Genomic DNA, 140,765 nt, shown 5'->3' on the forward strand with positions numbered 1-140,765 from the left:
CATACTCTAAGACTGAAAAAAGTTTTTTCTTTTCTTTTCTTTTTTTTCCCCTCATTTTATCATACACCAATCACCTTTCTACCCAACACTATTGTGAAGGTGAAGCCTGGAGCACACAGAAGTGAAATGTAGCCAGTGCTCCTGAAATCATGAACCGTTATCTGTGTGTTACTCACTGGAAATATCATGTTCCGTCTGGAGACTCTTGCAGCTCAAACATGTTCCCTACTTTTGCTGGCTGCCAAATGGCTCCCAAGGGTATGGCAGGTCACTGGAGGCATCACCCCACTCAGCTGGACTCTGGTACAGCCTGCTTTGATGCAATGTGGAGGGAAGGGGAGGAGAAAAGAGAAATCATTCAGCGTGGCACTTCAATGAGCCTTACAGTTTCCCTAGCCATTAACAGTTCAGCTGACAAATGGACATGTTACTTGTGACCTGTTTTCACACAAGCCCTATATTCTGGGGCTGCCTGTGCAGCAAGACTAGCTTTGAGGACCCCTCCTGCTCTCCATCTTTGGGTCAGTTCAAGTTCAGACTTCTACCCTACACACATAATTATTGAGATTTATTAACCCTCACAAGAATGAAAGTAATAGCTCTTGGGCCTGGCCCAAATCTGCCAAGAGAGTGGTCTCATGCCTGGCCTAAGTCTGGAGAATGTGTTATCTCACTGTGAAGCACAATACCCTTACCCACTAAGACAGGAAACATTCACACCTTGAAGCTTCTTCGTCCACTAAAGCTTATAGTCGTAGGTATCCCATAAAAACGTAAGCAGACAACAGACTTATGCAGGTATCTAATTGGTATGTAGTGCCTGTAGCTCATTAGAGACTTTAGACTGAGTAGACAACATAACCAGTCCCACAGGGGTGACAATGGGTTAACCACCATTGTCTGAGAACTTGAAAGTACCCAGGGACCCTCTTCTCTCCTCCATGTTGCATCCCTGTGAACTCTAGCAGCCTCTCTTGTCTTACCCCTGATAGGGGCTGCAGACTCATGATGCACCATGTAACACCACTGCTCCAATAAACTGTGCATCAACAGAGGCTGCTGATCTGCATCTTTGCCTTGTGCATGCTATGGCATCCAGGGTCAATGGGAGACAGAGAAATGGCCTTAACAGAGAAAAGGTGTCTTGGAAGTGTAAGAGATGTAGCCCAGTGCACTACAGATACTTCTTGTCCTCCAAAACTCTTGATGGCTCTGTGTGTGTGTAATTTTGGCTTCCCTGGTAGAAGTCTGAGTTCAAGCCCTTACGAAATACAGGGAAGTGGAACAAAAATGGTTGTATCCTACAAAGATTTTGTGACCTGGACAACAAAACACAAAGCAAGCTCCTTTTCATTTTGGTGAGGCTGTCAAACACCTCCCACCTGATAGGTCTCGTGCATTAAAGTGCAAGTAGTAACTACAGACATAAGAAGAAATTAAAATGGCAACTGATTGTACCACTGAAAGATTATAGCAGCTGCCTTAGCACAGAAGACAAAGTGCAGAGATGCGCTGCAGTTTGGAACGGGAAGTGAAGACTTCATACCCAGTGAAACTGGGAGAGAAATTTGACCTGGCACATTCTGGTTGACTTTCACAGAAAATGGCTCCTTCTTAAAAAATATCCCACTGGATTTGTCATACCAACAAATAATCATGTCTCCTCTACAAGAGAGAATTTTAGCAGCCAAGCATGGCAAGTATACTGCTTGACTTCTAAATCAAAATGATCCCCAAAGCTATAGGTGTAATGCACAAGCCTCTGACTAAAGACAGAAAGGCAGAACTGCACTTTTAAATCCATTATTTTCCTTTTAGGTTTGTTGGTTTGGTTTGTTGGGGGGTTTTTAATACTAAAAAGGTTCCACAAGAAACAAACAAAAAAACCCTGCTTAGATCTAACTACAACACATACACCTTTTAGGCACATGGTTTTTTTTGCATGTTCAAATGTATCATCTTGTAGTAACAGCACCACCTGCGGGATTCGAGAGAGGGAGCACAGACACCTTTGCTCAGCAGAGTATCTTCCAGGCAGCTGGAAAGGTTATCCTGAGAAGCCTTCGGCCAGGGAATCTGAGCAGCCTCTGTGGCATAACACAGGGAGGACTGCAATGCTTCATGGTGCTCTGGCACAGCACAGGGGGTTTTCAAGAGACAGACTGAATAGCTTGTTTGTGAGATTCCCCTCACTGAGGGGGTGACAGCAGTGCTTCTGAGCAGTGGAACATGTTCAGGAGCACAGGGTATGCCCTCTTTTGTCGTCTGTCTTATGTATCAGTCAGCACTCAACTGGCTTATCAGCAAATTATCATGTTAGGAGCCTATCAAATTAAAATTGAAGGCGCTTTTAATTCCTTCACTGCAGTGACTGTCATTCTTGGTGTTAGCTAATGAAAAGGCCCTTTATTACGAGTGAAATTTCACATAATCAAATGTACTTTCAGACTTACACCTGAAAATCTGCATCTTACTTTGGGAGATGCACAATAGCACACGGGAGCATTAGCTCAGTCTTGTACGGATTCTGCGTGGTTGCACAAGAAACGTGCTGAAGCAGTGCCCTCTTCTGGAGGCAGAGCCACCGAACCACATTAACATCGCACAGGACAGGCCTTCGGGGCAAAATTAGCAGTCTCAGCAATGCTATTTTGTGTCTGTAAATTTGGCACTATGGTGTGAAATCCTAGTACTGGCCAAGTGTCTAACAGCTGACATCAGCCAGCGACTGAGCCACTGGCATTTAGGAGAATTCTAAGCCTTTTACTCACAGGCCACTTCCGATGAATAAAATGTCAGCACAAGAGGGGTCTGGTTTCTTTTACTGATTCATCAATGAAAGAAAAATCTCAGAGCATTTATTAGCCTAGCTTAAAATTTATACCACGCTATATCAGCATGCATCCAACCGTGTGTGCTTGCAGGCACCTTATTTTTTCTATCTAGATCTGTATTTTCTATGGGTATTTTTAAAGTCCAGATTGAAAGGTAATTTTAACCACTGAAGAATGAAACGCTGATGAATGGAGAAACCAACAGCCCCCAGAGAGTTGCAGAGATTCAGATTTTAAAGTTATTACAATGAAACACAGAATTCTGAGAAAAGTCTGAGGGGCCATGACCATTATAACTGTACACAGACATGTTCTACTTTCCCAGTCTCACAGTAAATAGAAATGGAAGCATTCCAGAAGGCTTTTTGATTGCTTTTTGCTTTGGCTGCGTGTCATATTTCTGGAACAGTTGTGGAAAACTGAAGAGGGATGTTTTTCTCTCAGAATCAGCGCCAGCTCTGCCAGACCCAGTGACTGTGCGCATGTAACTCAGTGCATGATGCTCACCCCTCAGTCAGTGCTCAGCCATGCACTGACTCAGTGGATTACACTGACTAAGATGGAGACACGTGCTGCCTCAGGATGGGTGCTGACCTCAATGTCCCACAGGGTACTGCTGCAGGGCAACAAGATGAAACATCCCTGCTGCAATGAAGGCCCAAACATGGTATGACACTAGGAGAAAGGGGGCACGTGGGCTGGCTCTTCCTCTGGCCAGTCTGGCTCCGATGCCAGAGTCATGAGCTACTGACAGGCAGTTCCCTCCACCTCCCACCTCTGGGGTTCCCCCAGGCTGATGGCAGTGCTGGGAAGAGACCACAGCTGCCAGTGTTTCTCCATCACATGCACAGATTAAGGCAGCTAGGAATCCAGCTTGCAAAAGCATGCCTGAGGGCAACGTGACCGAAGAACAGAGACTGCAAAGGCAGCAAGTAAGATGCCAGCACACATGCTGTTCATGAACTACCTCAGCACCAAGCACAGTGACCAAACCCATCAGAGAACCTGCTTTAACAAGGGACAGAGAAATAAAAGCTCCTCACAGAGCAGGCAGCGCACTCGCCGTGCAGTGACCAGAGGTGCCTGTGGGGCGAACAAGCTCCATAGGGCCAACTCCCCAGGCAAGCACACAGACAAACTGATGATCAGGCAGACATAACACAACCAGGGCACATCTGGTAGCAAAACAGTCTTCTATGCCCGCTGAGGGGAAAAAACACCAAGCACACAAGACGCCTCAGCAGATCCCCCCGCGCCTCTAACGAAGCCCACCGCCGCCTCAGCGAGGCGAGAACACTTCCCGCTCGCTTCCCGCGCATGCGCCAAGGGCGGGCAGAGCTGAGCGCCCAGGGCGCCGCTGCGCATGCGCCAGCGCAGCCCCTCAGGGCGGCAGAGGAGGGGAGGGGGAAGTTCCGCCAGCTCGGGGGGGGGGGGGGGGAACGACGCGATGGCCTGCGCTGCGGCGGCGAAGGGCGAGGGGACCTCCTTCTCCGATCGGCACGCCCGCCTCCTCCTGGCCCAGATCAACCGCTTGCGGGCCGGGCAGAATTTCTGCGATGTGCGGCTGGAAGTGGGCTCCGAGGCGTTCGCCGTGCATCGCTTGGTGCTGGCGGCCAGCAGCCCGTACTTCGCGGCGCTCTTCGCGGGCGGCATGAAGGAGTCCGGCCGGGATGTGGTGCGGATCGCGGGCGTCGAGGCGGACACCTTCCACACGCTCCTCGACTTCATCTACACAGGTAGCGGCGGGAAGGGGTGTCCGACGGCCGGGCCGGGGAGGCGTGGGGGGGGGGGGGGGGGGGGGGGATGCGGTCGGACGGCCGGAGCCTCGAGCGGAGCCCCGCTGCCCTGTGCTTGCCCGCAGGGGTGTTGAGCATCGGGGAGCACAACGTTCAGGAGCTGATCGTCGCCGCCGACATGCTGCAGCTCACCGAGGTGGTGGAGCTCTGCTGCGAGTTCCTCAAGGGGCACATCGACCCCCTGAACTGCGTCGGCCTCTTCCAGTTCTCCGAGCAGATCGCCTGTCACGACCTGATGGAGTTCACCGAGAGCTACATCCACGGGCACTTCCTGGAGGTGCAGAGCGGGGAGGAGTTCCTGGCGCTGACAAAAGAGCAGCTGGTTAAGATCCTGCGAAGCGAGGACCTCAGCATCGAGGACGAGTACCAGGTCTTCCTGGCGGCCATGCAGTGGATTTTGAAGGACGCGGGTAAAAGAAAGAAATACATTGTAGAAGTGCTGGAGCCTGTCCGATTCCCTCTGCTGCCACCGCAAAAGCTGCAGAAGTACATAGAGGGTAAGTGAAAGAAGGGGAGAAACAGTATCGGGTGTTTGGAGTTGAGCGAACTGTGTCGTCCTGAGTTACTGTGTGTTGATGGGCTTGCTTTAACAGCGTGGTGGTTGGAAAGATGTACTCTATCCCAAAAAGTTCTAATTCTTAACAAAAAAAACAACAGCTTACTTTAAAAATATGCTTTTGAGGAAGCCTTATAGAAGTAGGCAATTTTGTTTTGCCTGCTGATCTAGGAGAAGCTACAACTGAATTACTTACTGTCTGTAAGTTTTTACCATGCCTTTTTTTCATCTGCTTTTTTTTTCTTTCTTTCTTTCTTTCTCAAGGTATTCCAGATTTCAGCCTTCGGGTGGCCTTGCAAACGCTGTTGAAAGAATACTGTGAAGTCTGTAAAGAGAACAAGGTCAGCAGTTTTCTGCAAGCTTCTAAAGGTCATCCCCGGAGGAAAGCCAGGAAGTACCTTTATGCAGTAGGTTAGAATGTGGCTGTTTGAACCTTGTAAAGCAAATGATGAAGTAGTATCTTGTATTGCAGTGCTGAAGGAGATACTGGATTTAATTTATGTATTTTTAAATAAAAAGATATAAAAATACTTCATCTAGCTGAGATACCACGTTAGCTCCTGTCAGCTTAAAGTTGCACAGGTGCCCAGCACTCACATTTTTTTGTCCATATGATCTGGTATCCAAGGCTTAGATTTGCCTTTTAGAAATTAATTACCTGGATTGGAAAGCTGCAGATCAGCAGCCTTGCCCAAGTTTCACTACTGGAATGGTGTTTGCAAATTCACTGCACTCCTTGTTCTTCTGAGGGTTGATGTTTTCTCTGTCCAGGATACTTTGGTTCATGAGAGGGGGTACTTGAAATAGCAGTTTTCAGCAGAGCTGCAGCTTTGTGTTGGTAGGGAATGCTCATGTTTCACCCTGTAGGAAGTAACACCAGTTTAAGATAGGAAAGGCTGTTGACTGGTCTCTGTGTTTTACCAGGAACACAAGTGGTAATGTTTGTAGTGTTGCGGTGAGTTGGTCAGCTCAGGCAAAAGTTACATGACCCTCAAGGTGGTTATTCTTCCTTGTGTGCTGGAGCAGCAACACTTGGAAAGGTCCAGTTCCTACTAGAAGTGGCTAATGGCTTTTACTGTATTTTTTTTAATTGGTTTAGATATAGAAGCTCTTAACTCAGCCATGATCTTTCCACTTACTTTCTAGGTGGGTACACCAGACTGCAAGGAGGACGCTGGAGTGACAATACAGCCCTATGCTGTGTGGAGCGATTCGACACCTTCAGCCACTACTGGACCACAGTGTCCTCTCTCAACCAGCCCCGGAGCGGGCTGGGTGTGGCTGTGGTGGGAGGATTGGTCTATACCATTGGAGGTAACAGCTGAAACACACTTTCTCTGTTATAGGGACACTAGAGAATTTAGGGATTGAGGGTTTTTTTTTAAATTATTCTTCCTGTCTGTGATTCTGAAGAGCCCAAAGGTAGATAATGCAAGTTCTAGATATAATAATTGAATTGTGTTTCCTTGGTTCTTTACCTCACTGCTCTGCAAATGGCTGTTTGGGGTCCCATGTTGGCCAGTTTTTACTAAGCTGCTCTCCCATCGTGGTATAGCAACTCACAGCTAAGCATATGGACGTTTACAGATACGCTAAGAGATGTTGGATGTTCTGCAGACTTTGTGTACCACAACTAATAGCAATTCTTTTCTCACATGTAGTCTAGCAGAACCCATAGCATGAAAGGCAGGAGTACAGGACAGGCCACTTACAGTCTGCCTACCTAGAAAGGTTTGTTACATATGTTTGCACAAGAATGTGATGAGTAGCTCTACCAGCCCATCATTAAAGACTGCATGTGTCACTGCAGAACACATTCTTTGGTCTTGAAATCCTTCAAGGTTGTGCTGCAGAGCAAAAAGTGTGTAGCATTGTGGATGTTTGCCCCTCTGATGCTTTCCAGTAATGTTTCAGGGAACTTTTGATGAAAGCTGTTCCTAGCAATGATTCAGTTCCAGGTATAAATGAAGCTTTTGCTCCATTGGCCATTTAGCTAGCTGAAAGATCTTGTATGTAAATACTGCCTGTCCTGGAAGGAGTTCAAGAGTGCTTCTCTGTCAGCAGTGCAAAACGTTGTGTTTCCCTTGTCTGTACTTGTTCTTATGCAGGTGAGGACAATGCAATGATTTTTGGCTGTACTGAGTGTTATGATCCTGCTACCAAGCAGTGGACCACTGTGGCTTCCTTGAACCATCCCCGTTGTGGACTGGGCGTGTGCACATGCTATGGTGCTATCTATGCTTTGGGTAGGTTAATCTTAAAGGGGTAAATTCACAGAACTTGTAAATTAATTTGATTTTAAATATTACATCTTGGGTGTTGCAGATTTGCAAACTTAAGTCTTTCAAAACAGCTGTGTACATGAGCAGTAGCACACCACATCTTTGTGGATTGTTGTTCAGTTATAACTTATTTCCATTATAGACCATGTTGGTTTCAGAATTAGTCTGTCCTGGAACAGTGTACCATATAGCTAAAAATGCAGCTAACACGCAGCTTCATGCCATTGAATTCTTCCCTGTGTTTGCTGTTACTTGCAGGAGGGTGGGTTGGAGCAGAGATCGGTAACACAATCGAAAGATACGATCCTGAAGAAAATAGTTGGGATGTGGTAGGAACCATGTCTGTGCCCCGTTACTACTTTGGCTGTTGCGAAGTGCAAGGTGAGTATTTGTAGTTTCTATCCATAAACACTTAGCTTTTGAAGCTTTATTTGTCATGAATTTTTACCTTTGTCTTGTATTGTGCTGCCAGTTGCAGAAGCCTGTGGCTTGTGTGTCCTTCTAGTACCATATTTTTAATTCTGCAGAACTGAAAGACTATTAAGTTCTGTCTGTATTCTGCCTTTTATTTCATTAAAATAGTTTTTATGTGGCTGCCTTATGGTTACCCAGCAAGTCTTTTAACAGTTGATTGTCTTTTCTGATGCTACTCTTACTTACCTCCTATATTTGTGGTCCTGTATGTCTTTGTGACAATCTAAAGAGTTGCCATGGCTTTTTTTTCAGACAACTCTACAGACTTGATCTATAAATGTGCTTATGAAGCATTTGATCCAGGCCTGGTCAGCAGTTCCAGCCTTCTGAATTCTCTCCCCTGCACTTTTTTAATTAGTGCTTTCATTAGAGCTTCTAGTGCTTTTGAGCCTCCAGTTACACGTTTTAAAGCTTTGTCTGTGCTGCTCTGGACAAATGGAGTACCTTCCTCTAGCCTTCTTAAATCACCTTAATGTCAGGCTGAAACCTGTGACAAGTGTTTTCTGTCTTGCAGATCTTTGTGGTGTTTAGTATAATAGAGGAAAAACTGTTTCTACAGGTTTTATTTATGTTGTTGGTGGTATCAGCAATGAAGGAATAGAGCTACGTTCTGTTGAAGTCTATGACCCAATATCTAAACGTTGGTCTGAGCTTGCTCCAATGGGCACCCGAAGAGCATATCTTGGTGTAGCTGCTCTCAACGATTGTATCTATGCTGTGGGAGGCTGGAATGAATCTCAGGATGCACTTGCTACTGTAGAAAGATATTCCTTTGAAGAGGTATGGTAGAGTCCCTGTCTTTTGTAAATGTGTATGTTTAAGATGCTACAGCCTGCTTTCTTCTTTAAAAAGAAAAAAAAAGTTGAAATTCCATTTCCTTTTCACTACTGGCTGGTAATCTGGGTGAAACCACACTTCAGTGACCTCAGGGCCTCTCTGTCCTAACCAGTCAGTAGAATCTTGCTGTCTTAGTGGGGTGTTTACAGAGGTTGTATACATGCTTTTGCGAAACAGAAAGCTAACCAATACTGATGGTGCATACATGTACTGTAGTATGGTAAATATTTAAGGTGAAGATGAGGGGGTAGATTCCCCCTCTGCAATAGAATGGTCAGTAATCTGATGAGAGACAAAAAAAATCCCTGAAAAAAGTAGGAGTTGCCCTTTGCAACAAAGTTCAAGATCTTTCTTCTGTTTTAAAATGTAGTGGTGTTTCACCGTGACTAGAAATATAACTTTGAACACTTAAGCTTTTGAATAAGAAATTATTCTTCCCTGCTGTTGCTTACGTTTATATGATGCTCTTTGGAACAGTAGTGTTAGAAGGCAGAGCATAATCCAGTGTGGCATCCTGTTTTGCTTTTGGAATTGAATCTACTTTTTCTTGTTACGTACCTTAAACTGTGTACTGCTCTGTTTTGGAGACAGACTGCATCTTTAGTGACTGAAGAAAGGGAGGGTTGTTGTGTACAGACAGTACACAATCTGTTCTTTAGTGGCAAGCATGGTTTTGACTACCTGTGAAAGCGTTGTCATTGTAGTCTTGGTAATCTCCTTGGTACTGTACAAATCAAGTTTGAACCTACAAAGTGTGTGCATAGAGTTCTTTGTGTATGTTTCAGGCTTTAAGCTTTAAAAGTTACTTTTATCAGAATTGGGTCTTATTCTAAAGCTACTTGTGGACTCTTTCACTTTCTCATTAGGAGAAGTGGGTTGAAGTTGCATCGATGAAGGTACCAAGAGCTGGTGTCTGTGTTGTGGCTGTGAATGGATTTCTTTATGCCTCAGGAGGTCGAGCTCCCAGTCCTGACTTTGCTGCTCCAGTAACCTGTGACTCTGTTGAAGTTTATAACCCTGTTACGGACACTTGGACTGAAACTGCCAACATGATCACCAGCCGCTGCGAAGGAGGCGTAGCTGTGCTCTGAAATGCAAGGAGGAAAACTCATTCAGGGAGTGAGCAAATCTGTCTCCTCGTGTTTCTAGTTTCATTGGCTAGACACCTCTTCTAACCCAGGAGCTTCTGCCGAGACAGTGGGCTCTTCCTCAGCAGAAGGGAGTACTAAAACTCTTGCCCTTCAGGAGAAATTGGCTTATCCAACGTCTGTCTCAGGAAGTATTCTTTTATGAGTGGGAATGTCTGTTATGACTGGATGAAGCTCACTGAAACAAATGGTGAATTTGCCCTATAGAATTTGGAGAGATCGTTCCAGCATGCTACAGGCATTAATCAGGTTGTCAACTCTAAGGTGCACCAAGGCTAGCATCTTTAGCTGGCTTTACAATCTGGAAGGAGACTACTGTAGGCAGCTTGGAGTTATCTGTAGATAAGAGCAGGTGGTTAGCATTAGTTGTCGGTTTCTGGTGGAAAACAAAGGGCCTTTTGCCCCTTTTTCTTTTTTTTTTTTTTTCCCCTCAGTTAAATGTGTTTTTTACCCAGTGTGACATATGCTGAGAATTGGCATTGGAATACACACTTCTGCACAAGGTGAGATATTCACCTTGTACCTGCCTCTTCCAAATTTGAGCAGACAGAGCATTTTGTGATAGAATTAGCTGCATTCAGCCATAAAGTGATGCTATTAGTGTGTTCTGTCATAAGGAGTTTGTATTTAGTTTGGACACACTTAGAGCACTACTACCAGGCGTTTGGAGTTCTTTCTAGATTCATTTAACATACTTGAAGTTGCTTTTTGTACAACTTGATTGCATTTCCTGCACAACTGTGGATGACAGGGATGGAGTCTGCAATAAGGCTGCTCAAACTGTGATAGCTGGTGGTGTTGTAGAACAAAAATAAACACTAAAGCACAACTGGAGTGTCACAAAACAGCAAGCCTGCGCTGTGTAGACGAAGGAGCGTTCATGTTGTCTAGGTCAATATCCCCTGTGTAAAATCAACAATTTAATACATGAATAAAAGCCTCCAAGGTGAGTGTTTTGCAGGTACTTTAAGAATCTAGGTCTTGCATTCTAACACAGGGCTGGGAGGCTGCCTCACTAAAACATGCTAGTTGATGGACCAGACCATTTGTTTCTCTGATCATTCTATAATCTTGTGTGCTTTTACTTCAAAAGGATTTCTTAGGTGTGTGAACTAATGTCTATTTTATCAGGTTTATTTTTTTCCCCAAGTTTAAGCTTGTTTTAAACAGCTTCTTTTGTAATAAAATGCATTTTCAGAACTGACTGTGGAATGCTTTTGACTAGGTTGCTTTTTTGAGTTGTATCACTACCCATTTTTTTTTTCTGGAAGTCCTATTTCCCAGTAGGTTATACATATCAGTACTTGAAAGGTGCAAGTAGCACAGTTCTGCAGTAGAAATACTCATTATTTTTTTCTCTTCTCAGTGTAAAATCCCTCTGACTTCTTGAAAGTCTGGCTGCAGTGCCAGACTGCTCTGTGCAGCTCTCTAGCACCAACTATTTCTGTTGTCTTTACATTTCAGGACCCCTCGTGAACCATTTGAAAACCATTACATTAGCTGCATTTATTAGTTTGGGAACTTCTGCTCCCTCCCTGTAAACTTTCTGGTTTAATGGAGCTTGAGGGAGTCTGCTGTTGTATGAAGCTACCTCTTCCAGTGTTATGTAGCCAATTCTGTCATGTTTGAATGAAACCTTGAAGTCTGTTGACTATAGCCTCCAACATCCAGCACCTCTTTCCCCAAATCAAGCCAAAGGCAGTACTCTTCTCTGGGCACATTTTACAAAATATTATGTCTAAGTATGAAAGAATAAAAGACCTGTTTCCACTCACAAATGCAACTTCACTTGCTTTATATTCAGAGGACACTGGGATACTGGTATGACACTGTTAATGGGGAAAGGTTACAAAAGCGAGGCTACTGGACATAGCTGCTGTTTCAGCAATACCTTCTATCTTCACCATAGGCAGGTTTCCTAAACAACTGCTCTTTACAGAATTAAGAGCAAACAACTTTTCAGTGACAGTCTGTGCTTTATTATGTATAGAATGAAGCACTGCTTATAAGGAGAACTATGAGGATTATCTAAATTAATCCTAAGATTGGGTGTGGATGTTACTTTTCAGCTTTATTTTTACTTCTACTGTACTTAAGGAATACTCAAGTAAATACCCACAGTAAATATGCAGTTTCGTAGGTTTCTTGAGGTAACTGAGGCAAGAAAAGAAAATCTGTGCACCTTGGATTCTATCTCCTTCCCCTTGGGAATGCTTAGGTACAAAGAGCATACATTCCTGCAGTGTTTTCAGCAGTGGCCCACCATGGAGGGTTTGCAGGCTGCACACCAGTTGCTCAAATAAAATGAGTTTATAAAATGAGCTTAGACACAAGCTATTTTCAATCCCATTATCAGATCCCTTAGTGCCAGCTATTGAAGGCCAGGTGTCCTATCAAGTGACAGCCATAAAGTTCTGACATACAGGAGATGCACGCAGCATCCTTGGCTAGGCACCCCCAGGTCCAAACACCACCTAGGAAGGGATGGCCCAGGTATCCTGAAGTAGGAAATAACCTTCTCTCCTGGGACCCAAAGGTTCCCCATCAAGCTTTCCCCGTTCCATCCCAGCAGCTCAATGACAAATTTTAGGCAAGTGCTGACCATGGCTTACCGCTACAAGTCACCCTTGCCTGCCCTTTCTTACTTGACTAGCACTTAGTAACATGGCATTTTCATGCCTTCTCAGTTGAAGACAGAAGAGTTTTATCCCACAACCTAGGAGTTTGACTTGCAGGTGCTTCTGCACAATGCTCTGTTGCTCCTTGAAGCACTAAACTAGAACTGCTTTCACCTTGCTCTGTTACAAGTACACAGTTTTTCTCCACCATTATCACGCATTATAGTTAAATCAGATACTTTAATTCAGGATAGAGCAAATCATATTCATGTCATTTCAATCTTCATCTTAAATTCACATGGCATTAACACTTCATTCAAGGGTGCTGTTTTGTTCTACAGACAAGGATGAACTTGTACATGCCTCGGAAGTCACTGCTATTTAAATCCTTCCCTCCTAAAACAGCTGTTTGCTTTGAGAACAAACACCTTGTTTACTGCTATTTTATGACTTACAATCACAAAGAAGCCTTTATTTCCTCTGGAAATCAATACAAATTTCTTTTGGCAGATAAATAGCTTTTTGCTATTGATTTATTACTTTGTCTCCTGCCATTTATTACTGCTGTCAAGCTGCTGATGCTCTAAATAACTCTTCAATATCATAGTAGCTAATAGTGATAATACCATCACCAGTGTTCCCACTACCCTCAGTACTTTAAACCACCTAGGGTAAGTAGGAAGAAGGAAAATGTCATAATGTAGTGCTATCCCCAAGGCCATTATCAGCATTATTGCACCCTGAGTGATATCCTTAAAGACTAAGGCTTGCCAGGCAAATAGAGCAGGAACTGTACTGTTAGCCAGGTTGAACCAGTCTGGCTTGGCTGGGCTGTTTTCTGGGAGAGCAAACCCCCACCTCATTCCTCCTAGGAAAGAGGCTGTTACAGCACCATATGTAACCTGAGCAAATGCCAGCTCTGGGTAGTAGGTGCCTTGGATGGCCATTGCCAGTGGTATAGAAACAAATGGAATTAGCCCTGCAAGGCTTATGTAAACAGCTGGCTTTGGAGAATCATTTAGTGCTTTCATACTTTGTTCCAATACACCAGCATCTCTGGTCTCAGCCTCTTTGGGATTTTTCTTCTTGGAGGAGAGGACAGAGGTGTGAAAAGCCCGGAGGTTGGTTGCATATACTGATGCCAGGTTGAGGCTTGAGGATCTTGAGATAAGGTGCACACCTCTCTGCAGATGGTGGAGGCCGAGAGAAGAGCGCGTTGTCTTATCCTCTCCATATGGTGGTAGTCTGGGAACAGTTAGCTTCCGGAGCTGCAACTATAAAACTTTACAATACAGGCTTGCAGATCTACAGTTATCTAAATTACCTATGGAATATTGCACCAAGCTGTTTTCCAAGTCAGGTCAACATCACAGCTGCCCTTCCTCATGGTGTTCAGCCGTTTTAACTTAACCCATGATGCTGACTAATACAGCTTCCACAAACTAGCTAACAAAGAGCAGCTGGGCTCTTCGTAATGAATAGGCAAGGCTGACTTGCTACAAAAGGTTTGTATACCCATCTACCCTTCCACACCTTCTTTAGGCATTTTTAAATTAAGTCATAGAATAATAGGGGTTGGAAGGGACCTCAAGAGATCATCGGGTCCAACCCCCCTGCCAAAGCAGCTCCCCAGCTCATATCACTCAGACAGGCATCCAGGTGGGTCTTGAATGTCTCCAGAGAAGGAGACTCCACCACCCCCCTGGGCAGCCTGTCCCAGGGCTCTGTCACCCTCACTGTGTAAAAGTTCTTCTGCACATTGGTGTGGAACTTCCTGTGCTCCAACTTGCAGCCATTGCCCCTTGTCCTGTCCCCACAGACCACTGAAAAGGGGCTGGCTGATTCCCCCTGCATCCCCTGCTTCAGATAACTATAAACTTTTATTATGTTCCCCCTTAGTCACTTCTTTTCAGATTAGAATATGAAATTATTTCAGAAGTAGGACACAGTTACCCCAAAAACTAGCTACTAGCCCCTCACTGCTAAAAAACAAAAAGCCAAAACCAAACAAAAACATTTTAAAAAACCCCACACTGGGGGGGTTGGGAGAGAGGAAGCCGTTAGACACTGAAACTTGATTTTATAGAAGCGTTTTAGCTGTGGCTGTAAAAATCATATATTCTCTCAGAAAAGCTGCCTGATTAACATGTGGCTACTCTTAACTCACAGGTCTTCAATGATCCAGCCATACCTTTTGCTATTTTACTTTCAAAGAAAAACAGGCGACCACAGGAGCTTACCTGGACAGGTGTGCGGAAGCAGCATCGTTGTAGGAGAGGAAACATTTGCCTTATCAAGGGCCTAAAACAGAAAAAAAAAACAGGACAAGGTCCACAACTGGTAAACAGTTGACTTTGTCTCGGGGACAAAGTCACAGTCTGCCCTCGTTTATCTGATACGAGACTCTTCCAGCTATATATTTGAATATAACAAATCCCCTCGATCCTTCTTTACCGCTACAAGGTGCCGTGGCTCCGGTGGCTCTAGGAACTTAAGCTCTAGTAACCACCACAGGCACAACGCCCAGTTAAAAGAACCGAGGATCAGGACACGGGCGGCGGCTTCCCGCGGCCGGATCGCCTTCTCGGGGGCCGAGCAGCTGCTGGGAGGAGCCGCTCGACCCACCGGGGAATGCGCGGGGCGCTGCAGCCGGCCGGGCGCGGGCTGTGCCCGCCGCCAGAGCCCCGACCCCGGCGGTTCCTCACCGGCTCCGAGCCGCGGCCTCCGCTGCTGCCACTGCTCCGAGTCTCCTCGCTGATGCGGCTTCCGGTGCGCCGACAAACCCTCCGGTGGGGCTCGGCGGTGCGGTCCGGGCGGGAACAGGCGGGCCCGATGACGTTCCGCTAGGCCAAGGAAGCGCCCAGGCGTGCGTGGCACCCACCAGAGCCGAAGGTCCTGCTTCCTGGCGTGCTTAAGAGCGCGGGTGGCAGTACTGAAAACACCCACTCCTTCCCCGGCCACGGCGGCTGCGCAGTTTACTCCCAGCCCGAGGGCGGTGGGGCGAGTAGGCCGCTCCTACTTTCTGTGTTCCGGGTTCTCCGCGGCGGGCAAGCCCAGCTCGCACAGAAAGCAACGGCGGGCCGGGAGTAGACTACAAATCCCAGCCTGCCCCGCGGCGCGGCGCCCGCGCGATCGGCGCGGCGGGTGGCCGCAAGGCCTTCTGGGGCGCGTAGTCTCCGGTGGCGCCCGACGGGTGACGAGGGAGGTGCGTGCTGCCGCTCTGATTGGTGGGGCGGGGGGCGCGCGCGCCCACCCCCCTCTCCTTGGCCGGGGCGTAGGTGGGGAGCGCTCCGCGTGGCCGTCGGGGAACCGGGGAGGGGCGTGTCCCTTCCGCCTCCTCGGCCCCGCCCCGCGCGCCTGCAGGCCCCGCCCCCTCCGGCCCCCGGCCGGGCAGGGCCGGGCAGCCATTTTGGGCAGAGCTTTGTTATGGTTCTGGGGCCGCAGGAGGCAGCGAGAGGGGCCTGGCCGGTGAGTGCGGCTCTCACACCCCTCCTCCCGGCGCCCCGCCGCGCCTTCCCGCGCGGCCCCGTCGTCCGCCGCTCGGGGACCCGGCCCGCTTCCCTCCGCTGGCTCTGCGGCCTCGGAACGGCCCGGGATCGGCCTCCCGCCAGGCCGGGACCCCGCTGGCGGCGGCGGTGGCGGGGGGCGGTGCGGCCGCCGGGGGGGTTCCGTCTACCCTGGGCCTCGCCGCGCGTTCAGCCCGGGCCTACAGGCGCGTCGGGCCCGCGAGGAGCCCGCTTCCGAAAGCGACAGCGAGGGGCTCCCTGCTGGGCAGGGCCGCCGGGCCGGGGGAGGGCGGTTGGGGCCGAGGCTTCTCGCTTATTGTTTCCTGCTTAGTCGGAGAGTTCCCAGCGCTTGACACGGCCGGGGCGCTGCCGCAGCCGTCCTGCCTCTCGCCCGGAGTTTAGCCTTGTCCTGTCATCCAGCGGGCCGGTCGGGTGCGGAGCGGGGGGGTGGGGGGGAGGGGGAAGTGGGGAGGCAAGGACGGGCCGGAACGGCGCGTTCCGCCGGGGCGGTGGGGTGAAGTCCCCGGGAGGCCGGACCGGGTGCGGAGCTTCCTGCGCGGCTGCCCCGGGGCGAACGGGGAGCGTCCGCGGTAGGGTGGGGGTGGTGTGTGGGGGGGAAACTCGGCTGCTGTCTGTTTTGATTGCGAGTTGGAAACGAAAGCGGGTGAGCCGCGCTGGCTCGGGCCGCTTCCCTTCGCCTCCGTGGGATTTACGGCCGCTCTTTCCGGCAGCCCCCGGCGGGAGGGGGCGGTCGGAGCCGAGCAGTGACACGTGTGCTGCGGGCAGCCGAGCCCCAGCCCGCTGCCAGCCCCTCTGGGCCGACCTGTGCCAGGGGGCCAGGGCAAAGCGGACCTGGGAAACTTGTCAGGTGCCCGTCGTTATCTCTTCGCAGGAAAGCAGCGCCTGGCGTGAGCGTGAGGTGGCTTTTTTTCCGTCACGAAAGTTACTTCTTTGCATGTCCGGTGTGTTTCGTGCTTTGATGGCCGAAGGTCTTGCACGGCTTGACTTAAATGGGTGCAGCTGGACTTGATCAGGACGGCTGTGTTCGCACCTACTATTTCAAAGGGGTATTTAAGACTTTTTTAAATTCAACTTGGTTTAGTAAATGAGCTGTTTTGGAACGGTTTTAGAGCAGTTAGTGGGTGTCTGCAGAAGTTGGGAGTTTTTAACCAGCTTTAGAGAAACAGTCGCTATTTAAATCCTTGTAAGCGATGGTAGGATCGTTTAAGAGCCTTGCCTCAAAACCTTTTTATGTTAGCATGACCAGGTAAGTCAGCCTTCCTTTCCCCGCCTCCGAGGTCTGACACAAGTGTTAGTAATGTGGGTAATACTCTGAAAGGTTGCAAGCGGCCGAGCCAAGTGTGGGAACAGCAAAGGGGGGGGGGGTACGCGGGTGAGAGAGCAGCTGGGAGAGTTGAAGAGCTGAGTTTACTGTAGAGTGGACGTTTATAAAAATGTTAGGGGGTTATGAAAAGCAAAAAAACAAACATGCAAATGTTAATTCATGAATGAATGTGGCTGGTATTTCAGTCAAAGGTTCCCTGTGCTCATCCATTTGGAGACCGGTATTTCAAACTTCCAGTCTGTGACTCCGGAAGGGAACAGGTGTAGAGCAGTGGGGTAGGCAGAAATCAAATCACTAGGTTTAAGAAGAGAGGTTTTTTCCTCTCACGCTCATTCTGACTGTTTCTAGATAAAAGTACCATAAGAAGAACTTCTTGAAGTTTTGTATTTAGAACAGAAAAGCTTCAGGTGATACCTCCCTCCTGTTTTTTTTTTTTCTTAATTTTTTACAGCTGTATGTAGGGAAGTGCAGCCTCTGCATTTTATATTCATCAAGTTTGTAGTCTTAATCCTATATGACACAGAAGTTTCCATTGCAGATATCATCATAGGACTTAAAAGTGAAAATATGCAGGGAACAGATGGCATTTTAAAAAAAAAAAATGTCCTGTTTTTTCTGCGGTTGTCTCAGAAATAAGAGGAGCAGAATGCAGATGTGATATATAACAAATCAAGTGGAAGTGCACAGTTTCTGAATTGCCAGGAAGAATACTTTGCAAACATTTGTTTTTGCAGGATATGGTTACCCGTTGTCACAGATGTGACTGCTTCTTACATGGTGTTTGTGCCTCTCGAAATCCCTGCTTCAGATTAAGAAATTAAGTCACAATTTATTTCAGGAGCGGTGGGACACGTTTAATACAGAAAAATACTGGGGTTGGATCTCTGAATTTCTTCAGAAGTGTGGGTTGTCAGTAGCTCTTGTCTTTACTAAGTGAACAAGAACTGTTGGCTCAAGAGTTGCTTTTTGAACTTAATTTCAGCCTTAAAAGACATACGAAATAAGTTGTGTAGCTGCTGAATTGACGTGGTTGTGCAGTGCACTTTGGGGCGTGTGTTACTCCTTGGTATGAGCAGATGGGAAGAGGGCTGGCTGTGTTGCATCGAGCTAAAACACAACGCACCTCTCCTCAGAGAAGTGCTGGCTGCTCATGGTGCAGGGACAGCTTTTTCTTACAGCTTGTAAAGACACAACCGTGGGGTGACTGTCGCTCTCACTTACCCAGGGAAAGGTCATGGTTACAGAGCTTTGCAGTTGGCAAGGCAAGTGTGTACACCAGGAAGTTTGTTTGGGATTTTTAAGTTTTCTGATAATTTATTTGCAGAGGCAGGAGTGGTTTAGATTTCGTTCTGCTTAACGCAGCTACGTAAGTGACAGCAAAATGTCTACTTACATTGTGGCCAGGATACCAACTAAACCGTACGTGGCTTTGGTTTCAGTAGGAGTCATTGAAGTGCGTGTTCCCTTTACTTGTCAGATTTGATGAAAAGCAGTGGAGCTGGCAGAAATGTGGTCCTGCTTAGAATACTTGGTCAATGCCAGGATGTTGTTTAACTTGTGTTCTGTAAGTTAATATGTTCCTGTGAAAATGTGCCAAACTTTAATGAGTTACTGTATGGTCAGAAGATAAATTTACATTTTGGGGAGTGGATTTAGGTAGAGGCTGATAGTGGCTAAGTATCCGCTGCCCCGTCCATGTGTGTGTAAACACTGGGCAGGCCTGAAAATTCTAGGTTAGACAAGGCTGTAAGCGTGGTGGTAAGTGGGAAGGAAGCACGTTGGTTAAATTAATCATACGTATTAGCGATCAGGCTGTATCACTCCAAACTGGAATGTGTTGATTAAAGTGTGCTTGACTATTTCAGTTCCTGCCTTCTCTGTCTGGCCTTCAGAAGCGTCAGAAGAAGGATTTTAATGCTTTATGCTTCTTAGACCTTTCTGTAATTAAACAGCCAAAAGACTTTGTAAAGTGTTGGTGTATGCAGTTCTGTGAAATGACTAATCTGAAATAGTTGCACTTCCAAAGTCTGGCTTAACAAAAATCCTTTGAACCAGTGCATCCAAACATAACTGAGGTTTTCTGCAATCAATTATACTCAGAAACAAATATTTTGCAGTGGATGACCTTGTGCCTCAGGGACTATTGTACACTAGAGAGTTCACCAGGAATAACTGAAGGTCTAGGATTTAGAGTCATTCTACCAAAAATATCAGTGTCTTGTCTGTCTTTTTGTCTTTTTTTTTTTTTAACTCCTGGAATCTTGTGGTTGCTTCCAGTTTAATGTTTTTATAGTAGTATCTTCCACCCTGGAAGAAGCATCACAGCTTCGTGGTGTGATGTTGGTGGCTCTGAATATGCAGAGTTGGGGGGGGTGTGCATATATAACATTGGCAGATGCATGTCCTTGGTTTTGGGAATCCCCTTTTTTCAATATGGAAAGAAATGAATCACTGTAAATTAATTTCCCTTGGAGCAGTTTTATTTCCAGCATCTGTTTGAGGTTCAGGTAAATAGTGAGTGTCGGGGTGGATGATAGTATGGCCAAGAATGGCAACACAGCTAGAGGTTTAGTGTGGCAGGGACTGCTTTACTGGGTATCTGTGTGACCCTCCTAATGTAGTTGCAACACAGCATGTGGCAACAATCTTCATTCTCTTTGAATTTTGTCATCTTCAGTTTGTGTTGAACAATTAACTTGTAAATAAAGGGCTGAGTCTGCCATGGAGAGGTATATGGCATTATTCTGAACACAGAAATTATTGGTATTAGCAAAGTTGCTGGTGAATTTGTATTGTAAAGGTTACAGTAAGTCTCCAGCTCTTCAGCAGAAAGGAACATTTTGCTATTGTGTTCCAATGCATCATCCATCATCAGAGGATTGACTGGGGCTCACGTGAGGTGGTCTGAAAAGACCTTTGATTCTAATCTTAAAAAATTCAGCAAGGGAACTCTCGTTCTCAGTATGTTGCGTATGTTATGGTCTTGACTGTTAGTTTGGGGAAACTGTCTTTACTTTGAAGTCCAGCTGAAGTAAATAAAAGCAGGTTAATAATTACTTTAATGTGGTCTTCAGGTTGACTGGGCCTTATGGAACGTATCCTACAGTATTTGGGGAACTGAGAGCCTGTGGAGCTGGGAGGAGCTCCAGAACGCTGAGAAGCGTTGGGCAGTGCTTCCCCTTACAACATCTAGAAAAAGGCAGGACTTTGGTCCTTTTTGAACATTTTAGGATTAAGGACTTGGTTCGAAGCAAGACTGTTTGCATCAGGGAGTCTGTTCTGGGTCATGTTCTGTTCGATGTTTTCACTTTTCTACATTGAAATAATATTCTTACTGAACGCACAGGTGATCTTCGTAAATTCAAGAAGCAGTCTGTAATCAGTAGCATTGATTTCAGCCATTCTGGGGTAGATGGATTCAAATCCCATATCTTATGTGTGCAAGTAACAGCTGACTAGGCAGCAGTTCTGTGGGAGAGTATCTAGGGGTTGGAGTGGTACCTAACTTGTCATGAGTCAGCAGCATTCACTTGTCATACTGGAACATGTAAAAGAGCAATGTAAACGAGGTAGTTAAGCAGTTTTTCTGCTCTATGGAAGAATGTCAGGTCTTCAGATAAAAGTACCTCGTGTGGTCTGTGATACTGTCATACTTAGGGAGAGTTATGGCTGGGTAAGGAGATCTGTAAAGAAGGTGATGTGGACTGTTTAAAGAGAACCCCTGCGTGAGGGCTGGGGAAAAGACTGGGTAGTTTAGCCCTAGAGTGGTTTTACACAGCTTGCTGTATATAACTGATACATCAGTATATAACTTATGTATAAAGCAGCTTTAAAAAGTTAACCTATGTGTGTAGTTGTGAGCCAGCTCTGATGTTCTGTCACTGCCTGCAACCTGTCATGCTTGGGAGGTGGGTCACATCACTTCTTTTCATCATCAGTGCTTTGAACTTAAAAGCTTATAGCTCCAACAGTAAAATCAGAGGGGGGGGGTGTTGGTTTGTTTTCTAAAAACATGACTGCATTTGATCCCAGAATATGTTATTACATGCTTTTTCTGCTGCAGAACAGTGCTGGCATACAAGGTCATCTGTTGGATTTCTATTCCACCACCCCCCAAAAAAAGAAAAAAACATAAACCCTTCCACCATCTAAGGTTGGGAGTAGTGAAGTTCTGGAGAAAAGGTGTCTTAAAGGGTACCTGCAAAGAGAGGTTAGTCAGCTTGCCATATCTGTGGTGAATAAAACAAGTCATTATGGGTTGAAATTGCAGCAGTGTATCTAGTTCAGGCATTCAGTGCAGGGACAGGCTTTCAACCATAAGAATAACCAAAACAGATTGTAGAGATAATGCTGGAGGACGCTGGTATGCTAATCTCTCTTGATTTACAGCTCTCCAAAAAAATATTACAGTGCAGGTATCAATAGCTGCATAATGAATCTCAGTCTGCTGATAACAAACATGTTTTTCTATTACCTTTTGAGACATTTTAGGATTAATTTTCAGACTCCTGCAGCTCTGCAGCCTGAAGATCACTGCACAGATTGGTGGAGGGGTGCATTGCTTAGTTTATTTTCAAAGGCATATGATAGGAGAGGGTAGAGCTAAAGCCTTTTAAATCTCAGGAGAAGGGGATGAACTATACAAGCTCTGAGGATTGCCCCTCCACCCCCCATGTTTTCTGAGTATTTCCTAGTTTATTGCCTGACACTAGGGTAGAAGAATGACATTGTTTAACTCTGCCTGCACCAGTGTACCTGTGAGTAAAAGCAAACTAATTCTCTGCAAGATGGACAGGCAAAGCTCAAACCAGCTGGACAACACCTTGGCTGTAACTTGTTGTTTTATTTTATCACTAAGAGTTTCATAGACGAGATCATAGAGGGAGCTGCAGCAAAACACTGTGAACGTCCAGAGAGGATGTATCTGCCAGCTGCAGCAAATCATCACATCACACGACTAGGGATCACTTAGTCCTTTCTTTTTTTTTAAAGCCAAAACCAAACAAATGGAATATTTATTTGTGCAATATACATGTATGTTTGTTTTCAGCTGAATAGCCTTCAGTGATTTTTCTGCATGATGTTTGATAATATTTTCGTACAGAAAAGTGATGAAAATTTTAAGCTAGTGGAATGAAAAACACAGCAGACATGCAGACTCTACGAACTGTAACACAGGTGTTGGACACATGCTCAGAAGTGCTGAGTGAGCATGTCTTTGTTGTGTCCTGGTCACAGAGAAATCTGGAGTTTCTTCATATTGTCCTGGTCTCGAAGTAAAATGGTTTGGAAACAATCTGTGTGGAAGGAGGGGCAGAGAGGGTACAATTAGTCCCTCACACTTCGCCTCTTGTCTCGGGTGGGAAGTACCTACAACTGGAATATACCATTCATTCCCGATTTGCAGTACTGGTCTTGTAGGGCTTGGGGAATGGTATCAAGGGAAAGAATTAATATTACATTGTTTAGAAGAATGGTTTCTTATTTCTGAAGGTCCTTCCCTGTTTATTTTGTTGACTTTCAATTCTTTTTCCTCTTTGCAAGTGACATGCCTTCTAGTCTCTTATCCTTCATCTGGAATGCAGATCTGTACTTCCCTGTACTTGATTTATAGTCTCTTGCTTTGACACAAATATTTCATAAATAATCTGGTTGTATTTGATCCCCTTTTCCAAAGGAAATACATTTTTCTCAACTCTAAACGGAATATATTTAAATATAAATGTGCTATAGTAGTGATAGTAACCCATAAAAAACTGGATTGTAAAATATCCATAGTGGGAAAAGTGGGAAACACCCATCCCATTTATTTTTTTTTTTTTTAAGGTGCTGGAGAACTACTTAGTTCACTTCTGCTTAGGCTCCGTCGGCATCTCTGGAAGACAGGTAGGCAGGAGGTATGTAATATGCAGCAGGGATAAGCTAGTAATTACATATTTGCAATTCTTTCCCTATGATGGGGAACATTATCCTGGTGTATGCTACTGAGCAGTAGAGGTGACTTTATTCACCAAGGCTTTACACAGACTATACAGATAGGCTCTTCATTTCGTTTTTGTTCCCTTCAAGAGCTAAACAGGCCTTTGGATTTTATTAAAATTAGCAGAATACCTTCTCCATACTTAAAATACCTTCTCTAATAAAATGCTAGAGTTAGTTAAAAATTCTGAACGTTGTTCACGTGTACAGAAACATTTATAATGTTTCTTTGTTTTATACCAGTATTGAAATGCTTGTTTAATAGAGGTTGCAATCCCTGGAACTTTACACCCTGGAGCAGGACAGAGCAGTGAGCAGGTTTTAATATTTCAGGTAAATACCACAGTTCTCTAACACAAACAGTATGAAAGGCTGTTAAAGGGGCACAGGAAGGAAGTGGAATCTTAAGAGGCACGAGAGAGAGGAGTAAGGGGTGACAGTACTGCCAGTGTATAATATCCAGGAATAATTGTTGGTAGGCATAGTATTGAGAACGACTGTGCTGTCCCCGTTCAGTGCTTACAAGGAGCTGAGCCTTTTAGATTTTACATGTTTAAAATTTCCCTTATCTTGGTACTCAAAGTAAACTCATCGAAACCCACTGGCACGGTTCGGTTGCGATGTGTCGCACTTGCTGGCTGAGGTTCAGAGCCTTATCATCTTACATGCAGGCTTCTGTACAGGTTCCCCACAAGCCTTCATTTCCAAAACATGCCTTGGGCTTTTGTGTAAAATACACCTTGCTTCCAGAGGCGGTCTTGTTGGCTTTGGGGTCTGTGGTCACCTTATCAGTTTATCACCTGATCATCTTACCACCTGATAACTGTTGACCCAGCAGTGATGTGGTAGCCTTGCTGGCAGAAACTCAGATCAGCTGGGGCTGGGAGGACAGGCATCAATCAATAGCATTGCTAAAGGTGCTGTTTCTGTTGATACTGTTTTCTTACTGGATGGAGAATCTTCCTTACATGACAGTCCTAGATGTCACTTTTCTCTGTGATTTGATTGTTAGTATCATATACCCTTTGTATCTTGCTGTTACAAAAGAAAAACAATCATCTCCTTACCCAGACCTTGCTGCATTCCAGTTGTCAGTATGTGTTCACAAGCCTGGGCTGTTCAGGCTTTGCAAGGTATTTGGTTGTGTGGGTGCGTATGTTTGTTCCAGAAATTTTGAACGAGGCAGGATTTGGGTCAACGTGACCTTCAAGAAATGGAAAGTAAGTAGGCGAGTGGACAGGTTGTTTGAGAAGCAGTTTTGTATGAGACTGGCAGTAGACAAAAGGGGTTTAGAGTATAGATGTGTCTGTATGGATTTTTCTTAAACTATTTTCAGTTCATTGAAGTTGTTAATCTGGTTTGCAAAAGTGACCAGATACGTAACAGTTAATATATAGATAAATATATAGCTCTGCAGTGTTGTTTGTAGAATGCAAAACAGTTCTGATGATTCTGCAAGATAGATTCCTTTGCCCTAAACTTGGAAAATAGGATGTTAGTCTGTCAGCAAGTAATAGCTGGTTTTCACAAGAACTTTTACTATCTTTCTGTATCTGGGAGAATTCTTGTTTGGTACTCTGAACATTTTAATCCATTGCTTAGTCTTCTAACAGGCTCATGTTTCCATAATTCCATAAAATCCCACACGAGTGATGCATTGCTTTTTTAGATACTAGATTTTTCAGCAGCCAGAAACAATTTAAATAGTGTTTTCCCCAGTCTTTTTAATTGATAGAACTGTGCTTTATGTTCAAGAAACACTTGGGGGGGGGGGGGGGGGAGGGGAGGGCTAGGTACTTGTGTGGCACAATGGAAAGAAACAATGAGAGGTGTGTATTACAGTCATTATGGTGCCTAATGGCTCAGGTGTGTGAGCAGTACCAGTTGTACGTGCCATTCTGGAACATCTACATTTGTCGTTTCAGAAGGTACCATATTTCAGTCCTGTAGACAGGCTGGAGGTGTGTCTAGACAATTGTGTTGGTGGAAGCTGAAAGAAAATGAAAGTAAGCTTGTTTTGTAGATACTTCATGTAGGTGAATGTGCCATTAACTGCAAATAAACGATCTCAAGAAGATGTAGCTCGCCAGCTGTTCTGACAGCTCTTGAAGTAGTAATGCTGTGCTTGTGTCTTTTATAGTAAGGGCTAATAACACATGCAAGGTTGAAGCAAGATATATAATTACGTTATTTTAAAAGGGTTGTGCACCCAAATATGATTACCTTATTCAATAAAATGTTTCTAATAATAGTAAGACCAAGCCATGTTTTGCTCTTCTGGAAAACAGGATAATGAAATTCCTCGTGTGGCTTTTTGCTGTCCTTAAGGAAATGAGTGGCATGCTTTTGACTCCTCCTAGGTTGGGCCCCAGGCTGTGACTCGCTGTTTCTGTGCATGTGTTGAATGAATCAAGAGTTGTTAGAAAGAGATTGTATTTTAGTGAATGCATGTGGTATTAACTCTTCATTGTAAACTACCATACGCCTGTCAAATGATGCTGCTCTGAAGAGTAGCTTAGTGGAAAGGTTTCTTCTGTATGTTTAGGCATATCCACTTGATGAAATAAATAACTTTAAAAGAACTGTACAGGAAGAAAACTGATGAGGGAAGTAACTTCTGATCTGCCTTGAGCATCCATTAAATTGCTCACGATTGTTTCTGAACGCTTTTGCAACCCAGCTGACATGTGATCTTTAGGGATATTACTGAAATCCCAAATTGAGTTGGCCAGTTCAAAAACCAAATGACTTTTTTTGAAATAAACATGTTCTGCTTGGAAAAAATATGTAGAAATGCAGTGAACTGAAATGGTGATGGGACAGACAGATGTTGTCCTTGTGACCTTTCACAGCTGCTCTTAGCTGGGTTGATAAGTATATAGTGAAGGGTGAAAGTTTCCTTTTATGCTGCTGTTTTGCTAGAGGCTCCACGTCATATGTGTGTCAGGTACATGGAAAGCTCAACCTGAGAATCAAAGCTTTGGAAGCTCTCTGATACAGAGATTAACTCTTCTCAAGTCTGTTATGAGTAGAAATGGCAGTTAACAGGAGGATTAAAACAACTGTAGTCAGCTGTAACGCAGCAGGAACGCTTCATGCATGGTGTGTTAGGGGATGGGGCTTTGTCCTGGGCTCTGCATGTTTTCTTACCATAGTCTGTGCTGCCTCTGTTCCATGGGGCATGCTTATGTGGTCTTTCCATTTTCATGTCAAAGTTTTAATATTTGTTTAGACAAACACACAGTGAAATTAGCGATATAAAAGAGCATCTGACAATTTTCACTTGTTTAACTTGGTGATAAATACCATTTCTTTCACTTGTGCCATTAACAAGGAGAACACAAGTGCTGTGAACAGAGTTTAATTTTTTTATGTACTTATATTACTTGTCAAAGGCTTCTGCATTTTGATCATTGAAAGAGTATTTTGGGGTAGCTGACAGACAATCTTTTTTTCTTCACCAGAGCTCATTAATGCAAATGTAATTGTTCTGAAAGGAGGTGTGCCTTTCTAGAACATCTAATTTAGTGATAGTATTATTATTGTTTTCTCTTCTGATTTGTGTTTCCAGACATAAGTCAAACTTGAACTCCTTTAAAAAGAGAGAATTAAATTTGCATTGACAGGCACTTCTGTTTGCTGTTTTCCTGGAACTGGGAGTGGCTACCAGGGATGATCTTTGTCCTTGCTGTTTTCCATAGCAAAGCAGATACCCGATCAACTGAACTGTAAATGTAGGATGGGAACGATTGGGAACTTTGCCTTCAGGGAATGTGTGTTTACTCCACAGACATGTTCATGTCTGTGAGCAGAGAAAAGAACCCACCTGTACTTTGAGGAGTATCTTTGCTCTGATCATTATTGAGGGGTTGGCAAAGGTCATTTCAGTTCCATGTAATAATAAAAAAAGCAAACAAACCCCACAATGTTAGATAGTAGAAAGAAAGGTTAAAAGGTACACAATTTTGCCAATATATATATTGGTCATGCCTCAAAATGTTGAACACTTTATGCAGTTTTGGTGTTGTTATAACTAAGAGATACAGTAAGAGGATGATCAGAGGCATTCAGAACACTTCTACCAATGGCCTGACTTTGCTTGGAAGAGGCATGTCTTGAGTACATATAACATGAATAACATAGTGTCATGAAAAAGTGAATAGAATGTGGCTGGACACTTTGGATGCTTTCTTGTGCTACCAATTGAATCGAGGCTGATATTTTTATAGCCACAGATCAGCTTGTACACAAAGCACAAGTTAACTTCTGCTCCCTCTCATTTGGGAGGCAGAAATGTGTAAATGTGTCTAAAATCAAAACAATTCAACAGATTTACGTAGCAGCACTGACAGGCAATAAACTGTGATGCAGAGTCTGGCTTAAAAGCTTGTGCAAGTATCCTGGGAGCCCTGATGCTATTTGTTCTTGTTCTTGAACTTTTTTTTTTCTTAAGAATTTATTGTGGGTTGCTGTTTGGGAAGGTAATTAAGGGACTTTGATTTTTTTATTTTTATTTTTTTATATTACTGTTGTCAGTAGCATGGTAGGTTATAGAAGTGGTCTTAGGTTGAAAGTGTAGCATTGGGCAGGGTTTGAATGTGAGAGGAGGCTGTGAAACCTACACAGGGGCTAAATCTGGAAACTGAAGGGTTTCAGTGGTAGTATAACTTACAAGAATTTCATCTAACAGCAGGTTTTTGTATTTTGATGTCCCGTGCTTTATTCTTTTTGCGATATTACCCGCACAGGAAGGTGATGACTGAAGAGCAGTATTGAAATATGGAGCCAGCTCCAGGCTCTGTCAGCACATAGTGTATTGGCATACAGCTTTCAGTCCCTTGCTCGTGCCAGAATCACAGCTTCAGAAGGGTTTGGGACAGGACTTAGAATTTGCTACCTATCCACAGTGCCTTCTCTACACCACCTGAAGAGAAGTGGGTGGAGATTAATTTAAGCTTCATGCTTTAATTTACTGCAAGCTCAGTGCACACCCTCCTAGTAACTGTGACACCCACAAGTGTCTTTCAGAATAAAGTTTACAGAAGTATCAGAGTACTTGATAAAAGGTTTGAGATGATGTGGAGGTCATTCCTTTAACTAGTGTAAAGTTTTCTGATCAGCAGTGCCTGAATTATACTCATTGTGCAAACATTGTGCTTGAAAGATTTGGACATCCATCCAAAGTGTCATGTGGGAGTTGCCCTAGATTGTCTATGTGCCTGTTAGATACTGTTCCATAATGAACTGCCCTGGTCACTGGCACAATGATATCAAAACAGGAGGTTAGGAGACCTGGGTCTTCTGCAGAATCTTTCCTGAATTGGTGGCTGCAAAGAGTTTCACGTTGGTGTTGCTTGTGCTGAAATATAAAAAGGTGCCTTGTAGCAACATGAGTTTTGTAAGCGATGGTGTACTTTGCTGTTGTATTTTCTTTCCCAAAGGTACTGGGAACTCTCTTTGTGAAGTGGAACCTGTGTATTGTACTTCTGTGGTGTGTTTATTGTGTACTCAGACCTGGTTCCTCCTTTAGAGCTGTAATTCTGTGGTGCTCGTTTATTCACATACCCTCAAATCCTGATAACAGTTCTGTGTTTAGGTCTGTTTTTCACATCACTGTGAATCATTCCCAAGACTCATTAAATCAACTTCTTAAATTGTATGACTTCTGTCAATAGTTTGACATGGCTTAATGGCTATATGGTTTGTTCTGAAAAGCACAATTATGCAGAAGGTAACAAATCCTGTTTAAATATAGTCAACTGCATTGACTTTGTCCCTCGTTTATCTTCTACTTGCTACTCAAACATTTGGTAGCAGCATCAGAAGGTCACATCCCAAGGAGTTCTGTGCCTGTGCTGAGTTCAGCATGGTTGGGAGACTGTGCTGTCTGCAGCAGATCTTCCAGCTTGTCCCTATACACCATGGAAAAAATTACCCTTTAATATAAAAACAGGTCTTGATAGGTTAGCAGGTCTGGTGTTTGTAGTGTGTGATGCTTACTAGCCTGTGATGTGGGGTGGGATGCTCAGGAAGCTCCCAGGTCAGTACTGTCCATGACCATGTCTGCTCTGGTTTTGCCTCCTCTTGGCTTGGTAGCGTGTAGGGGTTGTGAGTGTTATTAATCTACATCCAGAAATATCATCGTGGCTCAGTGCTCAGGTACAGAACAGTTTCTTTTTTTCCAGCCTCTTCTATGCAATAATAACATCTAGTTCCACACAGCAGAAGAAAAGGTAGGGAAATGAGGGAGGTTATTAAAGGGAATGACCCAGAGGATAAAAAGATGGTGATTCTTTTACTATTCCCTCTGTGTTTATTTTGAGCCTCTATCAAAACTGTCTTATAAACTTAAAAAAAAAAATCCACATGATTAAAGAATGGCATAACAAGTGCAATGAAAACCAAACCTGATCAAAGAATGGAAGCATATCCAAACAAGGAAAACAAACTCATCTGATAAGTCAAATATAAAAGCATAATAAAGCATGCCTAAAGGGATCCTGAGAAACAGCTGATGGCATCACAGCAGTAATAAAACTCTGATGTTTCAGGAGCACTAAACCTATCTGTTTGCTTCTGGTTAGGTGAGGTGGTTCAAGGAAAAAGAGGCCAGAGCAGAAAAAGTCAATATTGTTTTGTTGGTGGTGTTCTCTGTGGAGGAGTTGAGAGGGGAGCCTGGCTGTGTTGGAGCAGGTGAGGAATGATGTGGGCACATAGAGGAGAGGAAGCATGTGGGTTGGCCAAGCCTACCTGTAGCTTAAGGTCTCATTATTATTTCAGGAGCAGGTTTTAAAATTGCTAAGAAGTGTGGAATCCCTTTCTTCAGCTGTAAGCAGTTTCTTCACTTTTCTTTTTGTTCTGATTCAGCTGGTTTGTACTGCCCTTTTGTAAACTAAATCTGGGAAGTGATCATTCAAAAGCAAAAATGTCCTTTTCAGGGACCTTTTTTTAATTGGATTGCTTCAGGTTTTGTTTTGATCGGAGATCAAATAGCTTTTGGCACTTGCACTATAGTTGCTCAATTTCTCCTTCTGCTCTTCTCTCTAGTTATACTTTGTCATGTTTATGCCACTTGTATTGATGGGGTTTTGTTTGTTTTTTTATAGTGACTACAGTTCCTGTCTCACTTCTTTGATGGAAGAGGACTATGACCCAGAAGTGAACTCTCCACTGTAGAACAAGAAGCTCTTGTGGATTAATTTGTGTCCCTTCAAAAGCAGCATTCTACAAAAAACAGAGTAGAAGAGATTATTTTTTGGACCTGGCATTTTTTTTGTTCATGTGACCTATGTTCCAGCATGTAAATGGTGAAAACGGGGAGATAAACATTTGTGCCTGCTTTTGAGCTTTAGATCAAGTAGTGCTTAGCTCTGTGGAGCATTAACCAAGTTACGTGAAGATCAGAGTATATCCTAACATCCATTTTTTTTAAAATACTATACCTTTTTTTAGCAGATATATGTGATAAAGATGAAGTTTATATTTTAAGAGCACTTGGGCAGATGCTTCTTGCTTAGATCTCAGCATTTGGGGCAAACATCTTTATGTAACGTCGTCCTTTTTCCAGAGTGTTCAGGTTGATCGGCTGCAGATCATGAATTATCCAGCAGACTTGGGTGTATCTGTTCAGTATTAACCATGCTGTTGCTCTGAATGTTGTCAAGCAGACTTCACAAACCTTTTTGTAATGTAAAGGCTGATTTCTGTATTACAACGACCAGAGAAAATTTAATGAGGTGAACGTGGTCGTTCCTTCCTTTTTTTAAATATAAATTACCTTCTTAGGTTTTTTTTTGTAGTGAGAGTGCAAAGAGAGGTTAAAATGAGCAGCTGAGGGGGTGAAGGGCACAGTTGGCACGAAGTGCGGCCTCTCGTGCTCCGCTTTGAGACGCACTATTGCCTCAAGGCTGGCCTTACAGCATTCTGGAGAAGGAAGGAACGCAGAAATCAGTGAAGCACAGAAACTGAGGACGTTGGACTGCAGAGGCCAAACTCAGGGTAAGTGATCATATGTACTTTTTTCTTTGCCTAGGTAGTGTTGTGTGGTGGCTCAGCCCCAACCGGTGGCTCAGCGCCACTTGCTCCCTCCTGGAGGAGAAACAGACAGAACCTCTGTGGGTTGGGATAATCACTTTCAAAATCACTGTGAAAGAGGAGCAATAACAGCCCCTGCAAATTTCACTTACAACCACGTGATGGTAACACAGAGTACCTTATCCACCCGATGGTAACACAGAGTAATGCATGACATGAAGACTGATCTGATGCCCTGGCCACACTTGGCCTGCCCTGGAGGCACCCAGGAGTGTCCCTGCCCAACTAGCCCCTCTTACGGGGGAGTGATGTCAGATGGTGTGGAAACAGCCTGGGCTAACTCAGCTCACCTGTGCTGACTCCACAGGGATGTTAACTCTGGATTATACATAAGTTAAAACTGAAAAACCTGCCACAAAAAGGCAGAATGCAGTTATACAGACCAATAATGTCATTTTCATCATTTTGAGCAGTGGAAATTGCTGAGGTACATTAGAATTTGGTTTCAGAGTCCTCAGTGAGATGCCTCAGCTGGTCTTCAGTTGAACTTCCAGTTAAGATTCTTCAACCAGCTTGTATTCTGCTCCTAACCATTTCCTTTCTTAGCTGTGAAAACAGTTTACGCGTAGGATATTCCTTGATACATGGAAGTTGGTGGATCTGGATATGGTTTTCAGTTGGAGGTGCAGGAGCTGGCATACAGTTGTCTTTCAGGTCTCTGATCTGCTTTCTGTCTCTAACATCATCAACTGGTTTGGTCATATTTAATGTACAGACTCGATGATCATCCCTTTGTAAACTGAGACAACAAGCAAAGAAGGGATGTATCCCAAATTCTCTTGTGTCTTGATTTTACACATCTGTGCGTTGTATGGCTTCTGTATGCTGTTTGTTCTGTGTTCTTCCCACCTCCACACCCATCCTATCATGAATTTCATGGGTGTGTTAATTGTAAACAGGAAGTAACAGGGAATATTTAAGTTCTTACCTGTTTTGGTCAGAGGACCAAAGTCAGCAAGAAAAAGAATGCTTAAATGTAATAAGAAAAATGCCAGTGCTTTCCCCCTCCTATTTGTAGAGACCAAGCTTTGGGAAGTAAATTGTATTATCCTTTCAGTTGGAAATAATGACAGTCAGGGAATGTTCTTTTCATTTGCAGATCCTGGCCATGAGGTTTGATGCCTCATTTTATTGAAGGGAGACACTGGACCTAAATGGCGCAGCATGACTTTGTTCCTGCCTGGCTTAACTTCTCAACGCCACAGTCAACCAAGGTAACATTAGTACAGACCCCCTCCTTTTGACAAGAATTTGTTGAATTTTAAATGTTTAACAACTTGAGTGTTTTTAAAGAAGGCTTTTGGAAACTTACTAAGGTGAAAATAATGTTTGTTTCAACAAGTGTATGCCTTTTACTTCAGCGGAGGAACAAACTTCCTGTTCAGATGTGGAAGTAGCTCCATGTCTGTGTGTTGAGACTTTAGTAGGTAGAAAATCATTAATGAAATGGCCCTAAATCTGTGGGGATCAAGACTTGAGCTGCTGTTTGTTTACCATTCAGGATATCATTTGGGTTTGACTTAGGAAAATATCCTGACCCTTGCTGAGTTTGATTGATAAGCCCTTGGGCTCTGAACTCCAAACGCAGACATACTCATTTAGTTTTTTGCAACCTTAAAATGAGGACAGCTTGGCTGCCACCTTTCTAAATCTGGTTCCAGAAGCAGCTTAGGTTACCCCAGGAAGTCTGTTTTTTGGACTTTTAACAATTTGCATTATTTGTGCGTGACAGTGGAGTAAAACATTTTAATAGCAAAGCAGATCATGCTGGACAACGTTGAACAAGTAACAATACAGAATATGGCTTTCACCTTCATGCTTAAATATGAAAAGTCAAAAGTAGTTTCAGGATATTTGATCCATTTAAAACAAACATCTTAATTATTTATAAATGAGAGAAAGTGAAGAGCGAAAGATTCTTTGGAATCATACTGCTAGAAGCATTAATGTTTTCTGTAACACCATAGCTGTTTCAGCCCAAAATTGCTTTCACATACTTGAGTGTCTCTGAGTTTTGGTCAAATTGACTGGATACTCCATCGCTGTCTGCTCTCCTGTCTTTAGAGAGAGAGTGAGGGAATGAGCACCTGTGTATCACAAATTCTTAAATGAACATTACAGACAGTATGTATTTGCAAAGACAGCTGGTGAGGTTAGTGTGTTAGGTTCTCTCTGATTGTGTGGGATGCACTGATGTGTGTGCCATTCTCATGATTGTTGATCACGTGATCGTTGATGTCGTTGGCTAAGGAATGCAGATATGGGTGCTGCCTTCAAAACTGGGACAGGAATCTGGGGTTTCGGTTGGGGTGTTTTGTGGGGTATTTTCAGTGGACAAAATGTCAGTGTAGGACTGACAGGCTCCTGGAGTGCCCTAAGAAATGCTTTATTACATCACCTTTTTCTTTCTGCAGTCCCCTGCAGCCACCTTTGAGAAACATGGAGAGCATCTTCCACGGGGAGAGGGCCGCTTTGGGGTGAGCCGTCGGAGGCACAACTCTTCTGATGGATTTTTCAATAATGGGCCCCTCCGAACTGCAGGAGGTGAGTAGGAAGTATCCAAATGCAGCCTGAGACCACGTGCTTTGGAATATTCTCCAGAATTAAGAATTCTGCAGAATATGAACTGCCATTTTCCAAAAATGTCTCTTTTCAAAACGTCCTATAAGAAATATGCACTAGTCTCTTCTCCCATGCCATGAGCTGAGGCCTTAAGGGGTTTCTGTGGTAGCTGTATGTGTGTTGTGTAGCTTGTTTTGTTTTCTGATATAATCACGTGGTAGCTTGGTAAGTTTGACCTGGTGGTTACTTGATGACCACTGACTTAACAAGAAGAAAAACAGCCTGATATTTTCACTATTTTGCACACTGTGTGGACTTTATTTACATACTTATCTCCTTTTGTTTAGACTGCTGGCATCAGCCGTCCCTTCTCCGCCACGACTCTGTAGATTCTGGTGTTTCTAAAGGAGCTCATGTTGGGCTTTCTGGCAGTCAGCCTGGCTGGCATGGTCCCTCACGAGGCCATGATGGTGTGAACCAGCGTGGTGGAGGAGGAACTGGAGTTCATCGCCACTGGAATGGCAACTTCCATTCTCGGAAAAGTTCTGTCTTTCAAGAAAAGCTGCCTGTTGAATCCAGGGAAGAGAAGAAGGAAGATAAAGAGCAGTTGCAATTTGAGGAGGAAGACTTTGTAAGTGTCTGGCTTCTCACTAGAAGTGGCAGCTGTGAGAAGTAACATTTCAGATCTCATTTTAATTAGCATTGATAGGTGGCAAGGATCTAGAGTTGCATTTCATTCCATGTTTGAGGTCACAACAGATTTAATAACATTATTCCAGTGCTGACAGGATCCTAATTGGTACCCAGAGTGCTTGGGATTTGCTGACCTGTTGGATTGTGGGTTTTGGCACATTACTGTATTTTGCCAAATGGTTATTGTGAACTGAAGACAGCATTCTAACAAACAAGCCAGATCTTCAGCGAACCCCGTGAAGTGATGCTTTGCTCTGCCACAGGAAGAGTAGTTGTACTGACTGTGTGGCTTTGCTTACAAAGCCCTTTTTTGCTCCCAAGTACATCTGTTCAGCTATCTTCAGTCTGCCTGCTGTTCCTGTTTCCTGCATTCTGGTACATGTTGGTGGTTGATAACCTTCCCAAGCTTGTTCATGACACGTGCTCAGACCTTTGCAACCATCTGTCTTGAATCTTACAGAATAGTATTTTGTTAGCAGAGATGTTTTCCTAACTACTAATCTCTGGATCAGGGTTTCTTGAGCCATTTTATCCATCAGTATCTCCAATTAATCAACTTTCTTCCTATCCAGCATTCTGATTCACATGGTATTATCAGTATGGTAGTCTCTTACATCCTGGCTCTGTTTTTACTGGAATACTGTTAGTTTTCCAAACTTTACCAAATGGTACTTGGTTTTATGACTTTCTTTCTTATACCATGTGCATTTCTTAATGCTAATGCTTTGAGATAAATAGATGTTTTCTGCTTTCTCTTTCCCATTTATTTTCCTCTTGTCCCCTGATGAGGATATTGTTAACAGAACATGTATTTTGCTTTTTGCATCTTGTTTCTTGTACTCTCTAACCTCTCCTTAACCAGTACAATTAGGTCAGCATCACCTGTAAGGTTTTGGTAACTCAGTCTCTGCACCTAATGCGGTTCCTCTGACTTCACCTTCAGGGCTGAAGCCATCGTTGCCTCCAGTAATCAGAGTTTCTGGTGGTAGCGTGCACACTTGTCATCATCTTGAGCTTTTTTGCTCTCTTACCAAGCTTTTTTTTCCTCTAGAAAGCGGTTTACAGCTGCAACTGTCGTGGCAGTTTGATGGCACTGTTTCTATTCAGGAAGTTAGGAGTTGGGGTGAGATATATGAAAGCCACACAGCTGTTTCAGGCCAAAGTCTAGAGTCCCACTTAAATTGTAACAGGAGCCAATTTGCTTTAAGTTGCTGGATTTTTTCCAGTGAAGTGCCAGGGGAGTGATTGCATCTCTTCAGCAGCTTCTACTGGGAGTGGCACCCTGCATCCCAGGGTGGTTAATACCTGGAGAGCAGTGATAAAGCTCGTGTATAGATGTCCGTTAATCTTATTTCTCAAGGATACTGTAATTCAGGATTTCTACAAGCCTGTTCTTCAGACTGTCAGAAGCCTGTTGAAACGCAGAAAGCAACTGTAATAATTGTGGCTGTGCTGCTGTAGCTTGTCCTGCTCAAATCCTTCTTCCACGTACTACTTCATTCTCTTCTTCAGTACCTTGATGAGTGCCTTCTCCCAACTGCACAGCTTTTCCTTCTGTAATTACTTCCCCCAATTTTTTATTTTTAAGATGAGGATGCCACACCCTCTCCAGTCACAAGCTTTGCCGAAGAGCTGTGTTGTCTTTGCAGTAGTGGTGAAGCTAATGTGTACTGTGGTTAAGTATGGTGATTTTAGGCCTGTGTGGCTGATGGCAACGCTTTTCCTGAAAGGTCTGCAAAAGTTGTCCTGGAGAGTGAGCACCCCTGCTGCAAAACTGAGCTGTAACTGAAAAGTGAAGCACTGAAACAGAGGAATTTCTAGGGTCCGAGGCAGGAATTTATACTATGGTGTGACATTTTTTCCTAACTCTTACAGAACAGGAATGCCTACTATTTCAGAAGCTCATTATTAGAGACTTATGCTGTCACCATAGTAACTAACATATGAAGAATTCATTAAAAACAGGAAAAGGATGGCTTTATTTTGGACTGAAGTTATTTGGGACAGGGAAGAGGAATAGCTAATCAGGAACACTTGTCACTGAATGCTTAGATTTTTCTGTGCTCTGCTTTGAGCTTGGACATGTCCTTAGTTCTTCCACTAAGTTGAATTCTGATACTGAATCATAGGTAAGTCTGCAGAAAGCACAGAGTCTGCATGCAGTATTGTCATGAAAAGTGGGCTCTGAATCTTAGCATAAATACATGTGTAGCTTTTTTGTGTAAGTGTTTTTTGTGTAAGTGTTCATTATTCCTTTACATTATGAGCTTAGTATTGCTTTGGGGTTTTTTAAGTTAGTTAATGTAGAATTATTGTATTCAAATTAAAATAGATTCTTTATAGGCTGATGATGTGGATTCTGTTTTATTTTGAGCTGCTGATTAAGTGTACCTGTATCTTTTACATGTGAGTTGGTTGGTTGGTGGAATCTGCTTAATGTAGTCACAGACTAAAGAGCCTGAACCCTCTGATAGTTCTGCTGGAAATACAGCAGAAGCCATGAAGAATACAAGCTCAATTTTTAGATGTCTTGTGGCAAAGCACTCTCTTCTAACTCAGGTGCTGTTCAGAGAAATCTACCTGTACTCTGGGTTTCTAGAAACCCAAGTGTTATGTTTAAACTGAATGATTTTGTTACCTGTGATATATTGATATACTCATTTGCATTGTCTTTTTACAGCCATCTTTGAATCCAGAAGCTGGAAGACACAACAACCAGAACAAACCTTTAGGAACACCTTCTGGAGTATGGGGTAGGTAAAGGTATTTGTGTTGCTGCACAAAATGCTGATAAGATGAAGCAGAAAGTTGTAACTGATGTTTAATTTCTTTTTTCCACTCAAAAAGATGTTAAAGACTTAACTGAAGTAGACAGTTTATAGCTTTCTCTGCTTTGTGGTATTCATCCCCCAGTCTTCCTTCACTAATCCTTTTTGTCCACTTAAAACTCTGCTTGTCTTGTCATAAAAAAAACTGCTGGTGGCAGTAATGTCACTGTTGTGTTTGCTGCCTGTCTTAGCACAGTTACAATCTCACACAGACGTCACTTCAAGAGCAGAGCAGATTTGAGTGAATGAGACATCAGCTCCTAACTTGTGATCATCATGTTGGAATTACAGCAGAACTGCCACAATTCTGTGGTTGGAGCTTGATTTATTTCTTTTTAACTTAGAACAGGCTTCTTTTGATTCTGCTGTGGTGTGCAAATCTATGACTTTAAAAAAAAAGTTAAGCAGAGTAACAGTTCTGGCAACTAAATACAAGTTGGTTAATCTCTAGTTAGAATGCAGCTAAATTAGTTGGGTTAGATACTGTAAATAGTACAAAAAATAAAAATCCTCCACAAAACCACTTCTTGCTGTAGTATCTGATTGTGTAATTTCTGCATGCCTGTCAGGTAGCTATTGTTCTGCTCAAAAAACAATGACAATTACAACTTAGTGGGCTTTTAGCTGTTTAAACTATTACTATTTTTTAAATTGTTCTATCTGCAAATGTGTTGATTTGGCAAGAAACATTAATTGTGCTTGTTTGTAAAAGCACTCTGTCTTTTGAGGTATAAGATATGCAAAGTATTTTTGCTGTGTTAGTGAAATAACAAAGCTGATCCACAATGGCTCAAAAAAAAATGCCAGTATCTGTTCTGATACCTGGTGTGTGGTGGAAGGCTGCTAGCTGATGTAGGCTTTTCCCTTTGGTGAATAGGGAGCATTGAAGTTAAATGAGGAAAAATTGGACTCTGACGTCCTTATCCAGTACCTTTGTCTCAAAACTGAAGCAAAAGAACAGCGGATAATCTCAGAATCAGAAGTGTTCCATCTAAGATTTGAGAGGGGAGAAGCTGCAGCATTATACTGAAGCTGTTAGGAAACTGAGCATTTGTATTTCAGACTTTCTCATTTTATTTTTGCAGAAAACCCCCCTAGTGCCAAGCAACCTACCAAGATGCTGGTCATCAAAAAGGTTTCAAAAGAGGATCCTGCCGCCGCCTTCTCAGCTGCATTTACATCACCTGTTTCTCACCTGGCAAATGGCAACAAAGCCACCACCATTGTCCCAAGTGTCTACAAAAATTTGGTTCCTAAACCTGCAGCTCCTCCTTCCAAGGTATGGGGGTTTCCAACCAAGTTAATAAACTGTAGATGAAGGGAGAACTCTCTCCCTAACAGGTAGGAGTTGGAATCCAGCAGGTTCTGTGGTAGTGGCATGTACAGTAGAGGTCTGTTTACTGCTAAAATTGTTGTTCCCTCTTAAAATGCCAGAGAACTAACCTCTCTTCTGACTATACTAATATCTGTTTGAATGGGTGTGTTCTCACGCATTAGACAAATCCTTATCTTAATTAGACAAAACAAGCAGTGCTAGAGAAGTGGAATGTGTGCTACCATGTTCATGTGACTGCCTTGAAAAATCTTTATTGGGTTACAATACTTTGTGTTTAAAACACAATTGAGGCCAAGATCAGATTAGATTGTAACATCCTGCAATTTAGCTCTAATTTAGTTAGGCCTTAAAGGCAGCCTGGAAAAGTAATGGGGTTTGTGCTATAATTCTTTTACTGAATGAAATACAGGAGTGTTGAAAAAACAGGTAGTTGAGGTTTGTTTAGTCCTAGGTTCAGTCTTACCCATTTTTCCAGAGAATCTACATATATGCCCTAGAAACTTTTTTGGATTGATAGTGTAAACATTTAAGAAGCTAAAGAAAATTATTAGCTAGGTGGCTCTTTAAAAAGGTGTCCAAATACTTCTGAGTTCAAAAATGCATTAAAGCACTAATGCTGGCTGCAACATTCCAACCAAATCTTCCCTGTGATTAGAGAGATTAGTGTTACACACTTCAAAGGTAAAAGAAAAATAGCAAGGATGAACAACTTTTTTGTAAGAGCTTCTTTCTCTCTTGGAACATTCTCTTAATTCAGGCCAAATTCTGCCAAGCACAGGGGAAATCCTAATGGATAAAAAAAATATTTTTTCAAATTGTCTGCTAGTGTCATCAACAGCACTTTTGTTAATTACATGGTTAGCATAGCAGATCTAAAAGGTGTGAGATCAGCGTATCCTTAGGCAGAAAACCTGCATGCACTGATGCCTTTTTAAAGGCTCAGGCATAAAGCAGCTGTGATAAGAGGCATGATTCCAGCAACTCTAGAAAGTTCTATAGAAATCTAAGTGTGTAAAGTGCCAGAGATGTCAAAACCCCTCTACTACCCCTTGTTGCAGGTGTCCCTGCTTACTGCAGGGGCTTTGCACTAGATGAGCTTTAAGGTCCCTTCCAACCTCACACATGATTCCACGATTAAAACATTCCTTTTGACAAAGTCAGCAGCATTGGAAAGCTGTCACAGCAAACCAAATGAGAAATGTTTTTAAGTTGTACCAAGCAGTATTGAAAGGAAGAGAACTGGTGGCAGCGAAACAAACATGTTCGTTCTTGACTAAGACAGCTAATTGTTGGCAGCCAGGTGGTCCATGGAGGTCATCATCTGCAAAGGATTCCTTTGATTCTCATCTCTGGTGGTTGTGCTTGAATCCAACGGCCTAAGAAAGCAGTTGGGGTCTGCCTGTGATTTTGGCTCAGCTGCCCCTTGGTGGAAGCTGGGAGAACGACAGCAGCCAAGAGCTGGGTAGCTGAATGGTGTGACTTTTAGATCTGTGGAGAGGAACTTTTTTTGTCACAGTAATTCTACCCCCCTGGTTGTAGCCCCAGGCAATATTGGGATGTGTTCCAGGCTTGAAGGGAATGTTTGGAGTATGTGCTATGAATGCCAAATAATCCATTCAGTAATATAGACTGCTCTTGTTTTTAGGTTGGAGTGGAAGAATTAATGCTGATGGCCTCCCCTACTGATTTATTTATTTAAAAATTAATAAAATATACACAGTGGAGAGAGAACATCCTGAAATAATGGCTTCTGCAGAATGCAGTGTCTATTGCATCTCAGATTTAACTGAATTCCACTTGTGCATTACTTGTTGTGCTACTGACCGGAAATTGGCTTCAGAAGTCTAATTAGAGTCAAAGGAACCAGTATGTTTTAGTGCTCTGATAGGTGTATTTCTCATGCTACTTGATAAAAGTTTCCTGTTAGGATCCTTTTTGTACCACTTCACAGTGTTTGTCCTTGGTTGATAAGAGAGGGTCAAGAATAACATTCCAAGTCATGAACACCCTGAAGTCTTTCAGCCACATTGCAGGTGTATTTGAAGGGATACTGCAGGGGGTATCGAGGGCAAAAATGCAACTGCTCGTGTGCCTTAATGAACTGGCTGGGAGGGGGGGTTGAGGGTGTGTGGTGGTCAAGGTTTTTTCCCCAAGTCAGTGCAATGATAGACACTTTCAGAACCCTAGGAAATAAATAATTGGTGTTCTCAGCCTGGACAGGAATATTCTCTGAGCTGCTTCTTGCACGGGGGAAGCTCCTGTCAGGTGATGCACACCCTTTCTTTGTGGCATACAGGGCTCCCATACAGAATGTGAATTGGGATTCTGTTGCTTCCCATCAGTGAATAGCTGTAAGATGTGTTGCATTACTCAGCAGTGATTCCAGCTGGGGAAGAGCAATGCTGGATGTTCTCTTTCAACTCTAATGATGTTTTACCAGAGAGTGGTTTGGGGAAAACACAAGATTGGGGGGGGGGAATGGGAGTCAAAATAAGCTTGTTGAGACTGTTCTTGGAGAAGAAAAATAATGTGTACAACAGCCAACATAATGGCTGTTTTACTACTTGCAACCACCCCCTCCTTGTACCTTACCAGGCCAGTGTTTTGTGTTCTCTTCAATATAGCCAAGTCCGTGGAAAGCCAACAGGAGTGAACACAAACCAGGCTCGCTTTCCTCCAGCCGCGACTCTGCCTTTACCAGTCCAGTGTCTGTAACCAAACCAGCGGTACTGGCGAGTGGCTCAGTCCTCACCTCTCCCAAAGAGGTAAGTGCTTGGGTTTGGGGATAGGGGGGGAAACTCTTTATCACTATCCCCTCCTGTAGCTGAAATATGATGAGGTTCTCTCTTTACATGTTATACCTACTTTACTTGTATGCTCTTAGCACGTTCTGCCACATCTCTGATAAACCACATTTTGATTTCTTTTATCTTACCTGGATGGAAAGCCATTGGTGTTTGTCCAAATGTATTAGAATTTCCCTCCAATATATTAAAAAAGTACTAATGCTTTAAATAGCGTTACATAACTAGACATGTGTAGACTTGGTGTTACCAGGGTGTGCAGATACCAAGAACTGATGTGATTAGATGCACTGATTGCCCTGCGAGTCTTCAATATGCAAAAAGAATTGAAAGGAGTGTGATCTGCCTTGCTCCCTTTCTTTAGGAAAGGAGCAGCACAAGCAGTGAGCTCTGAGAGGGTTGAGGGGGTTTAATGTGTGTACATGTGTCTTCATCTGCAGTATCTGCTTTTAATTTTGGTGTTGGAAGGAGGCGAGGTGGCAACTGGCTTACCTCCGCTTCCCAGCTGAGTTATGGAGAGAGCCCTGCATAGAAATCTGTTAACATTTCAGCAGCAACTGTGACAAAACACGTTTTTGCCACTATTTCTGTTCATCATTTCACAGCATATACAAAATGCTGTTTGGGAGCTTGAAATACTCCACAAAGCTTAATAGAAAAGTGACACTAAATAACTTCTCTCCTCTGTTCCTGGGAATCAAAATCCAACAGGTTTGTGACCATAGGTAAAAAGAATAAAAATCAAATGCTGTGATAAGTGACCTATTCACGTAATTTGAAACTACTGTAACAGTGGGGTTTTTTCTAGTTGTGCATTTGTCTTTTTCCTTTACAGATCTTGCTTCCAAAATAACTTTGTCATCTTTGTGATTCTCTGCATTGTTTTACTTTGCCACAGCCTGTACTTTCCTGCTGCAGCCACTGCTGAGTGTAGAAGCAGTCATTAAAAGCAGCAGTTAATAAGCACACACCTGCCACTTTGACAGATAGATCTTATACTGTATCCCTTTCCCTTCCCTTTGTCTGCCCTCAGACCAGGTCCTTCGTGCTGCTGACAGCCTGCCTTTTTGTAATTCGTGGTATGGACACCATTGTGGCATAAATATGTAAACTTAAATAGTTTTCACCTCTGGGTAGATAGAGAGAAGGGCATTCACTCTGTGGTACAGTGGTAATGCAAGTAGCCTCTGTTATTTTATTACCTGACACACACACCCCCCAGAAGGTTTTGCCTGAAACTTTAGTCAGCAGAGATGTCAGGTACTAATCTGACAGCAGGAGCAGGCAGCTGGGCTTACCCCAGAACAAGCAGTGCCTCTTTTAATACTTCTTGTATTACCAGCATCAATCAGCTAAACAAAAAGGGCTTAAAAATTCCTCCCAACTAAAATTGAACACTTGTAATACGTTTTTCCCTGAATCTGTTTGTTGGAGACATGCAGTACTAAAATGCAGAACCATGGCCAGCAAATACTACTGTAATCCCAGCTCCACATGCCTTCTTACAAGCAATTTCTGCCTTCATTTCTGACATGGGGATAATGCCTCTCCTGCAGAAGTGTTGGAAGTCTCACCTTGATTCATAAGACCATAGTGTGTTGACAGCTAAAAGGGTGGCAGCTGGCACTGGCACCATGTCCACACAAGCCAGTCTGAGAACCAAATTAAAACACAGCCTGAATTCTTAAAATGACACAGGAAAGGATACAATGACCAGAAAAGGATGGTTTTTCTGTTGAGTAAGCACCCCTGTTAAACAGACTGATATCTGAACAAATCTGAGATTGTGCAGAGGGGGCTTGGTTTTTAGAAAATAATCTGAGAGCTGCCAAGGGCTAAGCCACCCCTTAGAAATGATGTCAGAAAATGACTACTTGTACTCCTTCACATAACATTGGCATAGTTAGCCTTCTACATAAAGTTATGAATAAAGTCAGAATTGGGGCAAAACTTCATTTCCCTTCAGGACTCTCTTTGTGAACCTTAGCTGTAACTGTCTTCACCTAATGGGTGGGAATTTCTAGTACCTGGTACTAAATGGCTACTTTAGTAGCCTTTAAAAGGGCTGCTTCTAGCAAAGAGCTCAAGTGCTTTAGCAGAGTATTCCAGATCACCAGGAGACATCTAATTTTTAGTTTCCTTTGTTGATTATTACTTTTTGTCCCTGCAGTCAAACTAATTACCACATTGAGAGCTTTAATTTCAGTACTGAGCCAGCTTGTTATCCTAATACTCAGTCACTCCTTACACTGGTTACAGTTGCTGGTTTGTTCCTGAAGGTGTTGAATTGAGCCAAACACAAAATGTTTTATCCTAAGACATTACTTTCAGCAGGGACCTTCCCCCAAAGGCTTTGCTGCACACTGGTGCTTCACATGCAACAGGTGTCAGAACTCTCAGCAGCAGGCACTGCCTTGTTTTTGTTTTGCTAAATGTTTGAGTTCTCTTGGTCTTTGCTCAGAGATGATAAAAATACCTCGCAGAGGAGATGTTTGAAAGAGCCTGAATTTGCAACCTTCCCACCCAAGTTTAAAAAAAGGAGGGGGGGTGGAGAAAAACACGGGCTTCAGGGAGTTTCACTCTCTTCTAATATTGAGGCTAAAAAGTCAAAGCAAGTAAGTGAAGGAAAAGAATGGTTTTGCTTGGAGCTGCTAGTATCAGGTCCCCGTATTAATGACTTAATTCCTTGTTGTCTTAAGAGTAGCCAGGCTCTGAATATGCACAGAAGGTTAAGGTAGTGGGAACTTTTGTGTAACATGTTCTTAACTTCTTTAGCGTGTCCAGTCAGACTGGTGGAACAGGTTGTATATTGAAAGCTCATCTCAGAGATGCTTTTACTGCAGTGGCATGGCTGGGCTACTGCTGAAGTGCAGGCTTTTGTGCCGTGTGCCTGGTTCACAGATTCAGGGTAGCTGAAGAAAGCTGTTAGGCTCTGGAAGAGCATGGGAGGCTGCCTTGGGTTCAGGAATGGAGCTCAGCAGATTTCCCACAGGGCCCAGGATTCTGTCTGGCCACACACTGACCTGCCTGGGCCCTGGATGTACATAGCAAGAAGCCGGCAACATGCTCTTCATGGGAGGCTGCTGCTGTCTATTTCACATCCAGTTGTGGTTAGTTAAGGATGTGACCACTCCCTGAAAGGAGATTGCTGCCTCGTAGCTTAATGTCAGGGTAAGGTGTGTCAGGATGGCTTAAGACTCAAATTTGAACTGAGCCTAATTTCCTTGAACTTCTAGTTTTTGTAGGGTAAGAGTCTGGCATGAGGTTCTCTGCTGTAACACACTGTTGTGGGCTCCAGCATTGCTTGAGTTACATTGCCAGGGAACAAACTAACTGTATTCATGGCCATATGTATTGACTCCCAGGGGAAAAAGGGTCAGTAATGATAGGTGGGAGAACAGTGTGCTGGTAAGGGAAGAAGTGAATGTGCTGCACCAGACAGTGCTTTGGTGGGAGCTTCATGTTAGGGTGCTTTTGAGGGGTGAAGAGCCAACCAAACGGCTGATGGGTGTTTGAAAGGGGTAAGCACAGGCCCTGAAGAGGGGTCCCATCTGCACAGCAGTGCAGTTTGAAAGTCTCTGTGTTCTACCATCCTTGTCTTAGAGTCCTTCCAGCACCACCCCTCCCATCGAGATCTGCTCTTCACGCTTGACGAAGCTGATGCGCCGTACCACTGATAAGAAGAGCGAGTTCCTGAAGGCACTGAAAGATGATAGGAACGGGGAGATAACAGAGAACAGAGAATGTGACAAGCTGGATGATGTAAGATTGCTCTCCTTACTGTCATGTATACGATGGTTATGTATTTAAGGAGTTGGGTGCTGGAAAAAAAGAGCAGTGTGCTCCTCCTGTAGTTCAGGCTCTGGAGGAGGAAGGGAACGGCTTCCACTGGTCTGGCACACATGCCAGCAAAAGTAGTGCACAGCCCTGTCATGAAGGGAGGTCTGTGATGTGATGAAATGCAAACAGATAAGTAATAAAGTGGAAGGGAAGGTCACAGATGGTGAAGGCCATCTAGATTTTTGCAAGGATTCTCTAAAGAGGGGAACAGTGTTGTAGTTGAACATCCTAATCTGCTTTCAGACTTCCTTGTCAAGCCACATCACTCCCAAGAAAGTAGGAGCTTGTGCTCATGAATGGTGCAGATGGTGGCTCAGACCTCAGAGGCTTGGAGAGGTCCCCTCTGTGCCTAAGCCTGCAGCTTAGTTTGTGTGTAAAGGGAATCTGTGGGAGTATTTCATTCTCATAGTTATCTTGCTCTGAAGCCACTTGTGATGGCTTTGTAATGCCAACACATACTCCCTTGAGGCAAAAGTGCTGTCCACCAAACATGGTTTGTGTTGTGCTGCTTTCTCACAGTGAGATAGAGGCTGCTTTCAACTGGCATCAGTCCAGGCTCTGTAAAAGAGGGAGGTGAAGTGAAAGGCTTTACCTTGAGTGAAACAGAAGCTTGAACTTGGAACTGTGCTGTTGGCATGGTCTATGTGAGCACACTTTGTTGCTTTTATTTTCCTTTAGATGGAGAGCAACAGCACACCAGAACCAAAGGAAAACTGGGAAGAGAACTGCCGCCAGAATGGCCTTTCTCTCCCTCTGCCGGAGGAGGGGGAAAACCTCTCTCATTCATTGGAAGCTGAACACAGGTAAGTGGCAAAACAATGTGTGGAGTAGAGGAGGGCGAGTCCTTGGGCTGTGTGAGGAGAAGGAAAGCTGTTTCAAAGCCAGCTCTCTCTCTGGGAAGCAGCAATAGCTTTGTGTGTACTGAGCCTGAGGTGTGTGGGCTTCGCTCCTAGCGCTGGATGGGTGGAGTCTGAAAGTAAAACAAGACACTGATGATGGGTGAGCCAAGACTTTACCAAGGTCTGTAATTAAATTCCAGTGCTCCTCTCGTGCTGCAGTCTGGTGTGCTAATGCTGCTGAGGTGTTTACCTGCCCACACCAGGAGTGTGTGCAAACCTAGTGTGGGTCTGGTTAATTGACAAACAGGTCAGTGGAATGGTCTGAAGGTGAAGGTCTGCCCTCACAAGCACAGCTGCTTTCTGTCTGCACTCAATACCCCTGGACTGCTGTAAAAGTGGAGTGGGGTTAAAAGAAAGTACCTGGTATCTCAGCTTGTATGTAGCTCCAGTGAGTAAGGAGTGTGTGAGCATCTGGTGTAAGCAAAGAGTAAGTCTTAGGAGATTCTGAGCTGTGATACTGGTTTGATTGCCTCACATCCTCTGTCACTGCCCTTGGGTAGAATTTCAGACCTCTGCCTTGTTTTCCTTCTGCCAGACTAGTTACTTACCCCTTGCACAGGACTGCTGGTGAGTAAGTATTTGTAAAAGGCATTGAAAAACGCTGGGTAAACACGGAGCATTGTTGCAACAGTCTCTAATGCGGAAGATTCCCCGGTGAATTGGGAGGGAATTAATACAAAACCTTGTGCTTCATGGACAAAATGTTCTCTCCTTTGCCATTGTTCCTTTGCTTAATTCCCATGCCCCTTTTATTTCCTCCGCAAATCAGGTTATTGAAAGAAATGGGATGGCAGGAATATCCTGAAAACGATGAGAACTACCTTCCCCTCACGGAGGATGAGCTCAAAGAGTTCCAAATTAAATCAGAGCAGGTATGTCTACAGCTCTTGCCACTTGTGACCGCTCTTCTCCCTCTCCCTTCTCGTGCACAAGTCTCCTGGTGTGTAATTCATTCTTTAAGATGTTCAAGGAGACAAAGAATTGGGAGTGAGACGGTCATTTGTGGCGCTTCCTTTTAAACAAAACTTGCTTTCATTCCTACAGCGAAGAAGAAACGGATTTGGGAAGAATGGATTTCTTCAGGGCCGCGGCTCCAGCCTGTTGTTCCACTGGAGAAGCACTTTTAAGACAAAGATTGAGGACTCAGACACAGAAACTAGTAGCAGCGAAACGTCAGATGACGATGCCTGAAAACGGGCACAAGAAAATTTAAAATAAATAAAACCAACCCAATAAACTCAGTTCATAGTTCAACATGTGTTCGGGGTTGTATAAACTAAACAGAGTTTATTCTGTCTCCAGTCTGTTCAGTTTTTTCTTTTGTTGTTGATACTTCATGCACAAGGGAAATAATTCTATCCCAAAGAAGAGAGAAATTGGCTTCTTTAGCTTTTTTTTCTTTTGGTTTTGCCCTAATGCTTAATAGAAGTTTGTGCAGCTAGCAAATTTTGACACAAATCCCTTGGGGGGGGGGGGGGCAGTGCACAAGTTCAGTCTTGTTAGCAGGATACAAGTGGCTGACTGATCTTTGCAACAACAAGCTTCTAACAGTGCCGCCCGCATTACACAATGCCGTGCGGTAACCGTGTGCTAAAACAATCATTGTCAATGACAAAATGGCTATTGAAGTTCTAATTATGTTAAATTAATGCTAATAACATGAATTTTTTATTTTATTTTTCTTTTTTGGCGGCTCGGGGAGCTTCATCACTTAACCAGGCGTGTTTGGTTTTCTTTTTTTGGGTACAGCTGTAAAATATTTGGATATAGGAATTGTTTGTGTTCTTCTTGCAGCCTTGATATTCAGGGTGGATTGTAAAATATAAATTTTTTGTGAGATTTCAAAGATTAAGATTATTTTGATAACATTATTTACAGATTTAAAAAAGTGACTATCACATTGAGTCTGTATGAGGGGGAAAAACTACTGCATCAAAAATAACTAACTTGGAATAAATATTTTGCATCAGTTTGCCAATTCTAATTGTCTTTCTTATGTAAGAAAAGCTTTTCCTCTAAAGGGACCTGCAACTTTGGGGGTTTTAATAGCACTGGGGATAAATAGTTTCTTCTCCTGCTGTGTTTTTCCACTTGGCAAACATCGCTGCAGCGCTCAGACTGCAGGAGAGAAACTCTTCCTTTAAGAAGGGAGAGGGAGAACAATGGTGAGATGATAGCCCGTGTTTGTGTTTTGGTTTTGTTCTGTTGTTTGTTGGTTTTCTTTTTTTTTTCTTTTTTTCTTTTTAAGAGAGAAAATAATTCAAATTATCTTCCACTGAAGCAGTTTGCTCCTTTTTTTTTTTTCCCCGCTTCATACAAAGTCGTGAAGCTCGACTGGTCGGTGTCACTTGTTCCTAGTGCAATGCTGCTGTTTATGTTCACAACGTGGCAAGGGAATGTCTGAATCCAAAGCTGTTTTCATTGAAATCTTTTTTAAAAATTCATGAAAACATTTCTAATAGATTAAAAAGGATTTTACAAACAACTCGGTTGTGGCCTAAGCTATGTCAGTGTCTCTTTCAAAGCTGAGCTCGCACGCAAACCTTTTGGATTGGAAAAGGCTCCGCATGGTTGTGCACTGTCTGCCAGCGGGTTGGAGGGAACTCTGCATTGAGGGCTGAATCCTGGGCTGGCTGACCCAGGGGGACTCCATCCCAGGTCAGGCTTGGGGGTTTTACTCAGCTCCTGGCCAGCCACGGAGGAGGGATGAGTGATAAAGTTAGGGTGTTTAGCCATGAATCTCTGTATCTGGACTCCAGGGAGCACCTGGGGGTGCCTGGTGTCACTTGGTGGCTTGTGCTTTCAGTTCATGCTGGGATTGGGGGATCTCATCACTTCCTCCTGGAAGCCAGGCTCAAGTTGCTGACCCTTCCTGGAGATGCTTAGGGGGGGAAAGTGCTTGGTCTCCTGCTAGATGGTTTACAGATTGCTGGCTTCCTTTGGGAGGACCTGCCTCTTTGGTCCCATCAAACCTGACTTTTGCCTAGAAAAGGTTTTTGTTGTTTGGTTTGTTGTTTTTTTTTTTTCATTTACCTTTCTACACCCACTTCAGTGACAGGTTATGCCCGGGGCTTGGCACTGGTGTAAAGAAATGGGGTAAATGGTGAAGTCCCCATCCTTGCTGCTGCGATGGGCAAACCCAATTGCTAAACAGGCCCTGGCTGGAGCAGAGACAGGCCTGGGGGGACAGTACAGCTGTGCGTGGGAACTGAGGGCTCCTTCTGCCAAACTCTTGGGCCTGTGTGGGGTCTGAGCACTGGCGAAGCTTTTTGAGACTTCACAGAGTGCTGCTGCAGAGAACCTGTGAGCAAATCCTGTCAATCAAGCAGAAGTTTTTCCTCACCAAGTTACTGATGATGGGCTGCTGGTGCCAGGGTGGGGGGTGACCTACAGCACCTGGAGAGGAGCCTGCAGCTGCTCCTCAGCCTCCTGCTCCCAAAGCAGAGGTGGGGCAAGGATGGAAGGAGCAGAGCTCCTTCTGAGCTGAGGGGCTGGGGCCTGGAGCAGGCAAGGGAGGGCAGTGAGAGGTTCCTCGTCGGTTTAAAGGCTGCGGCGTGTGGGTGTAGAGCTGCTACAGGGAGGAGAAGGGGCAAAGCTGGGAGTAAGCACTTTGTAAGACCAAACTGCTGCGGGGGATCCTCTTGTGAGCATCACTGCTGCCTGTCGGGCCTCCCCTGGTTGTGTCCTGCCGCTTGCTGGGGTGGCCGAGGGCATTTCCTCCCTTTCCAGAGCCCCCAGTAGCCGGTGGGAAGGGCCGGGGCTGCGGCTGGCCGCCTTCCCTCCCCGCCCGGCCGCCCTCCCTCGCCCATCGCAGCATAGCAACCGCGCTTCAAACACACTGCTGGGGCCGGGCGGGTCTGTGTGGGCTCCCCGGGCCCAGCGGGGTGGCAGAGGGACCCCCCTCCCAGGGGAGGGGCGCACCCCAAGTGACACCTGGCTGCGCTGTCCAGGCTGCCCTATGAGGCCGGGCCCGGGGGGGCCCTTCGCCTGCCCGCGCTGCCGCATGGCTTTCCGCTCCCGGCCGCTGCTGCGGGCACACGAAGAGAAGCTGTGCCTGGGAAGCCCGGCGGCCTCCAGCTCCCGCCTTCCCGGGGGAGACCCCCCAGCTGCGGAGGGGACCCCGGACACCGGGAGGCGGCAGGACACCTCGGTAGTGTGGGCCGGGATGGGACGGGTGCCGAGCAGGGTCATGCCGCGGGCGGGAAAACGGGGGGACGTTGCGGCCACCGCAGCTGGATCCGGCCCGGCCTGGACCGGGGCCGCCTCCGGTCTGTACCCGCGAGTGGGTTTCACCCGTTTTCCTTCCCGTTCCTGAGACTGAGGTGTCCCAGCAGGGAGACCACGCTCAGCTGCACCATCTCCTCGTGCTGCCCGGGCTCCCGCCGGACGTGAGGGGACAGCGGGGGCCGGGGCGAGAGCGGGCAGCGCCCCTGGGCGATGTGCTCACCCCCCGCGAGAGGCTCCTGCTCCGTGGGGCCCACCCCGCTTCCAGGAGGCTGCCGGTGCAGGCACGGGAGCCCCACACCCCTGGGCCGGGCACGGGCACCCCAACAGCTCCCAAAGCCTCCAGCCCCGTGGCTGGCGGGGTCCAGCCCCTCCTGCCTGCTGCACCCCCTGAGCAGCAGAGAGAGCCCAGGCGGCAGCCGGCCTCGCTGCGGGGGCACAGGCAGCAGCCCCAGGAGCTGCTGGAGGCCCATCAGCTCCATGTGGCCGAAATCCGGGCCAGGACCCAGCAGCTGGAGCAGCAGAGAGAGGGTAGGTGCTGGTGCTGGGGTACTGAGGGGGGAAGGAGGGGGGGGGGAAGGCGCTGTGGGCTGCAGTACCCCCGGGAAGTGGGGCTGTAGGGGATGTGCTGAGCCGCTGTGGCCCCTCACCATCCCAACAGGGCTGTGCCGGCGCCTGGCAGTGCTGGGGACCAGGGCAGCTGCACCCCCTCACGCTGACCAGGAGGAACTGGAGCTGAGCCGGGATCCAGCGGTGCTGCGGGATCAGGTCGGGCAGCTGCCGCATGGAGGGTGAGCCACGGATGGGGCCTGAGTGGGGTGCCCTTGACCAAGGAGACCTTAACCTCCCACCACACCCTTCCCCCCCCACTTGCCTGTTCCCTCCCCAGGGCTGCTCTCTACCTCGACACCCTCCTGCCAGCCGCTGGGCCACTTGCTGCTGAGGCCAGGTGAGGGTCTGTGGGTGATGGCGGCTCCAAGCTGAGCACCCTGCTGAGCCCCAGCACACGCTGATGCCAGGGCTGTGGCAGGGGGCTGCGACTGTCCTACCTGCGTGCGGGCGGGCACCACCCAGCCATCCTGACCCAGCTCCTCGACCTGCAGCTGGAGGCCACAGCACTGGAGACAGGAGCTGCAGGGCCACGCAGGGGCAGGAGGCCAGGTAAGCCCCAGCCCCAGCCCCAACCCCCGTCCCCCACAGCAAAACCCCCCAGTGCTGGCACGCGGGGTCTGGACACTGTGCTGCTGGCTGTGGAGCTGGAAAACCAGCGGCTGGAGAAGGAGCTCCTGGCGCTGAAGGTCAGGAGGGAGAGAAGAGCTGATGCTGGTAGGTGACAGGTCCCAGGTGCAGCCCCCCACCCGCAGCCCACAGCCCCCCCCCCGTTGCCTCTGGGGTTGGAGTGTCAGGCCCAGGGCTGCCAGTGGCTCACACAAATATGTGCACGTGGGGAGGAAGGGGGGGAGCAGCAACTGCACAGCCCAGGGTGGGGTCCCTGCCCTTGGGGGGGGATGTCAGAGTGACAGCACTGAGGTGGACAGTGTTCCCTTAGACACTGGGGAGAAACAGGTGGGGAGGGTCACGGCTGCAGCTCTGATGTCCTCAGCCCATGACCCTGCATGCCTGGGGAAAGGGCTGCTGGGGCTGTAAACCCCATGGTGAGGATTTCCCATGCCCCAGGCTCACAGGCAGCCCAACAGCACGCAGAGGAGCTGGCCCAGCTCCAGGCAGAGGTGGGGATGCTGCGATGGCGCATGGAGCAGAGAGGGACACAGCTGCCCCCTGCGATCCTCCCACCCCCTATAGCCCCCCCACTCCCACCAGCCCTGACAGCACCAGAACGTTTCAGGGTAAGAGCCTCATCCCACCCTCTGCTATTTCTGGGTCTCCAGTGACTAGGGGAGGGGGTCGGGCTCCTGACCCAGATGGGACCATGGTTGTGGATGCAGCTCAGAACTGCTGCCTTGGCCACAGCTGGGGACACAGGGAGCCAGGGCCAGAGGCTCCTCCCCACCAAGGGCTGAACCACAGTCCCCATCTGCCCTCTAACATCAGAGCAGCACCTCTGGCATGGGGTGCCAGGCAGCTCATGCCAGTAGCCTCCCAGGGTGAGACCGGGCCCCCCTCCTCTTAATGCACCTTCTCTCCTTTCCCAGGAGCCCCCGGTGCCAGCACCAAGGCCAGGCAGCCCTGCAGCCCCCAGCCGCCTCCCTGGGCCCCCCTACCTCCCCCTTGCCTCTTTAGCAGCCCTGGAGGACCCCCCTCCCCCTCGGGAGCCCTCAGCACAGCATTAACCTCCCCTAAGGTGAGCTGGGCAAGGACCAGGGGAAAGTTCCTCTGTGGAAGAGGAAGTCAGGGTGGGATGGAAGGTGGGCAAGCAGGTGTTCCAGCTTTGGGATGGGCAAGGGGAAAGCCCAGAGGCTTTGGGCACAGCCACAGTTGCCCAAGGCTGCACCTCAGCCCAGGACCATGCCCCACAGGGGAGCAGCTGAACTTTTTTTTCCTTCCCCCCCCAGCCCCTGAAGCCTCACAGGAACCACTCAGGGCTCAACCCCAGAATCCAGCAACAGCCCCAGCATTATCTCCCCAACTAGGTGTTTAATAAACAGTTTCCTTGCTGCTAGCCCTTTTTTAATATCTGTATTTCAGGGAGTGGGGGCCCTGAGTACCCCCCTGCCATCACCCCTGTGCTCAGCACACACACCCACAGTCCTACCCCAGGAGGCAGAGGAAGGCTGACCTGGACTTAACCCCAGTGCAGGACTGCAGTGACCCCTTACCCATTGCTTCTTCTCCTCACCCCAGGGCAGAGAGGAGCAGAGGAGGGGTAAGACAAGGACTGTTTGCTTACAATCTTTATTGAAGTCATACAAAAGTGGCCAAAAAGTGAAAAAATACACTATATACAAAACCATTTTCCTTGTAAGGAGAGGAGTGTCCAAGGTTGAAGAATTATCATACTGTGCTTTCAACTGCAGCCCCTGAGTCTGCTTGTGGCCTTTTCTCTGTCTAAAAGGAAAGAAAAGGGGTTTGGTTTATATATTTCCCATATAAAAGAGGAGCTGCCTTACAGCAGCGATCCCACACCCCCTCCCAGGCTCTGTATCAAAGGCTTAGTGACCCCCCAGCATTACCCTGAAATGGGGCCCCTGGGCACCTGCAGTCCAGGTGATCAGCACTAAAACCCAGTGGTACCAAAGAGACTTCAGGGAGTCCTGCAGTACAGCTCAGCCCAACCCCAAAACCCAGAACATGCTTCTGTGTCCCCCCCCCCAAGCTCCACATCCCCACACCAGTGCCCTTCCAGCCCCAGGGTCAAGTCCTACATGTGTCCTGGAGCCAGGCAGTACCCCCCACCCAGACACAACCCCACACCTGATCAGAGGGACAAAGGAAACAGGCACAGACAGACTCTGGCCTCAGCTGCCCACCTCCTCTTCCATCTTCTCTGCAACCTCATTGCCACTGGGGACAGCATCACCACCACCACCACCATTGACAGCCGGCTCTGGTTTAGACTTCTTGGCTTCACTGTCTCCCTGCTGAGTCTCATCCTCTTGTTTCCTCTGAAGACAGAATGGTTTAGCCTTCACTGTGTTAAAGTGCTGTTTATAAGGTTGCCACCTCACTGTCATCACTCATGACCTATTAAACCTCTAACTTGCCAGGAGGTTTGAGACTGATACCCAAGTGCTGGGATTTAGCCAAAGCTCTGAAGCTTTGTACAGAAGGATCTCCATTAGGAGATGAGTTAGCTGCTGGTATCTGAAGCTCTGGATTACCCTTGGAGTTTGGCAAGGAAACACACAGCTGGGGAGCCAGGGAACAGTGCTGGGGTAAATTTAAGGCACACAGGTCAGAGTTGCTCCAGGCAAACCTCAACTGAGGAGAGCACAGGCCAGGCTGTGCCACAGCAGCACCTGAAGCACAGAGGTTCCAGTACAGGAGAGTTTTAGTTGTATTCCCAACTAGTTCCAGAAAAAAACCCTTTAGAGGCCCCCAGTGCTCAACCCATGACCCCATCAGAGGCAGTTTATCAAGGCTGCCATTAGACTGGCTCTGCTATTTATTAAGTCCAGTTCTCTATTTCCACTTGGGAAGCAGGGAACCCAACAGGGTGCTGACCCTTTTCCAGAAGCCACAGGCCACCCTGCTCCTCTCACAGTTGCACAGCAGAGGAGGGCACTTGCTCCCCCAACACCCACAGAAGCCACACACCACAGCTGTGAAGCTGAACCCATGTGTGGGGCAGGCAGGGTGCAGAACCATCCAGAACTGGCCTGAAGGCTGATGGTTCCCAGGCTGGTTGGCTCCCAGTGGAAAGGGGTTTCAGGCCCCATTTCTGGTTTTATTTTTTACAGAGTGGTTTTTTTCCACTAGAGAATTAAGAAAAACAGCTTTAGGCCAAGCAATCCATTGGCACAGAGCAGCAGCAGTACCTGAGCACACTCTGGCTCAGCCAGTCCTGCCCGGACTCACCTTTTTCCGGACTAGGTGGGAGATGTCTGTGACACACTGAGAAGCACCATCAGCTGCTTTTCTTACTGGAATCTATTATGAGACAGACAGACATCAAAACATGAGTGACAGCAATCCTCAGAGCAGGCAGAAAGCATCAGCATCCATCTTTAACTTACCGTGGAGACGGAACCACTGTCTTCACTTTGGGCGAAGCCGGATGTAGTTCCAACCTTAAGAAAGAGCAGGAAGAGATGTGGAACAAGTCCTGGTCTGTTCACACAGAGCCATACGTGCTAGTTCAGAACAGGACAGAAACCCAACTCCCTCACATCTCCTGGGGCTCAGCTCCTACACCTACAGACAGCTCAGTGACACAACACTCAGGCCACTCACACACAGCTGACCGATCGCTTCCAGACCCAGCATGTTAAATTGCTGTAGAAGCCTATTGAGTTCTGCTTGAGCCAGGAGCAAGTAACATCAGTGTATTTATTAACTACCCTTCCCTCAGCCATCAGCTGCTCAGGCTCCTTTCTCACAGCCCACAGCCTGTATCACCAGCAAACCACCACAAACCCCGGTCTGTATGATGGGGGTCTGAGCTCTTCCCACTACTCAAGTCTGGCTGGAGCAGGGGGTTTGGTTCGAAGGCAGCAGCAGGACACACTCACCAGAGTCGCTTTCAGCGCCAGCTCAGCTACTCGTGCGCTCTTCTGAGACTCCTTCACATCTTCAATCTTCTCTCTGATCTCAGGAAGCAGCCCCTTCAGCTCCTCAATCTCCTTCTCATCGTCGGGAGCGCCGCTCTCTGCTCTGTTTATTCGCTCAGTGAGCATTGCTAGGGTGGGACAGTCACCGTGCCAGGAGCCTCAGGGCAGAGCAGCTGCCCACTTATCAACAGCCACAGGGGCTGGTATCTACCAACAGCTCCCCCAGCCACGCTGTTTATCAGCGCAGCCCGTTACCAGTTCCAGCCTGGCAAACGTTTGCAGGGCAGAGCAAGGAGCACACTGAACTCCTCCCAGGGGAGTTCAGCCTGCTCCTGATCTCTAGCCCTGTGTGGGCTTCTGGCAGCCACTCACCCATCCTCTTGTCGATGACTTCCATGGATTTACTGAACTGCAGAACTGCCTCATCGAACTGGCTGTTGTAGTGATAGGCCAGTGCCAGCTGGTAGTGGCTCTCTGCTAGCAGGCGGTCGTGAGCCTCCAGGTACTTCTGCTGCAGGGCCAGGCAGGCCTGGAACTCTTCTATAGCCTGTGTGTAGTTTTCTAGAGGGGAAGATGTAGGGTCTTCACAAACCAGGCTCATTTACCACTTGTTTGGATATCTCAACCCCTCAATTCGGTTACTCTGCGTTTTATTTCACTGTACAGCCTGACCACAGACCCAACACTGAATGCTGCATTCAGTGATGGGCTGCTTCTTGATGACAGGGTGACACCACCTGGTCCCAAGCTGCCTCCCCCTCTCAGCAGCACTGTCCACAACCTGCTCCCCACAACCCTTAAAGGCCACATTGTCTAGTTACACCAAGGGAAGCTGAGCAGCCAGGGCAAAACCAGGCAGAGATCCAGCTATTCCACCTGCCACCATGAACAAAGCACTCTGAATCCCGAGCTTGGGACAGTCCCCTGCTGCCTTCAGTCACCTTCTCCACTGAAAATACTCCAGTGACAAAGCACAGCCCTTGTTTCACACCCCTTGTGCAGAACCCATCAGACCCTTTGCAGTGCTTCCCACAGGAAAGGCAAGACTACTTGAGTTTAGCAAGAGTAAAACACCATTCTAAGTGAAAAGCAGGAGACAGGAGAAGGCATGAACCTGGAGCTTGCTTCCCACCCCCTTTTTCTGCTCTGTAATGCACCAGGGTCTTTCCCAACCACAGCCTGGGATTTTGGGATGTTTAAATGAGTCAACTGTTTGTTTATACTTCTTACTCCAAGCTTCTTACTGCTCTGGAAGAGCACAGGGTACCCTGTTTAAGGATACACCAACTTGTCCATCTTTTGGTGTCCAAGCCCATTTTAGCAGCATTAACTCCCCTCCATGTGCTTTTCAGTACCAGACAGTGACAGAAAGCAGAACCAAACACTTCCTACATGGGAACTGTACTACTCACCAGACTCGATGCTAACTTCTCCCAGCTTTAGATGAGCTTGAGCAGCATGGAGCTGAGCTTCTTTTGTTTCTTGTCTAAGCCAAGACAAAAGCAGCGTTCAAACCCCAAGGAGAACACCCCACACATGCCACTCACTCATGGCATCAGTTCCCAGTGGGTTTCTCTAGCACATATCCCAGTTCAGAGTTAAGCTTTACCTCTTGTAGATGACTTTTGCCAACTCCAGCATGTCCCAGGCTAGTTCAAGATTCCCAATTTCATCCTCCTCACTGTCCTGTAAAGACATTGAAGATTGACACCATGTCAAACCAAGTCACTCCAACAGCACCTCTGAGCTGCTGAGTGGTGCTGCCAAAGGGAACACTCCTGTAACAGGCAAGTGATTTATGGCTGGAAGGGAAGAGGGAACACACAGGAGGGATTATCACAGCAAGCTGGGACGCTGCCTGCAGCAAAGGTGTTTAAGTCAAACAGAAGCTTATAGTGGATATGGTCTTAATTTTTTCAAGAAATAAGAGGACTGACATTACCTTAACAACACTCTTTTTAAGGTGCTTTGAAGAACTAAAAACTGAAGGTGTTTTTATTTTTGGGGGGTATTTTTAGCAAGCTTTAACTCCATTAGGGTAGTCTGAGCCAGAGATACTCAGAGACCAGCACATGTGTCATACATCACCCCAGGAGGCTCCAGGTTCTCCCAGGCTGCTACACCAGGGTCCCACCAGCAGCACGGTGCTTCCCACCCTGATCATGGCTTATCTGACAGGGCAGACTCACTGCCTGAGGCACAGCCACAAAGCACAGAGAAGGAACTGCCACAAGTACCTAGAGTCCCACAACAAGCTGAAGCAGAACTCCTCACCAAACCCTCCCACCCCTCCACCTGCCAGGCTGTACACTCAACAGGCTGGGAGCATTTGTTTTGACTTCACAAACCAAGGCCACGTTCAAGGCCAAGCACTGCCCTGCAACGCTGACCACACAGGATGCCATCCCTTAAGCAGGCAGTACTGTTTTCTGAAGAGAAGTGATTTCCCACACAGGACTGAAGCACAAGTGAGCTTTTATACACTTAAGAGACATCAGCACAACACACAGACAATTACTGCCCTCTCCCACAAGCACCAGTACCAGAGCTGGGCAATCTCACCTTCTCCTCCACTGCTGATTCATTCTCCTTATCATCTTCAGCTTTTTCATTTTCTTTATCTTCCTCTTCAGATTCTTCTGTTTCTGGAGGGGAAGTAGGTGAATGAGGACACTTGTTACCGTGCCCGTTTCACCAGGAGTCAGGCAGAGTGTTACCTCCAGCCCTGACCCATCCAGTGGCAGGTTAGACACGTGATGCAAGAAGAGCAGAGACACTGTAGGTTTGCTGCAGCAGCAGCCATCTTGCTGAAAGCCTGAGGCACTGCAGGGTGAGGAGGTCCCAGGCTGCCTTAGTTCAGATTTTAAGTTTAATTTCATACTATTTAGAACAGAAACTTACCTAGGATTCAGTTGTCAAATGCATCATAGGCTGAAGCCCTGGGGGCACTGGTCCATGGCTGGACTTCATGCTACAGGTAACAAGTGCTTTCAGCAAGAGAGCTGCCAAGCTGCATGCAAGTGTTTCTGAATTCAGCTTCCTCACGTCAGGTATTTAAGCAGTGATGTTATTAATGAACCTGCTTATGGTGTAGCACTTAAATTTGACTCCTAACACTGTGTAGGAGCAGTGCATCATCTATTCTACCAGTGGAAAGCATTTTGGGCAACATGCAGTGAAGGCACAGCTAGCAGCTTTGGCATCCAAGTCAGCCAGTGCTCTAAAGTCAGCTCCTGTGTCACAACCATTACTCCAGAACAGGAGCCTGATGGGGTGGAGACTAATGAACCCAGGAGCTCGTTAGTCTAACTACAAGAAGCACAGCCCTACCACTGAGGGGGCTAAGTCTGCCATTATGAGGCCAGCCTGCTCACAGGTAAAACAGAAGAGACCTCAGGGAGCCCAGTCCATTTTAAAGAGCATGAGGAGTCTGGAATGACCAGGCACCAGACCAGGATCCTCAAACTTGCCCTCACACCAACAGAGTTGGAGCAGAAGGAAGAGGTGTGCACACATAAGCAGCCTTTCACAGGACTAAGTAACTACTCTTAGGTTATGTTCAGTCATGCTCTGTCCAGACAGGCACCTTGTTAGGCAGCTGCTTCACCACTGTGTGCCAGTTGTGCTCAGTGGTACAAATCCTTTCAGTGTCCACAACTATTTAATCTGGGCATTTACCCCTCCTCAAATAAGCCACCTGCACAGCTGAGCTACTGCCAAGCAGAGTTTCAATCACCAGCTCATCAGTGACCTTGTGCTATGCAAAGCCCTGGCCCACAAAGGCTTTGCTGAAGCAGTCAGGACTTGCACAGCACACGGGTTTTACCTTAACAGAGTCCTGAAAACATCTGCAATGAAGCAGGGAAGCAGAATGGCAGAAGCAGCCAGGTAGCTGGGAGGCTGCAGCAGCAATGAGCTTTCAGGTTCCAGGATAAATTATATTTAGATTTGCCAACCACATTCTCAGCAGAAAGACCCCAGTACTACTCAAGAGCTCCTTCCCCCCACCAAAACCAAAGGGGCTATTTTGCTACATCCAGCTGTTCTTATTTTGCTGCTCCACTGTTTGTTTTTTAACTAAAACATGGTTATAACCAGAGGAAACTTGTGCTTCAAGATACTGATGGTTAGTGCAGTAATCCCAGATGCATGCAAGTGAACATCCATTCAGTATTCTCCACCAGCCTAGGCACTGCTTATGCATGTCACAGGGCTGTCAGTTTGCTTTCAGCAAGATTTGCTTTGCAGTTAGTTAAGCGTTAGTCTAGAGAAACCGAGACTATTCACTGTTCCTTGAAACTTTACTTGGAGGTCAAATCCTTCAAGAGCCCCTTCCTCATTCTAAGGCAAACAGAAAATTCTGAATGGAACACTTTTTTACCCATTGTTAGCCAAATCCAGCAAGTCATCCACACACAAGTACTTTTCTCCTCTCACTGTTACCTTCTCCCTCCTCCATCAGGTCATCTGCCTCTTCTTTCTCTACCTTAGCACCTTCACCCTCTTCCATCAGGTCATCTTTCTTTTCCTCTTTCTCTACCTTAGCAGCTACTTCAGCCTTCTCTTCCAGGTCATTAGGTGGCTCTTTGCCCTCTGTGGGCACAGGTTCCTTTGAGGACTCAGTCTCTTTAGATTGGTCTAGTTTCTCTTCTGCAGCTGCCTCTACAAGCTCTTGTTTTTCCTCAACTTTCTTCTGTCCAGCTGCCTCTGCCTCCCCTTCTCCAGCTTCCTTCTGCTCCACAGCGACTGCTGCCTGCACTTGTGCTGCTGTCACTTCCTGCGCTACTGCCTTCTCTTCCACAGCTGCCTCTGCCTGCCCTTCTACAGCCTCTCCCTTTTCCACAGCTGGCTCTTTTGCTGTTGCTTCTGCTGTCTGCTCTCCCACCTCTCCCTTCTCTTCCACAACTGACTCTCCAGCTTCAGCCTCTTCCACGGCTGCCTTTGCCTCCTTGTCAGACGCTTCTGTTGCTCTCTCCTCCTCAGCTGCCTCTGCTACCTTGTCTTCAGGCACCGTCATCTGCTCTTTTTCTACCACCTTCTCTTCCACAGCTGCCTCCTCTTCCACAGTAACCTGCTGCTTCTGCTCCTCTGAAGTCACTTTTTCCACAGAAGCCTCCGCCTTCTCCTCAAGGTCTGTAATCTCCTTGTCTGCAACAGTTTCTTCTGCTGGTTTTTCTTCTGTGACCTCTTCCATTTCAACATCCTCTGCTTTGATTTCCTTCTCAGGTCGCACAGGAGACTCTTCTGTAGACTTTTTGGCCTCTTCTTTTTCCCCCATGGCGTTATATACCTGTTCTCTCAACTCCTCCCTTGCTTCTTCTACATGGTTAAGGAAGCATAAACATGTCTTCGAGTTTAGTGACACAGACATTAACGGGCACCGACAATACCACCCTCAGACCCTCCAGCCTGTCGGCTTGTCATCAAGTTAGACGACATTCCTAAAAGCTCCTTTTTTCAGAGTACAAGGAATCAGGATGTCACCAACACAGCAACTGGAGCTAAGCAAATCCCTTCCCCCTTCCCCAGGCTGCATTATGGCAAGCGGCCGCTCAAGCAGTGTGCAGTTTGGCATGCCAGCATGTCTTTTAGTCACAGCTATGCGAGAGGTGCCAGCGCTTCCCCAGTCTGGATTGACAGGAATTCCTGTTCCATCTCCAGATGCAGGTAGCATCCAAGCATTCTGTTTCTTACAGAGAACTCAGACCTGCCCTACCACACACACGTGGTACCGCTGCAAGGTTACAGTGCAGTTTGAGTTGCCTGTGAAGCTCAGGAAAGCAGGTTTGAATGCAGTGCTTCAGGACACAGACACCTGGTGACCCGTTACACATGCTTTCTGTGAACAGTTCCTTGCAGAAGTTTTAGGCTTTTTGTTTAATCTTTAAGCAAGATTAGAATAACAACAACAAAAAGGTCCATTCAGGCTGCTAGGAGTTTCAACAGAATGATACAGGCTACCTCAGACACTGATGGACTGAACTTGGATTGCTTAGACAGGAAAACCCAGCTCAGGGCCTCCACGACGCAGCCGACAGCTTTACATACCATCGGCAGCTGGTAACGCAGAATCCTCCTCAGCTTTTTCTCCTTCCTCTTCCACCTGCACCCCTTCCAAGGCATTTCCCAGCACACCATTTTCCATTCTGAAGGGAACAACAGTTTGTTGGCTCTGGGAACGACACCGTTGTAACCGCACGAGCTGCGATGCTGGGGGGAGGGGGCCTGTCCCACCCAGTGCAACCCCCCCCCACACACACACAGACAGGTTACCCCAGAATGTTGTATGAGAGAGAAATCTTTTTATGCCAGGCAGCCTCAATCATCCAGAGACCATTAGCATACCTTGCCAACTCCAAAAGAGACTTTCCATAGTAAAAAAAAGCTTCTGCACACTCATCCGCTGTCTCTCCATACTTTTTGCCCCTAAAAGAGTAATTGGAGAATTGCTACTTTAGATTTTGATACATGAACTTGAAAGCTAGAAGTTCCTGGACACAAAGAATCAGTCTCTCAGCTTGTCTCCCACTGTTACAAGCAAATAATTAATGTTTCTTCAGTCACTCAGCTCTAAGTGACTCTCACAAGCATTGTGCAAAGCAAATTAATCCAAATCCTGATGAAGCACGACCCTCAGAGACTGATCAAGGCTATCAACAGAGTTACTGGCAGTGACACTATCCTATTATTTTCCAAATTAAGTGGCTACATCAGAACCACACACCACAAAATAAAATATGAAATCCCTTTTCCTCCTTAGGGAGCTGCACTGGCAATTACTATCACAAGAGCTGTGTAAATTGCAGCCAACTACAGTATTATCTGAGACTTGAGGTTAATTTTAAGGAGGTAATACTCTCCTTAGTGATATTAAATACAGCAGCATATATAAGGTAAAGCACCTCAACGTTTCCTGCATAAGGACATCAGAACACTGAGGCTGGAAACAAAAGCCCTACAAAACACACAAAGCATTCCATTACTCACAGTAAGCTGGCAGCTTCCTGGAAGGCATTAACAGCAGCAGGAATATTTCCCATTACCAAGTGTTTCTGTCCTAAACCCAATAGCTTCTTCGATTCTCCATCCACATCCATACTGGGGAGCAGAAACATCAGATACAGGGTTCATTAGTTTCCTTTGAAATCTGAAGACTTGGTGTCAGAAAAACCTGCATCATGCCTACAGCCAGCTTTACAAGAGAGTGAGTTGCACACATCACACTGGCTGGAACTGCCAACACAGGGACTTGTTTGGCTTTGTTTAGATCTGGACCAAGTTTTAGTTCTAATCACCAAGGACAGACAGATTAGTTTCAACCAACCATTGCAAGGTGCAGGTATCAGAAGCCAGTATGACAACAGCTGCAGAATACACTTTACTGCAGCACCGAGTGCTTCATCAGACTCTGGTGCTGGTAAGAAACAAGCCCAAGCAACCAAGTTACAACTTCCTATAGCACAGCACCACGCATCCGAGAAGAAATGCTGGGTGCAGGTCTCAAGTTTCAACTCAGAGCATCTCACACAGCTCCACATCCACAAGCTCCATCCCAGCCCAGGACACTGGGCATGAGGAGCTGCACACAGAGCAGTGCTGCAACTCGCTAGTCACATACTTGTGCCTCCCCAAATGCTTCCCCTGCACTTATTAACTCAGATTAAGAGCTTCCTAAACCACGGTTGGTATCAGTACATTTAGTAGTACTTGGAAAGAGTTTTGTTGCACTAGGTTTGTGCAGACTACTGGTGAGGGCAAGGACTCAGTGCCTGCAACACCTGCGCCTGTGAGAGCTCACACCTGACTGCCTGTCTCAAGGGTGGCCTCTCCTCTGCAGTACCTGACAACCCCGGCTCCCACCTCACCTGTCTGTCTTGTCTGTGGATGTGGAAGGAGCCGCCAATTCCTCTTCCATCCTGAAAACAAAGCGCCGAACAAGCGTTTGCACCGGGCCACCCGCTGCCCTCCCGCAGGTGTGAAGCCAGGGGCAGTGCTGGCTCCTCAGGCCACGCAGAGCCAGGCGGCACCGGCTCCGCCGGCTGTGCTCCAGGGACCTGCTTTGTGCTCTAGGGAGCTGCTTTGCCCGGGGGGTTGGACCCGATGATCTCTCGGGGTCCCTTCCAACCCTTCTGTGATTCTATGACACCGATCCAGCCTCAACTTTGTTCACCGTGCGAGGTGGAACCGTTGGGGAAAGCGGGCGCCGTCCCGCTCAGCCGGGGCCAGGCCACGCCTGTCAGGCGGGACTGAGAACCAGGACCACTCACCCCGGGCAGCGCGGAACAAGCCGCAGAGGCGGGCGGAGAGGCGGGGGGTGGCGGAGAGCCCCGCGGGGGCTGGCTCGCTCCCCTCAGCGCGGGACAGCTGCCGCACAGCTGACGGGCGGCGGGGAGAGGCCGGGGGCGGCGGTGCGGAGCTCGCCGGGTGTAACAAAGGCCGGGCGAGGCGGGCAGCGGCCACAGCCCCCCCCACTCCGCCCCTCACAGACAATGGGCGCCTTTCCCGCCTTCCTCCCGGTCCCGCCCCCCGCCATTGGCGCCAAACCCCGGCTGCGGCTCCTCACGGGCTGGCGGCCCGGCGTCACGTGACGCCGGGGACCACCCACACCCCCCCCCAACCGCTCCCCCCTCCCCCCACAGGCAGGTTCCGCGGCGTCGGCTGCCCCCAACAAAGATGGCAGCAGCCGCGCAGGGGTCACGTGGTGGCTCCGCGCGATCCGAGCGGGCCCAGCTGGCGCTTGAGGAGCGGGGCGGCACGTACCACCGCGGGGGGAGCAAACGGGGGAGGGGGCGGGGGGGAAGAGGGGGACAGGCCCGTGAGCCCCATCAGCACCCCCAGCCTTCCCGCTCTCGAGGGAAGGCCTGCGCACCGCCCTCCACCCCCCCTCCCCCCACCTCAGGTCACCCCACAGCGCGAAGGCGCCCCCGTCTCCCGCGCTGCCCCCCCCCCCCCGACACGAACACACCGCGACCAAAGCCGGCCCGACCGGGCCTACCTCGTCGGGGAGGCCGGCGCGGGCTTAACGGAAGGGGGAGCGGCGACGGCCGAAGATTGCATAGAAGCTGCTGTGGAGAGGGGCGGCGGCGGCAGAGTGCAGACCCCTACCCCTCCGGCTGCCTATATACCCCCGAGGACACGCCCCGGCACGCCTCGCGGCGCGCGCACGCCGCAGGGGGACTACCGCTCCCGGCACGCCCCGCGCCCGCCCTCCGCGGGACACTGGGGGCGCCGTCGCGCGAAGCTTGTTGGGAAGTGTAGTCTCGGGAAGTGTAGTGCCGGGCGCGCAGGGAAACGGGGTCCGGCCGGCAGCCGCTGGCGCGCGGCACGCTGGGGAGCGTAGTCGCGCCACGGGGCCGCCGGGTGCCGGCTCCCCGCCGGGCCAGCCCCGCCCCGACCCTGCGGTGGCCGCGGCCCGGCTCCAGACAGCGGCTGGGCGGGCCCCGGGGCGGTGGGAGGGCCGGAGCCTGGCTCCTTCCCGTCCCGGGGGTAGGTAGACAAGCCGCGGGGGATGGCTTCCCGGGGAGGGGGGGGGGGGCAAGGGCCGGCCCCCAAGGGAGGGGAAGCCTCGCGGGCCGGGGTCGCGCCCCGGCGCAGGTCTCCGACGGGCCGGCCGGGCTCTGGCTCCCGGGACTCTCGGTTCCCGGGACTCGCCCGGCCCGCCGCTGCCATCTGACCGGAGCAGAGGGACAGCGGTTGGTAACACGGTGCACAACCCCCATCCCTTCTTTGAAGGGCCGGTGCTTCGGCTTCCCTGCCGCTCGGGTCACTAGCAGCGCTGCCGCCACCCGCAGTGACCCGCAGCTTACTCAAAGCGGGCGGTCAGCCGGCCCCGCCTCAGCTCACGCCGCCGCTTCGCTCTGCCCCCCGGCACATGTAACCTACCAGCCAAGGCAGACATGGCTGCTGCAGCCCTGACAGCAGAGACCTCCAGAAAACTTGCACAGCAGCAGCAAAGCCATTGGTGGAGGCTCATTCCCCCCCCCCCTCCCCGCTATTTCAAGACGAAACTTCCCCAGCTTCGCCTGCGCCGTGTTACCCCCGCGCAGCGACGGAGCCGGGAACTGCGGGGTCAGCAGAGATACTGAACCAATCTCTGCTTTGGGGGGGGGGGGGGGATTCTTTCAGCCCGCTTACTCTAGTTCAGAGAAGAAACTGTTACTGAGGTTAGAGGGGTAAAAACGTCTCAAAGCCATACAGAGAGGTCAGGGTTTATTTCAGAGGTGCAGGCGTACAGGTGAAGACACAAACAACCCGAGCCGCCGCCCCTGGCAGGACCAACACTGTTACTGTTGCACACAGTGCCTTCCAAGCAAAGCTGCTTCCCTACGGATCTGCTGGAAGAACCGTAGTCAAAGTCACCCGTGTTTGATTAGGATAATTAGAAACAAACAGGGATTTTCATTTCCCCTGGAAGAAAACATCCAGTCTAAGTAAGGAATCCCAACTGAGCTGTAATGGCTTTCTCCACTGAGGTAAATTCAGCAGGAATTAGGGAAACACTTTACTGAGGAACAGAAACTCTTTAAATTTTACATAAGGACTACAAAAGGCAATAAACAGGTTTGTTCCAGTCCAGCTGCGAGGCCCAGGGCAGGAAATACACGAGGAGGCATTTCAACTGGATTGAATATAGTTTTACTACAGGCCTACTGTAAATGAGGTTACCAGCACTAAAAGAATCTAATTATTTAATTTCTGAACTACTTGAGGATTATATTTTCTAATGCTATGTTTGTTATTGCTACAGGGAAGAATGAAAAATAAGTGTTCTTCATTTCACATATGGTCAGTGAAGCTTTCTTGATCCAGCAGCCAACGAGGAGTCACACCTATGACTCCCTCAGAATGGCACCAACAGATCCTCAAAGAGTTCCTCTGCTTTAAGTCAGAGAGGCCTTTAGAAAATCTGCCTTGGTACCCTGTCTGCACCAAGGCAAATGAGCATTAATCCCATTTTACAGGTAGAAAAACCAAAATAAAGTGTTAATATTACTAAGGCCACAGAAGGTATCACCCTCAGAGCACTGGTAAATACTAAATTAGTAAATACTAATACCAAAATATTAGCATTAGTAATGCCTTTGTACTCAGGCAGCCAGACTATTCATTAAGAGACTGCAACAAAATAAAACCCTTGTTAGAGCTGGAGTTCCAGCGTACCAGCGCTCAGGAAATCAGTCCCTGACAGGGAGTAACACAGAAGCACAGCAAGTGGGAAAAGAGAGGCACAGAAAGGCAAGGGACATGCCCAGCGGTACAACTGGAGACAGGACCAGCCCTCCTGAGCATCAACCCAGGCAGCAGTCAAGAACACAATGTTAAAGTTGGAAGGGGCCCTCTGGCCAGTCTTTACTGTATATAGTCAGGAATTAATTTTGTGACCTTCCAGAACTCAAACTGGACATCTTTGGTAAAGAGACACTGGGCAACTTCACAGCAAAATCAGGATGCTTTTTTCCACAAAACTTACCAAAAAAGTTCTTGAGGCTTCTCTGGGGACAATCAGAGCTACTGACAGGGCTGAAACCTGTCCAGGTGACAAGCAAGAGAGGATTGCCCTGAGGGCCTGCTCCAAGGCATGCATTTATTCTCCTCACATCTACCAGCAAATTAAAAGAAAACATACACTGGGTATGACTGGTTACTCAGGGTTTAACGAATGCTTTATGGACATAGTGTGACTGTAGCACATTTCATTTTAATCCCTGTATAAAAAATATTAATAAAGATACCAGCTGATGGCTGAGTTGTTTAGTCTTTAAATGCTTTCATGCCTTCACTCATTTTTTTTTCCTTATGGTAATAACTAAAGCTTTCAAACCCATTTGACAGGCAGTAAACCCAAAGTATTGCCCTAGCCTCATGATGACATGTTTAGAATTTGATTTAGATTCCCCTACTCATTATCTAATCCCCAAAAGATTTGATGCTTCCAGGAGCAAGCTTGGAGTCATTGTAGTAAATCCTCAAGCTTTGACATGGAAGCTACAGTATCTCCAGGAAGGAGTCGATTAGAAGCAGTACATTGTAAGTAAACCTACTCAGGGAGGAAGGTTTTATTTGCACAGGTGTTTGACAAATTGTGGTGACAATTATTTTGTGGAAGGGCATGCAGAGGAGCACGTTCCTCTTACACCTTATTTTCTAGCAGTTAATAGGGGTCATTGAAGGGGTAATGGGGGTGTCCAGCATCTCTTGCTACTAGCTTGCCATTCACCTGTGAAGTAAACAGACTCAAGTCAGAAAGAGAGAAATCCATTCTTACTCTCAGTTTCAAATTTTGATCCATTTAGATTTTAAATCTTCATATCCCAAACATCTGGAAGCGTCTTGACTTAAAGAAGAGCTGTTCCTTCTATTCCTGAGCCTTAGCACCTCTTGAGAGAAAAATTTCAACAAACAGATCTCTGTAGCCCCAAGCAAGAGTCTTTCAAGCTGCTGAGGTCTGAAGAATTGCATGAAGAATAGTTAAAAGCCTTTTGCCTTGTAGTGCTGTTAAGTGTCATAGCAAGCACACTTCAAAACACTTCACTGGAGTTGCAGCTTTTGCCCAGGCTTCTAGGAGAGAGAGTTGCTGGGCTGCCAATTTTATAGATGGATAAGATGAAACACAGGGAATAACTTGCTCAGGGTCACACAGTGAAGCATTAACAGTGTCACAGAATTCCTTCATAGCACTTTTTGTTCAAGAACATCTCCAAGGAAGACCAACTTCCCCGTGGGTAAAACGGGAATAGTGGAACTGATATTCACAGATACTGGGACAGAGGCTTGGGCCAGCCCAAAAGCAGATGTGGCCATGCAGAAGTCTCAATTCCTGCACACACTGCATTTCTAGATGCACTAAGTGCATTGCAACATCCCCGACCTCCAAGGAGCTGAGAGAAAACCTTGCTCCTCATCTGTAGTGCCAGGGGAAATTTAGGTGCAGCACTGGCAAAGAGATACACACCTCTCTGAGTGAAAGACTTGCACCATTCAGCTAAAACGTAACTAATGACTGCACAGAAGTAATGTTACAGAAACAACTGAATTCCAGTACATATAAATGCCATGCTAGTGATCACTCAGAATGTTATGGGAGCAGAGGGAATCACAGGGACTTTCAGACCAAGTATCCACTAGCAAATCCCTCTTGCTTTCGGCATAAACCCTGCATTTCAAAGCAACAACTGAAATACCCAGTAATGAATTGCTTACAGTGACTACTGAAGTGTGAAATTAGTCACTTGGGGGCACTACAGAGCAGAAAACTAAGATGTTGAGATTTAACATTTGACTGATGCTCTGATTAAAATAAAAGAAAGCCAAAACAAAGCTGTCAACTGAAGGCAATCCTTATAGCTGTGGACAAAAGTATTACAGTATCCTCAGATTTCCTCATTTTCTCTTGAGAGCCAACAACTTCCTCGGGTTCCTAAAATTCATGTTCCTCATTCCACCCCCAGTTCAGCTGCAGCTCTTCAGGTAATCATTCTTGCTCAGAGCATGCCAGGACAGCAGCTGCCAGAAGCAATGTTTCACACATAGCTGACTCCATTCTACCCCAGGAATCTGAGAGAAGGAGGGGGTGTAAAATCAGCAGTGAACACACTGCAGGTCAATGGTAGGTATCAAACATGGACAGATCATCTCCTGGCATGCCTGCCACTCAGGTTTCATTTAAGTACATTCCTTGGCCAGTTATGTGTTTCCAAAAGTTCAGATTTCTGGCTGGTGCAAGGTAACTTCCAACCTCTCTCCAGACAATGAACTGTTAAAGTATAAAGCAACTTGCCTACATGCAATGGAATAGGAGAGGCTCCTCCTTGGGCCTTAAACAAAACACAATGTGGAGATGAGTGGCACAACTATAAGAACTTGTGGTTATTTATCAGTGAAGTAAAGCAAGGAAAAAACTGTCTCATCAGTTGTGATAGGAGCTCTGATATCACTGCCATATCACACTTTGAAATCCAGACAGTGTAAATTAGATTCACAGAGGAGAGAGGCATGAAAGGTTAGACAGGAATTTTAATTCACAGTTGATAAAAATTAATTCTGATAAGCCCAGAAGGGATGGGCAGGAGACAAAAGGTTCCACTAGAGATCTTACAGCTACAGTTGTATTTTAATTCCCCTCATCTTTCTTCTTCCTGTCTTGTTATCTGACAATACTGCAATATCTTTGAAGCCCAGCTGCAACACATTCACCCTTTTTCTAGTTGGATGGGCTAGCACTTTGAACTGCATTTCATCTCTGCTTTGTGGATCGCTGTGATCTGATCAGGTCTCCCAGGTAACAAAAGCACATGAATTATCCCTGGCACTTCCAAGCCAGGCTACATTCTAATCTATTTTGCAGTTTCATTGACAAAAACAACTTTGTTTGCAGCATGAGTAGCAAAACACTTGAGAGAAACATGCTGTCAGCAGCAGGTGTGCTTGTCACTACCACATTCACACAGATCAGCAGCTAAGCTTGCAGCTTGGTGTACAGCCCCCTGATCCATAAACAAAGATAATTTTGTGGCTGGGATGTGGGGGTTTATATTTATGCACACATACTGAAGCAACCACACGGTAAAAGCATGGCCTTGAAGCTCTCATAAGCCTCAGCATGATGGTGAAAGCTGTAACAAGTACCTACCCTTGATATGAGGCAGTCATTCACCACACATTCTCAACTTCTCTTTTCTAACTCCAACTAGGCACTGGTACACTCCCAAGCACTCAAAAAACCCTCAACAATAAATCCTGGAGAAAAGCTTTCCCCAAAGAACTCCTACAACCAGCAGTCAGTGACTACTGAAGAATAATTTACAGGCAAGACAAACTGCTGCAGAGGCAAGGGTATGCCTGACAACTTCCAGATTTGCAGAGACCTACAGTATCTATGCAGTGTACTGCATGACAGAGAAGGGATAAATCACTTCAGAATGGTTATGGCACAGTGGGTCAGCAATGCACCAGGGAATGCCAACAGCTCTCTGCTGGGTAGTCAGAAGTAAGAAATGAGGAACCCTAAAGTCAGGAGACAAGGCATTGACTTTTTTTTTTCTTTGTCTTTTTGTGGTGTGGGAAAAGGAAGGAGGTTCAGCCCTTTAAAAAGGCCAAGAGGACTTAACATTTAAAAAGCATTGTTTTCTCCCAAAACAGCCTGGCACCTGATAGCACACAAGGTAAGGTTTCACGTGACAGGAAACTACTGATGTGAAAAGATGTTGTGACTAATGGATTTAGGAAGGAAAGTACAAGTGCTGAAGCCAAACTCCATTGGAGGAAGGTCATTACAACAGATGCTGAAAAGGGACATCCAGTGGAGGGGAGCGGACAAATTCCCTCCTGTGACTTACATGATGGATGAGGAGAAATATCAGTACCCTGAGTCTTCACTGAGGCTAATGGTATAAAATAGGCAGGGATAATTGGAACAAGAAGTACTTCTGGAGGGATGGAACAGACCTTAGCCTGGCTGTACATGAGAACAAATCAGCAGGAGTTTGATATGACCTGAAGACAGACAGGACTCTGTCTTAAAGGCCCATGGACAGCTCAGTAATTAGAATTCCAGAGATCCACCAGTGGCCAAAACAGATGAGAAAGGGTTTTTGAAAAAGTTATTTGTACCCAGCTTTTGAAAAACTCTTTCGTCTTAGATACCCTAAAAAGCTGTAGTGTTCTTACAAGTAAGTACTTCTGACTGAGACATAAAAGAAAGAAAACTGAAAGAACCCAAGTTGTGGGCACACATGAAGGAAAATAGAAACATGAGAAATTTACCGTAATCATTGGCACGATGTAACGCCAGTTTTTATTCAGGCTTCCAATGTGGCTCATCTCCTCTTCTGAGAGGCTGAAATCAAACACCTAAGAACAAAAGCAAGAGGCTTTCTTCAACAACCATAGTTTTTTGATATTTAATTCTGTTCAGTTTTGCCTCTGATTTCATTTGTAAGTCACAACTTCTCCAGAGATGCACAAGCAATGAAGCTGACTTAATGGGAAAAACGTTCCACTTCACAATAATCCCGGACAGAATGGAACAGCAGCTGTGACCTGAGACATTGCTGACTATTTCAGTGCTTAATGTCAGATGACAGTGCAACAACACAGTTGTAACTGAGGCAAACACACACATGCACACACACAAGACTGCAATAACTTAGCAACCTGTAGTTACATAATATTTCTTTTGTACTTGCAAAGGAAACCCTACCTGCTACGTTAGGGCTGCAAGATCCTAGTGGTAAAACCCAAGTAAATTAACCATAACACAACTTGTAATATTTCAAACACCTTCAGAAGCTGCAACTCTGATAAATCTGAGCCTTGAATAGAAAGAATTGTCATGCAACTGTGATCAAGGCTTCATGTATCTGTAACAATCCTGGCTTCAGACAGCATTAGTTGGTCTTCTGATTATAAATACGAAGTTGCAATTAAACTTATTTTGTAACAAACACCAAAGCAAGGCTTAAAGCCTGAGGTGTTCATACACTTGCCAACTCCAAGCTTACACTGATACTGTCTGCCACTCTTCCACAAAGATAAACAGCAGCAGGACTCTTCCTCCAAGCAAGTGCTGCCTACGCAATCAGATACTCTGCTCCCATGTAGATCTAAACCTTGGGTAACTGCAGAGTTTTCTGGCCTTGCTTGACATTGCTAGCAGCATACTACATGGCTGAACATTGTTTCATGGGAATAGCAGTTCCAGACACAAGTCCTAACTTAAAAAAATAGGTAACCTGCGCATCTGTATGATTAAGGGCTGAAAAAGGATCACAGGGGTGATTCACAGACTTCCCTCCAAATTACTGGAAGTCAGAGTTTTCACATAATTTCAAAAGGGAGCTGTTTCTACTTCAGAGCAGAAGTGAATCACACTAAAATCAATTCCTTCAGCAACACTAGATGAATGGTTTGCTGCAGAAATAGTCACCAGCCCTGACTTGCAGGGTAGAGCAATTGTTCTTCATAAATAAGAACCACTGGACATCATCAGACGGCCCCCATTTTCAATAAAGTTCAGTCTCATGGCTTTCAGTAAAGATTTTTCATCTACCTTCTACAAAGTACATTCTTTACCTTTTGATAACAAGACTGTGCACGTGCACATATGCCCACACACTCACACACTCACACCCTCAGCTGCTTAAAACATGCCATTTGTTTTCCAGAAACCTCCACCCTCGCTGCTAAGCCTGTGGATACACTGATGAACAAGTACAAACCAAATGCCTCAGCCTGCTGTTCTGCAGGCAGTAGGACAGTGCATCACTCACACAAAGGGCACTGTGGAAACTCCTTTCCTCCAGTGAAACTCACCTGGAGATTCTGCTGAATGCGAGCAGGAGTGACGCTCTTGGGAATGGCAACCACTTTCCGCTGCACCTGCCATCTGTGAAGAGAAGGAGAAGGATTTTCTGTATGTGCAGCACAAGAACCATGGTATTCATTCAGGCTGAATCACAACCTGTGGCATCAGAGATGCCACTCATGCTTCTATCTGAAACACAAACACCCAGAAGAGGGCTGACATAGCACTGTGTTGAATTAGGACTTAGCAGGTCCAAGCTCAAGCAAGGCAGTAGCCACAGGACTACCAATGAGGGGAAGATGCTCATGCCCTTGGACAAGCAAGTTTGAGGTGCTTTAAGCTAGAAAGCCAAGGAACAGTCAGAAAAACGTACTTAAGCATTTTATTCAAGTTCCAACATGACAACCACTGAGGAGCTAGAAGAACACTCAGATCCCTCAAGTGCCTGTCCAGTAACTTTGGCACAAACTCTTAAACATTTTCAGCTGGCAGGGTAACTCACTGCTGCACAAGACTGGGCTAGCAATAGTGATAGATACAAAGCCAGATGAGAAATGAGGACATAAATCCAATTTTACTTTACAAGGTGCTGATCACATTCTGGGTATCGCTCAATCATCTTGTTTTCCAGTACCCAGTAGCTGGCTTTCACTAAAAACAAACCAACAAATGGTCCTTCAGTGCACAGAAGGAAGGTCCCTTCCTCAGCCCCTTCCTGGGAGCCCACCTCAGTGCAGCAGCTCAAGGGTTCAAGCAACTGGCCACATGCAAATTCAGTAGGCCACACTCAAACATGGTACACCGATGCCTCAGTTGTCCTCCTGCTACTTCACTGCAGAAAAAGCACTGACCCATCCCAGGTATGGATCCAGATCCTGAATGCACCCCTCTGTCAGAGTCTATCCACCTGCCCCCTAAGGTAAAACAAGCACCAAATGGGGTTTTCTTTTGACACTTGCTGTGATTTTACCTCCCCACCAACGGGGAAGAACACACTCTTCAAGTAGATTCCTTCTAGCTTGTGTGTTTTGCTTGATTTAAGGCCAAGTCCAAATGCCACCCTCTCTCACGATCAGTCTGTACCTGAGGATGATCTGTGCAGGTGACTTGCTATATTTTTCTGCCAGTTTCTTGATCCCAGGTTCTTCAAGAAGCACAGGCTCATCTGGGTGTTTCCACATGCGATCTGGAGAACCGAGGGGACTGTAGGCAGTGACCACCAGTCCTTGTTTCTGGCAGTGAGCAATCAGCTCATTCTGAGCAAGGTAAGGATGGCATTCTACCTATTGAAATGACTCAGAATGAGTGGAGAGAGAACAGATACCACTTAAAGCTCTGAACAATCAGAAAGTCAAAAGCACAGCAGAACCAAGCACATCATAGGGAGGTCATTCCAGATTCTGCAAAAACTTATGAAGAAAAGCTTTAATGAAAGAATGAAAAAGCATCTGGTAGGCCAAGTTTACAGGAAAAGGAGAGTAGATTTTAGAGTGCTGGACTCTCCCCATGTACCAAACAGATCATCCAACAAGCAAGGAAACTCTCTACTGAATAGATTCAAGCTACTCTCCCATAGTCCTTCTTATAGACTAAATTGTTCCTCATAAGAAAGATGAGCTCCTTCTCAGACCTGTTCAACTAAGCAGGCAGAGATGGCCACAGAACATGAATATAGGCCTGGTCCCCAAAACAATAATCTGTGGAAATGGCTATATTCTTCCCTGTACATAAGAAGCTGCACCCCTTGTGCTAAGCACATAGCATTGGTTTGCAAATTCTTCACTCTTATGCACACAGAGGAAAGGTATTCATCCTCTCCTTTATTCACCTTACCTGGAGCACAGCTGGTTTGACAGTAGCCACACTCAGTATATCATTGATCTGACGACTGTTGAAGTTTGACAGCCCGATGGCTTTCACAAGACCTTTTTCTACCAGCTTCTCCATAGCCTTCCAGGTGTCCTTGTAATCAGTGTAATCATAACGCATCGTGTTATCAGGGTTCTTCGGGAAGAGATTGTCCCCTCGTCTACAGCATCAAAGGTAAAGTGTAAGTACATATACCACATTATTTACATTATGTTAGTTCTTCACTGAAAGAAACTCTCCTCAAAGTATCCTCAAAAGCTTACATGTAGTTTGGAGGACAGACTACAAATTGAGAAAAGTTGTCTGCTGATTTTCATCATGCTGACTTAAACTATAAGAAATTATTTCACATGCAGTCTTTCCTATGCAAGCTTGCTACACAGAACTTTGAACTACTTAGCCATATGGCAGCAACTACACACAACTGATAAGCCACTGGAGAGTGAGTGGTTTCCAGTAAGAAAACATGAAAATGCTTTATTAGAATGTCAGTTTTGTCAACAGTTTCCATAACATCAAATTTAAACATCAGTAATGTCTAAACATGTATCATTATTTGTGTTATGATTGAAGCAATGGAGGGTTTTTTTTTTTCCAATCAAATGGCAAACAAATTTATTTCACAACAGGGGGAATTTTTAACTGAAGCTCTTCCTCTAAGCCAGCTCTAGTTGAAAACACTTCCTCATTCTGTTATGCCAAGGGATACATTTCTAATTTGAGCATCTTTCCTCAGTTGTACACTTGTAAAATTCAGTTCATATGACTAGAAGGGGAAAAATGGTTCTCAGATTTGCAGAAGAGATAGAAGTCCCTCAATCTTCCTGGGTTTCCTCTATTGAGTGAAGTCTCCTTGCAAATGTCTGGGCAGGAAGATTTATTCTCCCCTTGACCTTTTACTGGTTGTAGGGGGAAAAAAAAAAACCTGCAAGAAACTAAACCAAGGAGCTCTGCTTCTCATGGGATTGTAGGGTAAGCACATTTTGCACTTAACTGGAGAACTTCCTCTCCTCATATTTCCTCACATTGTAAAATTACTGCAATTAAAGCATCATAAGAAGTCATTCTCGTTTCCTCTTCATACAGACTCCATCATGACACTGCATGTGCTTTGCCACTCTAGCACAGTTAATAGCTATGAGTGAAAAGTGATGCATTCTTCACAAAGCACTTAATTCTCATTTTACAGATGAGTAAAACTAAGGCACAAATCAGTTTTTGGTATTTCCATGTTGGTCAGTAGCAGAAACAGAAATACCTGCCACTCTTCCCCTGTGCCTAGATGAAGCCACCAGGGTATTTTAAACTCAACAAGTATTTTACCTCACATCAAGCAAAATTTCCAGTGTAAGATGGCAGGCTTCAGTACAGAAACCTGTTCCATAAAGCTTTATATTTTTTTCTAGATAGACTACTTTCAGTCATGTAACTCTAGCATCTATGCCTAACTGTCAGAAGCTTAGTGATACTAATTTTATTGTTTAGATATTCTCACTATTTAAAAAAAAAAGTAATTGCTTGAAGATTTTAAATTAAGATTTAACACTCATTTTTTTCCAGCCTCACCATTGCCCAGGGAAGTTTTGTCTGCCCCCTCCCTGGCAGTGTTCAAGGCCAGGTTGGACAGGGCTTTGGGCAGCCTGGGCTAGTGGAGGGTGTCCTTGCCCATAGCAAGGGGGTTGGAAAAGGATGATGTCTAAGGTCTCTTCCAATCCAAACCATTATATGATGATTCTGTGAAATAATGAGAACAATTATCCCTTTTCTATTTACAACAGCTGTGCACAAAAACACAGAAATCGGGTCTCCTCTACTGTATGTCCACGGACATGCTGCAAATCTAACAGCAAATTCCCACTCAACTGAAATTCAAAGAATGAAATCTGAACAATCATTTCTGTGAATGAACCAAATATGAGTAAAAGTTATGGGCAGAGAAAAGAGTGTCTATGGTATCACACTCTATGGTATTAACCACACTGTCTCACAGACAGAATACACAGGAAGAAACTCACAACTCAGAAAGGTCCTCAGGATATAAACACCAGCCACTTATGTAAAACTGGGGTTTCTGCATTCTGTGTCCTTTCCAGGTAGGACTTACTCGAAGGCATGAGGCCAGTGCATGAGGTACAGATCCAGGTAATCCAGTTTCAAATCTCCAAGTGTTTTCCTTAGCGCCGGCTCTACATCTTCTGGGTGGTGCTTGGTATTCCACAGCTTTGATGTTACAAACAGGTCCTCCCTTTTAATAACCTTTAAGAAAGGGAGGAGAGCATAATATGCTGGAACAAGTTCAGAAAGAGAATTGCAGCAATTCCCCAACTAGCTTTAAAACAAAGGAGAACAATTTATGTTTAGGAAGAAAAAAAAAAAAAGATAAACTCATGGAAGCTACAAATGAAATCTTTCAAGATATACTGCATGGAGAAAAGCAAGAGAAATAAACAGACTGACAAGTTCTGAACTATACTGAAGTATACCAAATACTTAGAAATTTATTAGAGGTTCTGAAAAACAAAACAAACCACTCCACACACATGCTTTCCCAAACTTTCCAATTCAAGGGCTAAAGCCACTACAAAGTGAGACGTGGCCAACAGAAAGATTGCTCAAGCTTATTCATACATAAACTTTGTAATTTCTATTTAACAATTCACATATTCTAGGCACAACTAGCTAATTCACTAGATTCATCACGTGTTACAAGTCAATAATGCTTCTCATGGAGAGAACGTGGGAAAATAAACAGAAGTAGTTTCCCCAAACCCCTGCGATTGAGTGTGTAGGTTCTGGAAGGAAAGCGCTAAGAACTGAGCAACTCGTGCCCTGTATTGGAAGGGTAAGAGCCAGAAATTAAACAAATCAGAAATATAAAACTAGAAGTATAAAATGCAAAAGAGAGATTGTATTTGGCAAGCTGAAACACGGAACACCATCAGAGGGCACTTCTCACTGACTTATGCATGACCAAATTTCACTCAAGTCTACACTTTGCAGAAGCTGGAATGATTAGTTCCTTAGTTTCTCTCCTCCAACTATTCAGTTATTCCTGTGTTTCACATATGGCTGTAGGGTTCAAAGAGAAGGATGTTTCAAAAATTCTAGTTTTAAGTTAGCTAGCTAATACAAACCAGTAAGAGCTCCCTGTTCCAATCACCCTGTACTAATCACCGTATCTAGCAGGAAGGAATCCCTGGGGCAAGCTGAAAACAGCCTCTCTCAAGCTAATCATGTAACAACGTGATTGCCCTAAAGCAAAGACAAGAGCAGCAGGAAATAAGACTTTTCTTTCCAAGGGCTCTAAGGCTGTACAGATAGTCAGCCCCTCGGGCCAATAAGAACAAGGGGATGAACTCAGGATTCCACCTGAGGTGATTCATAGGCATTCTCATTACATATAGGCCATTATATTTACTCTCACTGGAAGCCCTTGAGTCACAGCTAGCAAACCTTTAAGTGCAATAACTGTTGGGTTTGTTTTCTAAAGTCTGTATTTAACTCACTCCTATTTGTTCTCTAGCAAAAAAAGGCCAGAGTCATTGAGTCTGCCCTTGCTGCTGTTCTAGACTGGCAAACTACAGTAACTCTCCATAGAAATAACAGCAAATATTTTCCATTACAACTAGTAATTTTTGAACACCCAGCTGGGGATACTGGGGGCAGGCATTTTCTGTAGCTTCCACACAAATATTCCTGACAATCTTTCCTCCTCCTGACAGTCAGGTTGGTTGTAGAGGAGAGAAAGCCATCTTTCATGCCTACTTCTCATTAGTAACAAATGGCTGGGATAGACTAGGAAGAAAAGCCACAAGAATTAACTTTACAGCCTACTTTCATGTTGCAGTTGTAAATTCCGATACAATATAGAGTTTAGCACAGTGTTTACCTTGTTGGACCCAAGGCATTCCTGGAAGGCCTCACCAATCTCTGCTTCGTTGCTGTAAGCTGCTGCACAATCGATGTGGCGATAACCCACACTTAGGGCATATTTCACTGCTTCTTTCACCTGCAATCAGGAACAGATTACACACAGCAATCAGTGGAAAGGGACACATCATGGGGGGGGGGGGAAAAACCCTAAAAAGTTTAGAGATTTAGTGAGGAACAGCCCCAAACTATAGACCTAAATAAGGTCACGAGACTCAAATAATAGTCCTCCATGGCACAGCCTTCAGGAGTGAAGAGGTAATTAATTGCTAATAGCTGCTCCAAGAGTAACAAGAAAACAGACCACACACACACAGAGGCTAAGCATGCAAGAACTTGCCAGATAGAACAGGGATTCATTCTTAACCAGAGTTGTCACACTTTTCTTAAACATAAAATGAACTTTAAGAAGCAGTTTTCAAATAAATCATGGCCTAGGAAGACAAACTTTCTGGAACTAACAGACCAATCAATCAATGTCAGTCAAACCTAGAAGATACATCTTCTCTCTCAGTAAAGGAAAAGTCTGGTTTCTAATCCCAGAATTGCCAGTTTGGGTTTGTTTCACACTTAATTTCTAGGGTGATGCTATTTTATGGTACATTTTTCCTCAATGTCTTATTCTCACTGGTTGCACAACAAAAGTCACTATAGTGCTGAACATTAACCCATGGCCTGCAGGGGATTTCCTGATGCTCAGAACTTTGCTTTCCACATTTTTGACATCGAAGGTGTTGCGACAGCAGCATATCCCTTACTCCATATCCTTACACATAAGCCAGAATGGTGGGGAATCCAGGCACTATGCTTTGAATCTGCTTCTGCTTTTGAAAGCTCTGATGGAGCACAAGCACAAAACATACCCAGATGTGGGCCTCAGATACAGAGCAAGCCAACAACCTGAAGAAGGGAACACAGAATGACATCTTTCTGAAGTTTCTTAACTAGCTGTTTAATAAAGGTTTTTAATAACTGACTGTGCAAGAACCAAGAATTACCACAGATTTCAGTGTAGTCATCATCTCCTGTTATGTCAATGAGCATTGAGTACAATCTATTTTGTTTGGCTTCTAGTGGACTATAAGCACATGTTCTCTCTTCCATCTGCCCATCTCAAGCGCTACAGTAAGAGTGTGTTCTGTACAGCAATTCCTATGCACTGCTCTTCTCTAACCTGTCTCTCGAGGTGGTGAGAGACCACGAATTACTGTGTAAAAGGCTGGATGCAAGAGGGTCCTGATCTATTTGTAGAAACATGTCTCTCTTGTGAAGAGATTTAAAAATCTGTCTACAAAAGCTAGAGAGGCTGATTGCTTTCAACTTAAAATACTGGCATTTTCAATTTAAAAGCTGACAAAACTATTAACACCAATTAAAAGTTGTGTACAGTCCTGCTTGCAGGTGCTACAGAAAGAGAAGGGGGAAATCAGATGTGGAAAAGATCTACTGGTGGATTGTATTTATTTTTCTTGTGGAGGACTGCAAAGGCAGACACAGGATATTCTGACTGCATTCTTTGGCATTTTGAGAGGAAAACTGGAGTTAGAACAGTTTCCCTTAGCCAGAATGACAAAGCAAAGTAAGCTCTTCCTTTCTGTAACAGGATGGCATTTACACTCCTTGTTTCACTTTAACAAACACATTCATCAGAAGGTCACTGTGAAGTCAAGGTCATAGTAATTCTGAAACCATTTGAGACATATTGAAGGCTTCTAAGACTCAATATTCACCCTCCAAAGAGGTGAGAGTTGTAGAGCAGAAGCAGGGAGGAAAAGAAAAACAGCTGTGTTTTTTGCCTGTACTAATCCCCCATTTCCACTATCAGTTTCTTTTGGGGTTTTTTTAATCCAAACAGGTACAAAATTTGTCATAAAATGAAACTAGGCACAACCTGAAGGAAACTAGGGGTAAGATACACCAAACACATCTCTGGAAAGTGATAAAAAGGCAGCTGTATTTCTATATCTGAGTGTTTCTATAAACTTCTAGCACTGAAAAACTGGGACTGGTCATTTCAATAATGTTTATACTTGGGCAACATTTTTTTGTTTAGATTAGCCTCCTGTGACATTCCAGTGTAAAAATAGCAAAAGGAAAATAACCAAGAGAAAATGTGCAAAAAAAAACCCGTTTATGGAAGGTGGGGGTGGAACCCTAATAACAGACTTAAACCTAAGAAGAATACTTTATTTTAACAGAAAGCTTTATATTGTTGAGATTATGTTCAGATAGGTACATGCATTTCTCAGGGGGCTGGGGAAGAGAGGAGGGGTGACAACAGAAACACTTGAAGATTCATACGCTTCTGGTTATTTGGTGCTGTGAAATAGTAACAGCCACAGGATCCTTCACATTTTCCAAACATATCATCCATCCACATGATATTCAGATGAGGTATGACTACAGCATAAGTGTTGCTACATCACAGTTTGCAAATACTATACTAAAATTTGCTGAAGAAGAACTCAGACCACCAGATAATTAATGCCAACTCAGAGCTGAAGTTCCCTAAATGAAGAGTTTTGCCTCCTATCCTTCAGATGTGAAATTCAACTTCCTTCCTTACTATATACCAGTAGGAGTGAATTTTTGTGCATGTAGCAAAGATTCTTTGGATTGTCTAACAAATTTTTCAAGGACTAACAGTCTCCTCCCTAGCTGCAACCCTGTCACAAGACACCCAGTCCAGCTGGTTTTCTAAGGTACACGTTTCCTCTTCAGCTTTCCTGAAGTTTCACAGAGTAAATAATGCAACTTCCCTCATCCCCACACTTCTCCTCCCTACAGAACCAGTCTCTGCCACAGAAAGATAGACTGTTCATCTGGTAGGGATCAGTCCTCCAGGTTGAAAGCATGGCCCACTTGAGGGAAGAGAACGAAGCATTAAAGGATTACAGATAATCAGGGTCCAATGTTTTTTAAAAAAACACAAACATGCTACTGGTATTCCTGATGCTGCTGTATGGACTTCTCTTTGAACTCATTCATGCTGAAGTTTGTGCTGTGTTCCCTTTGATACCCCTCCAACATGTTCCCATGGTAACACGTAAAACAAATTTCTCTTCTACATTTGATCATGTAGGATAGAAAACATCATTTTCTTTTCAGTTAATCTTCCAATGTGGATTGAGACTTGATCATTTCCCCCTCACCTGTTCTTACCCTCTAGGAAACTCAGCTGCAATGACACCTTTGTACTGGACTGCTAAGGTCTGGCTACCAGAATGAGGCTTGTTTAGGATCAGGAACAGTAACAGCAATAACAAATAAGTTAGTCAAGAGAGTAAGGTCAAGACTGAAACGCAGATGGGCAAGGAAAATAATTAGAATCTGCAAAATATTTACCTGAAATAATCTAAAAGCCATCTGCTTCCACTCCTGCTTCTAATGCAGCCTTTGCACAGAGCAGCTTTCAATTAATAGCTGCTAGCTGGAAACAACTAGATTAAACACAGTTACTATTGTTATGCTTCTCTAGGTTTTTGTCCCACATCCTTTTAAAGGTAAATCATTTGGCCACTGCCTAATTGCTGGTATGCTTCTGAATTTGATAAATCTCCACTTAAAAGTGCAAATAACTATGAAGAGTGATAAATATGAATGTATTTGTTCCCGGTCAGTTTCACTGCACTTTCTAGGTCATGTCTTCAATTCATTCTAAGAGTAAGACTTTGAAGACAGTAAATATTCCAGAGAAGTGACTCCCATTTACTTCCATGGGACCCCAGAGAAGATCTCTGAATCCCACATGGGGTTCACCTGCTACAGGTGCTGCTTACTACGGCAAAATCCATCTGAACTAGGTTTAAATTATGCACAAGCAGAATGTTCCCAGGTTGTTTTACAAGACTCCACTTTCCTTGGAACAGTGCACAAAAAACAATGTGTTCATATTTTGTTTGTTTAGGTTCAGGCATTTGTTTTAGCACAATGCACATTAAACTGCTTTGGGTGGACAGAAATTCATCCATTAAGTTCCTGCATGTTAATAAATTTAATTCAGCTGACAGTTAATGTTTTAAGTGACAGAGCTGAGCATTCACCCTCATCCTCATTTAAGAGGTTGACTGAGCTCTCACACCAATTCAGCTTCCACACTGGCACAGCTTCTATTCCCAGGAGTTCCTCTGCCCTGACAGTTGTTTGGACTGTTTGGATCTGAACAGATCTAACTTTTAGCACTTGTTTCCCACCTTTACCTCTAGCTGGCATGAGGGAATAGCACAACAGGTCATCTTGAGAAGGGTTTTAGCTTTCCCTCCCAGTCAGAAGCCCAACATAGAATCATAGAATGGTCTGGGTTGGAAAGGATCCCAAGGATCACAGAGTTCCAGCCCCCCTGCCACAGGCAGGGCCACCAACCACCAACACAAGGTTGCCCAGGGCCCCATCCAGCCTGGCCTTGAACACCTCCAGGGACAGGGCATCGACCACCTCCCTGGGCAGCCTGTTTCAGCACGTCATCACTCTGTAAAAAACTTCCCCCTAATATCTAATTTAAACCTCCCTTCCCTTAGCTTTAGTCCATTCCCCATTGTCCTGCCATTGTCTACCCTTTTAAAAAGTTGATTCCCCTCCTGTTTGTATGTTCCCTTCAGGTACAGAAAGGCTGCAATGAGGTCCCCCTACAGCCTTCAACATCATCTGGCACATTTTAAAAACCATCATGAAGTTAATGCAAAAGGCACTAAAATATCATTATAAAAAAACCTGATTACAACAAAGAATTCCACCACACAAGAGGACATTCCTGCTGGACACTGCACATACTTGCTGTGAAAGGCAATCTGCCCCCAGGAATTCATCTTTTAAATAAATGAAACAGAAAGGAAGAGACAGACAAGGGAGAGAAGTATTACAACAGGAGTCACGGTCCACAGCATGCAAACATTCTCATACACAGCTTGTAGCAACACAGAGAACTGTTTCCAAGTATGCTGTTTGCCCATTCATTTCATTCAGAAGCAGAGTGAATGTCTGATGACACATTAGCTGCCTTAGTCTAAAAGCAGGATGACCCACACATGTTCCTCATTTCTTTTCAGCTAAACATAAGCTGACCACTGGAACAGGGCTTCAGACAAGAACAACTCGAGTTCTTGCCTCTCAAAATAATACCTTCAGCTAAAACACCAGCCCAAGCCAGAGGGAGGTCTGGTCAAACTGACCACCTGAGGAATTCCCAGAACAGTCAGGCACCGTGGAACTGCTACAGCATTTTCCCTGTCTCAGCTCTTCATCCCACTCATTGGTCTCTTTCTGGATTCATCTCCCAGATGAATGCCTGAGGACTGGGTTAACAAGTCTTGAGGGATCTGCTGCTGCTGCTGCTTTTGTGCCTTAAGGCCTTAGTCATGCAAATGTAGACATGCAAATGCAGACATATGTTCCACTGACCTAAGTGAACCTAAGACTAAAACAATCCCAAGTGAAGGACCCAGACCTTATATCTAAGGTCTTCAAAAAAGGTGCACAAAACACAAGTACCAGCTGAGAGCACAATATTGTATTGTTGTCTGCTTACTTGGCCACGTTCACTTTTCCAGGTTCCCAGTCCTATAAGAGGCATCTTCTGCCCATTGTGGAGTGTGATGAAGTCACATGCTGCAGACATTTTTGCCTAGAGAAAAACAAAACCAACTTGAGTTTTGCAGCAATTCAGTAAATTGTAGCAATTAACCCTTTCCACATAAAAATAAAAGAATAAATAGAATCAAAGAGGTCCTTGTGAAACTAGAATAAAGATGAAGTAGGTTCTTTACAGTTTCTACTGGTACAAAGGAGATTAATAGTTACTAGAGACTAGAAAAGGAGCCTGTTTTCTCCCCTTCCTTCTTCCTCTCTTCTCTTCTTTACAATGCACATGTTTACAATTTCTCAGAGTTGAGAAGTACAAAAAGAAGCATCCAGCAATAACATACAATTAATAGAGGAGCTCAGGTAAAAACATACTTTTTTGTAGTTTTGGATTTTTTTTTAAATCAGCACTAAGCACTGATGAGACAGAAGGGAGCCAGAGCTATTTGTCTGCCTTTAGCATATCCCATACAACTTCTACACTAAACCTTTCTCTTCTACCAACTCACCATCAGCTGGCTCAGGAACCAAGCTCTAAGTACCACTGCAGCTGGGCATAAACACTTTTAATCAGAAATAACTGGTGCAGGTTAATGTCTGAAGACCTGATACTGGCAGGGTTTTGATTAGGAGTGAATGGCAAAGGCATTTATTAAGGCACAGCCAAGAAAAACAAGCAATAAAAAAATAATGCTCCAAAGAACATCACTGCTGATGGATCAGTCCCATCTTTTCATGCCAGATATGTGCTTTGTCACCCTTGAATCCAATTTTTCACCAACTCAGAATGGAACTACAGCTCATTATCAAGGCTGTCTGAAGAACAGAAACATTTTTGCTTCCTTTTCACCACACGTAATTGTTTACAGGCTGTTATATACCTGCAGCAGGCAAATGCTTCCAAATGAGAAGACTACTTTATAAAAAAATCCCTCTCTGATGTGAAGTTAGGGCTAAGAAAGCAAATAAAGGTATTTTCAAATGTGGACACTAGGAAATGACACCTTAGATCAAATAAAACCATGCATATATATATTTTTAATCATTCTGACAGAGCTCAAAACAGTTGTGTGCAAAGTGAGCTAAAATGCAGCAGATCCTCACATATCTATGCTTTTTGAATCCCAAAATAATTTTGTCTTCCTGCTCTATTCTGTCTCCCCCCACCATTATTCAGAAAGGGACACTGTCATTTAAAGAGCTGAAGGATTCCCTGTTCCCACACTGCCAAAACCTGCACGTGGACTTTGATGGAAATTTGAGACTCAGAGCTCGACTCTTGCATAAGATGCATTTCAAACACAAACAAAGCAAAAGCTGCTTTTGTAGAGAGTGTCACACACCTGATGGAGCACAAATTCACAGAGGAGTCACGTTCTTCTGTTACTAAAAGGAGAATGAAAAAAGATTATGCAAAGTCAGTTGTCACTTTGAGCACGGGCTTCTCTCTCATACTGAACACTATCATATCCAACCATTTTCCTTCCCTTCAACAGAAGGTCCAGCAGAATACCTGTTGCTGGCTTTACAGCCCCTGCAGATAGTGACTTGCACACAGTGGCAATGTTTTTTATCAAAAAGGAAGGTCTTACAGTGTGTCCCAACATCCTCATAATCTACATTTCTGGTCAAACTGTTAACAAGAAACCACATTCAGGATGAGCTCCAAAGCTGTCTAGCTGATTTCAGCAGAAGCTGAGGAAGTTCCTTCCCAAGCTCAGCTGTGTCCAAGCTCATTAATGTTATTTGTTTTTTAAAAAGCCAAACAAAAGCAAGAGTGGAAGCATTCGATGTTGGTTGAACGGATGACTACATAGGAGGAATGGATGTTTTCAAAGCAGACCATTCACACAGCGTATTATCCCAAAAATAGCTCTGCCTTCTCTATGCTGCTATAATTTTCTTCAGATAATTAAGTCCCAGCTGATTAACGTGTTCACACAAAGGCTGTATTTTCAATTTCTGGCCTAGCTTCTCAAGACCTATTTTTGTAGATTTACAGGAGACATCAAACAGCACTCTTGTTTTAGGGACACACTACAGCAGTTGGAGTGACTCTGACCCGAAGGCCATCGTACACCAAGGACCTGGTGATCCACATAACCATTAACCTGAGTAGGTCCAGGCTGGTCTCAAGCCTGTGCTGTGGGACACACAAGCCACGGCTGCAGAATAAGCTCAGCAGCTAGTTGTGACACAGGAGTCTGCAGGCAACCCCCACTCAGCACATGCAACTATGCCACCTGAATGTCCATGTCTTTATCTAAAAAGGCAGCTAGTTCTCACATGAGCATCCTTTCTGTTTGCAGTAGAATTGTCTTCTTGTAAGAGACTCCCCCAAAACAGGGTGACCCTTTCTACAGATGGGGTCTGCAGAGCGTGCTGGATGAGAGGATGTCTGTTCAATGCTGCACAGCTCAGGGTTCACAGCACCTGAAAGGATGTAAGATTACCAATGCCTTTCTTTATAGGGTTAATCCTAACCAACAGTACTTTACAGAGCCCAACTGCCTTTCTTATCTGGATTGTTACTGATCAGCACCTCCTGGTGCAAAACAGCAGTTAAGCACAAAATAACGGTGGGATTTGCACTGGGATGTATTAAGTCCAGATGTTGGTGCTGAAAGCAATCATCAGTGAACAAAACTGAGGGTATTCATTCATTTTTGGGGGCAGGAAATCTCTTCCATTCTGAGTCTGCACAGCAATTTTGTAGACAGCTACGTGCAGGTGTGTGCTTTTTACCTGAATTTAATTCTTACATCACATAATACAACTGAAGACTTGAGGCTTTTTGATGGACACTGGCCTATAACACAAATAAGACACCAACCATACACTTTATCCAGCCACGTTACACAATCACCTTAAATGCAACACTCTGGCCCAGAAGACAAGGTACACACCATTAATCAATAACTAGCATCAGCACGATTTTTAAGAAACATCTTGCTTCGTGTAACTGTTGTATATTAATGTAGCAGAGAAAGCAGAACTACAGCCTCTGGAAGAACGGGAACATAGGACAGAATTAAAGAGACTAGAAGAAAACACGCTGATTAATACTTTCCACTCAGATTCTTCCCCTAAGAAGGAGACATGAGAGCGACAGTATTTGCCAGCCATCATTATTTGAGTCATTAAAAAGCCAAAATCCTCTTTTTTAAAAGGGCAAAGGCAAAAACAAACACAGAGGGGCAAGCAAGATGTGGTTTTGTTTTAACAGTGCCCATTTATTGCCACATGCACGAGTTAAAGCTCAGGATAACTCATAGGTAGCAGAAGCAGCCTGGCGTTAATAACCAGGCAGGCGTAGGCTACACCTGTGCACCAAACCACGGCTACAGCTCATTTTTAGCCTAAAAGCAGAGAGCTCTCCCCAGCAACACGTATATAAAGGCGCTGTACGTGAATATGCGCTCAAACAGGCAAATACAGTGAAACGGCGGAAGCCCCCGCCACGGGCTCTCTATCTGCCGCACAAACGGGAACCAACCCGCCACGTTTTGGCGCCCCGAAGACACCAAACGCGCCCACTCGCCCCTTATCGCGGCGGCCCGGGGAGCGGAGGGCCAGGCCCGCCCCGCGGCGGGAGGTGATAGAGCCGCCTCAGGCACCCCGCACGCGCCCTCGCTGCCGCACTCACCTCCGCGCCGCGGCGTAGCAGCTGCCCGCTCGCAACGCTGCCGCCGCACTTCCGGTTCCGGCTGGGAGCCGCCACCGCGGCGGTCCGGCCCAGGCGGGAAGGCGGGCTGGGGGTCACCCGAGGGGCTGTGAGGCCGCGCCCGCCGGTCTCCGCGGCGGCGCTGCCTGAGGTGTCCGTGACCCACCTCAACAGCGCGGGGTGTCCCTTCTGAGAGGAAACAAGCCCAGCAGCGAGAGTTTCTGCGGGGACGGGACCGGAGGAGCCGGCCTCGCCACGGCCCTTCTCCCTCACGGGGCTCTTGCGGGCGTTCCCTTCCCCGTTGCGTGAGCCGCGGGATGCCCCGCTGGCCCGGCAATCCGTCGGGCTTGCCCTGTTCATCTTTCGTTTCCTCTCGTTCGGGTCCCATCGGGAAGCACGGGCCGAAGGGGCTCTCCCGGTCACAGCCCGGTGCTGAAGTGATACATCACTGAGGGAACCTACACAGGCCCAACAGATGAAGCCTGTTTGAAGGGTATGTGTTTACCGAGAACTCCCCTGGTCAGGTATTTGCCTTGGCCTCTTGAAGCAGATTTTATTGGTAAGAAGACAGAGCTTCCTCAGTTTTATGCGCAGCCCTAAGCATCAGGAACCCAGGGAAAGCACAAAGCCAGTTACTCCCCTTTTGCTCCGGCTTTTGTGCTGAAAGGTGCATGAAGAAGCGGTGTTTCCTGAGAGGACTAGGGGCCCTTTTGTTGCAGGTGCACAAGAATGCATTTCCTTATTTGTGCAAGATTGAAAGTGAGATTAGAGAAGTGTGATTAGTTCAGAGTGCTCACTGCTGGGTAGGCACAGTCCTGCTGCTGCTGACAAAGACAGCGAACCCAACTGGAGCAGACTTTGGCCCGTAACCAAGAGAAGACTACACCTAATCTCAAACACAAGAGAAGAAAACTGCAGCGTTGACTTTTACTCCACACTTCCATTTTATAAGTAATTGATAAACAGATTTTTTTTTAAAAAAAAGTATGATTAGATCACAAAGCAGTATATATATACACCCAACAGGGCTTTGAAGAGCCTGTTACTTATTTCCAAAAAGATAATTCTGCTGCAGATTCTTTTTTTGCTGTTCTGACTTGAACTGCTCAAGAGGCTTAAAGGCACAGAGGTTAAGTAATCTCCTGGGCATTCACATGACCAGATTTTTCTGTTGTGCAGCCTGTTTTGCCAAAGTACAGGGAAGTGGAAAGTCAGTGCGAGAGCAAGATGCTAACAAACCTCAGCCTTCGATAAAGTAACAAGGAGTAAAAGAGAAAAGGTAAGCAACGTTAAAAAAAATTGTCATTAAAAGGCAGTGATCATCCAAACATACAGTAATAAAGTTTCTTAATTAAAAAAATATGTAAAGAAGGAAGAGGTAATACAAGTCATTTTGATCTAGAAATCCATCTTCACTTGAGCAAAGCAAGGTGAATATGTGCATTGTGTATTTAATGGCGTGTAATTGTTTTCATTAAAGGCATTGTGCACCAGCTGCTTGTGCATAAATGCCCCACAGCTTGGGAACATGTCAGTTGTTGACTTTTCCATTGACTCTTTGCATAAATTATATTAAAATGTCCCCACATGGCCAGGATTTTGCTCTTACTATGTCCCCAGTGGTACCATGTGTATACAGTAAGTTCAGTGTGCTCAGGATTCAAAGGGCTTTCTGCACATGCAGCAACCATCTCAACAGAACAGGTGTGATGATGCCCTAATGTGCTGGCCTGAGAGGGCATGCATGACCTGTGCTGCAGGACTGATGTGTATACACTCGAGGAGGATGCCCAGCATTTCCCAATCCCAGCTCACCCTACTGTTCCATTTAAGTTCATCAAGTCCTGGATACACTTAAATAAAATCCTCAACATTTCTTCGGACAAAATGCATGGAACCCCAGAAGTGTGGTAGTGTTCTGAAACAGGACCTGTTTCTTTGCCTTTGCTTTTTACACATGGTGGGGGGTTTGATTTTCACATCAGGGACTTGTTTCCATCTGGTATATGGGAGATACTGTGCATGATACATGTAAAACCTGGCACGGCTCACAATTTGGAAGTCTCTGAGTAGTTTCAGTGTTCTGGTACTGCTGGGCCAGCCAGCTCCTCTTTGTTATATGTAAACTACGTATCATGACCAAAGATGTATGGATGGGTGGAAAAAGGCCAACACTGGGGCTTCTGCTGCTCTACACTACACTGTGGCTAATCTGCTGTGTAAAGAATAGTGTGGAGAAGCAAGGTGTAGAGAACTCTCCTTCTAGCACCCACTTTGGTAGATGTGCCCTTTCTTTCCTGGAGAATTTAATTATTTCTTTTTTACCTAAGTAGCATCTTGCATCTAAAGATTGAAAAAGACTACAGAAGCCCATCTGCTTGCTGAACAAGGAGTGGCCCTGACTATTTATCACTCAAAAATCTCCACAAACTGATGTTTGGAAAGACTAACTTAGAAACTAATAAAAAATAATGAGGCCATGGACATAAGAATGGAAATGTGATGCTTAAGGCACAAGCCAAGAACAGACTGCATTGTGGTACCTATGCAAAATGGGTATATTATGCACCTGGAAGTGTGAGAAATGGGTATAATGAGCGTTAAAGGAGTCTGAAACCATGAGAAAGTCATTACTGCTTTGTCTGTTGGTAAATATGCTAGACTGCATTGTTCTAGAGGTTTTAATTAGGACTGTCTGCCCTTTCAGGGGTTAATCTGTTCACAGGTTCGTGGCCTAATTGATAGGTATGTATATACATTTCTCAATTCATAGACCTGTCATCACAACATTTCTGTTAAGAAAGCAACAAACTTAATTCTGTAAAAGATTAATCAAGTTGTAACAATAGAAACACCAGCAGATAAAGTGTTTGCATTAAGGTGAGCATGGGTTTTTTCTCCAAGTACATACATACATGCTATTTTGTTTGTATTATTTTGCTCCTGGGTGAATCGTCACGTGGGTATGGTCACCCAGCAACACTCCACTGTAGTGCAGATTAGAAACATTTGAAGTTTTTTTATCCTTTGTGGTTTTCTCCTCGTTGCAATTTATAATCAAGTTTTTACAGGTATAAGAAACACAACTGTAAACTGCAGAACAGACGGGTAACAATCAGTTGGTAAACACATTTATAACTTTAGACTGAAGCAGGCAGCTTTGTCATTGGTATGTCCTTAATGGCCTTTAGCATTCACTATTTAATAGAATTTTTATATTTAAATTCAGGGTTTGTTCATCAAAAAGTACAAACTGCTTTAATTCAATCTTGGATCCAAGCACAAGGCTTATAAGGATTCCCTTGGGCTAAATGTCCCTCGGAGAAGCTTCACTCTGGGAATTGTGTGAATAACTTATCTTCCCAGAGTTTCCAACCTCCCCCGTCCTGGTTTCAGCAGGACAGTCTTCCTAGCAGCGGGTAGAATGCCATGTTTTGGATTTAGTATGAGAATAAAGTTGATAACATACTGATATTTTAGTTGTTGCCAAGCAGTCAAGGGCTTTCCAGCTTCTCATGCTGCCCTGCCAACAAGAATGCAGGGGTCCCAAAGCTGGGAGAGGACACAGCCAGGACAGCTGACCCAACTGACCGAAGAGATATGCCATGCCATATGGCATCATGCTCAGTATATAACTGGGGGTTGGCCAGGAAGTGGTGTGGCTCAGGAACTAGTTGAGCATTGGCTTTGGGTGGTGCACAACTGTGCTGTGCTTCACTTGTTTTCTGTATCGCTTTATCATCATTATCATCATCACTGTTCTCTTCTGTCCTATTAAACTGCCTTTATCTCAACCCATGAGTTTTACCTTTTTCTTTTCAATTCTCACCCCCATCCCACTGGGGTTGGGGAGTGACAACAGCCATGCGGTTGTTTTAGCTGCCTGGTGGATTAAAGCATGACAGCCCCCGAAGCTTAGAGGTTAGACTTAACTTAGTTTTCAGGTTTTCTGCTGACTTGTATGACTTAAATCAGTCTCTTCATTGATGGGAAGAATCAATGAACGCCTTGGGAATTCGTATCAAAACGAGGAGGCAGTTGGTAGTGCAGGGCTAGAGGATAGAGGTTTGACCCCACTCCTACGTAACACCGGCAATGCATCTTGCTTTGTTAACAGGTCCGATTTTATTGATAATTAAGTTAATAGCCAACTCCCACTCACCGAAATGACATGCCAGGCATCCTTTATTTCCCTTCAAAATCCTGTCTATCCTCTGCTTCTTTGATGTCTTCTGATTATAGCTTTCTCATATCTAGGCATTAAAAAAAGCGATTTCTTCTTGCAATAACCCATCTGAATCATCTTCCCATTAATTGTTTATAGCCTTTGCACTGCCTGTTTCCACGGCACCTCCCAGGGCACCATCGAGAGAATTATCGCCATTTATTCAAATTCCTTTGCTGCTTTCAACAGTCCGGGGCAGTGTCCCCGTTCCGATAAGGAGGGGAAAGCCCCGCTATCAAGCATCCCGCCGGGGATAGGCGCAAATCTGCCAAGTCATGCTGCCCTTGCAGGCGGCCGCCCCGGCCCCGGCGCGCAGGGAGGGGCGGCAGTGGCGGCCGCCCCCCTTCCGCGGCAGCGCCCGTCTCCTCGCGAGATCGGAGCGGATATAAAGGGGGCGGTGCCGTAGGGGCTGCCGCAGTTTGGGGTTTCCTGGCGCGGAGAGCAGTGGAACGCTTGGCTCTTTGTGTAAGTGCGGCGGGGGAGCGGGCCAGGCCGGGCCGTGGGAGTGCTCGCCGCGGGGCAGTACCCGTGGTGGCGTTCTCCCGGGTTCTTGCACGGTGCGGGGTTTTTATTTGTCTTGGGTGGGTTTTTGATTGTGGGAGGGGTTTTTTTGTCCTTCCCCTCTCCCTCTGCACGGGCAGGGGCTTGAGCGAAATATGCAGGGTGAGCTCTTGCTCTCTCTCCATCCTGCCCCCTAAGGAGTGCCCTGCGGGGGATGCAGCTTTCTTTCCTTGTTTAGTTCACCTTTTTTTGTGGGGGGGTGGGAGGCGGCACAACTCCTTACGCGCCGGCCTTTATCAGCTCTCCGCGCCGTGCTGCACGGGGAGGAGCCGCGGGGCGATCTCCAAGGGGATAACGCGCCGCCAGGCTGCAGCGCGCCCGCTGGGAGCCGAGCGGCCTCGCCCCGCGGCCCCCCCCCTCCCTCCGCCCTGCTGGGCTGGAGGCTTCGGCTCGGCGGTGGGGCGGCTGGCGAGCGTGTGGGCCTCCCGCTTCTAAGCCTCGGCGCGGGAAGGTGGGGAATACTGTTCCCAGCTTGGTGTGGGAGCAGGTGCCCCCGATCCCCGAGCAGCGCGGTGCGCAGGTGAACGCTTTGGTCTCGCTTCGGAGCTTGCTGGGCAAAGCGCGTTTCGTGGTCTGCGTGTCCCTGGCTTGCGGTATCCTCGAACCGAGGAGCGCTGTGGCAAGAGCGCTCTTCTCTGACCGCAGCTCGGCAGCGTAACCGCGCTTTCTGTGGCAGTCTGAGGCGGAAGGCTGATGGTGTGCTTTTAAATGGCCTTTCACTTTTGTTAAGCGTGTCCTAGAGGTATGAATTACTAGTGAAGAATGAAGGCCTGACTTACTTTAATTGCAGTTGGAGGATAATTGAGCCTGCGTGCTGCTATGAGCAGCGAAAAGATACTCTGACCTGATTAAAGTGTACTTGATTTGCAGCCTCCATTCTCACTTCCTCTAGAAAGAAAGGAAACGCCATCCTGAGCTTGTGGCCTGTTCCTCTCGGGGTTAGGAAATGCTGTGGCTTAAAATCCAAGCAGAACATGTGAGAACATATGCTAACCTTGCTTGGAAAGGCAAAAATGTTGGTAGGTTGCAGTAGGTGCTCTGAAGAAAGCAAATGGCTCTATTGCAGTACAAGATAGCCACGTGTGCCAATAATGAAGACTTTCATGTTGCCTGAAAAGGGAGCAGTGATTTGTAGCTCAGGGTAAATAGCAAAGAGTAGTCTTGCTGGGTTTTGTTTGACATTTGGATACCTACTAAAATACTCCAGGGGATTCCTGATGGAGCAAATATAGGAGCACTAACATAGCACGGAGCAAAAGGATGACCTTGAGCTTAAGTAATGGAAAAGGGTGTACTTCAGCCACAAAATGTGAGGTGATGCACTCCAGACAAAACAGCTATTGTTTATAAGTTAAAACTCACTAGTTAGTTGGGGGCACTTGAATAAATATTGTGCCATGTCTGCAGTCCCCTCATCCCTCTTGCAGACCTGCAGTTTCAGAACTGCGCCTGTGTTTGTTCATGGCCGTGTGAGATGTTTGGCGGAGAGGACTGTTGATGTCTGCTCACTTGGCTGTTTCAGTGCAGTGCTATGAATACCCTGGAGTTCTGGCTGCCACAGTGAATAAGACTCACTCCCACTCTGCTGCAGTTTAAGACTAAACCCTTGGATGAACATGGGGGATAAAGAGCTCTGTTGTGAAAGGCAGTTAGAAACACTGAACAGTTTGGCACCTCTCATTGAAGACTGAGATGTAGATGATTGCTGCCTATGTACTGTCAGGGTACATAAGAGAAACTTTCAGACTTAAAACTCTTAACTGAAAAGACTCTAAACATTAAACTTGGATTGAAGGCTAAATGTCCATTACTTCTGGGCAAGTTCTCCTGGAAGAAAGTGGTTGGCAAGGGGAAAGGAGCCAAGAAATGAGGTGTTCTCAACCTTCTCCACAGCGGACTTAGTGCCTGCAGGGAGGACTTGGAAGGATCCATGAATCTCAGCTTTCCTTAGTAACATGAGATTCTTACTAACCCTTCAGACGTTTTTGTCTCCAAGGCAGCTAGTGTCTGTACCAGTGTATAGAACGACTTCAGTGAAATCACTCTTAAGATTTTGTAAGTTGAAGAAACAAGGTTCATAAAGTTACCTGTTTGAAAGATTATCACTTCAGAATTCAAATTACTTCCAGAGATGTATTCCTATTACTTCCATTACTGCAATCCCAGACTGAGCAGAAGTCTTGTACAGGGTGCATTACAAATGCCTACTCTTGTAGGGCAGGCAGCCTGAAGTAGCGTTCTCTTGTCTTTGTGTGCCCTTTTACTACTTTTCAGTAGGTTTGGGGGAGAAATGACCTGGCTATACAGGTTTATAGTTTGGTGAAACTTCAATTTTTAACATATAATGTGGTTGTCATATACCATGAGTCTTTGTAGTTGCAAATAAAACAAGGTTTAATTGATTGAAAGGCTGAACTGTAGTCATGCAGAGTACTGTTCTCTGGAGACTCACAAAGTTCCTTTATTCTGGAACTAGCAGGAAGATGAAGTTCTGAGGCATGAAATTCCCTTGTAAACTTGAACCAGGGTTTCCTCTTGCAAAGGTCTAAAACCCAGACTTCCGAACTCCTTCACCATGTGGAACTTAAGACATTCTGAATACTGCTAAAACTCTAGAAGGTTATCTTTTTCCCATACTGAGCTGTTGCTGGTCAAAGATAACCACTACTGTATCAGAGTACTAATGAGCCATGGATCTGGAGGTGTGAGTAATCTATGTACTGGCTTGGTCTGGATATCTAGGCTGCAATTACTGAACTGAATCTTGCTGTGTTGCTTGCTTAGGGGGAAAAATGTTAGTGTTTTGACTGGATTATCCAGGCTTTTTAAATTTCACTTTTAAGCCTAACAATGCAAAATTAGGTGCTGAAAAACTGTCTGGTTTTCAATCTAAATCGATCAGATTGTTTGAACAAATGCTTATTTCCATGTGCAAATGCATGATTATCTGAACTTTATTGTTCTTTTATCTAGACTAAATCAAGATGTCTTCAGGAAAGGCTTTCATTGGAAAACCAGCCCCTGAATTTACTGCCACGGCTGTAATGCCAGATGGACAATTCAAAGACATCAAACTGTCTGACTATAAAGGTAGGTTGATGTGCTTCTCTAATTGCACAGGTATAATCTGGCCATATGCAGGAGTAGAAGACATCTAAGGATACATCTTGATTTGGTTCTGAAGCAATAGTGACTACTTGGCAGTAGACTGAAATGCACAACTTGAGCAGTGGTTATGGCTGCAGTATGCTTAGGAGGCTGTTGGCAATAGGTTAAATGTCCCAGTTAGGAAAATTGTTTCTAATTGGTGTACAACTCTTAAAAAAAAAAAATATTGGATCAGGCTTTTTTGTTGTAATTAACATACTGAGAGACTGATGCTACATCTCTAAAGTATTTAGAACATCAAAATCATAGACCATAGAATAGTTTGGGTTGGAAGTGATCTCGAAGATCACCTAGTTCTGACTCTGCTGTCATGAGGCCAGGACACCCTCCACTAGACCAGGTTGCCCAAAGCCCCATCCAACCTGGCCCTAGACTCTTGCAAGGGGTGGATCTGCAGCTTTGCTGGACAACCTGTTCCATTGCCTCACTGCTCTTACAGGGAAGAATTTCTTCCTGCTGTCTAAGCTCAGTGTACCCTTTTCTAGTTTAAAGTAATTATCCCTTGTCTTTGTACATGTCCTTGTAAACAGTCCCTTCCCAGCTTTCTTGTAGGCCCCTTTAAGGTACTGGAAGGCTGTTATAGGGTCTTCCTGGAGCCTTCCCTTCTCCAGGCTGAACAATCCCGACTGTCTCAGCCTGTCTTTTCAGGAGAGGTGCCCTGGCCCTCTGATCATTTTTGTGGTTGTCCTCTGGACTTGTGCCAACAGGTCTGTGCTGTTCTTATGTTGGGGGCCCTGGAGCTGAATGCAGTAATCCAGGTGGAGTCTCACAAGAGCAGAGTAGGGAGGGAGATCTTTTCTTGTAGGGCTTCTGCACCAGAAAGTAGATTCTTTCCTCTACTAAAATTCCCTGCTCTAGAGTAGTAGTGAAATGTTTGCTGTACCAAAAAAGCTTACTGAAATCAAAGGGAAAGCCTAAAGTATTCAAATGTTGAAGTGGATGGCTTCAGAAAGAAGCTTCTATCTGGAAGTGGTGTCCCTTAAGCTGCATGAGGGGGGTGGGAAGGTGTAGACTAGTCACCTACTCAATGTTGTCTTGGCCTGTAGCCTTTCAGACCTGTAGTTTTTCTGCACTCTTGATAGTAGTCAGCCATAGCTTACTGTAGGTAGTAGATGTACTCTGAGCAGGCTTACAGGAGTAGACCCAGGAGACAGGCATTCCTTGGCAAATCGAACAGTCTGGATTTGGAGCCCTCAGTTGGGTGGGGTTCTGTGTTTTAGTTGTAAAGTGGTCCTGAAGAGTGGTGTAGATGGTATTTGGCTTAAGTGCAAATCCCTTAGGTGTTTCATGGGTTTGCCACCTATATAGTAAGTCAAAATAGAGGCATCTTGCCATTTAATCTTTGAAGGTAGTGTTTTATCAAGCACTTTCTCCTGTATCAGTATTTGTATTGTTGATATTGAATGTGACAACTCTTACAAAGGTAAAATAGATTAACTGGTTATACTATTCTTTTAGGAAAATATGTGGTGTTCTTCTTCTACCCCCTGGACTTCACTTTTGTCTGCCCAACTGAAATTATTGCTTACAGTGACAGAGCTGATGAATTCAAGAAAATTAACTGTGAAGTAATTGGAGCCTCTGTTGACTCTCACTTCTGTCACCTTGCCTGGTAAGAATCAGCCTTCTAACCAAACAGAATATTCTGCTTGGCCTCAGTTACTGCAGGAGCTGAAATCTTGTGTGTTCAGACTTGGGTAACCAAACAGAATATTCTGCTTGGCCTCAGTTACTGCAGGAGCTGAAATCTTGTGTGTTCAGACTTGGGTAACAAAGGCATTTGGGAAGTTACCAGCAGTGCTTCTGGCTGGAACTGAGCATGCTGTTCAGTTCTCTTGTTGCCTCATGGTAGACTTGAGTGCAGTATTGTAGGAAGGATCGGCTGCTGTTGTACCTTATGCCTTATTTTGAAGTCTCCATATTTTTAACACTTAAACTATTTTCAGGATCAACACTCCTAAGAAGCAAGGTGGCTTGGGTACTATGAAGATCCCGTTGGTTTCTGACACAAATCGTGTCATTGCCAAAGACTATGGAGTGCTTAAAGAGGATGAAGGCATTGCATACAGGTAATGTGCAAGAAGATGAGCTTGCTGTGAATTCTTATGTTGTAATACATGGAGCATGTCAGATGAACACAGAGCTTGCATGTACTTGAATGTCTGCAGCAAGCTGAAACTATCTTTTAGTCAACTGTTAGTTGAAGTTGCTGAGGGAGCTGAGCTTCTAACTTTTAACATCATGTGGCCTGAGTAATTGTTGGGTTGGGTTTTTCTTCAGTTCACTTTTTCCGTGGGTTTCTTTTCCAATTGTTATTCTACTAGTGTATTCCTTAAATAGAAAGTGTTGCTTTCCTGCACTAATGTCTTACCTCCTGTCTGACCCAATTCTTGCTAAATATTAGGCTTTCAACTGCTACTGTTTGTCATGCATGCTACTGTAGGTCCTAGTTTTTAGAAAGAGGTCAGTAATAAAACTTGCTGTGATAATAGAATATTGAACTTGAGTTCTTGAAAGTTGCTTCAGTCTAATGATCTTTCAAAAGCTGTGTTTGACTGAGTATGTTGTGTCTCTTAGGGGTCTGTTCATAATTGATGAGAAGGGGATCTTGAGGCAGATAACAATCAATGATCTTCCTGTTGGACGTTCTGTTGATGAAACCCTCAGACTTGTCCAGGCCTTCCAGTTTACAGATAAACATGGAGAAGGTAAGAGTTCTTCCTCTTTCTAATATGAAATGGGTTTTTAGAGAGAACAGCATTAAGTAGGCAGGTTAAATTGAAGTTTCCTGAAAGCTTCTAGGTACTTTTATTGATTTGTGCACAGTAATTGAGCATCTTGAATGGCAGCTGGTTCTATACAGCTGCTTGTTGAAGGACATCCTAGTGTTAATTTATCCTATTCTGGTTAACAGTCCATTGAGTAATGGCTAATGTTGAAATACCACTTCAGTCAATGTGGTGATAGATGTTTTGTTGAGCACACAGCAGTTGTCTCTTGAACACAGAAAATACTTGAGACAAATTAAGAACAGGTAATTGTATGAGGTTTAACAAGGCTCAGTGCTGGGTCCTGTAGTTGTCACAACAACCCCACACAACACAACAGACTTGCAGAGTGGATGGGAAGCTGCCTGGCAGAAAAGGACCTGGGGGTGTTTGACAGCTGGGTGAATGAGCTAGAGTGTATGCCCAGGTAGCCAAGGTGGCCAGACAGCATCCTGGCTTGTATCAGAAACAGCATGGCTAGCAGGACTGGGAAAGTGAGTATCCCCCTGTGCTCTGCACCTTGAATACTATGCTTAGTTTTGGACCCCTAAGGGCTACAAAGCTGATGAAGGGTCTGGAGCACAAGTTTTAAGAGGAGCAGCTGAAGTTTAGCCTGGAGAAAAGGAGGCTGAGGGGAGACCTTATCACTATCTACAACTGCCTGAAAGACTAGGAGTCTGTTTATCAGCAACAAGTGTGATAAGATGAGAGGGAATATCTTAAGATGTGCTGGGGAAGCTTAGATTGGCTATTAGGGAGAGTTTCTTCACTGAAAGGGGTTATCAGGCTTTGGAACGGGCTGCCCATGGAAGCAGAGGAGTTGTCAACCCTGTTGTATTTAAACAATGTTGCTAAGCCACCCCATCTACATATATGGTTCAGTGATGGACTTGGTAGTGCTAGCATAGTGTTCAGGTTTGATCTTAAAGGTCTCTTCCAACCTAAATGATTCTAGTAATGTAGCTTGCAAGGTTTAGCATAATTCAGAAACTGCTCCCAGATTTGGTAGGTTAAGACCATCAGTACTAATGCAATGTTAGACAAGCTGTTGAAATTCCCTGAAAGCTGGCTGTGCTTTGTGCCCTTGTGTAACGAGGCAACATGTAGTATGGGGAATGTGGACGAGAGTCTTTGTGCCCATAGTGCAAGAGGACTATGAAGTGCCTGGGGTGGTGGCAGCTTTTCTGCAGGAGTTATGAAAAAGCCCTGCAGTTTAAAGGTTTGAACTAGGTTATTGAAATTAAAATAGCTATGTAGGCAGCTGTTATTAACTGATGTCAGATGTTGCTGCTCATCATACTTGCTTCAGAGCTGGTAAATCAATAGCAGATTTTGTTAAAACAAGCTGCTAGTGTGGCTATGCTATAGCTCCTGGAGTCCTTCTGGACTGTTATGCCATCCTCTGTGAGCTAAGGAGGTATCCATGATGTTTGATAGCGCAGTTGCATGTCTTGCAAATAAAACCTCCTTGAGGTTTACTGTGTCCTATAGTTAGTCAAAAGCTCTTCCTGCAGAACTAGGACTGCAGTCTCATCTAAACCAGGATAGAGAACACTCAGAGGCTTATAATACTGGAGCTTAAAACTACCAGGTTTGTGTGGAGCATGCATTAAATGTTGCATGGCTGTATACAAGGCACTGGCAAAAAAAATAGTTTCTTGGGAGTCATTGCAGTTTTGAAGCCAAGCAGCCTTTTGATGGCCATATAGGGGAACAGTTTAACTCTTCCTCCCCCTCCGCATTAAATGCAAGTGTGGGACATGAGCTGATTAAGGAAAACATAGGCCTGACTGCATCCAAGGAGAGAAGTTGTAAAGCCTTCTGAGCCAGGCTGCTGCAGTTGGTGTTTGTTACTTAGTCAAGCTTCTGTGAAGCTTTTAAGCAGGGTGGGGAGGGGTGCATGTGTAAAGGGCCCGCTGTTGCATGGGCAACCACCTGGTTCCTTGGGTGCTACTACCTAGTGAACAAATGGAGAGGAGTAAAATAACTGAACACCCCCTGTATGTTGCAAAGATGTATATTTGTTTTAAGATGCTAGTTTGCTTTAACGATGTGTAAAACATGTTCTACAGGAGTAGCTGGTAAGACTTAAACATTCTTATCGTTTCAGTGTGCCCAGCTGGCTGGAAGCCTGGCAGTGACACAATCAAGCCTGACGTTCAGAAAAGCAAAGAGTATTTCTCCAAGCAGAAGTAAACTCAGACTGAGTGGAAACTAGTATGCCTTACGTAAAGAGCAAGCATCAGTTACTGAACTTTGACTAAGTCATTGCATCTGAGTCAAGGGATCATGCTATAGGTATAAAAAGTAACTTTTTTTACTTGAAGGAAAGTTTGTCCTGTTGACACTACCTTCATAGAAAATGTTAATGATCACTATCTGTACATCAAGCCCTATTGACTTTAGTGACAATGCAGTGTATGTGGTTAGCCATGTGTTGCATATAGAACAGTGGTATCCTTTTGTAACTCTATTAAACTTGTGGAAAGAGCATACTGTCTACTGTTATGTATGGTCAGCAGAAGACCTGAAAACAATGCAGGCTGCACTTCCTGAAAGCTGTCTGAGCTGTGTGTAGATATCTTCAATCCTAAAGGCCTTTTACAGGTCCATTGTAATGGAGATACACTTGGTTCTTATGCTGTAGTAAAGCACTCTTTACTTTCTTCATGACTTTATTATGAAACCATATTCCTCTACCTAATAGCAGGTCTGCCAAACTTAAGCAATACAGTGCCTAATGTACAAAGCATAGATGAGACTGACAGACAGGGAATAAATTTGTACCCTGTGTCAAGTTCTGCATCCATTTTAGTCAAAACTATGACTGTTTATGCTGAACTTCTGGGAATGCAATGTTAACTTTGAACACTCCTATAGAGGAGTGGGAGAGTAGGCTTTCTGGAAAGCAAGCTCCCTTCAATATGCAGCACTTATCTCTAGTCTCTCCCACTATATATACTGGGAGAATATGCCAGTTATCCATTAGCCCCCATAGTCATATGATCAAGGTCAAAGGGGTGGCACTATAAAATCTGGTACTTGGGTATGTTCAGCACTGTTAATCTCTATTCCTAATGACTGTGCATAGTGTAAAAACTCACAGTATATGACTATGGCTTTAAGTTGGACTAAAGGTGGCTTGTAATACTTCTGGACTTTGGAGTTGAGGATTCGGGTAAGGAAACATGACCTAAGTGAGTTAAACTCTGTGATCTTTAACTTGTAATTCTTAAAGGCCAAGGCCTGCACAAGTAGTAAGCAAGTTCTGTCCTGCTTAAAGTGAGCAATAACTAAGTTGAGGCCCAAGGCTGCTTACATGAGTCAGAAGTGAAAGTTGCATGCATTGAGTAGTAAACTTGCTTGTGTAGTTTGGAAAAAAAATTACTTACTGCAGAATCCTTACTACCAAATGATATAATCAACTCCATTGGGCTTTACTGAAGTGCCATCAATCTTCCTGCAGATATGTGAAAGTGGTGCCTAGTTGGATCACTTTTGCTTCATGTTTAAAATTTCTTGATCTCCTTAAGGTAACAAGTGGGGTTAACATTCTAGGGTGGCATTGAGAATAAGAACAGGATATGGTTCAAGGTAAGTGAATGAATGTTAATCAGTATGTCTGAGCACAGCGTTATCTTGGTTTATCAAGCTTGCTTTCATAGCAAAAGGAATTAGCTAATCTAATGTAGGACTCATGAGCCTTGAAATGTTGTAATCCATTTTAGAGCAGTTCTTTGGAGGGGACAGTCCTGTAATCCTATTGTGAGGATGGGACCAAAGTTGCATTCAGAAGTAAAATTGTACTTGTTTTGACTGGGCTGTTACAACATAAAATGCTACATGAAGTTCTGGCAACTCCTGATGGTGTGGTAAATAAGCCATTCTGTGCCCAGACCCTGGCACAAATGCTCTTTTCTCAAATCCTCCAGCTGCATTCACTGTTCAAACCTAAACAATGCGTTTAATGTGAACAGACTTGCTGGCCGTGCTCTCGCCTGCCAGGTCGTAGAGGATGAAGGGCTCCTCTCCTGCCCTGGTCTCGGAGCTCCCTCCCGGAAGGCAGGGTGAAGTCTCGTGTGCTCGCCGCAGGCTTGGCGGCGGCGTAGCCCCGAGCTGAGGCGGGGCCCGGGCGCCAGCAGCAGGCCTCGCGCGCTCCTATTCGAGGCGCTGCGCCGCCCGCGCTTTTCCAACCACCGCCGCTGCTCCCGCCCCCGCCGTGCGCGCCAAGGCCGGGGATTGGCTGCAGCGGGGGCCTGGGGGCGCGGCCTGGGCTCCGCTCCGTGAGGCGGGAAGCGGCGGCCGCCGACCTTCACCGTTGGCGGCTGCAGTGAGTTCGGCCGGGGCTGCCCTCATGGGAGATCTGGTGTGGGGACGTCCCGTAAAAATACCCGTTGTCTCCGTTTATTTAACCAGTTCCCCTGAGGTAACGTGTTTCGCTTGATGCGTTATTTCCTTTGCATCCTGATCCTGCGGAGACCCGAGTTCTGGCAGGAAGGTTTTACTAGCTGTTGGCATTGACCCTCCTCAATGCCAGTGCCTCCTCACGTTCACGCCTGCTCTGAGTGATGTATTGACCAACGACTTCTTTTATTTATATATATATATATAAATCTTCCCCACCTTTTAAATGTCCCAGGAGTCATAATTGTGTTCACATGTTAGTTTTTCTGTTTCAAAAAAGTGGTTACTGTTGAAAGGTGCTTAAATAACTAAAAATTGTCCTGGAAAGAGTCCAGCAGAGGGCTAGGAAGATGATTAAGGGCCTGGAGCATCTCCCCTATGAGGAAAGGCTGTGAGCTGGGATGCTGGGGGCATCAGCCAGCCCCTTTTCAGTGGTCTGGGGACAGGACAAGGGGCAATGGCTGCAAGTTGGAGCACAGGAAGTTTCACACCAACATGTGGAAGAACTTTTACACAGTGAGGGTGACAGAGCCCTGGGACAGGCTGCCCAGGGAGGTGGTGGAGTCTCCATCTCTGGAGAAATTCCAGCCCCACCCGGATGCCTATCTGTGCAATATGAGCTGGGGAGCTGCTTTGGCAGGGGGGTTGGACCCAATGATCTCTCAAGATCCCTTCTAACCCTTATGCTTCTATAATTGTGTTCAGGTGTTAGTTTCTCTGTTTTGAAAAGCGGCTAATCTTGATAGGCACTTGATTAGCTACTAATCTATAAAAGGTTCTGGAACTAAGAAAAACATTTTGGTTACAATGGGTCTGCAGCTGTCTGCTTGGAGTTGGTATGCTGAGACACCAACGGTATGTATTTGAACATCGTGGTCACCAGTGAATGGTAACAACGTGGAAATTCTAACCAGCCAAGAAACAAAATACCTGTGGGTTGGGGACTGTATTATATGTTTGCACCAAATGATTCACTGTAGGAATTAATGAAATTAAAATATTTATATAAAGAATTCTTCAGTCATGTGAGGCATTCATGGCAGTGTTTACTGTGCTGTCATTTTAGCATTTCTGAGAATATAACACAGAAAATGAGGAAAAAAACACAACTTTGTCAAATGAAGAAGACTCTAGGGTGGGGTTTTCTGGTTTGGTTTTTTTTTTTTCTTAAATTGTTGGTTCAGATGTAGCTTGGAATTTCCATTAAGTGTTCTGGGGCTTACAGCTCACTCCTAGTATTACAACATCTTAGACTGGTGCCATTTTTATGACACTTAAATAACTATAATCCTCATTATTTGAGAAACATTTTTTTCATGTACTGAGATGCCTATTGTGTTGGCATTCCCAGTTATGAACTGGTTTTGCTTTCATGATTGATGAAATACTACATATTTCCCAGTAAGGTAGAAGCACATCAGCAGTTCTCAGTTTTGTTTGTAAGACTGACGACTGCTGCAGTATCATGTACTGCTTAGTGGGATTTTCTCCGAAGATGCTGTTTAGAATGGACAGAACCTTGGATGGGGTTTTTTTGTGTGAGTGAGTGCACTTTTTTTTCTAGTTTAGGTGCTTACTCTAAGATTAACCTCATCATCATTAATTCTTTTTTTTAGAATATTTTACTCGTAGTCAGATGAGGGGAAACTCAAGTTCATTTTATTGTCTCTCTTCTGTTTATTTGTAACTGATTGCTATGATTGGTGGGGGTTCATATAACCAGCTTTCTCCTTTGCAAAACAATATTTTTACAAGCATTTGGAATTTCAGTCCTAAAATAATCCCAGAAAAATTATTTGGATCACTTTACCTGTATGTATCTTTTACAGATTTTTACTGAAACTTATGATACTGTATCCCTCTCAAAAGCCAATGGAAACAAATGTACTAGCAGACATCTACTGACCACATGGTAATGAAATTGGCTATATTTAAAAGAAAACCCCAAGCTTATTTAGTTTTGAGGGCTGAGCTACGCAGTGCTAGATGTTGACACTGGTAAACAGCTATAGTAGATGTAATTATGTAAATATATATGGGATTTTTATCTGGTGAGATCTGTAAAACTGTTTCTAATTATTATTTCAAAGTTGTATGGAACAGTAGTTAACAAGAGCAAACTTCATAACAGCTGTGGTGAAGCAGCCCTGTCAGATGGTGTGATCTTGCTTTAAAATAAACAGCAAAGGTCCTGCTCACTGACTGTTGCAGACAATGGCTTTGGGTACCAATTTTTCTGAATTTACTGAAGACTGAGTAAAAGTGGAAGAAACTTAATCTTCTACACATTACATTCTTCATATATTATTTAAAATTAAGATTGTTCACTCCTTTATGGTTGTGACAGATACCTGTAAGTTTCCAAAGAGAATAGCACTTGTACAAGAGCATCAACAGAATTGTTTTGCATGTGTGTAATACCAAACGGAGCCTCAGACAAATTCTACACATTACATGTTTAGCACAGAATACACAATGTAAGGTTTTTATATTTGGCATATATGGAATGTAACCTTCACTAGATGTGGTACATCTTTTATGGGTATGCTAGTTAAAAATTAACTGTGTTTTTATTTTTAGATGTTTATAAGAAAAATATTAGTAGTGTTTTAAAAATTGATGCTTTGTTACATAATTAGTATCTCACTGGTTTCAAAAATACTCTTTAAGGTTACTCAATTTAAAAAACTTCTATTTTTTTAACAAATGCTCCAGCCTTCTTATCAGGCCTTTGATTAATAGTTTATTGGATTGTCCAACAAATCAATACAGTTCAAAGAACAAAAGCAGATAGCTTAAATCTCAGGTATTGCAAAATGATGCACTTTGGTTGGCAAAGTGTGTTTACATAAGCCCTATGACCGTACCTTTTAGTAATATTATACATGAAAGCAAGTCATGTAAAGAGTATTTTAAAATAATGGGGTTTATCATATTAATAGTTTGAAAAATACATATCCTCTGTGAAATTTGCAGTGGGTCTGATGTTCAGTATTAAATAGAAAGTCTGTGTAAATACATATTCTGCATGCTAGGCAGATAGAGGACTTAAACATCATGGTTCTACTTTGCTTAGCGTGGAATGATGCATGTGCAGAGGACCAGTGTGAAGCCAGAGGGTAGTTGGCTCTGTCCAGTCCTAGTAGGAATGCAGTGAATTTGGGCATCAGTTCAGAAAGTGTGTTACAGCTGTCACTGTCTTTTTTTGCTACAAATCAATGCTGCATACAAAAAGAACACTGAACTAGGAAGTCAAAGCAATAGCAGGTATCTTTTTCATCATGGATAGGTTAGCTTCTGTTTTTAATACTAGAAAAAGCAGGTGAATTTGCCTTTCATGCACAGTCAGAGTGGATTTTACTCTGGCTGTCTGCGTGTCTGTGTTTCTATCAGGTCCCTAGTCTCCATCTTCACCTGTAACACTGGTATAATGTAAGCAGCTCAGGGAATACAGGAGCATGATATGACAGAGGGGCTTTACAGGCCGGAGCTGTGCTAATCGAACAACTCTGCATAATCAATCTGTGACACAGGTACTGACGTGGCTGCAGGAGAACAGGAGCCATCATTCTGTGAGCTGTTTGCAGTGTTCCTGAACAGATGTGCCTGTGGTAACCTCCTCTCACCACACCTAGTGATGAGGAGTTTAAGGTGAAACTTGGCTCTTTCACCTGAAACTTAAATCATTGTACGTATTACAGGACACGTGCCTGAATTTGGAATGTCTGTGGGAGATGTCATTTGACCATATGAGCACACGTGAAGTTAAGATTGCATTGTCCTCTGAACCTGTGAGCCAGTATGTTTATGTTCCATACTCTACAGCAATTTTTAAAGTATCTCTGCTGACAAATGAGATTAATGCCCTTTATAAAGAGAGAAAAAAGTCGTTAATCTGCATTTAATAAAAACATCTAACTTAAAATGAATGTATTTCATCAAATTAACTTTTGACAAAAAGAAGGTGAATTTCTTTTTCATTTTTATTGCTATTTTGAAAGAAGAGCCTGTTAAAAAACATTGAAGCAATAGTTAATGATTTGGGAAGACTAGTCAGAGCAACAATGGCAAATGGGTTGTGACATGAAATGAAAATCTAAAGCTAGCTAACTTATTTAAAGGAAGAAGAGATTTTCGTGCATTCATAAGCTAATGACTCTGCATAAACTTAAGATCTGTACGTTATTTTTCAATGCAGAAAATACTCCAAAACCCCTTCCTCTCTTTAATTTATTACAGGAATTCTCCTGTCCTGTGCTTTGTTTTACATGAGGGGGAAAAAAAAAAAGGAAGAAACAAACCACAGTACCTTAGTGTAAAGATTTATGGTTTGCAGAAAATTTGAAGACAGAAAAAGCATCAAATTCTTTTTCAAAACTTCCTCTAGGAAGTGTTTTGGGGAAATAAAACATAAGCAGTTATAAAAATTGCTTGCTCACTGAATTATGTACAAACAAAAATAACATAAGAAATGCATTCTAGATGTCATATTAATGCATTATATTTATGTAGTTTGTTTTTTCAGGAAGTAGCCATTTCAAATACTTTTATACATATATATATATATATATAATCACACTTCGCAGAGTGTGGTATATTGCTGGAGAGACTTTGGGCATTCCACTAAAACATCTGATTGTTCATTCTATGATAACTTCTTTACTCCCCCCATATTTCCCATTATTGTGTTTTACTTAATGGAAAAAAAACCCCACACCACTCCCATTTTTTCATCTGAAGTACTGTTGTTCTAAGGAATGCAAACATCTCTCTCTGCTTTTTCAGCTGCAGAGAGAAAATGAAAGCATGTTTGTGTTCCTTAGTTTTTCTGTTTCCCCCTTGAACACCTAGAAGGGAAGTGCTGTTTGCTTTCTGAAGCAAACATGATGGATAGTCTGTCACAGGACATGTGATATGACAGGAACCCAACTTTACAGCAAAAAAAAGTCTCATGAATTTGCCCATTTTGATAGATGAATTCGTGAAAATTAAGGCTGCAGAGGTACAGCTGGATCTCCCCTGCAGTAGATGGTAAAACCCCCTTCCCCTCAGAGGAAGAACTGTGGAACTGTTGCTGTTTGAGTCAGTATTCAAAGCTGACTTTTAAAATACACTTATTGAACAGAACTGGACAAAGAGTGCTGATAACCACAGTGGAGCTGAGCAGTAGCTGCCACTTCCTGTCTTTAGAAATACAGAACTCTTCATTCAGGTGAATATTTTTGGGGGGTCCAATTCAAGTCACTGTGCATTTTCAGTAATTTAACCCATGTTAAATAATAGCTACACCATGAAAATTTTGGTCATGGATAAAAGACCATTTATACTACACTGAAGGAGTACAATTATGCTTCTGACCCCAGAGGAGAGCCAGCTAGCCCTTAAAAAAAACAAAACAAAGGCATCTTAGAAAAACCCAACAAAACCAGAAGAATGCAAAGCTCTCAAGGCTGGCTATTTTTGACTGACGTGCCAGCACTGATTTATACAGCAAACAATCTCTATTCTTCCATGGGAAAGACAGGATTGTTACATGACCTCCTTTTTATAGGACAAAGAAATAAGGTAAAATCAGGAATTCAGTTTGTTAAACTCCTCCTTCATAGCCCAAGGAAACATTAGTAGTTATTTTTTCACCACTGAGATGTAAGTGATTTAACTGTACCATAAAAACCCAAAAACTCTCAGCAGTGTTTTCTCTGGGCAATAATTGTGATGGCTCCTTGTCACCCAGTTAGTCTGTGCTATGCATTTAATTGGTATTTTCTGTAACATATTTAATCTTAACAAAAACCTCAGTTATTTTAAGGTTAATGATGTCAAAAAAGGGAAATTTTAACTGAAGATGAGTAAATGTTATGTGTATGAAAACATTACAGATTTGTTGATTCTCCTCAGAATATTTTATTAGCTTGAAATATACTGAATATCTCATTGCTAAAACTGAATTATTTTTTTTAATTGTTCAGCTGCTGAATAATCACCCTCTAGCTTATATTGAGGAAAAAATACACTTCACTAGGATTTAGAGAAAAGCTTACTTGTCTAAAAATCTAAAAAGTGATACTTGAACTACTAAATTTATCCAAGTATTTGCAATTACTTGTTTGACCTCTGACAGTGCTGAAAATAAGAATGTCTTGACAAAGCCTCAGGACCCAAGAAGGATCCGTTCCTCACCATGTCTAATCTTGTCCCAGGAGATGAGGTAAGCCAAACAGGTTCTCAGGCTTCAGTTTTAGAAGACAAAAGACCATTACACTCCAGCCAGTGAGGAAAGAAGAATGACTAGAGCCAGTCCAATCCACTCCAAAATTACTGCAGCAGGAATGGATACGTTAAGTATTTGTACTGGGTTCTGCCTGACATGACTGTACTGTCAGAAGCACAAAGAAGGCAGATTCGTCCTTACTGTGACTCAGTATTTGCTAACATGTCTTAGCAAATAAGGATTCCAGTACTTCCAGCATTACCTCTAAATTACTGAGGAAAAAGACCTCAAATATCAGTTAGTATTGCTGGACAATTTGAGCTTTTGTTACTGCAAGAACAGAGGACAAAATGAAAGTGCATTGTCCTGTGCTCGCTATTAAATGCGCTTGCTGAAATGACCTGGGGAAGATAAACATTAGAATTATTTTTAATGTGCTGATATTTTTTATACCCCAGATGAGCCTGCCATAATACTTTACTACCCTGTAGTGATATAACTAACTTTTTATTTTGTTTTCAATACGTAAGACACAAAAATCTCGCTACCTCACTATTTTCAGTATGTTAAAAACACTGTGTTCAAATCTCACTTTAAGATGCTTGCTGTCCACAAGTTAATCTGTGCATAGTTTAAATAAAAACACTCAGTCCTGAGGGTAACTTACAATTTTGTATATTTTATTAGCCAAAATACCATGTGAAGAGAAATAAATTACAAAAATTGAAATGAAATGGCTATGGCAATCAGCTTAATAAATTAACTAAGACAAAATACTAAACATTTGTAAGAAATCAACCCCAACATAGCAAATTATTTTACTTTAAATCGTAATGTAAAAAGAAATATTGGATTCCATTCTGTATTCATCATTCTAAGAGAACAGTATGTTGTATATGTAGTAATACGAACCATTAACTCAAGTCTCTGTTAAATTACAGTTGGAAAGTTCTGGAACATCAACCAGCATTTCAACCAGAAGGAATTCTATAACAAAAGAATGTGATTTAAACAAATTCTGTTATTGCTAAAAGTAATAATTGCAATACTGCTGTCACACAGTAGTAGGTCAGGTGTCTGCCTTAGGCAGATGTGGTGAACGAAGCATGGGAAGCAAGAAAGACTTCCTTGTAACAGCAAATACACTGAACAAACCCAGTGAGCACGTGCTCCCTACTCTAGTCTGGTCATGGGCAAACTAACTTGTTATGCTGAATTTTGATTATGTTTAGTTTGCATATAAATATGAAATATTGTATTAAGCTGCAACTTACAGTGAGGGCAACCTTAGTGTTGGGGTCTCCAAAAGGTATGAAGAATCACAACTTAAAATAAAAAGTGAAGGCTCAGTCCTGCATCATCATGTTCACATCAAGGAAAGGAGAAAAGTGCTTAGGGATTTGCAGCACTGCACTGCAGTCAAGTAACAAAACTCCCACAAAATGTTCTTTTAATGTATTCTAATATATTACTTTAATAAGGCCTGAGCCTCAAAGTGCTCTAAGAGAAATTACTTCCTGGTGCCATTGTAACCTCTGAACAAATCTAACATGACAAAGTAATCTAAAAAAATTGTCACATTTCTGTCCGAAAACGTTGAATCCAGCATCGTAAGTAACATGGATGTCATGAATATTTTCTGGTTTTTTGTTTTCTCTGCTTGGTTACCTGTATGTGAGACAATGCTTCATGCAATGGTTTCTATGTGTGTGCAGGTTCGTGATCTCCCCCACAGGGAAAGTGCAACAGGAAACTATTGTAGTAAAACTGTGGTGTGTGCTGGCATGGCATTGAAAAATATTTTAAATTCAAACCTCATCTACCTCAGGAAAATATCACAAGAGTTGTCCTTTTCTGTCAGTTCTCTTAATAGGAGTAAAAAAATTCCACTCACAGGTATTACTCAGCATCTTTCCAAAGATTATAGTCAGCTGCTTCCTACAATGGATAAGTGTTTAAATTGACCTAAAGACGTCACATTCTTCTGAGAAGCTGACCCTGGGCGAGGAGGAAGCAACAGGCTCAAGCAGTGACCTTTGTACCATCCCTTTCATAACTACCCTAAGGAGGCGGCTGCTGTTTGATGTGTTTTCACTCCTGCAGCACCTACAGGACCACACTACTCAGTGAAACAGTTTCTGGAGATTTGTCTTTTGGAAGCTTAAGGAGACATTAAGAGACTTTTTTTTTTTTTAAATTAAATTAATCCAGCTTCAGTGCAAGTGAAGTAATACAGGGTAGATCTTTCTGAGGAAGGTGAGAGTGAAAAGACTGAACTAGTTCCTGGAGAGAGTTACAACACAGAGTAATAAAATGCTGGATACACCTAAAAAAGGATCTGCCCTGACTTCAGAGGAAAAAAGTCAGAGTATAATGACTGAAAATTAATATTTTTACAGAGAATAAAACCAAATAACTTGGAAAGAAATTCTTGAGAAAACAAAAATTACTTTTCTAACGAGCAGCACGGGTGTTCCAGTTGTCAGGGTGTCTGAGCTTTTCCCAACCAAAGGCGAATCAGGATCTTCCCAGACTCCCAAAAAGATCCACCAAATCAGCAGCAACAGCTCAGAACAGGCTGCTCCCACCTTCCTCAGACCGCAGGTGCTACGATGCAATACTCCCCCTTACTGTGAGAAGCTGATGTTTGGACTGAGATGCTGCACACTCTGGATTTGTCATCCCCCCGTATTATCCTCCCTCAGCATGGTGGACAACAAGGTGCTGATGAGTTACACTTTGCTTGCCAGCTGCCCCTCCATGGAGTCACACTACTCAGTGAAATGTGCTTCTCTGGGCTTCTTGTGTCAGCCCCAGCAGTCTGAGTCTCTCTGCTGGAGGAGTGGCAAAGTAGGCTTTTTGCTCCTCCGAGTACCTTTCCTTCACTTCAATGATGTCCCTGTAGTGGCTGTCCTGCCAGTGGAAATTAAATTGCTCCAGCAACTCAATTCTTTTTTCCTCTGTGCTCACACAGTCGACAGGGGCAGACTGTTCCATGAATGGTACCTGAATATCTGGGAACAGGAGGAGACCCCGGATAGCAAACCAACCGCCATACTTGGGATGGATACATACACCATAGATCTTCTGGAAGAAAAGAAGGAGGATCTAGGATGTTTCACTTTGTCTCAAGTAATGGTTAGTTCAAAGCATCAAGCTTTGATGCAACTTCTTGTGCTCCTAGCCCTCTGTTGGAGTGCTATACAGAGAAGAAAGGAAAACTCATTCCTGAATGTGTAGCCTGAAGCACTGCATTTAATTCCCATTCTCTTGCACTGCCACATCCACGACCCTGTAATGTGGGGAGAGGTCCCTTTCTGAATCTATCACAGAAATTAACCACAGTGCATTTTTCCCCCCATATTGATAACGCTCCAAGCAACAGGTGATCTTTTATACAGAAATTTATACTCCTAAGGAGGTTAACAAGATCAAGATCTCCATGTATGTGTCTCCCTACCACCCTGAAGAATTTTAGACCCTTCCAATCCCTGTCTGAAACACTTCATGCATCTATACGTGGCCAGGTCCTGTAGGAAGAAGTAGTGAGTAAACAACAGTAGTACAATTCAGTGGTTGTAGTTTGGTGGCTCTTCCCACACTGTGTTTTTGCCTCACCTTTTTCCCCCAAGGATCAAGCTTCACATCTTTCCTTTGGTAGTAATATGCAGCTCCAGCAACGTGGGCAGCTGTTTGCGCCAAGAACTTGGGCTTTCGGCTTGGCAGGATCTCATAATCAAAGATGATGTCCACCTTCTGGTCAGGGAATTTCTGGGAAGATTAGAAAACATCAGCCCAGGCTCCTGGAAGAGAATTTGCCACTACAGAAGTGCTGGATGCCAGCAAATCAGGCACATGTGAAGCCTGCAGATTTCCACATCCTGCTGCTGAAATCCAACAGCATCCCTGTGACCTTGGGTTTCCCAACTACAACTGTGCAGCACAGAGACAGAGATGCAAGTAAAGCACGTCAGCAGCCTGTTGCTGCTCATACTATCATGAATAATGCCTTACCCTTACAACGAGCCAGGGCAGGAACCTGGAAGGCTTTGTCTGCTGCTCAACCCACCTAGTTATATGCCACAACAATAAAAGGAATTGGTATTTCAGGTTCCTACCTCCTTCAGGCATGATAAATGATGAGAGACACACTGATCCACAGGATCCCTGATTATTTTTAACCGTTCTTTGTTCACAAAAGGTTTAAGGGCTTTGTCAAACATTGAAGGCGTGCTGAGGACCACGAAAGCCAGCGTGTCATCTGGGTATGGGAGATGAAAGGCTGGCTGGAGAACTGCGTTGTACCATCCAACCTTTGGCAAAGAAAAACAAATCTGCATTAAAACAGGGACAGCACTCTTTTGCTAGTGGGCATGCAGGAATTTAAAAAAGGGGGAAGAAGTGTAACCACCTTCACTTGCAACCTAGATAGGCAGCCTGCCTAGTGCCATCGGTGCCAACCAAGTTGTTTTGCATACTGGGATTTACAGTTTCTGGAAGCTGTACTGAGAGCTGGAAGCCAGAGATAAGAACCATGCACTGCATTCAGTTCAAAACTGCCCTTCATCCACCTCTGTTCTGAAACAAGGAAGCATGAGCAACCAGTCTTACAATGCAAATCAGATGTTTTGAGCTAGATAAAGCTTTACAGTTTTATTGTTGGGGTTTTTTTTCCTTGGCTTTGGCCAGAAAGAAACTGGTTCTTCTTCTGTTTTGCTCATGTGACAAGTTATATAATTTCTCTCTTTAACAGGAAACCTTTTTGTGTGGAAGTGAAGGATGTGAAGTTCCTAGTAGTGCTAGAACCACCTGGAACCATCAGCTGTACTGATTGTGAGCCAGCCACATCCCGATGCATGTTTTCAGGGCTGGATGTGTTGTAACAGTCCAGAAATGAGGGATCAAGCCAGGGCTGTGGGAAGACAAGACAGGGGCACAGGGCTCAGACCAGCAGCTGCCAAGCATGAGGTAACGGCTGAAATCCACCGCACTCCACTGCTAACGTATTACACAATAGCATCAGCCCTTTCATACCTTCTGACGACTCCCACGCTCCTGGGATCTCATAAAGACCAGGTCTAACATTCAGAGAGATGTCAAGTAATGTGACTAATGAAAATGCAAAATACTCCTTGCCTCTGTTGATGAAATGAATCCTAAAGTGACTTCACAGTTGGCAGCGGCCACCAGACCTGCCCATATGGAAACACAGCCTGAAAACTAAGTTCTTACATCAACCTCAAAGTGGCATCAGTTTTGTGGCTCTTGTTTAAGATGCAGAATGAAGATGTTACCAGAAGTTAGACATGACTCCAAGGTTTGCTGATTTCACAGTTTACATCAGTCAGTACACCTGCTGTGGGAATTAAATCTAGAACAAGATAAAGGGCTGTAAGGTTTCCTTCCCTCTTGTAGCTACGGTCTTTTTGATCTGGGTTCTGTCCCTAATTTTGCTGCTGAGTTTTGGGACAGCAGCAGTAAATTCTTCTCCAAATTCTGGAGATTTCACTTCTCTTGGTGCCTTGTTCCCCTCTACTTTCTGTCAGGTGACAAATACAGCAGGAAATACAAATGTTTCAGGTGACAAATACAGCATTCACCAAGGAAGGGAAGGTCTGGCTATTGTAGACTGACTGTATTTGATATCACAGACTGATTTATTGCTGATTACCCCTGGAGTGGGCGAAGGAGGAACCTCTGAGTCCTGGTGGAAGAGGCTGCTGCCTCCCCTTGCAAAGGAGAGTCCCCTTCAGCGGGCAGAAGAGCAGAGCACCAGCGGGCCGTTCACACACACGGATGAGGCAACCTGCGCCTCAATACCCAGGTGCTTCTACGTGCAGATTAAAATTTAAGCTTTCCAGAGGACTTTACTCTCTGGCGGCCCAGATGCGGTTTTATTTAACTCTCCTGACCTTACCGGCCTGGGCCCGGCGTAAAGGGCCCGCGCAGCGCGCTCGCTCAGCCGGCGCTCCGCCAGCGCCGAGGCACAGCACTCCCTTCTTCCTCCTCACCGGGCCAACTCCGCCGACCTCTCCGCTTGCCCGCTAACCCGCGCCCGGCAGCATGGCCCCTGGGCGGCACTTCCAGCGCCAGCCCAGGGACGGCTGTGCCAAGCCCCAGGCGCGGAGCTCCGAGGCACCCTCCGCACCCGGAGGAGGATCTCTGCGCTCCCGCGGTCGTTCGCAGGCGGTTCGCCGGCTCGGGGGGCAGTGCCGCCTGCCGGCGGCCGCGCGAGAGGCACGGCGGGCGCCGCCGTTACCGCGGGGGCACGTCCTGCCTGCGCGGGCAGCCCGGGCGGGGCTGGAGGCGGGAGCCGGGAGCGCGGCGGCAAAGCAGCGCCAGCCGCGGGCGGGAAGCAGCCTCCCGAGCTGGCGGCGGCGGTGCCCGGGCCGGGGAGCGGGGGGACGACTCTCCCCGGGGACGTTCCGGCGGCTCTGGGATCCCGTCACACCACCCTACCCCCCCCCAACCCCGGGATGTGACGTCACCGCGCGTAACGGCAGTACCTTCAAGGCGTGCACCTCGAAACCGAGGGGGCCCAGGGCGCCGCGGAGCCGCTCCGCCACGCGCCCCTCCATGGCGCGCAGGGCATCACGGGAAGGGTAGTTCTGACAGCCCTCCCGGGCGCGGGGTACCATGGGAGGCCCGGCGGGAATCCCCCAACACAAGAGCGCGTCTCCCGGGAGACGGGCGGCCGCGCAAGGCACCCTGGGAGTTGTAGTGCGCTCCCCTCCGCCCCTCCCCACGGGCCGGCGGCGATCGCGGCTCTCCGGCCCTGGCTTGGCGGGGCAAGCTCCTAGGCACGGCGGGGAGGCGGCGTTTGCTCCTCGCTTGTCCCCCCGGAGCTGCCGCTGGACCGTCCCGCTGCGCCCTGCAGCGGTGGCTGGGCTGGCAGTCTCGGCAGGGCCCTGCGGCTGCAGAGTCACGGGGTCTTTGGCGTTGGAAGCCCCTCCGTGCCCACTAAACCCTGTCCCGGAGTGCCACCTCTGCATGGCTTTGAACAGCTCTGGGGACAGTGACTTCCCACCTTCCCCGGGGAACCTTGTTCCACTCCGGCAAAGGCCAATCCCAACCTCCCTGGTGCAACCTGCAGCCTATTCCTCTTGCCACTGTTGCTCAGGCAAAGAGAGCAACACCCACCTGGCTACAACCCCATCGAATCACAGAGCCTCCTGAGCTGGAAGTGATCCATAAAGGATCATCAAACCACACGGGGCCGGCTCCTCAACCTCCTTCTCTCCAGGTTACACCACCTCAGCCGCTTCCCCTAGGGCTTGTTCTCCAGGAGCTCTTCCCAGCAGCCACATGTGATCGAGGAGCTCCGGAAGGACTTTGGCTCCTCAGTGCGCACCCTGGACGATTTCCAAGCTCCAGGCTGAGGCGCTGGCTGAGGCAAGTTGGATGGCACAAGCTGGAGCCGGGTGGGCTCCTTCCTTCACAGCCCAAGGCCCTGTCTCTTGCTTTTGATCTGTGGTAGGTTTGCAGCTTGCCAGACGCTGTGAGTGAGGAGTGCCTGCCAGGCACCCGGTGTGCGCCTGCCATGCTGCAGCATGGTGACAGTGGAGCTAGCAGCCATGCCGAGCCGAGATGTGAGCACTCCGGTGAAGGAGCAAGTTTTCCTCAGAGGGTTGCACAGTGTGCCCATCTATGCTACATCACACTGGTTTTCTTTCATCATAGGCTGTCTGAAAGCCCCACCTTCATGGGTGGGTGGATGCTGCTCACTAAAATAATTAGCAAGGTCTCTGTGTTGATAATCCTTTCTCCTTCCCCACCTGGTAGGATGTGTTCTTTCCAGCTTCCCTATTCCCTACCAACACATTTGCCACACTGAAGACCAAGCCTCAGAGTTGGATTTCCTTATGCTAATCTTTATAGCAGCTTAACATAATCTTTATAGGTCTTGCACAACATTCTCCAGCCGTTAGTCCTGGGTTTTATGAAGTGTCGGGAAACCAAATCTGCAAGTTCGCGGGGGGGCAGAACTACTTCAGATATGCAAACTTCTTTCTCTGTGGAGTTCCCTTGTATCTTCTAGAACCCCAAGCATTGCTTCTTACTGTATCTGTGCCTTCTCTAGGAGGAGGGCAGAAGAATCCCATCAGTCTTGTTTAGAATTAAGGTTTGTTCTCTCCCTGTATTTCCAGCTTGAAGTTGAACCAGTCTACTAACAGGGCTGGTTTGCAAACTAGCTAGTCTGGCTAGAAAACCTGAGAGGCACCTTTGCTTGCCAGGAGAGAAAATGGAAAAGAAAGTTGAGGTCATGTCCTTGGAGGGCTGTGACCAAGCTTGGTTTAGAGTCAGGTATCCTCACATGGAGCCCTTCGCTGAAGCCCTTGTCATGCTGGGCAGGTTGCCTTTGGGGGTGGTTAGTTAGCTCAAATATTTGAATTCTTAATGTGCACCTTGCCTGTTTTTCTGCCTGAATATAGTGGTCCAGGAAGACGCCGTTACTGTGGTCTGCTGAGTATACAGCAGTTCTCTGCCTGTCAGGGACTGGTATGGGATGGAAGCTTGAAACCATCTCACTGCGTGATCCTTGATCCAGTTCTTGTCCCTTCTGTCCCAGCAACTGAAGAGCGAGGTTGGGACCTCAACACCTCCTGCCTTTCCTGTTTGCTGTAGCAGAGGATGCTCAGCAATTGCAGAACAGCATGTTGAGCAGCTTGGAGGCCTTGCCATGGAGGACAGAGGAGTTGAAAAGTGAATGCCATATGTAGCAACAGAAAGTGCTTCACCAGCAGTACAGAGATCATGCATCACATTTATATCCTAATACTAACAGTCCCCAAGAAATCAATGAGATGTTGGTGCAAAGCCCTTTGTAGATCAGGGGCTGGTGCAGGGAGGTGCTGAAGGAAAACGTGTAACTTCTCCCAGTTTCTTTAAGCAGCAAAAAACTGCCATGACAAAATGAGGAAAGAGTTGGAGCAGCTGCATCATAAAGGCAGTGAGTGGTGGCGTGTTCTGCTCCTCACCTGGTCTGAACTCTGGTTCTGGACGACCTGTTGCTGCCCAAGTGCACGAACAGAAACAGCCCCCAGTGGGAACTGCTGTCACATTCGGTATGCTTGAGGATCTCTGCTCAGGAGAATGAAACCAAGGGACACAGCTGAACAGGCAGCTCAGAAGGAGAACTGCAGAAGAATACACAAGCTGTGACTCCATGCTGTGCTCTGGGAGAGCTGTGGGAGGAGAACATGCGTGGGGCTTGTCTGCAGACTCTGAATCTACCCTTTGCCTTGAGAGAGAGGTGGGTGGATATAGTTCTGTAAGGTTTTGCCTGGCAATAGAAGGATGGAAAATCAGGTGCAGATGTAGTTTAGCCATGACCTTTTTTTTGGTCTCTGTGAGGTCAAGTTGTTCTACTGCATTGCTCGACAAGAGGAAGAGCTACTGAGGCAAATGTCTGCAATGGACTGGATTAGCAGAACTGAACGGATTAAATCAGCAGAACTCAAAAGCTGACACTGCAAGGTGAGTTGCTTTATAATCATGCTTCTTCCACCCAAAATCTGGCACTGGATGGTTTGCTGGCCCTTGGCAGAACCTACTGTTGGAATGAGCAAACTTTGCCCCTGGGATCTGTGAAGGAGAACTGAGTGTTGAAAGCCACGTATGGAGAGGTTGCTGTGAACAGTAGCCAGACTGAAAATTGCTGTTGCTGCCTGCTGCAGAGGAAGTATTTTTACTAAATACTGTGGTACCACTTGAAGGCTTTGATGAAGGCAGCCAGTGTGCAAGGTGCTCCGTGGGAACCCTTCCTGCCTCACAGGCTTGCAGAAACAGCAAGAGGCCTTTCTGTTCCACTGTTGAATGACAGAGGACAGTCAGAAAGGTAACTTCAAAATATGTGTAAGTGGGAGAAAAGACAAGTGTTTGCATGTATTCTAACAGGTCCTGCTGCAGACAGAACGAAATCAGTAATTTTTCTTGTTGTTGCAGAAGTAGATGACCTTTGCAGAAGGGAGATTCACCAAAGACTCCAGCTAGTGAAGGGGCTGAAATGGCAGCCCCTCTTACTGAGACATCTGCCTCCCTAGAGTGAGCACCTTCAGCTTTTTCCACGTGGGTGCTGAGAATGAGAACCTGCTGTTCCCTTCCCAGCTGTCCTCAGAGCTGAGCTGGCAGGGTCTGAACTAGCTCACAGCTTCCCTGAGCCATCTCTTCCACCTTGTTTAATTAGGAGTGTTTCTGTCTCCTACCCAAGCCCTCTGTCAGGGCAGTGGTGGACTCCACGTGCTCTCCAGGTTGCTGGCTGGACAGTGTCTGTCTTGCTCTTTGGTGAAATGACTGGAAACAATAATCAGTGCCCCCGAGAAGAGGGGCTCAGTGGAACTGAGCTCTAATCCTTTCCCAGCCTCCCCAGCCGCCCTCGCCTTCCTTTCTCACCAAGCTCGGCTGGTGGGATCTAGCTTTGCTTGTGCCTCTAACCTCCGCTAGCCTGGCCCTTGCTCTCCCCTCACCCCTACCCCAGGGCTCTGACCTGCTCCCTGGGGAGAAACAAGTGACGTCAGAGCTTCCTTCATGAGGATCCTTAGATCTCTCTGGCTCTGTTTAATCATATCCTCTGCCCAGCCCTGGCTGCCCTCGGACAGCTGCCAGATGTCACAGGTTTAGCTGAGGATTCATGTCACTGTTTCCAGCGCTGGCTTCCCCATCCATCTTTGTGCTGAGGAGAACAGCATCCAGCCAATACGCATCAGTCACCTGGGGGAAGGCAGCGACGTTGCTGTGAGGTGTCTGTGTCTCAGGTATGGTTTGGGGGGGGTGGGGGGTGGGAGGGAGGAGTTATTATTAGGAAAAAACACAATGCTCCCATTCATCTCCCTCAGGCTAATGCTGATGTCACATGGGCTACAGCATGATTCAGTGTCATCATAAAGTATTGATACAGAAAAGATCTTTCAGTGCCTGTGTTCTCCAGAACAGTAAATAGATGTCAGCAAGACACAATGTTGTACTGCTTCTAACATCAGGGCCTTTCCTTCTCCTTTCCAGCCACAGCTCTTGAAACCTTATTTGACCCTGTTAAAGAAATGCTGCTCTGTGTTAGGTAGGAAACTGAGAGAGGTGCTCACACAAGTTATTTGAAGACTCGTGGCAATCTGGTAACCAAAATGGAGTTAAGGGACATCTTAACTTCTTCTCTGGTTTTTCTGATTTTTCTCCATCTTGACCATAAGCATATTAATGTCTATATTAGTGGGGAAGTATTGGTGGACCCTGAGTGTGGAGGTCAGCATAGCTCTATTCTTAGGTTACCCTTTGATAAAGGATATTGTCTCACCTAGTTGAGATGTTTTCAATATCAGGACTTCATTGCAGTTCTCCTGTAATTAAATATGACTTCCCTATTTCTTTCTGTAAAAGCCTGAAGTCCCTTTACAATGTCACTCTCCCACCTTTGCCAAGCTCTGATTTCAGGAGATGTGTCTGTGCTGTCAACATCAGCTAGAAACATGCCCACCCCTCTGCTTTTCCCCGTGCTGGCCTCACAGCACGTTCCCTCCTGAAGTTTCTGCCGCTGCAGTTGGTGTGCTGTAAATCCCACCGCCGAGCTGAGCTGGCTCTGACAAGCAGGTCATTGTTTTGTTTTGTTTCATTTTCCCTGAAGTGGTGTGCTTCACAGTGCTGCTGTGGGATAAAGCTGTGCTGCAGCAACTGAGATAACACCGTGAACAGGGCTGGTGGGGTGGGGAGCAGAAGTTCATGTGCTGAAAACAGTCTCATTGCTCATCAGGACTGCTTTCTGCTGCTCAGAGGCATGGCTCTGGCAGGGTTGTGCCTCTAAGCATCGCTAAGCTTTAGGGACTGGCAGTTCTGTCCTTTTGCTTCAATCAGATCTACAGCCCCTGACTCAAAAGACCAAGTGAAAAGTCTGTTCTTGAAGGAGGTGTCACCCACTGAGCCTGCCCTGAAAGACATCGCAGGAACTATTATTCCCCACTTACTCCCATGTTACTAACACATCAGGGCATGGTATTCCAACCTCCCTTTGGTTTAGAGATCTCACAATCAGGTCAGATGTCCTGTTGTCCCTTTCCAACCCAAACTGGTCCGTTTTGGAAGCATTTGGCATTGTGACTGGGTCTTTGGAGCAGGAGCGAGCTGGCCAGTTCTCTCTGCTTTAAACCCACATGATTTGGAGCTGGTTGGAGCCATTGGTGTCAAAGACAGATGAAATCAAGTGCCTGAATGTTTTTGCCCATGTGTTTTCCTTCCTAGGTTTGTGTGTCATGGAACGTGTTTTCCACTGCCTCGTGCCACTGCTTGTACCCATGCAAGAACAAGTAAAATAATCAGAACAGCAGCAGTTTCTCCACATGATGAGGTGTCACAAAAGGTAGGCAGTGGAGATTTAGGCTCAGCAAGTTCGTCCTTGAACTTGTGACCTAATCTGCTGCTCACTTTGTTTCTTTTAGAGAGAAGCAAGAACTTGCTGAGAGTGGCAGGCTGGTTTTCTCCATTTTGGGGTGAGGTTTCTGCGTCAGCGACTTCAGCTCCGATGAGCTTTCCAGCACCACAGCAATTAAGGTGCCTGAAGGTAAGTGTGGCTGGTTCCTGCACCCTCAGGATCTGAAGACCTTAGCAGGATTTTCTACAGTAATGATGACAGAGATCTGCAGGACCTATTTCTGTCTACCGCTCAGGGCATTCCAGAGGTCACACTGATAATTTGCTTAGAGGCACTTGCTGTGCCCAATTTTACTGGCAGAGCATTAGGGTGTTAGGCACCTAAGGGCAGGAAGGCAGTGCAGTTTGGAGTGGAGTGCACTTGGGCCACAGTTAAAACCTTGCTCTGAGAACACTACTGCTATGCCAGGATGGAGGTAACGTGTGTGTGCCTGCCTGTTCTTTCATCCTTCCTCCCTGTCTAGTGTCAGGGTAATGTAAAGCTGCGTGTGAGGGCCAATTATGATATTCATCACTTCCCCTGACAGTGCCAAGAGACCACTTTTTCATGTGGCTCCATTTTTGTTTTGGTGCTGACATGCAGCCAGTGAGATTAGGGAGGTGAAAACCGCTCACTTCAAGAAGGTTCGTCTCTCAGCCTCTTTATCCTTTTGGATTTATGCCTTGCTTTTAGGATATAAAACCCCCTTGTGTTTGCATTAACACTTAGCATTAAAGGAAACTGGGAACAAAGGGCTAATGCTCCTCTAAAAGAAGAAATCCTTGCCCTACTTTGGTAAGATACTTAAGATTCTTGTGAATGGAGGCTGGAAGGCATATTAAACTGCCCAGTGTTCTGTTTTTCCAACTTACTAATCCTGCTGATTCAGACTTTACTAGCAAACCTGCTACAATTAACTGCTGCGTAGATGCAGTCATAACATGTCAGGTTGCTGTTAGGACAATGCCTGAGGAGTCTTCACGTCCCATCAAGGGGTTAAGTTCTCCTCTTTAACGTTTCTTGTGAGGTACGTGCCAGGCAGAGCTTTACTGATGAAATGCTCAAGCAGGACCCCTCATTTAATGAGCAGCAGCCAGTTACCTGTTGCTTGGTATTAGTAGTAAATATTCATATCATAGTAGCATCAGAAACCTTGGCCAATACTCCAGTAGGAGCACCCAGTAGCTGTGTTGGCACCTTGCTAGGGTGCTTGGAACCATGATTCACTTACATGGGTACCTAAGTTAGTTTGAGGTATGTAGCTTGTGGGGATGCTTGTTGGCATTTCTCTGTTTCAGCTGAAGGTGAAGGAGGATGGGGTTTGTTAGCGTTTGACACGGATTGAAGACCTCATGGAACCAGCAGTAGTGGAGGGGCTTGACATAGGCTGTGGTGTGTTCATAGGTAGGGCTGGCATGTGGGGTAAGGGGCCTGGGGAAGGCTAATTCCTTGTTTTGTGGGTGTAGATTGTAAAGGAATCTCCACACTGTGTTTTGAGCTGGGGGAGAGCAGTGCTGGAGAAGAGGCTAGAAATAGCTGGAGCAGATAACCTCAGCAGTGAGCTGACAGCCTGCCTGAGCTCCACGACCTTTCATGTTAGACATAGGATCACTCTTTACTGTAGGGAGCAAGTACAAGGTGGAAATGCTACTGGCTTACCCTGGGTACGCAGACTCTTCATGGCTTGTTTGTTACCTGGATTTACCAGACCTGGGAACTATGGGGTGTGGGGTTGACCCAAGGGAGGCAGCTCAAGGAAGGGAAACACCCATTTTGGGAAGTCATTTACAGACCTGCCCAGTCCCACAGTCTCCCTGAGACCTGAACTGTTGGCTGTCATCTCGTGCTCTCCTGCTTCAACCTACACCTTACACCTCTGCAACACAGTGCTGTGGGTTCTGTCCTTTCACCCTGGATGACAGACACTGATTGAGGGCCTGATTCCTGGTGCATCAATCTCCTTTTGTAGTTGCCAGCTGGACTGCAGAGGAGCTGTGTGCTTATCTGAAATGAGGGGTTTCCTCCAAGGCCAGAGAATTTCTAGCTGCAGCCCTTTGCTTCAGCCCTCTGCTGATGGATGGGCTGGATGATCTTGCCTTCTGAGCTCTCACTTGGTGGACCAAAACAAATATAGAGAAGTTTGTGTGTTGTCTCTACTAATGCCTTCAGAAGTCTTTTTCACCAAATATACTGCAACTTTTGGGTTGTGCTGGATATTGTTTAAACTGATGACTCATCAAAGCAGTGGGATATATAGGTGGGCCTAGATTGTGTCATTTAGGGAGACTATATAGCAAGAACAGAACAGATGTGGACTGACAAGTCTCAGTAAGGAGCAGCTGACCTGATGAGCGTTGGTAAATTGCTGCTTCTAACAGACGAAGACTTGTTCTTTGAATGGAAACTTCCATGATCACCATAAAGGGCAGGTTGCTGGGTTTGTCTTATGATAATAAGTATAGTGGCAAACAAAAAAGAGCCTTGTGAAATTTCCTAATGTGGCTTGAATTTGTTTTGTACCATTTTTCTCTGAGAGCATAATTTTAGAATTACAAAGCTGGTGAAGGAGGAGGGGAGAGGTGAATGAACAACACTGATTTCAGAGAGCCTTAGAATATGGGGAAAGGAACTATCTGGGAAACTGCCTATTCGATGGTGAAAGCTTTGTGGTCTAGCAGATGGGAAAGTGCAGGAGGTAGATCTGTGGAATTTGCTTTGTGCCTGCTTCTCAGTGGATACAGAGGACCTTGGGATGTGGCACAGGATGCTGCAAAGGGGGCCCAACAGAGCTTAGTTAGGACTGGTTTGTAAAGCAGGCAGGAACTGGTGGTGCTGAGGGTGGCACTAGGAGTTATCCAGTGGGAGCTCCAGCACAGATCAAGACAGGACACAGTGGTGGAGGTTGCTCCTGTGATCTGCATCTCATTCAGTTGCATGAATTGTGGGTTCTGCTTTGAAGATCAATCTGAGATCAGTTGGTTTTCCCTCTCCAGGGAACAGCAGCTTCCCAAAGTTCAGCTCTGCTTCTTGGAGTGGGACAGCCATTGACAGATCATGGTCAGGATATAACAGCCTGTGGGAGTGCCTTAGACCTGGCTGAAGCTCAGCTGGACAGTCACTCGATGCATCCAAGAAACAGACTGAGCAGGATGCCAATTCTCTGTCAAGTGGGTGTGGGTGGCCAGGTCAGGCCCTGTAAAACCCAGACAGCTCTTTTCCTGGTACTTTGCTCAGCCCTTTCTGAAAACAGGTTCCCTTTCTGCAAGCCAGCCACAAACAGTATTGTGCACGACTGCCTGCTGCCTACAAACACTGAGATCCTTTAAAGAAGCAGGTGAAAATTCTCATCCTGCCCCCAAGCTTAGCAGTAGGGAAGCAAACAGTGATCCTGTCTGTGGCTTGGTCCTCCCCTGTGATCAGAAGGCACAGCCAGGATTAGCACAAAGGAAAAATTGGCTAGTTTGGTAGTGGTCCCCAGTGAAATCCTTCCCAGTCAGAATCAAATGAGTGCCTAAATCTGGTGGAAAGGCACGCTCCAGAACCCATGAGCCTTGTCTTGTTCCAGGCAGAACCTGCAGCTTAGCATTGAAAGCTAAACATAAATGGAAAAAACAACAAATTTTTAAGAAAATACTGACCAGGACTGACTGCTCACCCCTCTTCCTACAGCTCCCATGAAACACCAGTGTAAGAGAAAACATTAACACTTGTGAGAATCAGCTTATGGCAACTGATGTGTCCGATTTCAGAGCAGAAGTACTTCTGAAGGAGGGAGGATTAAAACAGGGGAGGGGAGAAGTTACCCTGCGGGAGATTGTCAACAGATGTTCCATTATAGTTCAAAGAGTGCTAGCAAAAGGCTTCTGCTGCAGGGATATATTAATTCTGGGCAGTTCATCACAGGGAGACCCGTTTTATGACTGGGAGGATACCTCTGGTAACTTAGCTGGTTATTTGAACTGTGCGTGAGGGATTGGGCCTACCTGGGAACAGAGATGCAGCTGAGCAGTAGGAACAAACACAGACTTCACTTTCCTGCAGCTGTGACCACTGTCCGTCTGATCAAGATCAAGCTGGTTTTGTGGTTCAGGGAGTTATGTGCCTGGTGGGTCTTTCAAAAGAAAGACATATTAGAGAGGAACTGAGGCTAACCATGGTTGAACTGCTGGTGCACATGAAGCAGACCTGTGTTGGGGATGTCTTTCAAGTGTATTTATTAGGCAGGAAGTGGGAACAAGCACAAGGAAGGCTGTGCAGGCTGTCAAGCAGATGAGGACATCCATCCCTTTGGCTTTAAAATGCACAAATCTATCAAGTTTGTCACTGTCTTAGCACCCTATCTATGCTTCCTTCATGTAATAGCTTATAAAAGCTTACTAATATTGCAGAATCAGTCATGGTGGGGGATCTAGTTTGCAAGGTATCACCAGCCACAACTAGGAGGTCGTCTTCTGGGCAGGTCCAAGTGCTTTACCTTCTGACACTGTTTTGAAGTTCTGCTTTGGGTAAAGGTTGTTTTTTTCTCAGATCTGTGAGGAAAAGCGTCCCTTGCAACATTAGTGTGGGGAAGAGCCTTCATTCAGATGTGGCTGGATGGGGAAGTGTGAAGACTTTGATTATCCTACAAAGTTCTCAGGGATTTAAAAAGAATAAAAACCAATTTGTGAACAGTTTTGGGGACCTAATACAGATGGAGACTTTTATGGTAACAGTCACGGTCTTCCAGCTTTGCTTATCACTTAGCTGTGTATCAGTAGGACCACACATTTGGCCATTTTATAGACAGGATTTCTTTTTTCTTTGTGGGGGATGGAAGGGAAGATTGGAGAGAGATCTCTCTCACTTCAGCCATGCAGTGAAGCAGAGGTAGTGATTACATGGGAACATCCCTGGCAGAGGCTCAGGAGGTACACTAGAAAAACCCTCCTCCTTTCCCCCATGGCAGATCCATTCAAACTGAATTGAATGTTGTCATAGAAAATTGAGTATAAATAATGTGGAGACGTGCAGACTCCTTTCCTTCCTGGGTGTCTGGAAAAGTACAATAGGCATATTCTGCTCTCCCCTGGGTATGAGAAGAACATTGCTTGGCTACTGGCTGAAAGCTTCCCAGGTTGTGCATCAGTTCATAGCCTTTATTACTGCGATCTTGCTGTTCTGCCTCTCTGGCTTGCTTCTGCACTCCTGCTCCCTGGATCACTGCAGTGGCTCTTTCCTTCTGCTTAAGTGGAAGCAAGGACTGTAATCCACTGAGAGCCTCGTGGGATTGTTGGTCTTGCCAGGTGCACACACTGCCTTGTCCAGGCCAGTGCTTCTCATGGCAGTTTCTGTCTCCAAACACTGTAGCCTTATTTACAGCCCTTCAGTGTGACACGATGGTGAGAACACACAGCATCCAAAGCTAAACTGCAGGCACTGAGCCATGAAGGACAACTGAGTGGGCAGAGAACTGTCACGTAGCACAGGTAGCCTTGCCCTTGGCACAGCAGCTGTAGCACTGGCACTCTTCAGGTGCCCAAATCCCCTTCCCTTCAAAACATGGGTTTGGAGAGAGGAGGGGAAGGCAGAGGAGGCAGGTGGGTCTCAAACTCTGTTTTTCCTTTATCTGACTTTATTTCCCTCCTATTTAGCTTTAAATGTAAGTGATGTGATTGATTCTTGTCCCCTTCCTAACTAATGACATAATTGTGCCTTACCCTAGGGGGCATTAAAACTAAACCTCATCAAAAGCGAGAGCCATGTTCAAAGGGACGGGCAGAAATCAGCACCAGTTCTTTTCTGGATCTGTCAGTTTGCTTTGCTGCATGGGGAGAGAGGAAAGGCCAAACACCTGTCCCATGGCCCATCTCCAAACCTGACCACCTCAGAGATGGCGTCACCTGGCTGGGAGGTGAGGACTTGGCTGGGCAGAAGGAGCAAACGTGGAGTGTCCCAAAGGGGGCTGTCTGCACCAGCCTGTCCTCCTGTGCTACTTCTCTAACAAAGCAGCTCAGCAGTTTTTTTATACAAAGAATGAGTCAGCTCTGAGCGGGGTTGGTGGCAAAAAGGCAGAACAGAGGAAACTCCAACATAAACCACCAGAATAATGCTGACTTCATACCTGAGGAGACTGGCTTAGTTGTAGCATGTTTCTTCTGTTCTTCTCTTTTCTATGGTTGGATGTTGGGTCAGGACTGAAATCTCTGTGGGATTTAAGGTTCACCACCAAGTCTTCAGATTACTCAGCAAGCACTTTGCTAGACTAGGGGGTCTTCCTTTGCTCTCCCCTTGCTCTGTATCTTCCAGGAGTTTGCTTTTCCACATTTGTTGTGGGCACTCTTTGAAAAACAGCATAAGCCCAGTGACCAAGTAGTTCCACTCACCATGTTTTGCCATTTCAGTAGAAAATCTTTTAAAACAGTCAATGACATGAGCTGGGCGATTTTGCCCAAGTATTGTAGCAGCTAGGAGGGACTATTAGCTCAGGAGAGGTTCTTGTCAGGTCTGTAACAAGAGCTGGGCTTTTGAAATAAACCATAAGCTCACCTCACAAAGGGAAGAGTCCAAAACAGCTCTAAAGCTAAACAAAAAGAAGCACGTGCCTTTTAGTTTCCTTTGTTTTCTCTACTAGAGAAAGAAGCGTGACAGATGATGCTATTTAGGTTTGGATTAGGCGGGGTTTCAGGATATATTTGTAAATAGAGTTTGGGGTTACAGTTGACAACAGACAAGAATATCTTTGAACAGAAGCAAAGGAAGAGAGTCTAAAGGTGCATGTGAGATTGTTTGGTCTACTGTGCTTCTCTACCACAGAATTAATCTGATTCGACTGTACAGAAATTAATCTCAGTCAACCCAGACAGGGGAGTGACCCTAACAAGTAGCAACACAAGCAGGGGATGGTGTCCTTCCCAACCCTCACAGCTCTGGTCTATAGGTGTCTGGCATTTTCCTGAGTATCAACCCCATGTCTTCCTGCCCCAAGCAGCTGCTGTTTATCTATCACAAGATTTACTACGACCTACCAAAGCTTTTCAGCTCAATGTTTGCAATGAAAATATGAGGACCAGGACAAACTTGGCATTTGTAACTTTATTGCAGGAAAAAAAAACAAAAACACTATAAACATATTGTACAAAGAAAGTTGCACTTTGGTGTTGGGCGAGTTTTCTCCCTCACCCCTTTCCCCTGGCCAGGATGCATGGGAAACCAGAACAACCGGCCCCTGCCCTTTGGGTTGTGTGCAGAGACACTTTGCAGCTATGCCAGCCTGCACCAGTTCCAGCCAGGACCCGAGTTGTGTTTTCCACCACTAACTTGCCTCTCTTTGTGCCAAAAACCAGTAGCACCCTGCCCTCAGGCAGGGGAAACAAGCCTGTAGCTAGGGAGATTGCTCTGCGCAGACAATGCTCGATACAAAAGCTTTGGAGTTGTGACAATTGCCTTTAGTTTTCATGCGGTAATAACAGGAGAGAACCGGCCCTTCTTCCCTATTTTACTGGGCATCCTTATGGATCAACAGATGCAAGGTCAAAGCCAACTGCTGAACCCAACCTGCACTGCAGCCACTGCAGAAGTAGTGATTCAGGAAGGAGGAACTGCCACCTTACCCAGTTCCATCTATTTGACCCAGACAGGTTCTACTCCATCTCTGCAGATAATCTGAGCCCTGCTGATGGGGAAGTCCCCCTTTCCCTGCTAAAACAAGCAATAACAGCACTGGGGATAAAAAGGTACTTTTGCTTTTATGAGGCCTGTTATCTGTCAGTGGTGGGATCAGGGAGTGTTGCTAGTGAAAGGAGAATGAGGCTTGTTAAGAGCAGTGTGGTAGATAATCTCTAGCCCTTGCTGTATCCTGAGGGAGCAACCGGCTTAGTCAGAAATCAAACCCTACAGAAGGTGTGTGTTTCTCTTTACCTGCAGTCAAACGTGAATTAGAAAACAGGAACAGGGGTTAATTGCATGAAGACTTCCATGGCACACACACTCTTGCCTTTCTGAGGCGAAGGGACCTGAAGATCCTCACTTAGGCTTACACTCACAGACTCTGGGTTTCCTGGAGGGACCCCAAGAGCCTTGGATGCAAGCCTACAGCAGTTATATTTTGAGGCAAAACCATCTTTCTAGGTGTTAGGCTGATTAGATTCTATACTTCTGCCTCAAAATATCACTTTCTTCCCGTTCTAGGGAAGGGGAGGAAGGCACCTACATCCAGGATCTGTCCTCATTAGAAGACACCAGCTGGCTCAAAGACCAACATTAGAAGGTAAAGGAGCTTTGACCTTGCATTACCAGAGGAAGGAGAGTGCAGTACTAGTTTGGCACAACAACTTTCAGCAACCAGATGCTAGCAGCAAAATGGGAGGTACCTGAGGAAAGGCATGTGTCCACCCAGGCAGGGAAATGGACTAAAGCATTTACTGAGCCTGGGCAAGGAGTGTAGGCATACGCTGAAAGCATCAAGTATGGGAGATTTAGTTTCCTAATTTTGGTGAGAGCAAATTAGTGTGTCTAATTGGCAACAGACCGAGTCCCGTCAAGCCCTGTTAAGCTAAAATTATATTAATTTTTCTCCCAGCAATTTCAAAGCAACATCAAGTAGCAAGGGCACTTCTCCAGTGGCCACAAATCCCTTTTCCCTGGTTAAAGAGAAAAGGTAGGCGTGTAGGAAAGAAGCAGAGCAGTCTATCATCCTCCTGGTAAGTGTTTCAGGATGGGCATGGCCAATCCCAGGGCTAAAGCTGAAACAGGAACAAAAAAAGTGCAAGAAAAAAAAACACAAAATAAAAACCACCTTAAAAATACAGAACAAGAGGGAGCCCAGGAGAACTGATATCCACATCCTTGGCTCCCTCAGAAAACAGCAGTCTCCTTTGCTAGCATTGCGTGGACACCATCAGTGTTAAAAGCTCTTGTATGGATCACTTGACCACCTCCTTTGAAAGCAGCAGTCACTAAGAAGGACAGAAGAGATCCATGCAGAACGTGATGGCGAAGGTTGTCTTGGCTTAATCGGTCACCACACTAAAAGGAGGCACCTCTTCAGGGCATTGTTCCAAGGAGAGCCTGGAGGAAAGGGCCAGACTTGGGCTCTGACTCCCAGCAGAAAAACCTTCAACACTCAACTATTTAAAATGTCTAAACCCAAAAGCCGTCTGAAAAGGATCTTTCAGTTGTGTGCAAATCACAGCCCCTCATTCCTCAGCAGATCGTCTGGGACCAAGTCCTCGAGGCCTTCTCCTCTGGGAAGCTCAGCCAGCCAGGCAGCCTGGTTGCCTAGTAGCTGTAGAGTGAGAGAGGGGTGTCCTCCATCATGTCATCCTAGAAGCAGAGAAGAGCGTGCTTTAATGAGATGTCTGCAGGGTGGTGTACTGTCCCAGCCTGTGCAGGCAGCACAGCCTTCTCATCCACACTGTCACAGCAAGGCCATCTGCCCAGCAATCCACCCAAGTGCTGTCTCTGGGCAATTCCTGGATCTTTGGACTGTCGCTCTCCCCACCTGCTGCAGCTTTTGGAGAGAAGAGGTGTCTGAAGGAAGAGCCTGCCTGCTGCAGGGATGTGGAAAAACCCTGGCTGTCCAAAATTCCACTTGGCTTGAAACAGCATCAGCTTGCTAGCCTGCTGCAGGAGGGCACTGGTACTCCGCTGTCCCAGGAAGCACAGTAAGTTGCAGCTTCCCCAGAGCTAACCCAGCCTCTGAAACCCTTGTATCTTTTGGTATCCCCAAAGGGTTAAATGCAGGCAGACAGACAGACAGACAGACAACCTCCCTGGAACAGAGCACAGAATCTGCTTTGTCACAGACACAAAGCAAATGCATTAGAATACAAGGAGGAGAGGCTAGGAAGATGTAATTTCAGGGGAATTTTGGATGGAGCTCCCCTTTCTCTCTCTATTTAACCTCTTAGCATTCCCCTGCAGAGTGAGGGGAAGGCAGAGAGCTTCTTTAGTGGTCAATCGTGAGACTTGCTGTCTTGACTCAAACCCTGGATGGAAGTAGAGGGACCTAAGAGGGAACAGGAGTTGAGATCAGCATTCTTCCTGCTACAAATACCCAAAGCATTGCTAATGTAGTAGAAAGGGAACTGCAAAGCAGCCACTACAAGCCAGACCACGTCAGGCTGGGCTGAAGGCATTGCTCACCATGGGCAGGTCCTGCAGGCGCCGGAACTCCATGCGGCTGTTGTGCTGTCGGTATCTCAAGAAGCCCACCAGGCCCAGGATGCCCACCATGACAATGAAGACGGAGATCACAGTGATTACCAAGGGATCAGCCCTCGTTGTATCAGCCAAAGGAGAACTGGGTAGCTCTGTAAGGATACCAAGGGAATGAGGCCAAAGGAGAGTCTTCAAGGGCTGGAGTAGCAAAGCCCTGTCTTCTCTGGTTCTGCTCAGTACAACTGAGAGGGACGTTCAGCTACCCCCAACCCTCTGCCATGTTTTGCAAGAGCAGGGACAAAACTAGACCATTTACCTGAATTTTCATCATCACCAACGTCCAGCACAGAAGCTTTCTCATGCATGGGTTCTAGTGGCTGCTCCAGTGCAGAGGTGCTGGTGGGGATGGCAGCTGTCCTGGTAGTGGTGGAGCTGGTGATAAGGGGTCTCACCGTCATGGTACTGGAGGCAGTAGCAGAGGATGTGCTTCCTACGGTGGAGAGGGGAGCAGAGGTTCTGGGCTCCATGGTGCTCTCCTCCGTGGCACCCACAGGGCTTGTTCCTAGCCTGGTTTCAGACCTTGTTGCTGTGGGCCCCACAGAAGTCCCCAGCTGAGAGCTGTTAGTTGTTGCTGCAAGATAGGAACAAGCAGTTATTTCAAAGGATAACGTGCAAGCGTGCTGTTCTATGGGGTGGATGAGATGGAAGCAAGGCTGTAAGGAAGACTGCTGGGACTAGAGGAGAAACAGCACTTTGGAAAACAAGGAGGTCCTATAGAGCAGCTTAAGCTGAGGCATGGTACATGTCACAGTGTTTTAGGAAGTCCTCTTGGCTTTCATATGCACCAGTCTGCAATGTCAACCAACTCAGCTGAGCCCACAAGGCCTGTTCTCTGGGGACAAAGGACAAGCAGAGAAGCCTCAAACAGCTCTGCAAAGAGCTGGAGGTCACTCCAGATCAAGAGACTGAGAAGAATCTCTCACCTCTCCTTACAGGGAGCACAGAGGGGGCTGCCCAGGGGTTGGGTAGCTGCATCCACTGAGGCTGTGTCTGTGTGTCACAGAGCAGCAGGACCCCATCACACAAGCCAGGGTGAAGGATGCAGTTGTGCGTGAACACCATGCAAATCAATGATCAATCAATATTTGCCTTGCACCAGGGGTGTATGACAGCCTGGCAAGACCCAGCATGGGTGAGACTGTGAACACAGACCCTACAGTCAGCCCCCATGCTGCCCAGAGGAAACTGAAGGTAGGGTAGAGGTTCCCATGGTTGCCCAGGGAGGGATGGGCTAATGCTTACGCCCGCCTGTCTCCATGCTTTGTGACAAAGGAGGGTGCACTACCCCTTCTGCAGGCAGCAGGGAAGGCTTCTGTCCAGCCCCCAGCAGTGGTGCAGGACCAGCCCAGCTGGGCAGCACTGCTGAAGCACATTGTTTCAGATTAAATATATAAAGGACTTCCCTGCACACAATCAATGTGTCCTCATCAGAAAGCAGCCAACACAATTAATACCATAATTAATGGGCTTTTCAAGAGGATGCTGAACTACCAGCTCCTCTGCAGGTCGCTCCCACTGAACTGGTTGTGCTTAACAGCTCATTCCCTTCCCTCTCCCCCAGCAACCAACCCCTCCACTTCCCATGAGACCTCACAGCAATTCCCAGGTTGTCCATCCTTGGGGAAGGACTTTCTGCACCGGCAGGAAAGGCGAAGCCTCACCAGGCACACTGCTCAGCGGGGTTGGGCTGCTGGCATCATCCGTTTCTTCAGTTGTGCCGACAGGCACAGGCTCCGTGGCGTTGTGGCTGGGCTGGGTCTCCTCCAGAGGACCAGCAGTGGGGGTGGGAGGGGGGCTTTCGGCGCTGTCGTTCACCGACACGCTCACGTTGTGCTGCTCGTGCTGTGTAACTGTGACATCCCCGGGGCTGGCAGTGGGGGAAGCCGGCAGTCTCTCTGCCTCGGTGCCCGCCTCGGGGGTGGTAGGGATGGGGGCATTCTCCATCTCTGAAGCGTGGTTTTCAGTGGCATTGAGTGCTACAGCAGTCAAATTTTTCTCCAGGCTTGTCTCAGGAGTGGCAGCAGTCAGCGGGTTGAAGTCGGAGGATTCTCCTGGCTGATGAGAGGTTAGCGCTGTGCTGAGAGAGGGTGATGGTGTCACCAAGTCCTCTGCTCCCTCCTGAGCCTCTCCTATGGAACAGAGGAGTAAGAAATGCTGAGGATTTTGTCAGAGATCCCACACTGAGAGGAGAAATGCGGGGGGGAAGCTAGAAATTGAACCTCTCCATCCCCTTAACTCTACTCCAGCACACATTCACACCTGAGAAGGGTTCAAATAGTTCCTCTGTCCTGATGGGTAATCTGAGGCAGGGACCTGCTGCTCCAGGGGCCCCGTCTTTACCCTCCTCCCCCTCAAGCCCTGTGTCCCTGTTCTATGGGGTTAGCATCACCAAACCCTCTACCCTGGAGCATCTTTTAAACCTTTGTTCAGAGGATTTGGGTTTTTTTAAAAGTACTACCCAAGACCTGATCCTGTGAGAAACAGGTAAGTCTGTCTTGGTTCATTGAGAAGGAGTCAGAAGTGGTGCAGTGGGGGAAAGTGGAAGTAGATTCTCTAGCTCCCCTGGTCCAATGAAGGGTGGAAAAGTAACGTCTGAAAGTCTGTGGCTGCCAAGGGTGAAGCACATATTGCTAGCTGTCTTAGTAGTAGTGTGGGCTTGCTGCTAAAAGGAAAGGTAAGACGGGTGGCAAGAGAGTACTACAGCGAACAGAGCCAGTGGTGTACTTTGGGAGCCGCCTTCATGAGCTATTTATGAACACAGCACCACCATAAAGTGCGACTGTTGTCATAGAAATAGGGAGCTACTCTGCTTCCCATGACAGCTTCCCCCAAACAGGGCCAGCTTCCCTCACTGGGACCTGCAGCAAGCAAGGATCCCGCCCCCCCCCCAGATCCCCAGCAGCTAGACAGTGTGCAGGAGGAGCAAACCACAAGGCTCTGACGCTGCCCGTTCATAAACACAGACCCTGGGAGGGTTTTTTTGGGGTGTAAACAGGAAGAAAACAGAGAAGCGGAGCCACAGCAGGCTGGACTCTCCCAGCAATTTAAAAACATCCTATGGTCAATATTTTGATGATTTCTGTTCAAGTTTCTGCCCAAGCCACAGAGGTGCAGTGAGCCAACTGCTGAAAAAAGTAGAGGTACTGAAGAGAATCCGTCCTCGTGCCCACTCTTTCCACAGTGGAGAAGTGTCTGAGGCAGATGCTGTAACCAAGAAACGTTACTCCACCAACAAAGCAGCCCACCCTTGTACTAAGGCTTTGGGAAAATCTCAGCAGTTTTTAAAAGCTCTTCAGAACGGACACAGTTATCAGAGCTCTTCTCCAGCTACAGCACTTAACAGGCCCTAAAAAAAGACAATACATCTCCCTCAGGAGACCTTTGCAGTACCCTGACCAGCTGGAGAATTCAAAACCTTAAAGCAGCCTGACAGAGCTGTGCTTCCCCAGCCCGGGGCCCCAGTCCCAGGAGAGCTCCAGGGGGGGATGCACAGGCAGGCAGAGCACAACCCAGCTCCACACATTCAGAGAACAAGCTCTTCAGGGGAGCCCCAGCTGGGGCAACTTAAACATGAAGACCAGAGGCGTAAGTGAAGCTTCCTTTGGCCTCGCCTGGATCCAGCTGTCCGTGGCCAGAATGTGCCTCTAAACAAAGCAAGCTGCTCTCTGGAACGGAGCTGTGGTGTCGGATGTGCTTATGCTACTAACACCTGGAAGGAAAAGAGCTGATCACTTAATTTCCCAGGATAAGGCACCAAAGCTCATAATTCCCAGCCCTAAACCCAGCACTGCTTTTCGGCGTGCTACCCGCTGGGCGAGACCCCAGCAGCTCCAGAGCCAGTGCTGGGCAACGCTGGAGGATCCAGGCTGGGCATTGGCAGATGCTCCCTCTGTAAACACAGGACTACCTGCTCCTACGTAGCAGGAGGCACACAGAGCTGTACTATCACTGTGGGGTAAACAGGAAAGATGGTGGCCAGGTGCCTGGGCAGCAGCGAGCCTGGCTACGTGCTGCTTTGAGTAGCTGGCCTATGCCTGGGGCAGGGCAGCCTCCCATGGGGCCACAAGCCATGAGCGGGGTCACGCAGAGGAAAGATTTAGGGAGAGCTGTGTCCCACAGAGGTCTGAGCACCTCTGAAATGATGGTGCCAGGTTCTGGCTAGGAAAGGAAAGCCAGGGGGAAGGCAGGCAAGTGTGGGCACTCTGTGCCAGGACATCTCCCCTGCTATCCCTGCCAGGAGATGCTGTGGGGCAGGAGGGTTTGTGGGGACAAGCGGCTCCCCCCCGCTGTGAATAAGGGAGGGACTGCACATACAGCTCTCTGCTGTCTGCGAGGAAAGCCAGCAGAACTATTTCCCTAAGCTCTTATCTCCATAAGCAGCCACATGGTTCCTTCCCATGGAGTTGCCTGGTGTCTGTGACTGCTGAAGAAGCAGGACCACTGCAGAAAGACTTGTGCTGTAGCGGCAGCTGGCACGGGTCTGGTGTAACACAGCCTGGTTTGTGGAAAATTGCAGGAGAGATGTTAAAATTAGCAAGTATGGGGCAAGATGGAGAAGGGCTGGAGCAGTGGGGACCCCTCAGAGGCCCTTGGGCAGACAGGTGTTGATGGCACCTGGTTCAGCAAGTCATCCAGCCCAGCACCCAGCTCAGGAGACAAAGGAGAGCCTGAATAAAAGGGACAGCCTAACCAGACGCAACACAAAGACAAACCATTGAGGGATGATGGTGGGAAGATTGAGAAGGAAAAAGCCTTAAGATGGGCAAGGAAACAAAGAACATCGAGTAAATCCTGATCACTCGGCGAGGTGGGGGGTGTGCGGAGGGGGCAGACAAAAGATCACTGTGACCACTGTCTGTCAGCTCCTAAGGAGTGAGAGCCCTAAGGGGTAAGGGCACATGGAAGCCAGCACAGTCACCAAGCAAAGCACCTGGGGAAGTACTTAATAGGTGCTTGTGGGTATGTGGGTGTTAAGAGCTCAAGCACTAAAGAGTTTTACTCCGGTGTTGTTTGAAAGTAAAAAGACTCCCCCAGGGTCTTGCATGAAGATTCCCAACACCCTTGCTGCACTGGCACGGCTTTGTTTCCCACAGGCTCCTACTGCAACAACCCATTCCTCACCAGCTCCAGCACAAACCCTGCAGTACAGGCTCTGCTGGGAAGCCACTGAGGCCGGCTGTGCAGGATGAGACCCAGCAAAGCCCACGGCAGCTGTGATGCTCCAGGGTCCAGCCTCTGCGGTTTGCGATGGATCCTCGGTGCGCGACAGGTTGGAAAATCCCCAGCTCCAGCGCTGTCGCTGCTGCTCTAGTCACTGAGTGATGATGTTTTTCGCTGTTTATCAGTTACCTATAGAGACGCAGGTCAGAGCTCGTTACTCTGGCGTCTTCCTGGAGGAGCTCTGCTTCCTGTACCACATGCCAGGGAGGCTGTGGGTGCGTTGCCTAAGGCATATCGCCCTCACCAGCTCCTGCAGACAAGATGGAACTATGCTCCTCCTGTCTCAGATGGAAAGGGAAAGGGTTCGTATGGATGCTCCAAGGCCTGACAGTTACAGCATCCCAAGACAGCTGGTGATGGTGCAGTCACCCTTGGATCTCTAATATTAGCAACTACGACTGTGCTGCATGTGAAGAAGCAGGACCAACTGCAAGCAAGAGCTCTGACAGTAACAGCATCTCTTTTCCCTGACAGGGAACCAAGAGTGCCTTGGCTTTGGCTACGCTGCACTGCCTGCTGAAGCAGAGCTGGCTGGTGGTCCCCCGGCTACAGTCCTGCCCCGTGTCTGTGCTAAGCACCAGCCCCCATCTGCATGGTGAGAACCAGCGATCTCAGACCACATTAGGGCAGGGCTGGTGGATTTGGAGCAGCAGCTCCCATCAGACAGTGCTGACTGCAGTGACCTCTGTCTGGGAAATGAGAGGGGTGGAAGAAGAGAGCGGCCCCAAGGGAGGAGGGATGCAGCCAGCCAAGAAGCCCCTGCCTTCGACAAGGGTGGGAAACGCTCCCTGCTCCGAGAGGGAAGGGAGGGCTCCCAACAGCGGCCCACAGCTTTGGCTGCCCCTCTCCACTGAGGGACCTCCACGCATCAACCCCAGCTCCCACCAGCTCCAGAGCAGACATGATATAAATATGCCATAACGGAGAGGAGTGAAGGAAGCCAGCTCTGCAGGAGACGGGGCCGTTCCTGCTTTGTGCTCCTTGCCCAAGTTTCAGGGCTGGGGCCAAGCAAGGGGCTGAGGAAGGTTTGCACAACCAGCACTGAGCATCGCTGCTGTGTCAGGGCAGCCACACAGAGCAGGGACATCTCCTCCATCCCCTATGACAGCAGCCACCCCACTGTCGATTTGATTCTGAGAATAAAACAAAGCAGCAAGCTGGAGCAGGGCCTCAGCTGGACCAGACTGCAGACGAGCTCTTGCCACAACCTTCCTGCCCGTCCCAGCAGCATCCTCTGCACCCACCATCCTATCTCAGCCAGAAGCAGCAGCCTGAGCTCCCCAAGGGTCAACACAAACCCGATTCCAATCCAGAGGCTTTACCACTGTTTCTAAAATCCCTTTTAGGGTGTGATGTAGGAGAGCCACATTAAGCAAAGAAGCCAGCAGCAGGCTGGCTACAGGGCTTGAGGGAGCACCGGGCACAGGGTGCGGGCTGTGGTCACCTCTGGAAGAGGCACACAGACACCCAGGCAAGAGCCGAGCACCAAGACAAGAAAGGATCCACCCAGGATTTCAGAAGAAGCGCCTGTGGGAGCAGGACTCCCTGGTGCAGATGTATCCTCCTGCACAGGCTGTCACCGTCTGCAGACAGCACCTCACTTCAATCAGCTTCCTACAGAACGCGTGTCAAACCACTACTCTGATTCATTGAAAAGGCACCCAAACCCTTCCAAAATGCTATTTTTGTTCACAAGCTGAATTAAATTTCCATTTAAGTGTAACAGCTTAAGTCACAAACAGCCTAGTAAATGCAAAAATTAATGTAACGTTTAAAGAGCAATGGCATAAGCTGTAACCCATGTGTGTTTAAGCCATTACATTAGATCCTGCTGCCTAGCAAAGTACTCCATTAAGTGTAGAAATTATCTTTTGTTGCCAGTTATTACATTTTTATGGTTACCAACCAACGGTAATTAACCAACCTCTTCAAGGAAAAAGAGCTGGAGTATAAATGCAAATAAAACCAGATAGTGGGTTTTGAAAGTGCTTTGTAAATTCAGCTCCAGTTTGATACCTTGAAGGACCTCAATGGAGGCAGGATGCTGCTGGGCTGCACTTGCTGCATGCAGGCTCCAGTGCTTTCCCTGCCTCTGATGCTGAGACCATCCCCAGCCCCATCCTGACAGAGAGAAGACTGAACAGGCTCCGTCTGGGCATGGGACAGATGGGACCTTGCAGCCTGTTTGGGGACCACAGCGAAGCTCTTGTGAGGCAGCAAGTTAATTCTCCATGCCTCACGTGGCCTCTGAGATCTGAGTTGTGCCCCATTGTGCAGGAAGCAAAAACAGGGGGGAGCAAACTGGGGAGGTGCAGAGCACCCTGGAAAGCTGCCAGGCAGGCTGCAAAGCACGGGCTGCAGTAAGGGACAGGAATAGAAACCAGGTCTCCTGACCGAGAAGCGCCTTCCAGCGCGATACGCAGGTGGCCAGGAACCGAGCACGAGACGGGGCGCAGATAAGATACGGGGTGCTGAGCGAGCATGGCGCAGGGGAGGAACAGCCCAGCCTGCCTGGGCAGGCAGGAGGATGCTTCCCCAGGGTGTCTGTGGATGCCAAGCCTCAGGCTTGAAGCCCTGGGGAGCAAAGCGGGGAGACTGAGTGCTGCCATGTTGTTTGATGGCACTGCATTTGGGACAGGGGCAGCCAGCTGATGGTGGCAGGGCAGAGCAAGACTTGCAAGAGCAGAGGTGAGCAGCCCTGGAAACGCTGCCATAAATGCCAAGCACAGGAATACCCGTGAAACAGCAGAGACATGCCCAGAGCAGGCAGTGGTGCTGGAAGCCAAGCTAGGGATGGGGGCAACGCCAGCCCGAGCATCTGGCTGCAGGACGCAGCACCCTGGGGTGGCACGCTCTGCCTGGCCCTGCCACACGAGACCTTCCCCACCAAAGCCAGGCAGGGAAAGATGCAAGAAAATGCTTTCCCACAAGTTTTTAGGAAGCCCCATCACTGATCCCCCCCATTTAGAGGCAAGGGGGCTTATCCTGAATTCCCACAGCAGAGGAGAGTGGGAGAGCAGGCTGCCTCACCCAGCCACCACTGTGACACCAGCCAGTTATTTTCCACTGGCCACACGCAGCTATGAAGCACCTTGCTTGGCCAGGAGGTGTCTGGGAGGCTCCCGTGTTGTTTGCTTTGCTCCTCGGTTGAGGGATTGAGCTGTGAAGAACCTCTGTGCCCAGAGGTTCCTGGGGACACACATGGGGGACCCAGCCCGGGAAGGCTGCGTAACCCCAATAATACAGCATCAGCAGGGAGCTCTGGCATCAGCCAGCCCTGTCCCTGTTACCTCAGGAGTCACAGCTGCAGTGGAGGAAGCACTCATGTCATTAGGAGAAAATTAATTAGCCATTTGCCTTAATAGCAGCCACATGTCAGCAGGGAGCCTGGTCTCCAGTACAGTGTGGCATGAGCTGAGGGGAGTGTGGACATCAGGAAACCTGCCCCC

At 46.1% G+C, this 140,765-nt stretch overlaps 7 protein-coding genes across 8 annotated transcripts; 3 read left to right on the forward strand and 4 right to left on the reverse strand.

Annotated features, from left to right (window-relative positions):
- Nucleotides 1-4,151: 4,151 nt before the first annotated feature.
- On the forward strand, nucleotides 4,152-9,870 carry IPP (intracisternal A particle-promoted polypeptide; the record flags this gene model as incomplete). The annotated part of the gene is given in 9 exon segments (XM_084266049.1): nucleotides 4,152-4,192; nucleotides 4,194-4,570; nucleotides 4,696-5,127; nucleotides 5,451-5,597; nucleotides 6,333-6,500; nucleotides 7,295-7,432; nucleotides 7,727-7,849; nucleotides 8,502-8,722; nucleotides 9,646-9,870. Coding segments are annotated over 9 exon segments (1,872 nt in total).
- Nucleotides 9,871-11,883: 2,013 nt separating this feature from the next.
- TMEM69 (transmembrane protein 69) lies at nucleotides 11,884-15,453 on the reverse strand. The gene is made up of 3 exons (XM_084265825.1): nucleotides 15,251-15,453; nucleotides 14,786-14,846; nucleotides 11,884-13,819 (listed from the first exon to the last, which is right to left on the reverse strand). The coding sequence occupies exons 2-3, from the start codon at nucleotides 14,828-14,830 to the stop codon at nucleotides 13,082-13,084; spliced, it is 783 nt and encodes a 260-aa protein (XP_084121951.1). The 5' UTR covers nucleotides 14,831-14,846; nucleotides 15,251-15,453; the 3' UTR covers nucleotides 11,884-13,081.
- A 495-nt stretch (nucleotides 15,454-15,948) lies between these two features.
- Nucleotides 15,949-48,916, forward strand: GPBP1L1 (GC-rich promoter binding protein 1 like 1). Its single transcript, XM_084266234.1, has 12 exons — nucleotides 15,949-16,013; nucleotides 30,482-31,373; nucleotides 32,569-32,683; nucleotides 33,884-34,013; nucleotides 34,379-34,662; nucleotides 37,405-37,477; nucleotides 38,638-38,831; nucleotides 41,513-41,653; nucleotides 45,296-45,454; nucleotides 46,211-46,335; nucleotides 47,201-47,303; nucleotides 47,476-48,916. Exons 3-12 carry the CDS (start codon nucleotides 32,624-32,626, stop codon nucleotides 47,620-47,622), a joined length of 1,416 nt encoding a protein of 471 aa, XP_084122360.1. The 5' UTR covers nucleotides 15,949-16,013; nucleotides 30,482-31,373; nucleotides 32,569-32,623; the 3' UTR covers nucleotides 47,623-48,916.
- A 4,587-nt stretch (nucleotides 48,917-53,503) lies between these two features.
- NASP (nuclear autoantigenic sperm protein) lies at nucleotides 53,504-64,950 on the reverse strand. The gene is made up of 15 exons (XM_084266345.1): nucleotides 64,819-64,950; nucleotides 63,689-63,739; nucleotides 62,811-62,921; nucleotides 62,169-62,249; nucleotides 61,872-61,969; nucleotides 60,267-61,142; nucleotides 58,386-58,468; nucleotides 57,433-57,509; nucleotides 57,236-57,309; nucleotides 56,196-56,384; nucleotides 55,785-55,951; nucleotides 55,290-55,343; nucleotides 55,132-55,203; nucleotides 54,084-54,218; nucleotides 53,504-53,661 (listed from the first exon to the last, which is right to left on the reverse strand). Exons 1-15 carry the CDS (start codon nucleotides 64,878-64,880, stop codon nucleotides 53,608-53,610), a joined length of 2,184 nt encoding a protein of 727 aa, XP_084122471.1. The 5' UTR covers nucleotides 64,881-64,950; the 3' UTR covers nucleotides 53,504-53,607.
- Nucleotides 64,951-66,015: 1,065 nt separating this feature from the next.
- On the reverse strand, nucleotides 66,016-85,882 carry AKR1A1 (aldo-keto reductase family 1 member A1). The gene is made up of 9 exons (XM_084266373.1): nucleotides 85,845-85,882; nucleotides 84,449-84,544; nucleotides 78,884-79,003; nucleotides 77,099-77,250; nucleotides 74,959-75,154; nucleotides 74,209-74,408; nucleotides 73,134-73,206; nucleotides 71,586-71,672; nucleotides 66,016-68,040 (listed from the first exon to the last, which is right to left on the reverse strand). The coding sequence occupies exons 2-9, from the start codon at nucleotides 84,536-84,538 to the stop codon at nucleotides 67,975-67,977; spliced, it is 984 nt and encodes a 327-aa protein (XP_084122499.1). The 5' UTR covers nucleotides 84,539-84,544; nucleotides 85,845-85,882; the 3' UTR covers nucleotides 66,016-67,974.
- A 2,822-nt stretch (nucleotides 85,883-88,704) lies between these two features.
- Nucleotides 88,705-101,380, forward strand: PRDX1 (peroxiredoxin 1). Of its 2 annotated transcripts, none has more exons than XM_084266173.1 (6): nucleotides 88,705-88,724; nucleotides 95,925-96,041; nucleotides 97,578-97,731; nucleotides 98,066-98,188; nucleotides 98,697-98,827; nucleotides 100,998-101,380. In XM_084266173.1, the coding sequence occupies exons 2-6, from the start codon at nucleotides 95,936-95,938 to the stop codon at nucleotides 101,081-101,083; spliced, it is 600 nt and encodes a 199-aa protein (XP_084122299.1). In that variant the 5' UTR covers nucleotides 88,705-88,724; nucleotides 95,925-95,935; the 3' UTR covers nucleotides 101,084-101,380. The 2 variants fall into 2 exon arrangements, with proteins under 2 accessions (XP_084122299.1, XP_084122298.1); XM_084266172.1 differs by lacking the exon at nucleotides 88,705-88,724 and adding an exon at nucleotides 92,808-92,855.
- A 10,897-nt stretch (nucleotides 101,381-112,277) lies between these two features.
- Nucleotides 112,278-116,080, reverse strand: MMACHC (metabolism of cobalamin associated C; the record flags this gene model as incomplete). Its single annotated transcript, XM_084266194.1, has 4 exons — nucleotides 112,278-112,589; nucleotides 113,121-113,273; nucleotides 113,621-113,815; nucleotides 116,009-116,080. 4 exons carry the CDS (start codon nucleotides 116,078-116,080, stop codon nucleotides 112,278-112,280), a joined length of 732 nt encoding a protein of 243 aa, XP_084122320.1.
- Between the last annotated feature and the right edge of the window lie 24,685 nt (nucleotides 116,081-140,765).

The sequence above is a fragment of the Gallinula chloropus genome, assembly GCF_964237585.1.
Source record: "Gallinula chloropus genome assembly, chromosome: 6".
NCBI classification, from domain to species: Eukaryota; Metazoa; Chordata; class Aves; order Gruiformes; family Rallidae; genus Gallinula; species Gallinula chloropus.

Coding starts and splice junctions, on each gene's coding strand:
- GPBP1L1 (XM_084266234.1), top strand. CDS start 32,624: ATGGCGCAGCATGACTTTGTTCCTGCCTGGCTTAACTTCTCAACGCCA. Junction 37,478..38,637: donor AACACCTTCTGGAGTATGGG/GTAGGTAAAGGT, acceptor TTATTTTTGCAG/AAAACCCCCCTAGTGCCAAG. Junction 45,455..46,210: donor AATGTGACAAGCTGGATGAT/GTAAGATTGCTC, acceptor ATTTTCCTTTAG/ATGGAGAGCAACAGCACACC.
- TMEM69 (XM_084265825.1), bottom strand. CDS start 14,830: ATGTTTCCTCTCCTACAACGATGCTGCTTCCGCACACCTGTCCAG. Junction 13,820..14,785: donor GCTTCCGCACACCTGTCCAG/GTAAGCTCCTGT, acceptor AAAGTTTTATAG/TTGCAGCTCCGGAAGCTAAC.
- AKR1A1 (XM_084266373.1), bottom strand. CDS start 84,538: ATGTCTGCAGCATGTGACTTCATCACACTCCACAATGGGCAGAAGATG. Junction 79,004..84,448: donor GGAAAAGTGAACGTGGCCAA/GTAAGCAGACAA, acceptor TCCTGATTGCAG/GTGAAAGAAGCAGTGAAATA. Junction 74,409..74,958: donor TCAAACCAGCTGTGCTCCAG/GTAAGGTGAATA, acceptor TCATTTCAATAG/GTAGAATGCCATCCTTACCT.
- NASP (XM_084266345.1), bottom strand. CDS start 64,880: ATGCAATCTTCGGCCGTCGCCGCTCCCCCTTCCGTTAAGCCCGCGCCG. Junction 61,143..61,871: donor TGCGTTACCAGCTGCCGATG/GTATGTAAAGCT, acceptor TTAACCATGTAG/AAGAAGCAAGGGAGGAGTTG. Junction 55,344..55,784: donor TGGCGCTGAAAGCGACTCTG/GTGAGTGTGTCC, acceptor CTCTTTCTTAAG/GTTGGAACTACATCCGGCTT.
- PRDX1 (XM_084266173.1), top strand. CDS start 95,936: ATGTCTTCAGGAAAGGCTTTCATTGGAAAACCAGCCCCTGAATTTACT. Junction 96,042..97,577: donor CAAACTGTCTGACTATAAAG/GTAGGTTGATGT, acceptor CTATTCTTTTAG/GAAAATATGTGGTGTTCTTC. Junction 97,732..98,065: donor CACTTCTGTCACCTTGCCTG/GTAAGAATCAGC, acceptor AACTATTTTCAG/GATCAACACTCCTAAGAAGC.